We start from the raw sequence: 120,053 nt of genomic DNA, 5'->3' as shown, positions 1-120,053 counted from the left end.
TCATCATTTGTCAAGAGACTTTATCTCAAAGGCTTTTCTCCAACGTAGGTATCCCTAGGCTCTCAGGTATCAAGATAGTCCGCAATGGTCTTGAGATAAATCATTTGTTTCTATGCGAATGACTGCATATTTTTCTCCCCTGCCTCAACCTAAATGCTTCCAGATCAATGTCCTTCAGAATTATGAGTTGGTCTCTGGCTTACAGATAAGTCCAACCAAATCGGTTGTCCTCTTTAGCCCTAGAACCCCTCAACATATTAGGAATGATTTTACATCCACCCTTGATATTAAAGAGGTCAATCTCATGGGATTTATCTTGGTCTTCCTTCTTTCATTGGAAGATCGAAGTTTCAAACTTTTTTATTTGTGTTGGATAGATTGGTATCTAAACTATCGGGTTAGAAATGAAAATTATTATCCTAGGGGGGAAAGAAATTCTCATAAAAACAGTTGCTTTTGCACTACCTATTTACGTCATGTCCTATTTTCTTATTCCCAAAGAGCTTTGTCATCAAATGAATCAAAAGATTAGACAATTTGGGTGGGAAAATGACTAAGAAAAATGGATTTTTTGGGTAAAATGGAAAACCTTATGTCATGGAAAAGGGGAAGGGTGTCTTGGCTTTAGAGACGTAAATTGTTTTAATGAAACCCTATTATCAAAACAAAGTTAGAGGTTACTAACTGATCCTCATTCTTCATGGGCACAAGTTATGCATGCTAAGTACATCAAAGACATCCTCTTTCTAGATTGCTTTGCACCTTCTTATAATTCTTGGGGTGGGAAAAATATTCTTGCCAGGAGGGATGTCCTCAAACAAGGCCTTGTTAAACTTGTTGGTAATGGTGCAAATATACACATATTGTCACACATCACCTAGCTAGACCCGGTTCACACCCGAATACCCGTGGGGGATGATACTCTACACGGATCTTGGTTCGTGACAAACCCATACAAGCATATGATATAACATACTCAAAGGACAAGAAAAAATCAACTGTAAATTACAAATTATCAAATCTGAATTATCAATAGATTACAATCATTCATTAAATAAAGTTAATCAAAATGGATATCAGAGTTTAAAGGAAGACTAGTTTGTTTGCACCAAAATTTAAACTAATTAAACTTATTCTTTAATGGAATCCAACCCCATAAGAACAATCCTGGAACGGGCATGAAGCTCCATGCGAGTCTACATCTTCTTCAGTCACTCCTTTAAGAAAGTCTGCCAGCGACAAATCCTCCATTTGGAAGGAGTCCTCATAACCTGCAGTATATTATAATAGAAATAAACATATAAAATGAATGAGTTTAACAGAACTTAGTGAGGTCAACTCAACATCATATCATGCATTCGTTTACAAGATTCCACACCACACATATAGCATGAATATCAATAATGTAATTAATGATGGTTGAGTAGTTCTACTAACTGAAATAGAAAAGGGTAATTTGTGATGTTTGTCAAGTTGGCAAGCGTCACAAATTTTATTAGATCTAAGTGTTTCAAAGGAATTAAATAAGACATTATTTCTTAAATGATTAAGAACTGCAAAAAAGGATGACCAAGCCAACGATGCCAAATATCAGAAGGAGCTTTATTTCCATAAATAGCCAAATGAGGCACAACATTGGTTGAGAAAGAATACAATTTATCTTTGACTGGACTCTGAGTGATGACTGACTCCAAATCCTTTACACAGAAACCCCATGGAAAAAATTCAAATTCAACCGAACAATTATTGTCAGATATAAGTTGAGAAATAGAAATTAAATTCTTTGACAATTGGGTAACTATTAGTATATTATTAAGAGATAAATGATTTGAATTTGTTTTCAAAGTTGAGGAGCCTACATGAGTTATAAGGAGTTTCTTACCATCACTTACTGAAACCTGGTTTTCTCCTTTGTAAGTGGCAAATCGTTGTAGCATGGTTGATTCAAACGACATATGGTTGGTAGCACTTGAATCCGATATCCACTGTGCATCATTTTGTGGTGTAGTGTGTTGGGTATTTTGGGTACCATGTAAGCCAGCATAAGGAATGTGAAGTGGTGGATTAGGATTATTTTGCTCCGGCATAACATGCATCTATTGGCCGATGGCCTTGTTTCACATATTTGACATTTGAAGGAATTAGTATTAAATATGTTTTGGTTTGGTTGGTTTGGAATTTTGGTTTGCAAGGCAATTTGATGAATTTCGGTCGTTTAGTGGGTTTCGGTTGTTGGGTGGATAAGAATTAATATTGTTATTAAGTCGATTACATTTAGGCTGATCTATAACATGTAATGCGGTAGGGGAATGAGAATCAGTTAAGATTGATTGGGTGTTCCCATAGCCGCGGCGTAACCATTGCTCATGAGTGTGTTTGGCCCTTAGGTTTATAAAGGTACGGTGGGGTAATATTTTCCACGATGATGAAAGTGGATAATCGGATCAAGACCATTTAATATATATGCTCCAAGTCGGGGTCAGTTATCTTGTCATTGATTGCCGCTAAGGAATCAACAACGGACTTTATTTTGTGAAGATAGTTCGTAATTGTGCTCGTTCCTGTATTTATCATTTGCAATTCATCGCGAAGATAAGTCCTTCGAGTAGTGGACTGTTGTTGGAAGAGTTGTATAAGAGAATCCCATACATCTTTTGTTGTTTGAAGGCCAAGAATATGAGAAGAAAGAGACGGTGTGATGGTGGCATTGATGCATGTTCGACCAAAATGGTCATTCTTTCTCTAGGTTTGAAATCTGGTTCGCATTTGGTTCTTCCTGTCGTTTGATTTGGCATTGATCCACCATCAGATGATGCATAAGATCACAAGTAATAAAATGGATTCTAACTCTCCACATGAGATAATTTGCTCCATCAGCTTGACCAAGGTTGGAGAGATTGGTATAGGGAATGGAGTTTTAGCAGTGGCCTTGAAGATGTCTGTTTGTGGGGGGATCTCAAAACTTTAGCTTTAATACCATGAAACAATGGAGAGAAAAACTTTAATTTTGATAAGTACATTACTTACCTTGATGGGTAAGTCTTATGTATATATTTATAAATAAACTTGAAAAAATATGGTTGTTATACAAGAGCCGTTTACAACAGAATTTAGTTGAGAGAATATTCAAATTTGAATTCAAATAAAAAACTTGAATTCAAAAATCAAATTCAAACAATAACATATCCATTATGGACTTTCATAATCCAAATAGATACAACAAATAGATTAGCATTAGTAATTTAGCCATAATAAAGTATATATATAGTCGTTGATACATCGAATCAATCTGGGCTATCGGATCATGCAACCAATTGATCTAACAACTCAGATTTGACCGTCGTTGATACATCGAATCAATCTGGGCTATTGGATCATGCAACCAATTGATCTAACAACTCAGATTTGACCGTGTATGGATGTCTCTATATAAGGAGGTACAAATTATTTGTATAGAGTCATGAATTTACAGAATATGTCTCTCTCTGCTAATGGGTAACCCCTCATTCACAAAACAAGCTCTTCTCTCTATGAATACTATGTGTCCAGATTAGTTAGGACATAACAAAATCTGAAAAAACAATCTATTGGGGCTTTTCTTGTATCCTTGAATACTATTCACAAGAAATTTCTCACACAGTGGTGGGGGCGAATAAAGTCTTAAGAAAAGCGGCACAAGAATGTGCCTGAAAGTGCCAGCATCCATTTTTCCTTGTGCTATATAGATCATCTTTTATAACACTTCTTTAAGCATAAACAAGGCAGACTAGAAGTGGACTCCCTCTTAAATATGTGATAAAGGAGTATGATGAGAGCACAATCCTTTGCCTATTCCAACAATAGAGATATACATGGATTTAGAGGGATGTGAGGGGAGCACAATCCTCTACGTACTACGATGGTAGATGATCCCAACTTGAGAGATACATACATCTTAGAAGACAACAACTAGAATATGGGGTTAGAAGTAACATTTTCTATCCTAAGCTGAAAAAGAAGGTAGTAAAATCCGTAGTCTTTTTGTTAAATACTTTTGCACCTTCTTTTTCAAGGTCTCGGTTGTTCATTAAACCTAACTAAGTCAAGTAAACCTAACTAAGTCAAGTTGTAGGGTGAATCAACGAACTTGATACCAAAGGTTTCTGCACAAGTAGATTTCAGGGACCAATTTTTGTACATAGCATTAACTAAATAATTTTTTTTCAGAGGTTGTCTCTATGTCTTGACATCATGCTACAACTATGGCTCATCAACCATTATATCAAGTTGCTTGAACAAACCTAAAACTTGAGATTGACCGAAAATCAAAATCAACTTAAACTGTCTATCAAATCCTTAATAAAACTTAAACAAACATTAAGTATATTAATTATATTAATTATATTAATTATATCAAGAAGCTTATTCTAATTTCCCACTTTATCCCAAACATGAGAATGTTGGAGTGCACCAACGGAGATCACTGGATTTGCCTCCACCTGGTTCTTCTCTGCCTGAATCCACCTCCATTTTGGTTGTTTCCTTCCTGGCTCATATGATAATTGTAATTTTCATGTTCTTCCTTTTCATTGTTTTCTTTTTCTTTTGCTTCTTCTTGTTGTTGCTGTTGTCGTTGCCGTTGTCGTCGTCGACGGAGGCGTATAATTCCAAGCACGAGAAACGGCATTAATCTGAATCTACAGAACTAAAAATTTGCCTTTCTAATCATATACCCATGCACAGCATTAACATCTAAAAGCTTTATAAGCTTTCCATTTCCATGGTCAAAATGTTTTAGTTCTATTTTGATACTAGAGAGAGAGATTTTGAAGCTTAATTTAACGTGCACGCTAGAAACTTTCAGATGGAAAATGGACCTTTGTGGTAAATATAGATGTTGAGTAAGAACTTTTGAATATACACGTGTGTTATACCAACCGTGTACGCTGCTTGTGGCAAATTTTATCTTTACGTATTCAATTTTTGATTAAATTAGTTAATAGATTAGGTCACAAATGATTAAGAACTATTGGCGGAAACTTGCCTTATGTATTCAAAAGTAAAGTCTTGTCTTCTTTTAATAATTAAAAGAAAGGGAGGTATGCTGTGCACCTGGGTGTAGAGGATTTGGACATAAATGCTTTAGTCTGTACGAAAATTGTTTGAACTAATTGCTATTGAAGATGATTGTTTACCATCCAACGACAGAGGAGCCAAAACTATAAATTATTATTGATACGTATAAAAATTGTTTAGCTTTTAGATTCCAAAACAGTCTTCAGACGTGGGCCGACCGTGTGGTCGGATAACCAACTTCCGAAGGTTAAATCAACAATTGGAACATCATAGAACTCTAGCTTGATACAGAGCTTGAATTGAACGAATTAATTAATGGAGGGAAACGATTCAGTTACCTTTGTTTTGTGCGACCCTTTAGTTTATATAAGGTTTACATTTTGTTCTCAATCGTTGGGTTCGTTCATGATTCTTTTTGGTAGCCGTACGATTAGGGTTTTCCCCCTTCTTAATGAGTCAATTGTAGTTTCCAAGCATGGCACGATTGTGTATCCCGAATTTGACGGGAGCACTTTTCTTTCTATAACCGTCAAGTTTCTTCATGCTTACGCTACTTACTGGTTTGACCCTTGAACTACTCCCGACCGGGATCCTTGACTTGACAGTGACTGCTCGAACCCGGTCCCGACCAAAATCCTTGACCCGACTATAATTGAGCCCAATTGGCAATTTATTTTGTCCTTATCAATTATAATCCTGTTAGGTGGGAACCACTGGTTGAGATCATCTCCTCTTGCGAAGAGTATTATAGATTACCCTTCATTTTTTTCTTTCACATAATCAAGGTCCACATACCTTTAAAAACTAATAAAGTAGAATTAATTTCTATTTATATGGTGGTGGAGATAGGAATACCCTAAGGGGAGCAAAAGTAGGCTTTCGAAATTGTAGGTGAAGAATATTAAGGGCCTGTTTGGTTACATGAATCCATAGATTTTAAATCTTTGGATTCATGAATCTGAGATTTATACCCGTTTGGTTGTGAAAATCTCTGGACTCATGAAATCTAGAGATTTACCTTTTTACACTAAAAACGTGAATCTATAGATTTATGGGTAAGGGATGAAATTCAGAGATTTCAAAAAAACTATACATTTGCACATTCACAAAAATCACGTCGATCAAATAGTTTTTTAGGATGAATTCACAGATTTTATTCCACAACCAAACATCTAATTTTATAAATTATAACTCCATAGGTTTGAAATCCATAAGATTTGAAATCTCTAAATATTTGAAATTTTCATACTCATATAACCAAACAGGCCATAAAGCAATTTTATGATCTATTGTAGGATAGATGTTAAATGAATGAAGTGGAAATCAATCACTAAAGGGTTAGATGATCACATATTACACAGATTATGTGTGTGTTTCATAATTGACCAGCCCTGAGATCACTTTATTGGATCACAACACTACCATAACTAGGGGTTTTTTTTTTTGGTGGTAAAATAACTAGGGGCTTTTTAAAGAGGTCAATTAGCTAGGTTTAGGTTTGTAGTATTCAATTCAAAGGATTATTAATGCTGGTATTGATTTTGCAAGAATTTGGTTCTTCATTTTTTTTTTCTGGTAGAAGAATTTGGTTCTTCAATTGTGACTTGTTTCTGACAAAATAGTAAGAGCTTCGTATGTAGAAATAGTAAAACTAAGAAAATCTTAAGTTTTCTACACCTTCTTCTTCTTCTTCTTCTTCTTCTTTCTTTTTTTTTCTTCTTTTTTTTTTTTTTTTTTTTTAATATTAAAGCCGCTGAGTGGGTGCAAACCCAAGACCTCCCTTATGGAAGTTGGGTCTTTAACCGCTTTAACATACCACCTTTGGCTTTCTACACCTTTCTTTGAACCCCTAGTCTCTGTGACTCAGAGGTATGACATGCTGCTCTATTTATTTCTTTTTGAGCAAAGCAACTCTTTTCTTCTCTGAAGATGCTTCAGGCCTGTGCCATTATGGCGCAGGATGTACTACCGGCAATCTATGGTACTGCCTGCAGTCGGATCAGAATCTGGTTGAAATTTCAACCAAAATCTTGATTTCGTCCATTGATTTTCAACGGCTAAAATTGAAATCTTGATCTGACGATCAAAATGAAAAACATGACCATCCTGTACATTTAAAGCGCAAGACTAACAGAGGGTCATTTATCCTCACATGAGATGATTATTCTAATACAGTGGCTTTAGAGAATCATTTTCTACTTAATTAAAAATAAAAACCGCAACCCGTGAAATATAAGGTTGTGTTTGATCTAAATTGGTAAAGAGCAACATTGACTTGGACTTTGATGACAAGAGCGTGCCAACAGTCAAAGTCCACTTTGAGGGATAAAGTGTGCCTCGGCCATCGAATTGGACTATTTAGATGTTTGGCTTATTTATTAACTTGATGGACCCCATAAAGATGCTTATTCAACGGCTGGTAGTTAGAAAAAAAAATATAGGGAACTGATGAGTGCGGTCTGCATAATAGGAATTACATTCCATTTTGGCCTCAAAGCTCTTACCAAATCCTATGCTATGCTTAAAGTATTGGATTCCCTGGGCCCTTCAACAGCTCAACCGAAAAAGCTAACCAACACAAAACATCACATCATTGGTATTTAATGAATGACACCTTACAAATACCAACCATTAATTCGAAAAGCTGAAAGTGTTTGGTTTTGGAGAATTCAAAGATTTTAAATTTATAGAATTCTAATTCATAAAACTAATTGTTTGATTAACCTGCATCTATAGAATGAAATATGTGGATTGATCTTAAAAAATTATTTAGTCGACGTAATTTTTATGTATGCACAAATGTTTTGTGTTTTTATAGTAAGGGTGAAATCTCTAGATTTTCTATAAATCTACAAATTCACGTTTTTAGTGTAAAAAGATAAATATCTAGATTTCATGAATCCATGGATATTCACAACCAAACGGATATAAATTTCGTATTCATGAATCCAGAGATTTAAAATCTCTAGATTCATGTAACCAAACAAGCCCTTAAGTGGTGAGAGCCATCAAAATTTAGATAACTTCAGGCACAAAGAGCTCGAAGCAAGGAAGTTAGCTATGGGTATCAATTGCGAACCGTTTAACCGTACTGAATCGTGCTGTCTCAAACCACACTGCTCAAAATTTGGTATGGTACATACCCAAACTGAATTTTTTCGATTCAATTTCGGTTTCAGGTATTCATACCGTCGGTATGTACCGAATTGGTACTATACCAAATTAAGGGATACAAATATAATTTACAATTAAAACACTTTACATTTACCCTCTCCCTAATTTGCTGTTTCAGTTTTTTGTTCATCCTTCATTTCTCTTCTTAAATTTATTTGTTTTGTTCCTATTAATTAGATTTACTTGCTTTGTCTCTGTTAATATCAGATCCTATTGATTGTTTGATCATAATTTCATTAAGATCTTAATGAACTAATAACAAAAGTGGCATGGGTTTGTTCGTACCAAAAGTGTATTGCATAGATATCGTGTTTAAACCAATTTTTTCGCATCAATTTAATGCCGAAACAATACCGAACTATTTTTGCAAATACCAAAATCGTACCATATTTCGGTATTTAAAGTTGATACGGTACTGAATTACTGAAACAGTATCGATTGACACCCTTAAAGTTAGCAAACAAATTCTCCTTTTTTTTTTTTTTGGTTGCCAACCCCAGTTTCCAAAGCTTTGCCCTGACTAATCCGGTGTTCAACCCGGGTCGCACATCTGGCTGTGGTGGGTGAGTCTCTCAGCGGGAATTTTTTGCATCCACAAGGTTTCGATACCGGAACCTTGCTTAAGCGGACCAAGCTGCTTACAAATTCTTCTTTCTATTAAAGAATATAAACTAGACTGAGCTAAGTTCTAGCAACAAAACTCCTTCCTCTTCTCGGATTTTAAAAAAAAATCCCTCCTTTTTGTTTCCAATTTCATTTTTCAAAAGACATGTCTTACACCACTTGATATATAATATATCAAATAAATGTGGACATATCCTTGAATCCCAATCCTTTACTCACATAGAGAAGAAAATTTTCAATCAACATTGATTGGATTCTTGACACTTGTTTAATTTCAATGCAAATTTTGTTTAGTAAATCTCCTTAAAACATTAATCACCATTTTTACAAATATATTTAAAAAAAAAACTTACTTTAAAATTAAACACGTGTTAAAAATTCGACCTTGTAAATTTGAAATTTTCATTTTCATGTGGATAGAAGATCTGCACTCGAGATCTTCACCAATGAGGAAACCTCTTCCAACTTGATTTGCAAAAGAATCTCTTATATTTAGATCTTCATCGTTATTATCATTTCCCCCTTATTTGCGTCACATGATTTACATCCCAAAAAGATTGAAAACCTTAACTTTATCTTTCTTCGTCTTACTGAAAGCCATACTTCTATATTTCTTCCCAATCACTGTTTGTCATATAGATTTTGGGTTAAAGCCATAACAACCCGTAGGATCTCAAATAGATCTTTGGACCTATTTGCCAAAGGATTCTAGGTAGATCTTAAATTCTATATTTCTCAAGAAACCCTAACCCTAGAATTGGATTTACATCACCCAACTGATAACTGATATAAACCACGTAATCTTATAAGAAAGGCGTGTTCACATCTCCTTAGCTTGAAATGGCTGAGGAGAGGAAGGGTTCCTTCTTGAAGGTACTCCCGGTAACAGATTTAGTGCTGGAGGGGGGAAGGCTATAGCTCAGAGAATGAGAGCACATGGCTACAAACCACGGTATTGGGGGTTCAAACCCAACTCGACCGGTTCAAAAGGAAAGAGAAGGTTAGGGGTATTTTGGTACTTTCACTAGACATAGGGTTTGTCTAGAAAATTCCAGGAATGGGAAAGGAATTTTTTAGGTACTCTACGGCTTGCTATTACTGAAATTCAGACTTGTATTCTTCTGTATCTAAATTCCATATCTGAATTTTGAACCATAAATCCAAATTGGAGTTTAGGACGGGTTCGGCTAGGCTTAAGGAAGGGACGAGGCTTGATTGTCTACTGTTCAGAGCTAATGATGCTACTGTTCTACAGTTTCAGAATCTAAACTCAGTACGTACCAAAAAAATAAAAAAATAAAAAAAAAAGAACTTAAGGTTTTGTGAAATTTAAAAATTCTGCAAATCTTGCATAGGAAGAAGATGAAGTGTAGGCTTTTTACAAGTTTGGGACGCTGGGCTGTGTTGAAGGAAACAACAATGGGGTTTACTCCTAGGGGACCCTAATGGAGGTAGAAGGGTGGTTTTCAAGGGCTGGGAATGGATGGTTTGCAGGGGACAGAACTCTAGGGTGCCCTTGTAAAGGGGAGAGGTGTGGGGGACCTGCAGGCCCTTAGCTTAGGTTTTTATTTTGATTACTTTTTATTTTAAATACATCTTATTTTGGTTACATTCTAATTTTGATAGTGCTTGGTTGACCAATAATATCCTATGATAGTTTTCTTTTTAGTAGATTTAAGATATTCTATGCAACATATAATTTTCCTTTCTTTTTATCTTTGTTTTGGAAAGTTTTTTTAAATTAATATTGATTTTACATTATAAAGAAAGTATTAGAGGAGGGCCAAAACATACATACCCGCTTTGGATTGGTTTATTTGGTTTGAGTTTTAGAATCAATTATTGGATTGATATGCAAGATGTAATTTTTCTTTTTGTTTATTTTAAGAATTTTTTTCTAAACTAAGATTTGAATATTTTACATTATAAATAAAGTATTAGGGGAGAGCCAAAACCACATAGCTTTGAATTGGTTTCTTTGGTTTGAATTTTGGGCCCAATTATGGAGGTATCAATTGTGTTCACATCACGAACTAACAAAACTCTTACTCATCTCTTCCAAAGTTATCCCATTCTAAAACTGAAATACTAATATTTTATTACCAAAATGAAATAAATAACAAATATTCTATTAGACCCATCATTCAAATAATAAATATTCTATTAGACCTTCGTATCTAAGGGTGGGGAAGGTCTAAGGTTAATGTTAGGGTTCGGCCTGAAGATTGAGAAAATATTATTTTTCTAATAGGACTGTAATTGCTGAATTTTCACAAGTTACGTTCGTATGAAAATGTATTGTACCGAATTTATATAGTATGGTATGAAAACGGTATTTTTAAAAACTATTCAGTATAGTACGTTTCGGTATAAAATCGATACGAGAAAAATGACACAATTCGGTATATGGTACAACATAATTTCAGTATGAAAAAACTCATTCTTCTAATCTTCTAAATTGTAATGTTGCCACAATAAACTAAGGTATTGACTTGAACATCTTAACATTATTATTTTTCCATTCCCTTTTCTTTTGCCTTGCTATTCTTTCCTAAGACCTTGTTGTCATTTCAAAGAACTAACAATTACAAAATCTAAATCTAAGTAAGAGAGGAAAGTGGTGATCGGAGACATTATTTCTTTTTATTGGAAAGAAATAAAATTTTGTAGTTTTTTTTTTTGTAGTTGAAATACTGTTTTTATCTCATGCGCTACAACCGATTTGTATTTTCAAGGATAATGTCAAGATGGATTGGACTTTCAATTGGGACTCAACCCAAGAATAATGTCAATATAGATTGGACCTTAAATTAGGCTCAACCCAACCTATATTAAGGGTGTCAAATTTGGTACACGGTACGGTTTGAGTATATGATAATTTGATATATACAGATGGTATGCTATCTAAAACAAAAATTGTACCGTACCGAATTCCAAAAAATTGTTTCAGTACGTACTGTATCAAATTTGAAAATGGTATTGTTTAAACTGCCGCAATTTAATACGATTTTTTTTCTTTTTCCGTACCGCTTTTTATATATATGGATAGGGATATTACATAAGCCGCCGATAGGAGTTAAACCCATGACCTCTCCACTAAGAAGTCCGGTTCCTAACTATCCTACTATTCTCCCATTGACAAAACATAATATTTAATACGATGTTATGTACACAATTTTTTTTTTTTTTTGGTAGAATCAGTACACATCTTACACCCTTAGGTGAGGAAAATGGTCCTCATATCAAAAATTAGATTACACTTAAAAAAATGGTCTCTATGACTTGACAGTTCATCTAAAAAGGCTAATCGATTCAGGCAAGACATCCGACATTAAACTGACACGTCATGGGCATTTAGAGAATGACACCTCACAAGAACCAACCATTAAATTCCAAGAGAAGTCCACTCCTACAAAGCTGGAAGCTCATAATTGGTTCTTAACTCGTTTTCAAATTCTCTCAATTTTATTGCTTCAATCAATGATAAGTTGGGTGGCCGGGCCGAGAGGAAGGCATCAATGGTATAGTACGGATAAGAAATTAAATATTATATGCAGTTGAATTTTATAATTCATTAGACACTCTTTGAGGGATTTCCTCCAAAAAGAAAGGGAAAATTACGTTTTAGTTTCCTCTTACAAAAATAGTCATCCAATATTTTGCCTTATAAAATTAGTCAAAATTGAGTTTGCATTTACAAAATTAGCAAAAATATTGATTTTTCACATTTTTTGACATTTTTTACCCCTAAAACTAATTACATCGAGTGGAAAAATCACTATTTTATCCAAAAGGGTAAAAGTCATTATTTTTTCACACTTTTTGAACATTTTCACCCCTACGTTGGTATGGTCAATTTGAGGGGTAAAAATGTCCTAAGAAGTGAAAAAAAATAGTATTTTTGCTAGTTTTGTAAATGCAAACTCAGTTTTAGCTAAGTTTGTAAAGTGAAACATTGAGTGGTTATTTTTGTAACGGAATACATAAAAGTAGCTAATCATGTAATTTTCCCAAAGAGAAAAGCCACTGCACTAGTTTAGATAGCCACAACTAATCAAGAATAAATATCCCTACTTAATCTCTAAGGCAAACTTGATCAAAAGAAAACCTTGGAGGCAACCTCAACCTCAGCAACAACTACCTCTCTTCATCCAAAACATATAGAATGGCCAAAACACACATGATATCGGCGTTTTAGGTTGCCCTAGTGTACAAGCCCAATAAAAATAATACATATCCTTCCCAATTAGACTGTAGTTTTTTTTTTTTTTTTTTTTGGTCAAGAACTAAAATGCATATCATTAAGTAAAAGAGTGTAAGCCAGGAGACTTGGACGACAATAAGGTGACATCAACCATTAATAAAGGTGGGACATTCTACCATGAACGAGAAAGGGAAAGACAACGTGGAGAGAAAATCTATGAAAACATTATCAATTCTAGGAAAAAAATTAAAAAGAACCACATCAAACCCCATAGCAATTTGAAAATTTTCAAAAATTATACTAATACTAGACCTATCTAAGGAAGATCTAAATCCTTGAAATGCCAAAACGACTGGAAGACAATCAGAGTTCACTTGGATGTGAGACATCCCAAGGAAAAGTGCGAGAAGTAAACCATCTCTCATAGCTTGAAGTTCCATCAATGAAGTTGAGGGTCCAAACCCATTGTTGCATTGTGTGGCTACAAAAGATCCATTGGTGTCCCATAGAATGCAGCTCTTCCCTCTCTTTCTTGTGTTGCTCTCCCAAAAAAATCCACAAAAACTTGAAAACAAACAACACCTCCTAAGTGATTTACAACAGAAAGTTGTTGCTAATGATCCGAAACCTGAGAATTATTCAAGAAATTTTGGATATCTGCAAATAAGAAAGAGAAGTGATTCATAGTGTAATATATAGAATCATCAATACCACAAAAAATAACTGCATTCTTAGTATTCCAAATACACCAAATCAAAACACTCCAAATTTGATTTACTCGGTCTATTTCTTCACAATCCTTAAATTTTGATTGAATAAATTCCATCCAATCATGAAATTGGTCACCTCTAAACTCATCCACATTAATGCGAAGAGGAAAAAGTTCCCAGCAACGCTTTGCATGGAGAGAAAAGAATAGGGCATGACCCACGTTCTCAACACTATGATCACATATCAAACATAATAGAGCAAGAATAGTTTTTCTAGCAAATAAAGAACTACCAATTGCAATTACTTCATGAGAGGTTCTCCAAAGAAAATGTTTGATCTTAGGAAGGTGGAAATATGCCAAATTCGATTCCAAATAATAGAATGGGTAGATGATGAGGCAGCATTATCTTGAGCATTTGCCATAACTAGACATTGGTAATATGCAAATTTAACCGAAAACTTACCATTTCTATTTTTGTACCAAATCTAAGAATCATTAGTAATTATAGACTAGAGAGGGACAGTAAGAATGGCTTCTACTTCAATGGGGTTAAAAAGGGTTTGGATAAGAGGAATGTCCCATTGTCTCTTCCCATTTAATTAACTCTCCCACCCAAGTGGGGCCGGTTGTAAGAGGAGAACTACTTATGCCATTAAAAGGAAGAGCGGGCAACCAAGGATCCTTGTAGATGTGTGTGTTGGCCCCATTTTCAATCTATCTAACTAACCCATTCCTAAGAATATCCCTGCCAGTAAAGATATTACGCCAACCCCATGAACAAGAAGATGGGGGTCTACAATCTAGGAAAGGGATGTCCTTTATGTAATTTGCTTGCATTGCTTAGGCCTGCAGGGAGTCAAGGTTTGTGAGCAGACTCCATCTTTGTTTTTTTAACAAAGCGTTACTGAAACACTGAACATCCTGAAAACCCTAAACCCTAAACCCTAAAACCCAAAAGCCCCTCCCTTTTCCCTTTGCATAAAGTTTCCCATTTTACCCAAAATATACATTTCCCATGGTCGTCCTTCCACTAATATTGCTGAATTTTCTGATTCATCTGTTGGCATAATTCATTAGGAATGAGGAAACAGGACATTGTATATACCAGGGAGGGCAAAAGCAATTGGTTTAATTAAAATTTCTTTTTCCCTGCCAGGGAAAGGAGTTTGCCTTTCCAGCTTGATGATTTTGAGGAAAGTCTATCAAGTATAAAAGAGAAAGTTTGTATTTTGGACTTGCTAATAGATGAAGGACGACTAAGATAAGTACCATGGGATTGGACTTCTTTGATATCCTAAGTTGATACAATGTCACTCCTAGTGTCCTAGGATGTCCTAGAGCTGAAAAGGATAGCATATTTATTAGGGTTGATATGTATTCTTGAAACCAACTCAAAATCTTGAAGGAGGACATTTATCTGTGAAGCATTTGATATGGAGGCAGGGATAAAAGCATGCAATCATCGGCAAAGAAAAGATGAATAAGCTCTAGGTAACCACGTGCAATTTTAATGCTTGGGAGTCTTGGGATCCCTGTATTGAAAGTGAGTCTTTGGGATATGGTCTAATGACATAGGATGAAGAGGTAAGGATTAAGGGGACAACACTGACGAATACCTCTTTGGGGGAAAATTTTCTTGGAGAGGGCATCATTTATCTTGATCTAGTATTCCACCGTGGTGATATATTGCATCACCCACTGAAACCACTGATCAACAAAACAAGGTGTCTCAATGTCTATTCAATATAAGACCACTCTAATTTGTCATAGGCCTTGCACAGGTCAAGTTTCAAAGCCATTAATCCATAAGTAGATAAGGCACTCTGACCTAGAACAAAGGCACTCTGAGTCAAGCTAATGATGGACCTAAGAATAGGTTTAAGGTGATTAGCTAGACATTTGACTATGACTTTATAGGGAGTGGTACAAAGACTGATAAGACGAAAATGAGAGACCTCCTGAGGGTGCCCCCTTTTGGGAATTTGAAAGATTGTGAAATCCCTCGAATTTCTAACCCTTTAACCCATGGTTTCAGAACCGCGAACTCAAAACTCGAGTAGGCGACAACTGTGGGACATTTGAGTCGAACCCGAAGGTTCAGAAATGGACCCAATGGCAGTTGATGAATCTAGTGATGACTTGACACTCTCCTAGAGTTTAAGAGGAGAGAGAAAGTCAATCATGAAGGCATTAAAAGACAATTTTAGCACGTCCGAAAATCAATGAAGGAGAATCCAAATGATGAGGTAAATATATCCAAACGTAGGTACTTAAAAGACCTTTCTTTCAAGCTGAAAAACACCATAATCGGACCTTGGTTGCGGGGTCAACCAAGGGCCGGACGATTGGACCCGTTGACCTGTTTGGGTCGACTGTCCATCCCAAGATTTGGGGTAGTTTCGGAAAAATAGGTTTTAAAACCTTATTTTATGCCTCCACTCACCTTAGAACATATTTTCTAATGCTAAAGTGGGGATGAGGCTTGGAGAGAAGAGGAAACCAAGAGAGATTCTAGATTCCATCCACGCGGCACCCCTTCGAGACTTGAATCATCTCGAAAACTCTAAGAAAGGTGAGTGTTCTTCAACCTCTATTCTCTAAAGCTAGTTTAATGGTGTTTTCTTCATCATTGAATGCTAGGATTTAGTAGTTGTAGTTAATAGGTTGCAATGAATGCTTTCCGTTGTTTAGAGAGATGTTTATGCGATTCGTTGTGATCAATTTCGCTTTGAACCTCTCAAAGACGCCTGTGGGTACCTGCGAGAGCCAAATTTGGGGCTTTTCATTTGAGGCCTAGTTGGGATGAATTGTGGGTACTTTTAGGACCCTATTACTGTTAATTAGAAAACCCCAAAGTCTCACTTTGATCCGATTTTGAATCGGAGGTGAAATATGGTGTTTTGCTAGAAAATAGGTTGATGGAGGGGGGACCAGCTGTTCAACTGGTTCTATAAGCCTATGCAACCAGCCATTCAACCGGTCATGTTTGGGAAGTGTATTTTGGACCTCTTTCGAACCCCAATTGATTCCCAATTAATATTTACTTACATAATTAGGGTTATTTTGAGCATAATTACATACTCTTGAGTGTAATTTGTGGGATTTTGGAGAGCATAATTAACTTGAAAGATGAGGAATATACTAAACCATGTCTTGTATGTTTGATACTGTTATTTTTATTGTTATCTTGCTTTATTTTTTATATTTACTATCATGTGATTGTGTGTGACTTTGCGTGAATGAAAGGTAAGAATGTATGATTGATTCTATTTCTTTTCGAATCTTGTGGTTGATGATATGAGAACGTGTGAGATTGGTTTGAGACTTAGTTCTCTTATTTCTACTCGCCAACTAGGATTGTGGTTTCACCCATTACCCTATTCACCTTATATGAATGTGCATCTAGACCTAGGTACATGAATGCTAGGTGTCTAGAAGTGTTTGGCTGGATAACCCTATAAGTACTAGTACCCTTCCAATAAGGGTATTGAAGTAGGTTAACCCATAATGTCAGTGGCTGGGTCCTATGAGTACCAAACAAGCCCATTGTCATCATTGTATGGTAGAGTTGCATATAATAGATAAGGGCTCATGGATGCTCAAGACCAGTAACCAACCTATGAGAGGACATGGATAAAATCTTGGCCATTATATGTGGATGACCATTGGGTTAGGGAATGGAATCCAAAAGATGCCTCCCATTAAGGAGGTCATTCCTAAGTGGGAAGGATATCGAACCAAAAGGGCACTAGGCATGAGGGGAGATATCCAAATCATATGTAGTACGAGATCGTATGACTATGTATTGGGCCTAGGGTTGTCCTTGACAGGCGCTAGATCTCATGTCAAATGGTGATGTGAGAGAGTGGTGACTTATACCCCCAACCATGGATTGATATGACTTTACCCAACTACCGCGGAGAACCCAAAAGACGTGCTTAAGAGTCGTGAGGGAGAGTGATTGAGACTACCCCGAAGAGATTAGTGTTTAACTTAATGCATGTCTACCATAGAGACTTCATGATAGAGTTAGGAACGTAACATCATAACCATTCGTTTATCATATTGTTGTTATTAATTGCATTACCATCGTATATGTGTGACATGAAAATTGTGAATGAATGCATGATATGATTGTTGAGTTGACCTCATTGAGTTCTGTTGAACTCATTCCTTTTATATGTACGTTTCTTTTGATTATTTACAGGTTATGAAGACCCCACTCAAATGGAGGATCCATCGCCGGTAGACTATCATGAGGGAGCGATTAGAGAAGAAGTGGATACGCATGAAACTTCATACCCGTGTTAGGACTACTCTTATGGAGTTGGTTTCCAGTAGAGAATTACATAGATTACTTTTGTTGCAAACAAACTACTCTTTTCATTCAGACTCTAATATTTTTCCGATCAATTACTTCTGCTGCAAACAAACTACTCTTTTCATTCATACTCTAATATTTTTCCGATCAACATTAGTTAACTTTTAACTTTAGTAAATGGATGACTGTAAACATTGATATTTCAGATTTTATAACTTAATATTTAAACTTGATTTATTCTTGTAACATTGAATTTTGGATTTTAGTAAATGGAGTGACTTGGAACACTACACTAGAGGATGAATAGTAATCAACAAATCTACAATATTAAAAGAAGATGAAAGAATATTGACTGTAACATTACCATTCCATAAGACACCAATACCACTAGACAAATTGATGGGGTTAACAGAGAAAAAATCATTAAACTTCAAAATCCTTGCCACACAATGTATTTCAACATTATCTTGTTTTGTCTCCATAAGAAAGAAAAAATCATTAAACCTTAAAGTCCTTGCCACACGATGTTGGGCCTCCCTTTCTTGCATAACTGAGTTAGGGTGGGCTAAGCCCCTCGTAGTTTCAGAATAGTAGCTTCATGACCCCCTTAGGGGCTGATTAAGGGCAGCCTTCCTCACCTTGTTCACAGAAGGAATGGGAGATCCCCTTGCTTTCATGATAGCACTAAAGAACCTAGCAAATCTGCCGCCAGCTCTACGGGCAAGGGCATTTATTCCTGGGCCCTACCACTTTAAGAATGGTGATGCACCTCCTCGTCCTCTAGCCTAAGTTTTTTCAGCATCATTGCAACTTGCTCAGGTGAGGCAGCCCTTTTTCTGGGATTTACCAAATTACCCATTAAGGTGGATCATCCAACTCATCAATTTCTTCAATATGAATTCTTGGCCCTGAATTTGTAGCAACTGAAGAGGTAGTTCGAATGATAATTGGTTGACCTATAGTGATGGCAGAGGAGGCAGTACCTGCCTCCCTATGAACAGGGATAACCTCAGTGGTAGAATCAACATCAATTATATCAATGGGTGTACCTGGGATGGAAATACTTGCAAAAATGGTACTAGGAGATGTGCCTGATGGAGACAAATTGTGTGAGAGGGTCATTGAATGCAAATCTTGTTGGGGAGGTGCATTAGTGTGCTAACCATAGCAACATTCAATTGAAAGGCAAGAAGAGCCGCATATGCAGCCTCTGTTGTTTGGTTCTGAGAGAAGCCTGAGTCAATAATAGAAAAGAGCTGGAGTGGGCTTGCCTATGCATTAGTCCTTGAAGAATATGCCTGAGTTTGAGTGGGTCTTGCATGTGTCCCAGTTGGAAATAAGCGAGTAGGTAGCCCTCTTGAGATTCTTAGATTTCTTAATGAGATTGGCCCTTCATTCTTTGGTAAACATGGGCACAAATTGGTGTGACCTGATGGGCTTGCTTCGCTAGGCCGAATTTGTAAAGAATTTTGAATCAGTGCCGTTAGAGTTGGGAGAGCATCGTGTGGATGTGAGTGATTTAGGGTAACATTGTTGAGTGATGAAAGACGATTATATGCCTATAAGTTGTGCTCCTTGCTAGCTCCGACGTTGCCAGAAGTGACAAAAAAGTTCATAGCCAAATCAGTATTCCAAGTTGATGGATCATCAAGCTCAAGAATATATCATTTAAGATCAGAAGGAAGTTGCACTATATCATCTTGGTTTAATGGAGAATTAATCTATTACATTCAATCAACGCCATTTTGGCCATGAGATTACGAACTTCCCAGTTTGAATGGTGCAACATGTTGCTTCCGGCGTGTATCTAGTCTCCATACATAGTCTCACAAATTTCACCACAACTAGCATCATCGATTCCTTCAAATATTGGAATCCCCTCTCTATCCATTTGAATTCAGAGCAGACAATTTTTGTATTCATGTCCAAACATATGGCAGAAATAACAAAGAGCAGGGAGTTTTCTATATTGAAAATCTACCCACATAACACCATGATGTGGTCGAAAAATTCGGATTCCAGGCTTGATGGAAATTCAAATTGATCTTAAGAGACGTATAGCTAGAGGCCTCCCCAAGTCCCCCAATCCTTGATAGGCTTGAATTGAGATGAAGGTACCCAGGTTGTTTCCAATGAACATTGCAACTTCAATGTTGTACATTGCAGGGGAGAGATTTAAGGCTTGAATCCATATCTCAAAAGTGTCAAAGAGAACCATGTTCATCGGAATATGTTCTTCCCATCTTTTGATGATCATTAAATGATTTTTGATTAACCAAGGTCCGCCATGGATTGTTGTTTGGATTTCCTCTTGATTCACCAGTTGAATAAGGAAGATGTGTCTGCTTACTTATAAACCCCCAAATCCCTTGGTAATCCCTAAGCATTTGTTAAAGATCGGGAAACATTGGCTGTAGTTACCTTTTTAGAAGTAATAACTTTCCCGATGACTATGTTGGCAACGTCCAGTGGAGGAATATTGAATAAGGAGCTGAAGTCCAGTTTGAGGAGGATCAGATTGTGGAGTTGTCATAGAAGCTGGCCGAAAATCTGGCAGCACCAAAGCAAAACGAAACTTCCGGTAGAATTCGACGATACTCTTCACTGAAGAGAGAGAAAAAAAACACCCTAACAAGACGAGGGTCCAAAACGAGAGGTGATCGAATGAAGTTGTAGGAGACTGCAAGTATTTAATCTTTGGGTAAAACATCAAAGATCATGTAGATCAAATCTCTCCAATCAATGATTATCTCCTTTTCTACAGAAAAAAAGGAAATGATGATGTCCTTTGTCTTCTTCTTACTTTTGTTCTCAAACCTTGCTCTTATTATTTTTTCCCCCTTTTCAAACTCGTCTCACAACACAAAGCCTTGATGGTGTGTCAAGTTCTGAAAAGAAATCTTCCAATGACAAATTAATGTTTGGCTCAAGGATGGTCTCTTGGAGCTTGTCACAGATACTCTTCCAATCTTATCCATGGTCTAAACACCGGTTTTAAACGGATTTTTGTGTGATATTGCTAAATCTTTGTTCTCTCTATTCCCCCCCCCCCCCAAATAATGGCATTCTCTCTTTTAATATAAATGTGATTAACCTAGTTGATGTGGCATTTGAAGAAAACATAAAGAGCAATTCTATTTTAGAAATTAGGTTCCTCTAAAAATGCCAGAAATGAGTCTCAACAACCAATTTAAAGTCTCATGAACCCAGAAAGGAAAAAAAATAGAAACATCAAAGGATAAGGGGGTAACAAAACGAAGCTAGTCTACTTAAGTTTTTAGGGTTAAGTACATCAAAGGGTTGTTCAATTGGCAATGACTAATGCCTCATAGCGTTATGGGACATCCGTGATGGTATATTTAAATTAGGGATAATTACTGTTGCTCCTTGGACTATAGCTTAATTACTATTCGAACCTTATTTTTTTATGAAATTATTGTTGCTCCCATCACTTCTAATGAAATAATGACGATTTGATTTTATCACCTTCACTAAAACAACAACTTATCTTTAATATTATTTTTGAGGAACTCCATCAATGACTTGAATTAAATTAAGTAAATTTTGATCATTGTTTGAGCCCACCATCTTTGAACTTAAACTGGATTTGATTTCTTGCACGAGCCCATGAATTATTTCTTTAGATTTTTTGGCCTGTTCTCTTGTAAGTGGTTCAATTGGTAAAAACAACGGATCCCTTAGTGTTATCAATTGACTCGCATCAGACAATACTTGCCAGATCCAAAAATTGTTCATTGAGTACAAAAGTCACATTTTTACGGTTAAAGTTTCATAAGAAAATGTGAAGAAGAAATCATTTCAAGAGTTGGGGATCTAGTTTCCTTCCTCCTCTATGTGATGACTCTAAAGTTCTCCATTCTCAAATCAAATCAGATCATTCTTAATTCTTGTGTATCAACCCCTTTGGACCAGCGTGGGCACCATTATTTTTTTGATGAATGGAGGCATCACTGATGTGTGAATGTAGTCAAGTCTATTGATACATGAACACACAAAATATGATAATTTAAAAAGAATAGATACAATAGTTAAAGGAAAAGATTTGTCATGAAAGAGGAGTACATGCACTTATATAATGTTGGATATCACTAAGTTGCTTAGTAGGTAGTGACCAATACCTCTTCCTGAAGATGTCATGACATGAGTTTGACTCTCGCTAATGATATATGCAATAGTCTTTACCCCCATAATACAAAGTTATAAATTCCAAAACATATATGCATAATGTTGGACATTATTTTTTTTCCCATTATTTTTCAGTGATGTTTCGAAAAAGTATGTATGCTTTGGGTTGGGTTTCTTGCAGTTAGGAATAGGGATTAAAAAGTCTAAATATAATATTTATAATATAAAATCTAAAATATCCTCAACAAAATATTTAAAAATTTTATTTATAAGAGTATAATTTTTTTCCCGGTAGAACTATAAGAGTAAAATTAATAATAAAAAAGTTAGGTGAAAATTTTCTTTTCGAACAATCGGCACAAACGGAGCAGACACCGAAATCGAATTGGAATGCAGAGTTCTGAATAGTTGACATGTCGCTCCTGAATCAGTTGTTCAATCGAGGCCTCCTTGGCGCAAAATGGTTTGTAGAAAATGGCGCATGCCAGTCTTTCCTCTTGCGATCGACGTTCCTCTTCTAATTTTACTTGATTGGTTCATGATTCACAAAGTAGTCGTTTTATTTTTCGCGGTTAATTTTCGTTAGCGTTCTTCGCTTGATTTCTGATTCCATTTTGTAGACATAGCCATTACCAATCAGTGGGTTCTTTCAGACGTTATTATTTTTTTAAAGATGATTATACTCTTATCAGTCTTCGATCGCGATGTTTTTTGAATTTATTCAGTTTTCTAGTAATCTAAATATGTTATTCATGAAATTAAGCCATAAACGGCAGCTAGTCTATTAAATTATGTAAACAGTTTCTTGTTGCAAAATTTCTAAAGTTGGTTGGTGCTGTTGTAGCAAAACATGCTTGAACTTGGCCATCTCACGTATCAAATTGGTGCAAAATAAGAGAGATGGGCAGTTGAAACAGATGCGCAAGGAGATTGCTCAATTCCTTCAAACTGGTTCAGAAGCCATTGCTCGAATCCGGGTACCCTTTAGAATTCAAAAGATACTGGAGTACTGCGTTCCTTCTGTTTGGTGTTCCATCTTTTTTCATATGCTTCCTTGCTTGTTTTGTTAGGTGGAGCATATCATACGGGAGCAAAATACATGGGCTGCCTATGAGATCCTATCTCTGTTTTGTGAATTTGTCCTTGCACGTGTTCCAATTCTTGAGAGCCAGAAGTAAGTTCCCCCTCCTAACATTAGTTGAGATAATTAACCTGCATTGAAGATTTAAGAAGAAATCAAATCAGGTATATTTTAGTGAAGCTTATACTTGGACCTCTAGAGGAACTTGTAGATCCCTCAAAGAATTTAGTTTTATATTTCTCAACCCTACCTGTTTTGCTTGGAAATTGCATAATTTAGATATGATGGAGAAATTGTTTGAACATCTATAAACTCGTGGTTGTAGTCTACAGTGTAATCAGGAAGGCAATGATAGCAGTTACTGTCCATAAATTTTTTGAGTAGCCAATTTTGTGTAGTGGTTATGAAAACCATTGGCTAGTCAAGTTACTTCAGAAAGGGTTATAAAACCTGGTGTGCTTCCACCTTCACAGGGCCACAAAGTATTGCACTACAGTTGGTCCTAAACTTCTGCTTATATCCATGAAGTGCTTGTGCCTCTGACTTAAACCCATATCTTAATTACTTGTCCACATCCTGTGCCAGTGATTGTTTTCTATTTCTCTTGCAACAATTACTTGAATCCCCATTAAACCTGATGTGTATTTCTGTTGTCAGTGATTGAATTGAAAGTCCATTTTACCCTTATGGGGTATTCACCTGGAACTTGGAAAGTTAAGATGACCAAGTTACTGTTTTATTGATTTAACCTAGAAGAAGCCTTTAGTCATGGAATGTTGGAGAAAAAGCTTGGCACTGCTCCATGTCGATCACTGATGAAGATTCAGGTGAAGAAGGTGATTGAAATTTCAGGCGAAGCCCACCGGTGCAAGTCCTTGGCATGAAACATTAGTGGCTCTCCCTTTCCTTCTTTGTAAAGTTAAAACTCTTGCTTTGTCCCTATAAATACCAAACATCAGCAAACACCAGCACAAATTATCCTCCCTGTTGTTCCCCAGATCCTACTTCTCGCTGATCTGCTCCGATACTGTACTGAAAATCTTATATCTCGAGGGCGGTAAAAGTAAAACTGGAGCAAGGAATAGAAACTCTTTCTTAACTCTTGCTGATTCTGCAGAACCAAGGGGCACCAAAGATGAGTGTGGGGGCCACTCTGAGCCGGTCAAAAAAATCAGAAGTTCAAGCAGGAAGAGTTCATTACAGAGCAGATATCATGGTGGACTCAACTTTTTGGGAGTCTGGTTCCATAACAATGAGCAAAAAGCACCAGAGCAAGTGTTCTTATCTATGTCCAGTTATCAATTACTAAGGGTGTCCCTTATGGGATTGGTTATAGGTTGTATCACAAGATTGGCTGAAAATCAGACTCTGTTGAAAAATATCCAAACCCCAAACTTAATGAAACCTATAAAAAATCATTTGAGTATGATAGTTGAATTGACTTAAATACTAGCAAGCAAATTGTTGCAAGGGGGAATTATTACAAATCAATGAGTATGAAGTTTTGAATAGGGAAATTGATTTTTAACGGTGCTATTAGTCTCCCTGTTCATTGTACAAATCAGTGATTTCTCTAGAAACTAAATTTATATGTAGATTTGAATCTGTTAGTTATCTTACATTCTTCCTGTTACATTCTATCCTTCTATGTTCGGTCTACCACATGAATACATTAACTCAGATTTCCTATTCATGGTTGTTTGCTTGTTTTGACTTGGGAAGGGTAAATTAAAGGTATTTAATCAAATCTTGCCTTATTAACATGTTATGAATGTATATTTTATTATGATCCGAACCCCAAAAAAACCAACCTGATTTGGTACCAATATGAAATTGAAAAACCAAAATAAATCGAAGCTGCACTGGGCCTAATGAAACCAGCTGAAAACCAAAATTTAATAGCAGTCTGGTTTTCTACTTACTCATTTAGAGGCCACAAACAGGCCAAACCAACCATTTGATGATTACCTTCCATTTACACCTATATCAGTCTTATGTGTCTGTCCCATTTTCTAGGTATCCTATAAATTGTTGACTCTCATCAAGCAGAAAGTTCTCCCACATCAAGACAACACTTGGGCTCTTGCATGTGACATCAAGAGGCTTGACCTGTTGTTGTGTGATGATTATATGTCCTTCATCCATTTACCAGGGATGAATGCTTTGAAGTTCGGAATAGCTGATGCAGATCTAAAGACCTACATTAGCAAGAATAAGAAGCATAAGGGGTAGTGGTCAAAGCATAGTATTAGTAGTAGTGGAAGTATACTCGTCTCTGTAGTTTTTTATTTTGATCGTTTCATTGAACAGGTCTGATCTATTGGTTCAATTTAAGCTGTTTCGGTTCAACTGTTTTTGTCAAATTAAGTGATTATGTAACTAGTACATGGTTCTTTTTAGATTGTGAGTGAGACTTCCACACCAATAATGCTGGATGATTAAAGCCTTTAGATTTTTGGCCAGTTTTTGGTCTAGGTTTGACTTGGGCATTAGTTTTTAGTATTCATTGTTGTAATCGGCTAAAATTAAGGCCCAAAAGTGAGGCTGAAAGTGGCTGCACGAAATTAAGTTGAATGTTTGAGTTAAGATTAGAATACCGAATAGGTAGATTGAGTTTATTTTGACTTTTTTACTTATGAGTCCTTTAGAATGTATTGAAGTCGTAAAGTTAGAAAAGTACTCCTAGCGTATTTTGAAGTTGGTTTCTGATTTTGAGTCCTAGTTTGAGTTGGAAACTATGTGAACCATGATGGCTATAAGTATGGAGGTAATTGGTCAGTTGAGCAATGAATTGATTAATTGAATCTTGAGTATTGTTTACTATTTCTTGTGAGGTACAATGGCATTGGATGGTCTTATATGACCATCTTCTCTTCCCATCCCACCTTCCCGGGGATCTCTCTCTCTCTCTCTCTCTTTCTTTCTTATGCGATTTCTTCACCATCTTATTGCTGGAAATTTTACAAGATCAAGGTCTTTAATTGTTCCACTTGATATTCTTCAAATTGGCAGTAAGTTGAATCACCCTATCCCTATGCTTCATCTTCTAACCTTCTAAATTCCCTAACCCTAAATCCTCCCCCACTGTTCTTTTGTTTCTATCTTTGTAGTGCCTGGAGAACTCAACTTTCAAATTTAGATCTACACCAATCTGACCATTAGAACCATCTGAAACTTTTGGGATCATCCTCATGTATCACTGCCTAAATTCTCTCCAAGTTTCTCCTCCATCCAACCACAAGGTATGTTCTAGGGTACCCTAAGAAACTTTCCCAAAATCCTAAAACCCTAAAGCCTAACTTCTTGAGTTAAGATCTTTGAAAACTGCCTCTAGTTGATCCTATCCAATCTAGGGCTACATCACCCAGTTCACGATTTCTCCAAGGAAGGTTGTGATTTATTGGTAGGTTGTTGTCCTAATGTAACAAAAGTACCTGGAAGAAGGTCTTAGATATTAGAATATTATTTGCAAGCTGCTGCTGCTGTTGCCTTTTGCATCCCTTGGAGAACTAGCTTAGTGTTTGGTCTAATAAGTTAGGTGGGACTGTTGTCTAATCCAGGTGACTCCACGATGGTGTGAAGCTTGGGAGGCAAGGATGGGAATCTTTAGAGGCTGGTTTTGAATTGGCCAGAAACCGAGATATGCTGGTTTAGATCAAAATTTCAGTTGAAACTTGGAACTTTTTTACCTAAGTTTCAGTGGCAGGCCTTCGCCCTTTTTCTTATGGTTTTTCCATTTGATTTCTTGCCTAATACCTATTTAAAGCAAAATGAACACAATGGAACTGATATTTTGCTAAAATAAATCATTGAAAAGTTATCATTCAAGTATACTAACAAATGAGAGGTTTCGATAAATACAAACTTTTTAAATTGAACAAACTGTATTGCATACATGAATTGTTTGATAGAAAATTACTTATATAATAATATACAATTACCAAAACAAAGTCCTAGGCTAGAATCAACAGATCCATCCCTTGTCTATAGTAGTACTCTGAGTAATGGATGAAAGCTGCCCATGACATGTTATGTCTAAAGTTGTCCAGAAACTGATTCACTGTGTTTCTATAGGTGGGATCATCAACATCATGTAGAATCCCATCCTGGGATATGTGTTTTAAGGGAAAATACTTTGTACAACACCTGCTCTTGGAACTGGACCAGCTGGCTATGATGGTACTGCTACTACAGATGGAACTCCAAAGATGAAGTCCACAAATGATGCACCTTCATCATCATACCTATATGCAGATTGCATACTGTTGCCATAATCAGTAGAATTAGTAAATGACCGCCCAAACTTCATTATATGCTTCCCATATCCATATGGATCATATTCATAGCCATAAACCCTATATGATGCATACTTGACATTCTCCATGCCACTATCCTAGGACTGGGAATCGACGAATGATGATGGTCTTTAGTATCCAGATCCTCTAGGTTCATCCAAGCTCATGGATCCTATGGAGCTTGCTATGATGGCCATATCCATTTGAGAATTGTCGTCCTGTTTTCCACATCTATGACCACTACGACGACTATATGTACGTGGGGATTCCTGTGGCGCAGGTTGAGTCAATTAACGCTGAGTCTCCCCTACGGATGTCAGTGTCGGTAGTGGTATTGGTGCCTCCTCACGTTGTGGTTGAGAACTCACTCTGCAGCTAGGCTTAGATGGAGCTGGTGCTCGACCACCACGATTACCTTCATCATCATCATCATCTCCTTAGGCCTTGTAGGTGGCTGAGTGGCATCATCATCGGTGTCAGAAAACTCTAAGTTATCTTCACTATTTGTTGATGTACCAAGGTATGACCTCCCTCCTCATCCAACAATACCTCTCCTCTATCCTTGACCCAATCAAATGAGGGGTTCTCATCATCATCTTCCACGTCAAATATGTCGGACAATTTGATCAGGCTATCACGATTCATCCCCTGTCTAATGTGATCTTCCCTTAGTCTCATATATAGTGCACATAAACAAGGTCTTCTAGCTGCTTCACAACCAATTAGTTGCACCTCTTCGGGTGAATTAGGTTGAAAGTGCTCCAGTTCCTCACACTGAGTGGCAAAACATGTTTGTGAGAGCACTTTACATGCAATCATTGACAAGTTAGGTGAGTTGGTCCCATATTGCAGGCTTGCAGCCACCACTCAGCTTCAACAGGCATATGGAATTCAACTAGTATTGTTATAGTGTCATATATAACTTAAGTAATAACTAATAAAGTATAGGAGAAAAACAAAAAGATAGGATATATAGAGATTTGGACTAACCCCCAATGGTGGTTTCACATGCCACTATTGCCACGAAGCAGTCAAAACTCCCTATGGCATCCTTAAATGACTTCATTTAAAATAAAGAATAGCCAGGTTAGTATGAAATTAATAATTAACCTAACTCACTAACTACTACTAGTGCTCTCACAATCTCACCTCTAAGTTGATGATTACCTGTCGAAGAGGATATAGTTCCATCCTTTCCACTACAGTCTAGACCACACTTATCAAATCTTGCCTCTACCCAAGCATAAGCTTATAGTGTTACTTGGGATCTAGATCCTCTCTCCCATCTATTCTGGTTGATGTCAAGGAATTTTTTGTTGCCCCTTTGGAGACCGATTGAACCTGCTACTTCATCTTGTCAATTGCAGCCAATGTTTGTGGTAGAGTTGGTTTCTTTGTTGATCTACCATCCTAAGTACGGTCACCACAAGTTCAAGGACCTTTACTACAATCCACAGAGTTCCCCAGAATGTCTCAACTCAGTATGGTGTTTTGTGTTGTCCTCCCACCTAGAGTTGAAGAACCCTTTAAGTTAAACCACTCCTCTGATGTGAACATGGACCTTAGGCCAACCTTCTTGCTTTCAAAGCTTTGTAATGCAATCCAATTGGTTCCAAAGCTAGTAATGCTTGGCCTCACCAAGTCACCCCCACATTGGCCTCTCATCAACTGTAGTGCAAACCCATGGTTATAGATGAAGGTGGTAACGTGTCATGCTTGGTCCATCACTCGTTTCACAATTTTCACTTAACCCATCTCCTTCAACATTAGATCAGTGCAATGAGCTTACCTGAGATTCTCCATCATTTTCATCCCAACCTTTTTTAAGTTGGACCAATTATCAATAAAAATTTGGATCACATGATCACTCAAGCCTCTTTCACCACGTTCTTCATTAGCATATAAATATACTTTGCATCCTTCTTCTCCCTGGATGCATCCACTGACTTGAGGAACACCGTCCTCACATTGCAATTCACCATGAAATTGATGATGGACTGTCTAGTGGGACAAGTCCAACCATCACACATAACTGCAACCCCATAATGAGCCCGCACAGGCTTCGAACCCTCATTATATGCCTTCAAATCTTCCTTATGGTTTGGGAGGTAATCTCATGTGGGGTTGGCCCCTGCACTCCACTCGCAGCCCTGATGATCTCATCAAGCATTGCATTATAGTAGGGCCTTTAGGCTGCTTTTGCTGGAATGCTATAGTAAAAATCCCATTTTGAGAAAGCAAGCCCCGTATTCCCCCTCATATGCTTTAACTTCTTCTATTTGTTCTTTGGCCTCTTAAATTGGGCATGATCTGTGCAATATTAGGATTAATAGCTATTGTAGATGAAGCTCGACCTCTTGGGGCATGTGGGTGTAGGATGGTATCTGGCTCCTCCCACTCTAGCTCCTCCTTGTGGGCTTAGATTTGCCTCCTTGAAGCTCTGGCTGTTTAGAGGACCCTGTTCCCATGGCCCTCTGCTGCTCTGTACTCATTTGCATAGCTCTCTTCATCTGTGATGCCTCCTGTAACTCAGATAGCTGATACTCTCTTGGCTCCTCTAGATCAAAGTCTGGTCTCCTAGATTTGAGAGGTCATCTAGGCAAGCATCCTTGAACACCTCGTGTTGTACTCTCTTCTCCTTCCTCTTTTCCTTTGCATCCCTTAAGTGTTAGGTCATTGCATGCTTGATCTCTATGGGAAGCTTGGGGCATCTAGTGACATTCCTATCACCTCTAGCTAGATGCCACTTTAATCTAGTGGCCATCCTCCGTTTCTTGCAGTACTTACACTCAAACTTCTTCCTATCTGCAGTCATGGCCTCCTGTTTTGCCAAGCGATGTCTAACATCTTTAAACTATTTGGTTGATACAATAAATACACACTAAATATCTTTAAAAGCATTACAAAAGCTCTAAAAATTGCATACATGCTTCTACTAATAAGCTTCTATTTTTCAATAAAAAGAAGAAAATAATTAGTATTTTTTTAATGATTTTAGAAAATATGAATATTTTTCAAATATAAATAATTATCAACAAAAAGTTCAATTCAACACCATCACAATGTAGATAGAGTGATGATCCGTTACATACATTAAATTCAATCCCAGACATCGTGTTTACGTATGTATTTTTTTCTTTCCAAAATACATAATTTAGAAAATAATTTTTAAAATAAAAAAGTTAAAAAAAAAATACTAGCATTAATCAAAAATAAATTTAACACACAACCATCCATATTCCTAGACTAACATATGTTAATCTTATAGCCATATAAGACCATTCATGCCATCGACAAAGCAAAAATCGAAAAATGGAAAGTTTGGAATAAACCTTGCAAGAATTTCCAAAATCCCCAAAGAAGGAGCAAGTGGTGTGATGGAAAGCAAAGGAGTGACTGAAAATGTGTTGCAAAAAAAAAAAAAAAAAAAAAAAGAGTTTGGAGGTTGAAATAGAAGGGTAAAAAACCTGTCAAAACCTGCGAAATCTCACAGATTTCCGCTGAAAAGTTGAAGTTTTATATTATAAACCACCTGATCTGGCAACTTTGTACTTTTTTCATTCACAATAGATTTTTAATTCACAATGGCAATTTCACATGTTTTGACCCAAATTTGTACACCATGCTGGGAGCTCTGATTCAAAGCTCCTCCTCAGCTGAGTTGAAGATCAGCTGGGAAATGTTCATCCATTAACAAGCCACTGCCAAGCTTTAACAGCATTAACAGAGAATTGGTTGCAGTTCCCAAGTCTTAAATCTGTTTCTTACCTCTAGAATCCCCAAACACTAGCTTTCTCTTTTCAAATTTTGTCTTCTGCATATTCTTAACACTTCCATGGGCGAATTCCAATATCCAATCTTTTTACAGCATCCCCAAACCACCATTAACACATGATCCACTCTACTGCTCATTCCATCACTAAAACCATAACTTCACTGTCTCAGTTCTTCCTGGGAGAACTCTTTAAATTTTCATGACTTTTAAACCAACGACTATTTCAGTCCAATTTTTGGATTGAGACAGCCCTATTGGCAATTGATTTAAACCCCAGCCCAAGCCTCTGACTCTAAACCCTAGGTTCCCTACTTGATTCCTGTTACAAAACTCGAAACCCCTAACCCTAATCCTGTTTGCTGAAACTCGAACTTCAGCTCAGATGATTTCTGCAACAACCCTAGACCTTCACTGGTAGCTTTACCATCACCTATTTGTCTAAACCTAACCATCAAACTCTAGCTTTGATCTATCCCTAGCCCTCAAGTGGACCCCACACCAGTTTTGACCTACTCAAAGTTGGCTACAGGATCCTGGTTCTGTTGGCTCCTAATTGATCCTTATACCATCTAGTACTAATATTAGAACACTTAAGCAAAGTCATGACTACAGCCTCTGAAGATGATGCCATTAAGGAAGCATACGGCTGCAGGCACTTCTCAAGTTCATAAAATTATTTAGTATAGACTTGATTTAGTTAGACTTGCTGTTTTCTCTATATGACGTTGATCTTTGTTATTTGACATCAAGAGACTCCACTTAATTATAAGCAAATGAACTAGCTGTTACACTAGCCAATTAAGTCAAGCGCAGTTTCTCCTTTGAACATTTAAATTTACTTTTCATTTCCTTGAGAACTAGTTGTTAGAGTACCATCTGTGATTTGAAATTGTTGGAAGTATTTAATCTGTTTTAGTATCCTATATTTAACTCCCTTTTTCCAAGAAAAACTAGTTGTTGGAGCTCCTGAACACCTCAGGTGGTGAATTTATGATCGGTCAAAATGATGTAGCCTAGATTGGTAGATGATCAACTGGGAGCTAGTTCTTCCAAGGTCTTGATTAGAACCAACTTATGGGACAAAATAGGTTGGGTTTAGGATAGGGTTTGTGAATTGTGACATAATGGATGGTTCTTTCTTTAATAGTGGTGGAGATGGTTAATGTTTAATAGTCTAGAGATCTCAAATGTAATGGTTAGGTTAGGCTTCGAGAGTTGGGTTTCAAGGCGAAATGATTTTTCAGACTGGGGTGAAACTGAGATACCTCTAAAGGATGTAGATGAGAGAATTTTATGTTGTATTGAGCTTCACATGGAGGGAATGTAGGTAATAATAGAGGGACGTGATCCTTCAAGTTTGGATGGATTTGGATGGCTAAGTGGAAAGATACGGGGTTTCTTGTTTGTAACAAAACCAGGACCTGTTATTGAGGAGCAGCCGCAGAAGAGAAGTAGAAACAGTACAACCAGAAGAGAAGAGAATGAGAAGAAGAAGAGGCAGAGACGACTCTGCAGTAGTGTCATCTCTCCCCTTAAGTGTCTCTATTTATGGTAGAAGATTACAGCCCTAAACCAGACCCAAAAACCGATGGGAATCCATCCTACTAATTTTAGATACATTCCTAAAATAAACACCTTCTGAAAAAGGAAAGACAAATGTGACTAAATGTGCTAGAAAATATGTAACAGAATGTACACATTCTAATTTTGTATAGCACCTAAACTTTCAAATTCTGTAACAGGGCCAGCCAGCTTGTTCTTCACGATTCCTACTTTCCTTTTCTATCACACATGTACTGCACGGAAGTTCAAGAAAATATCTATATATTGAAATTGGCTGCTGGAATGGCATCAGACTAGGATCTAAGGTTGCTAAGGTTTGGGGATGATGCATCTAATATTTGGGATGGATGTGATGGTTAGATTGGTGTAGATCTGACCATGAATACTAAGTCCATTGGGAAGTTTGAAATTCAAGAAAGTAAAAAGAAATGTGATAGGAGAAACAGATTGTGTGTGGCTGCCAGATACTTGGATGGGTCAGTCTTGTGAAGCTGTGGATTGAGTGGAATGTCTTAGTGAAGGCTGTCAACTCAGGTACAGCGAGGACCTTTTACTTGACTTCACCAAGAACCTTAGGGAATACTCAATTCTTGGACCTTCTTTGACTGAGACATAAACCAGTGGTTGCAGTTGCAACACAAGCAAGCGCTCTCAGGCTTGAGTGAAAATATCAGATAATCTGTGTGTATTTTTCAATTCATGGGTTATAGCCTTACAAAAGAAGTCCTATTATGATAGGACTTGGAAATGGACTCTTACTATGAATTTAATACAGAAGCTAACTAGTTCTTATAATTTGACCTTTACAAGGACCATGGGCTCATCTCTTTGGCTCTTTTATTGTATAAAAGACTTGCTCTATGAAACCTAATTGAAAAAGGACTTGACTGCCCTTAAAGGTTTGGCAGAATGGTTAGACTGCCCTCTCAACCGAACTTAACAGTGCTTAAAAAAAAAGGGGAAAAGCTAAGTGTGGGATGTGCCCCATATATTGTTGTGCTTCTAGGTAGCAAGTTTGGGGCTTCACCTAGGATGAGTTTTTTGTTAGTTTTAAATTGCCAAGAGTCCTTTGTTAGGAAGTTTAGATAATTTCCCTGTGTTGTTGCATGGAACAGAATAATATTTTTCTTTTTTCAGTATATCTAGTTGGAGCTTTACTGTTTGTTCATGTCTTCATGACAATGTTTCATCTTTGACAGGGAATGTCCTTCAGAATTGCAGGAAGCTATTGCAAGCATAATCTTTGCTGCTCCCAGATGCTCAGATTTGCCAGAGTTGATGCAGATAAAGAGCCTATTTACTACAAAATATGGAAAGGAGTTTGTGTCAGCGGCTTCTGAGCTTCGTCCTGATACTAACGTCAACCGCGGGGTAAATTGGATTTAATATATTCAGTGTTCTGTCCATATGGTATTTCTACACTAGCAATTAGATCCCTTATGACTTGATTACTCATTTTTGTGACTTAATTCTTCACTCTCCCTTGTGTCATGCTTTTCTATAGATAATTGAGAAACTTTCTGTTAAGGCTCCGTCTCCAGAAACAAGGCTTAAGGTTTTGAAAGAAATTGCGGAAGAGTACAATTTAGACTGGGATTCTTCTCACACTGAAGCAGAGTTTAGTAAGAAGCATGAAGATCTGCTGGTACTATAACTATCTTGCTTTTACATTCCATTTTTTTTTAATATGTTGATAATACCCAACTTTTTGGTTAATAAAAAAGTGCTTTCATTCCTTTGGTCATTTTCTGAACATTTTATTTGGAAGGGGGTTTTTCGGAGAATCAGGCGATGCGTCCCATTTTCTGGAAATGATTGAAAATATTGCTTATGAACCGTTACTTCTATTTTGATTTTCTTTGTGTTTCTAATGTTGTGCATTGGCGAATAAAGTGTGTCCAGTTTTGCATTAAGATTTGATTTATTTGTTAAGTCTCAAAGCAATTAGAAAAAAGCAAGCACTCTTTCGGTTTGGGACCAAATTGAGGTCCTTGTTTCTGATGTGGTCTATTTAAGGACTGTCAAGAATTTAATAGATGTATAATAAGGTTCTTGTTGAACTAATTTGCATACAAAAAAAAAAAAAAAAAAAGAGCATCCCAGTGGATGACTAAATTCTCAGACTGTTCTGCACAAGCAAAGTCTGGGGGACAATTTTCTTACGCAGTCTTAACCCAGCAATTTCTGCTGAGAGGCTGTTTAGATGCCTTGACTTCTGGCTACAACTTTGGTCCATCCACCATTGCACCAAGGCTTGCCCCTAAATTCTCATTCTCTGTAATCTTCCTTAATCCCTACCTAGAAAAGTTGTTTTATTATGTCATATGAAATGTTTATTTTCTTGAACTGCTTTTGTTGAGGAACGCTGCAATCTCTCTTGGTGATGAGTCAATCAGATTGGAAGATATCTAACCATTGTAAATTTAGAGCTTTTCCCTATGAATACTCATTGTGTTCCTTTTCCCCTCTTTGTTGATTGTTGATGAATTATTGTGATATTTATCAGAGATTGGGATGTGATTGTAGGAAGGTTCAAATCAAATACTCAGTGAAGCTGCAGATTCTCAAATGATCACCAGAGAGTGCCCAGTTAACTCGACACAGCCCAATGAGGTTAATCCTATCATTACAACAAAAAGGAATAATGAAGCTCAACAACTTCAAATCCCCACTCCACCCAAAGAGGACATGTCATTGATTGGTCACGATAGGGATGAAAGATCAACGAAGAATCTTAATGAGGAACCAATTAGTAACATCAAAACAGAGACTAGATCTCCAGCGCCTGACATCTTGGAGGTAGCTCGAGTTGCGATTGCCTCTGCAGAGCGTGCCTCAGCCAATGCCCGTGCAGCTGCTAAGCTTGTGAATGTTAAATTGGGTCCATGAATGCAAGAAGGAAAAAATCTTCATAATGTTTTATGTATGATCATTGTCTTGTATGGGATACTACTGGGAGCATAACACAAATTGTATTCTATCTTCAAGGATTCAGGTATAAAGGATGAATAGCTTGTGAGTAATGATTTTGTGCATAGTTTGGAATCATAAAACACAGTAAATTACCGATGAGTGCTGATATGATGGGGTTATCTTGTTCTTGCCAAAATAATAAATACACTATTAAGTCGTGTAAGGAGGGGAAAAAAAAACTTCTACAATCCTCTCTCTCTCTCTCTCTCTCTCAGGTGTTACGATTTGTAATCCTAAAGAACTTTTGGTTATCCCTGTGTCTGTACATTCTCTCTTTCTCACCTGTACAGTGATTCACTTTGGGAATTTTGGGCCTATTTGATCTGTCATGCAGTAGTTGTGAAGCCCATCCTGGAATGTCCATGGGCTCTGAGTTAAAAATTTTAATTTTGGTGTTGCCTTTCGGAATTCCAACATGATGGATGAGAGATGGAAGTCTCAAGTGCTTCTGGTGCTTCTGTTTTTCAACTATTATTTGGCGCCTCAAACCTGGCCCGATGTAAACTGTGAAACAGGTGGTAAAGCTGAAAAGTATGAACACCCTCAAACTTCCAACAATGGGAGATCTCATGACTAAGAAAACCCAAGAGTTTTGATCTGTGGATGTGCCTCGGATATTCAAACAAAAACATCTGCATTGTGGTAGGCACTCTTTTGGCTGATAACAAGTAAATGTGGCTGTGTTTGTTTTTGAAAAACTTCAACAAATGTACATGTCTCTGAATGTACAATGAAGCTTAGAATTGATGGACCACAATGTCACTTAGTTTTCCATCAACCCCACCTGTACTGTAGATTGTTCAGTCTATAAGATTCTTTACACACTATGCAGTCATAGGTAGGAGTTGTAGAAACTTATCCATCCCCCATTAGCAACTCATTAACTGCTTAAAATCTTCAATAGTATTCAAATCCAAATGGCAATTCCAAGACCCTTAAGGATTTATTTTATTTAAGTATGAGACACAGACAGACTAGTGAAACTTCAGCAATGTTTGAATCTCTCTTCTTCTGAATTTTTTTATGAAGAGAGAGAGAAGACATTCGTACACATTCCAAGGAGTCGAACTAAACGCAGAGACATGTGAAAGCAGAAGCAGAAAGAAGCAGCTAGTGACAAGGAAACATCGTTTTCAGGGAAAGGAGAGGCCTACCAATAAAATAACAAGGCAACAAACGAGTAAATACATATCAACTGTTACCTTACATGATGACATATAATATCCCGAAGGGTTCAATGAGTGCAGGGTGTGAATCTCCCATTATCCTCATTGAATTGCCTCTTCTGAACTGTCGTTTTCATCTTGAGTTTTGGTTTAATACCAACATATTTCCATTGGAAGCTGCCCAGCCTTCCCCCAACCCCTCTCTCTCTCTCTCTCTCTCTCTCTCTCTTAACATACTCATGCACCCTTCACTTTCTGTGGAAGCTAGAGTAGATGGAATAAGTGGCCAACCTTATTTCTTTTTCCTTTGTTCCGTGAAATCTGTAATGAAGGGTGATGAGGAGAAAAAAAGAGAGAGTAAAAGGAAAGAGAATCAGAAAAAATAAAAGATAGTGGGTCTTAGATTGCCATGTTACATACTGAATGTCTGGTATTGAGGATACTGGCGTGCAACAAGAAAGAAAAAGTAGATTTGTTTTTGTCCTTTAAAGGAGATTGTATTTCTGGTTCAGCTTTACACCATAAGAAGAATTTGAAGATTAATGGGTCACTTAGAGAGAGAAAGAAAGAGAGAGTTCCCAGATAATAACTCACTGTAATGATGCTGCAAAACCATATCAGTACCTTCCAGAATCTAGAGTTTTAAAACTATTAGTGTAGGAGTCTAAAATTAGAAACTTTGTTTCAGCAAGTTTTCTCTGCAAATTAATTAAACCCAGTGAGACTAAAGTATCTCTTTTTATTTTTCTTTCTAGGGTTCAATTTTGGGTAAATAGGACCTCTTCCAGAAACCAAAGAGATGACACATAGCCATTCTAGCGAAACTTCTATCTTCTTCTTCTTAGCTAGATGCTTAAAAGAGAATAATCTTAATAATTTCCAGAAGAAAAACGGAGAAAGTTGAGTGCAAAGAGGTAGTACTTTTAAGGAGTGTTTGTTTTGAAGTACTGCCATTCATGCATGATAGAGTTGACTGATGAGTTCTGCAACATCTTTGGTTGCAAGTGAAACTTAAACGCATGCATGGTTGGATTCAAGTAAGTAAGAACGTGAATGATTACACTTCAATAGACACAGATAATTTGACAGATAGTATATGTAAGCTAGCTAGTTGAAGTAGGGGCCCATACTATGTTGTCAGGTAGGTCTCTGCCAGTATCTTGTGGTATACGATATGATGGATCACACAGTTTTCAGGAAGGATTCTCTATCTTTGTAGTAGTGTTATTTCTCCTTCTTCTTATAACTTAACATGGATTCCTTTCTTTGATTTGGGACTTTCATGGTTCCTCTTTTTTAACAGTCTTCCATGCAGCTAGAGTTGCTAGCTAGCATGGATGGACTTTTGTTGTGACCCTTGAAGCATATGTCCCCATCTACTATATATTTACAAGTAAAAATTATTTCTTTCTGTTTTCTTTGTTAATCATTGTTTACGATATAAAGGAAGAAATTGACCATTCTCAGATGGGATCTTTTTCATGAACTTCATCCATTGTTTATTGTGATTCGGGGTGGGTGATGAAGTCCATGAAGCACATGAATGGGTACTGTTTGATTAAAGGAAGAAGCAACTGCTTGTACAGTGCTGGTCAGTTTGGAAGAAATGAATGTTGTCTTCAGAGGGGTTAAGGCATGTGAATTCACCTATCAAGTGGAGCCTTGGAGGTTGCTGTGCCCAGCAAACATAAGGCCTCAGTGGGCAGAAACCATTCATACTTCATTTGAGAAAGCGACATAGAGGACTACACCAATGAGATATGGCAAGACGGTATTATTTATTGAAGGACAATAGGATCAACTCTTCTAACCTACCTGGGATTACCCACCCTAGGTTAATTGACTTTTTTTTGTTTTAAGATTAAATAAAATCTCATTGAGGTTGAAAACTGTCATGCTGTAATCCAAATTCTTGTACTCGGAGATTGATACACCCTAATATATTTTAGTAGACAATTCGAATGAATCGATTTCAAAGATCTTCTGTGATAGAAACAAAGGCCTTGAGGGATTTTGGTGAGTATTTTGTAATGCCGTTTTAGGATTGAGAGATCAGTTCTCTTCTCTTACATAGTGCAAAGTAATTCTTCTTTGCTTGTAGATGTAGTACACCTCACTAGGGCTTGAACCGCGGGTTATTTCATGTTTTGTTTTTGTTTCTGTTCGTGTTATGTTGGTGCTCGTTTAAACAAAAACCCAAGAAGTAACCTTATTTTATTGTCACCCAGTCACTCAGAAATGCCCAGAAAAAGTTAACCCTAAACACCATCAGAAAATGAAATAAATGCCGAGACACCTGCTTGCAGTGGGGTGGGGTGGGGGAATATATGGGCCCAAACAGCCGTTGTCGTCGCCTTGGAAAGAAAAACCAGATCAATCAATCCTTGTTGTTACAGTATTCATCAATGGCTGATTAGACAGTACGAACTTAAGCTTTACGTTCTCTTATGATAGCCACTATCCTTCAAAAACCATCCAAAGACGGATAAAGGGGAAGATATACCAAATCAGGAAAAGAAAAAAGGTTACTGCAACTGGAGATTAGCTAAACTTCTGTAAAAGTTGCTTTAATGGTGTACCTATGAGGCTCAAGACATACAGACAGAAAACAGAAGCACCGTTTAAAACCTGTGTCTCCTTGTTATGGGTTGCTGAAATAATACGTAGCCCCTCTTGCACCTTTAAACAAGGATCTCAGCTGGTTCTACCTAGAGTACCTTCTACCTATGTCTGGTGTGCTTTAGGCCTAGTAGCCGTCAACTTTTTCATTTCTCCTTACTGCTACTGTTGCTGCTCTGCTGCGGTTTTTGCACTGTCTTTTCTCTTTCGTGTAATATTGCCTCCCAATTTTCAGTGAAGACATTCAATTACGCATGCAGATTGCAGACCTGTTTTATTTTATTTTTATTTATTTAGTTAGTTTTTATTTTTGCCTAGTTTCTCTTTGCGCCATCAGGTTTATATTAGTATAAGTGTATAACCACAAGACTGAGCAAGTAGAGCTAGTGCGTCAAAGAGGAGCCCGATCACCAAGATTTTTTGCCATATGTGTTGTGTGGGGTTCATGTTATAAGCTAGAAAAATAATTCAAGGATATGATTTCAATAAGTTTTACATTGATTTTATAGAATATGTGTGATAAAAAAACATCAAGAGAGGACGGGAGGTGATCCAGGCTTCAAACCGGGGAGGAAGACAGTCGAGAGGCCGGAGGGATGGCAAAGTGAGGGAAATCAGAAGAGGCTGGAAGAAAACAAGAAATTTTGAAGTCGCATGGCTAGGATAGCTACCATATCTCTATGAATTTGCCAGACATCTACTGAATATCTCCTATATCTCTATGAGGATCTATATTTCTTTAATCCCATATAGAAACCCAAAAGTCTCTTTACGTGTTTTTTTTTCTTTTTTTTCTGACCTTTTCTTTTCTTTAGTGCCTCAAAGATAAGAGAAAATAAAAAGGGTGCTTTTCGATTTGGGTACCCTTAAAATCTTAGGATTGAAAGGATGAATTCAATATGAAGGGCTTCCATATACATAGGCAGGATCCTAAAGGAAGGAGAGAGGCAATTTTTCTACAGTCTTTGTCGTACTATTTGTTACAATTAGAAGCATCAAAATTGATTGTCAAAACAAAGCTACACAATATCTAAATTCTAATTTAATTTAATCTTTTATAGGTGAGATTTGGGGGGCATTGAATCAGGCAGGGTGTGGTGGTCCAGCAGACTCTAGTGATTTCATAAGGTGGAACCAGAGAGCAGGAGACTTAACCTTTAAGAAGCCATGGTAATCTGTTGATTCTGTTCACAAAAGGAATGACATAGTTCCTTGGTGGGGAGTGGAGTGGTTTAAGGATATATTCCAAAACACTCTTTTGTGCTTTTGAGAGATCTGCTGAAGGGTCTTGCAACTGTGGCATTGCTGAATGGAAACTGTACGAGTGTCAATTATAGGTGCTCCCTTGCTAGAATGGATTAGATAACCTAGACCATTTATATTTCAAATGCCCGGTAGCCTCCTGGATTTGGGGGGAGATCTAGAGGAGGTGTAGTGGTGATCAACTGAGATTCCAGATATTCAGAAGAAATTGGAAAGTGGATAAGGAAAGAATTTTCAAGGAATGCCTTCACAAATAAGGTGGGAAATTAGCTTTTGTGACATCAATGTATTACATTTGGAGACAGAAATTTACAGAAGTTGGAGTGGAATGCAAGGGCCTTTGGGCAAATCTGGAATGGCGATACAATTGAGATTGGTACAATATTAGGGCTGCTGAGGGCCCTGACTTGCATTAGTCCCAGAGACTTGACCTGTAAAGAGAGGTGGGGTTTTGATTGTATTAGGGATATCTCTTTTGGGATCTCATGCATTTCTTGAAGTACTTCTTCCTTTGTAGCTCCAGGGGTGTGCCCATTTTTGGTGAACGAAAATACCATTCACCCAAAAAAATTCTTACCATAATACCATCCTGTCCCAATATAGAAACCAACGCACAAACACAGTTCGGGTTCTTTTGTTGGAAATACATCTTTTTCATCAATGATTTTATTGATATCATGAGGAGATGTTTCCCATGAGAAACACTACATTGTTGTTTCTTCAATGTGGAGACCTGTTCATGAACTATAGCTTATAAAAGGTAAAGCCACCAAAACAATGTAAGCAAAAAATGTACAGTTCTTGTGGTTATCCTTGAAAATATATACTCTCCTAGCAAAATTGAGACAGCAAATGGCATAATTCATAATCTTTCAAAAATTGGGTGTCATAATCAAAGAATCATCTTCGACCTGTCCAGCTAACTGTTCCAAGACTGAGTATATTTCATCCTTCGAAGGGTGCGACCAATCGGAAACAGTGAATGCATGCACCTTGCTCTCAATTTCAACCCAGCTAATGGTTCTTTCTTTTCTTACTCGTCTCTTATTCATAAGCTGCCTCACCTTCTCCACTGATTCCCACTTTCCAGCCGCAGCATACATGTTTGAAAGCGCCACATAAGCTGCCGAGGATTCAGGCTCTGACTCAATAAGGTGTTCAGCTGCTTTCCTTCCCAATTCTACATTTCCACGAATTTTACAAGCACCAAGCAAAGCATTCCAAACTCTATTATCTGGTCTCATAGGCATATTTTCAAGCAACTCTGACACCTCGTTGAAACGTCCAGCACGACCCAAGAGATCAACCAAACATGCATAATGCTCCTGGTTGGGAACAATAGTTTTGTCTTTGGTCAAGGATTCAAAATAACTAAGCCCTTCATCCACGAGGCCAGAATGGCTGCATGCATTAAGAATTACAACTAATGTAACATTATTAGGCTTTATTTCAGCCATCCCCGAGTCACTAAATAGCTGGATAGCCTCTTTGCCACGACCATGTTGCGCCAAGGCTGAAATCATCGTGTTCCACAGCACGACGTCTTGTTTATTACCAATGCAGTGAAACACCCGTAGACCAACTTCCAAACTTCCACACTTTGAGTACATATCAATGAGAGAGCCTACAACTATTGTATTAGGTCTGAAATGATTCCGTACCATATACGCATGAATCTGTTTACCATGTTTTAGTAAAGCAATGCTGGCACAAGCACAAAGACTAGTACTGATAGTGAATTGATCTGGTTGAATGTTCATCTTCATCATCTGTGAGAAGAGTTCTAATGCTTCGTGCCCCAGACCACTCTGAACATATCCGGAGATCAAAGCAGTCCATGAAACAGAGTTCTTCTCTGGCATCTTATTGAACAATTCACTAGCTGATACAATATCCCCCAGCTTGGCGTAACCTGATACCAATGTAGTCCAAACAAGAACATCTCTTGTGGGCATGTCATCAAAGATCTTCTTGGCATCACCAATTACCCCACATTTGGCATAAGCATCAACAACAGAACTTGCAAGAACTACATTAGATGAGAATCCAACAACCAAAACCTGAGCATGTACCTGCCTAGTTAGGTCCAAATGTTCCAATTTCACACAAGCAATCAGAATACCAGCAAAGCTGAACTGGTTAAGTCCAAGAGAAGAGCGACGTAACTGTGTATAAAATTCCAAACCTTCATAACATAACCCGTTCTTAGCCAGGGCAGTTATCATGATGTTCCAAGACACAACATCCTTCTCAGGCATTTTGTCGAACAACTTCCTTGCAGGTTTCAGCATCCCGACCTTAGCATAACCCGATAGCATATTGTTCCAAGAGAACAAATTTCTAACAGGCATTTTGTCGAACAATCGACGAGCTTCCATGCCATCACCGCATTTAAAGTACACATGGATTAAATGATTGGACAAAAACGTCGTAGGCTGTTTAAAGCCCGTCAACTTCAAATGGAGGTGAACCCGTTTGCTCTCCCGAAGGGATCTAGAGCTGACGCACTGCTGCAAGAGAAAAGCAAGCGTCCGATGGTCTAAACGCAAGCCCCGGCGGGATAGAAGCTCTAATGAGTCAACGGCTTCTTTGAGTCTGTCCCGGGAGCAGAGGTCAACAACGCTCTGAACAATACATGGGCGCTTGAGTTTCTTGGTCTTGGTTCGAAATGTTGAAAGGATGCGATCAGGGTAAGAAATCGATCGCATTGCTGAGATGATTGATCATGTGAGAGCATTTTTTTTGTTTTTTCAACCGTTAACACTCAGTAGACAACACAATGTCGTCGTCTGCGATTGAGATTCCGGCATAGGAAGGAGACGAAGCAGCCGACGAAACCCTTTTGTACGGTACACCGAGAGTTTAAAACTTACGAAGTTACACCGATCTTATCTCAAATCGACAGGCAGAAATGTCGTACGACTTTGCAGAATACCTATCAGAATCTGAGTCACAGCTTTGGAATTGTTTGGGGGCGAGGGGAGAGAGAAAGAAAGGGATAGGCAGCCACCAGCCACAGCATCGTATTGAAACTTGAAAGCAGAAATCTGAGATTGAAGGCAAAAAGTACAGCAGGAGCCCCAACCCAACACTAGTGACTTACTTGACTTTTTCGCTTTTTTCTGTGCGACTTGCAGTGCAATAGTAGATTTTTGAGTTTTTCTAAAATTTCACTTTAAAATTTAATTAATGAAAATAAAGACAATTATGCTCTGAACTCACAGAATCAGTGAAGACGAAGAGTGAAATCCAGAGACCTGAATGGCTGAATCACCGCGTTCTAATCTCCAGCGCCACCGCCTTAGCGCGTGAAAGATCCGGTAACTCTACAGACACATCTGCCTACTACAGTACTACCTATTGCCACAAGTGGGATTTCCGGACAAACGGCTTTTACAAAAACACCCTCCTCCCTGTTCTTGTTATTTATTTAATATTTATCTACGGTGGAAAATTTTTAATTCACATTCTTGGATGTTTTGACGCGTGTTCAACTTAAATATAATTAAAATAAAAAAATAAAAATAAAAAACTTTATATTCCTACCAATTTTAATCTCTAAAAATATATCAATTGGTCTTTTCTTCCATCACAGGGTAGTTGAGTTGGTAACAGGTTAGATGTTTAATGAAGAGGTTACGGTTTCAAAGGGTATTTCAAGTCATTTTGACTGAAATTTGACGTGTAACCTAATTTGAGGCCAATAAACACATTGGGAGTGTTATTTTGACCTAAAACATCACCTAACCTAAAGTTTATAATTGGCACATGTCCGGCTATATGCGGGCAAAACTGGAAGTCTGAAAAATTTATATAAACTAATGTAAATATGCAAAGAGAACACAAATACACTAACACAATTAGTAAAGAGATGTACTAAAGTTTACAATTCATTATACAATTATGTTGAGTATGGCTCAAGGTGCACATATTGGCCTCTAAAATGGAGGGTCCCGCTCCCGAGTGGCAACAATATGGGAGGCAAAAAGTCAAACATCGTTTTAAACAAACGTATTTGTGTTCTATTTGGCATATTTAGCATTAGTTTATATCGAATTTTCAGCAATATATCGACTTGCCCGCGATATATCACCGACATGGGCCAATTATCACCGACTTTAGGTTAAGTGATGTTTTAGGGTCAAAATAACACTCCCAATGTGTTTATTGGCCCCAAATTAGGTTACAATGAACCAATTAATTCCTAAATATCCCTAAAAATGTATCAATTTTTCTTTTAACCCTTGCCAACAGTCGGGGAGTTGAGTTGGTAATACTTAGTACTGCTTAATGAAGAGGTTACGGATTCAAGTTTTCCAGTGATATATGTAAAATCACTTGTTACAAAAGATTCCTACATCTTTTGAATTTTCTAGACAAATAATTTCGAATTTAGATCTAACTCTAATGCATTGTATCTAAGCATGCAAACATGTAGATTTTTGATAATTTCTAAACTTAAAAGAAATTTCCCATGTCTCCTCTATGGTGGAGTTTTGTTTGGATCCAGACTTGAAATTTGACCTAATTTTTCAATATAACATCACAGCCATATTTACCCGAAAGAAAGAAAATTACCATAACAGCCACCAACTTAAATTTTATTTTCAAACTTTAACCACAACCCATACCCAACCCTCCTCCGGTCATCCTCTCCTCCATTCAGCCTCCCTCTTCCTTCAGCTTAGGTGCTAATTCCACCTCCTGATCTCCAAACTCCACTAGAAGCATGAGAAGAAGAAGAAAATGGTAAAATGACAAAAGAACTAGGAATAGAGAAATTTCAAATGCCGACTAATGGGAGGTTCACGGCAGTGGTCCGGTGATTGGAAAGGGTGAAGAAGTTTTAGGGTATAGTAGTAATTTCAATCAGTGACCTCATATGTTAGGGAGGAGAGAATGGTATGAGGCATGAATATGGAGCCGACAAATTTACTAGCGAAAAAAAAAAAAAAGCGAACATGATACCAACAACGTGACCAACATTTTCTCCATATTATTACTATATATTTGGTAATGGATTCCTTCAACTTGGAGTACGCTTAGTCATATGGCTAATTTTTTTATTTTATATACTTCAAGAATAAAAGTATATAAAAAATCAACTCTTTTTTTCCCTCTGTACACTGGGTTCAAAGGATAAAAAAAAGAAGCCAAGTTTATAAAGCACTTCTTCGGAGGTCTTTCCCTATTATCTCCCTAGCTTCGGAGGGGCTCTCAAAAGCAATAATAATTTGTTTTCTAGCTTTGGGAGGTATTTTGGGAAGCCAGTCCACTACTTTGTTATTGTTTCTTCTCACAGGACAAAAGCCGATGTGTCCATGCAAAGAGAACATGCAGAGAATCTCCTTGACTAAGTTCTCATAGCTTCCCAAATTTTGAGAGCTTGGTTCAAGCAACAAAACTACCTTCATGTAATTTGTTTCTCACTGCACCGGTCAAACTCATATTTCCAACGACACCCTCACCCCTTCACATATGGCCATCAATTTTGCCTCCAGCACCTGGCAGAGGTGTATTCGCTTAGCAAAACCACCTTTGGAATTCCCTTCCTGGTCCCTTATAGTTCTTACCAATTGGGTGAATTGGCCTTTCACACTAACTGAAGCATCTATATTGCTCTTAAACCACCCTTCCCATGGGCATTTCCACCTTGAGCCTTCAATTTCCTTCCATAGGTTTTGAATAGGCTTCTTGCATGTACTCCATGCTTCAAGGACTTGTTTTATAGTAGTCCTCAATAATACCTGCTCCATTCCCTGGCCATGTGTAATCTTCTTCATGCGAGTCCTTGTTCCTCTAGAGCCACATGAAATTTAACATACACACAAACTTCTTTACCCAATTAGCGTTTCATCTTGCGACTACCCACAAATGTTTTCATGAGTCAATCTTCACAAGTGCAACTAAAGAACTAGAAGTGGTTTTTGGGATTTCCTAGGGAATACCATATACTTTTGGTGAAATTACAATCTCCGAAAATATGCATGGAACCTTCTCTCGCCTTTTTACCCATATTTTTTGAGAATAAAACACAGGTCTCAATACCAACTTTAGTTTTAGATGCACTATGAAAATTTACCACACATTCCATCATAGTATGGATTTTCTCCATAGAGGCTTTAGCAAACAAGCCCACATCATGTTTTTGGAGATTTATCTAGTATTTTTTTTTTTGGGTAAAGAGATTTTTCTTGTATTATTCTTAGGAGAAGTAAACCACCAACAAAGTATATTTACAAAAGTAATATATATTAGAGGAAAGTTACCAAAGGCTTCAGGAGGAAAGGAATACTTGGTGGTCACCATCGATTACTTCACTAAGTGGGTGGAGGTAGAACCTCTAGCTTCAATCAACACAAATTAGATGAAAATTTTCATCACCCACAACATTATATACAGGTATGGAGTGCCCAAGATAATTATATCCGACCATGGAAAGCAATTCAAGAATGTTGAATTTGAAAGATTTTGTAAAGAGCAAGGCATAGAACACCGAATGCCTTTAGTAGCTTATCCTCAAAGCAATGGCCAAGTTGAAGTAACTAACAAAACAATGCTTGATGGATTAAAGAAAAGGCTCGACCAGCTAAAGGAAAGATAGGTAGAAGAATTACCAAGTGTACTTTGGTCCTACCGAACAACAACAAGGTCGACCATTGGAGAAAACCCCATTCAAATTAGCTTATGGGGTCGAGGCTCTAGTACCAGTCGAGGTAGAGGTCGGATCCCTCAAAGAAGAAGAATTCGATGAAGAAGCTAATATCGAAGGTACGGGTATAAACTTAGATCTATTTGATGAAGTCAGGAGATAAGGCACAATTTCTTCTAGAAGGATATCAAAGACTAAGTGTGACTCATTACAACAATAAAGTAAAGATGAAACAATATATTCCTAGAGATCTAGTACTTCGCCGAACAACAACCTTAGATCCGACCAATCAAGGGAAGTTAGCTCCGAACTAGGAAGGACCATACATCGTAATTCAGCAGATTGCCCCCGGAGCTTTTCAACTACGTGATCCAAAGGCCGAGCAAATAATTCCTTGATCATGGAATTTGAGCAACTTAAAAAAGTACTATCAATAGTAAAACACTATTAGTAGTATTTTTGGTTTCTTTAAAAGCAATATTACTCTTGAAACAACTAGTCCTGATTTAGCAACAACAATGTGTTTATCTTCAACAACAAAAGTCTAATATACAACGCTTTCAAAGCCTTTGAGCTTACGGATAGAAATATATCATCAAAATTACAAGTATAGAAGCTCGAGATAAGGTCAACCATACATACTCGGGAGAAAGGAGTTCTACATACTCGAATGGATGTAGCATAACAGTTCGATAGAGACTCGAACTATAATGCTCGGGGGAGTAGAGAGGGATACAAACATCCTACATCTCGACTTCCTCGAACGGAAAGTATAAAGGATACAAAGGCCTATCATGCTCGGGGGAGTAGAGAGAGATATAAACATCTTACATCTTGATCTCCTCGTATGCAAAGCATAAAGGGTAAAAAGAGTCAACCTATATTGCTTGGGGGAGTAGAGAGGGATACAAACATCCTACATCTTGACCTCCTCGAACGTAAAGCATAAATGATACAAAGGCTTATCATGCTCGGGGGGAGTAGAGAGAGATATAAACATCTTACATCTCGATCTCCTCGTATGCAAAGCATAAAGGGTAAAAAGAGTCAACCTATATTGCTTGGGGGAGTAGTGAGGGATACAAACATCCTACATCTCGACCTCCTCAAACGTAAAACATAAAGGATACAAAGGCCTTTCATGCTTGGGGGAGTAGAGAGAGAGATATAAACCTCTTACATCTCGACCTCCTCGTACGCAAAGCGTAAAAGGTTTAAAAGAGGATTGAAAAATAGCGTTGCTCGACAACAAAGGTCTAGGTATACAAGTCCAAGAGATCTGTTATACTAGAAAATGATAAAGTCAACCACAAAGTCAATCACAAACACTATGATGGAAGACAAAAGGTGATATCAACATCGAACAAGCAAGAAAAATAAAAAGTTTCATGTGGATCGACCACAAAATGATTACAAAAAAATTGTTTCTCTACAAAATATTTCTCGAGAAACAAAAGTTAAATAGCAATAGGACCACAGATGACCACTAAGACATAAGGATCACGAATCCTTGGTTGTCTCCTCTTCCTCGCCCACGTTTTCTTCCTCCCCATCAGAAGCTAACTGATCACCTTCTTTGTTGACCTCATCTTCCTTGGGGGCTGGCTCCCAGTTTGAGTTTAAAAAATCAGGAACATCTACTGGAGCTCCTCCAGATAAGGGATTTTTACCAACCGCCTATTCAGATTTGAGAAAGCTTCAATTCGTCAAAAAGACCTAGGTCCACAGAGTCTTTGAACCAAAACATATCAAGGGTTGTATGGTTCTCAAGAACATCCTTGTACACATACCTCCAACCTTAATTAAATCCGGGCCCGACGACTTCGGCCATGAAGTCCCAACACTTCTTGGTTTGGACCCAATGCTTGATTGCCTCATAACGAAGCTCAGTAGATAGATCCTCGAAGGTGGTGGGAGAAGTCCAAGCAAGATGAGACTGAAGATCTTCCACTTCAGTTCGAGCAGCTTGCTCTCTCCTTGATCATAGTGTTGAGCTGATTGGAGGTGTTCGCCAATAATCTATCTTTTCCTTTAATTTTTCTTCCAGCGACCTCATAAGCTCGGTTGATGCCTTCTTCAAGCCCTTCAACTCAGCTACTTTCACAAGAAGAAGAGCTTCCTTCTCTTCCAAGCTCTCTGCTCGAGATTGAAGTGCGACACCTCGACCTCTTTCTTTTTCAAACTCTCCCGAGAAGGATGTGCCGATAAATGATCCTATAGAATAGTTTCCAAACATGAACCCAAGGCTTGGGTCAAGTTGTAGAGCATCCTAAACCAACAATATCATAAGGGTGAGTTTCAAGCAACAAATATAAAGAAAAATAAAGGAACAAAGGAAAAGAGGACTTACTTGGTTGCCATGTCATATCTCCGTAAAGGAGTCAAACCTTCCATAAATTTTTGACCCACGGGAAGGTGGATGTTTGACAATCATTCCATTGCTATTGGAGTCCCTCCCTAGTTGTTGCACAAGACACTTGACTCAGTCGTCAATGACTAGTTCAGAAGTAGTAGAGGAGGTCGAGCTTGTGAAGAGCTCGGTTTGGCCAAACCACTGTCTCCGCCCCGAGCAAAGGGACTTGGAGGTTCTTTTGTAGAAGGATGAGCTCTCATGAGAAACTTCTTCCCTTGAACTCGCAGAAGAAGCTTGCATAGGATGGCAATGTTTCTCGGGCATGGAAGAATGCTCCACTTCAGATGTCCTCTTTGGAGTTCGAGGAGGGGGCAAAAAGATGCAATAAGCCCAACTCTTTTGACCCTCGAGTTTTCTTTGGTTTATCGGGTGTCTCTCCTTAACCTCTTTAACTTTGGAAGTGGCGGCTTTGGCACAAGCTGCAAGGTTGAGCAACACTACAATAAGAAAGAAAATGACAAGAGGTTAAAACTTCCGACCAAGGGTAGATGCAAAATTTTCTCTTTAAAGACACACAGACACTTACCAGGTAAGAAACCCATAAACTTAAAATTTTTGGGTATTTTGGGTAGTAGCCGTTCGCTGCTCGAAGGTTCTTGTCGTCGGTCGGGATTCAAAGAATTGTGTCTTTGGCCTTGTTCTTAGGAGGAGAAAGAAAAGGAGGGTCGTTCGACCCTCTGGCCGGACCCTTACTCCATATGATCAAAAAGGGGGGTGTAGTCGGCGGTTGAACATAGAAGAACTTTGGACCCTAGCCCTTCGTGTTTGATGGGAGTGTTCCATTTCCTACAAATTTACCACTCCACCACGATTGATTGAATGGTCTTTTGACAAGTAATACCATCCGCTCTGTTCCATCTTCTTGGCCATAAAGAATTGAAGGAACAGAGCCAAGGAAAGTCAAACTTTGACAGACTTTTGTTGACAAAACCCCCCAAAAACATATGAGGTTACACCAACTATTCGAGGCCATCATCCCCGGGCACATCTCAAAATGCCACAAAATCTCTGCTAAGATGGGATGGATAGGAAGCCTGCAAGCCACTTTTCAAAGTGTCCTCATAAAGGACAAACTCCCTTGGTCGTGGTCGACATTTATGTGCTCGGTCAAACACAGTAGGTATTCTAAGGAGGTAATCCTCGGGAATCTCGTACTTGACACCCAAATATTCTAATCTATCCTCAGTCATTTCGAAGGTTTGGAATTTAGGCCCTGACTTGCTCGGATCAAATTCTATGTGATCGGGAGAATGATCTTTATCTTGCTCTGTTTGTATTCTTCACGGGTCAGACTATCCACCCATTTCTTTCTCTTTGCCTCAAACTTAACTCGGGCACCAATGGTAGGTCAATCCAGAACTTCACGAGGAATCTGGGGGAGGTAGAGATTCATGCTTGGAATCCTCAGCCTCATTCCTGGAAGGATCCCGCAGCAGACACTGCTGGAGACAGGGCTCTGATCAATCACTAAAGGCCTGTTCGGACTGCTCTAGCCTAACATTCTTGAAAACATTTGACAGAGAGTTAGAAACATCCATCTCGATCATAGATCGATGTGGTTTCCTCACAGTAGTCTTCCTTCCAACCATGGGGGCTAATAACCGACTAAGGTAAAACAAAAAACCCTATTTTCACCAAAAACTACTCAGATTAGGTTCCAAAAAAGAAAACAAAACTCACAACAATATGCACAAGATAGAAGACAGAAAAAAAAAGAAGAAAATAAGAAAAGAGAGAAAGTTAATTCCTTATTGAAGACGGAAACAGAAATCAATCAAATAGGGAGCCAAGGAAGCAAGAACTCATTGATTACAAACAATGGAGGTCCTACGAAGCTTGAACTTAATGGAGAGAAAGTTGATGAACATGAACCCAAACACTTCATCAAGCTCCAACAGCGCATAAATGAGGACAAAGAAGCAGCAAGCGAACTCTGAGTCTAGAGAAGGAAGTCGAAGCAGAGGAGATGGAGAAATGAAATGCAAAGGAAAGAAGGAAGAGGAAGGGATATTTATACACTTGGATTATTCTAATCCAAGGGCTAGAATTGAAAAGGTCATTTAATATATTTAAAGCAGAGATTAACAATACGTTAAGGACTCCTCAAAGATTCCCATCCAAGGAATCATAATGAAGGAGGATGCAACAGCTAAGATTTGGGGACTTTAAGAATTCTACATAAGTCAGCATCATCCCGATCGAACGATTAGGAAGGGACATGACCTGGACAAAGATTCCTATCCAAAGGCAAGCCAAGATCAAAGATTAACGGACACAATGGAGATCTTTCAACTCCCATCAGATTCTAATCTGAGGAGCAGAAGATCATACATGGAATCAAAAGACAAAATCACTTTTTCGAAAAGTAACCGTTAGCCATCACACAATGGCCTTAACCACCTGGCAACAAATGATGAGCCATGAAATAACGTGTAACAACCATTTTCTCTGAGTAACCATCATACACGCCATCAATGTGCAGGATGAGCTTTGTTTGCAAAATAAAATAACTGCAAGCGCACAATATCGTGTGCTATGGGTCGACTCGGGAGATATGCACCTAATTCAACTTCTAATAGTAATCAGTAGATTCAATTTTGTTAACTAATTAACTAACTACGATCTTAATCTATCGCATGCATTATTGACGAAAATATTAAACACATCAATACTAATAAACAGGAAAAATCGATATAGGAAACCTGTTGTTCTTTGTTCTGCTATTCTCCGGCGGTGGTCCGGGTTTTGGTTCAAGCACGCTGGTCGTTAACTCGCCTTTGTTTCCGTTCTTTTCCTTTTTGGGTTCGGGTGGGGGGTTTTTCTTACTTCTCATCTTAACCTTGTCGTTATCTCACCCCCTACTCTCTTCTGTCTCTTCTGCCCTCTCTTGCTTGTTTGCTTGCTTGTTGCATTGTAACTTTCACTTGCTGTTCCCTTTCTTCCTAACATTCATCTCGTGCCCACTTATCAAGACTGCTCCTGTGTGTCTGACCTAGGGTTTTTATGGATTTTCCGATTATATCCTAATATTATATAATATATATTTTTTTCGTTGCTAGACTTTTATTGTGGGAGTTTTATTTGTTAGGGTGGGTTTTCTTGGTTGAGTTACCGTAGGGTGGGGGTGGGGGGGGAGTTCTTTTGACGATTTTGGGTTAATTGGGATTATTGAAATAATGGTGGAGAGAGCTATTAGAAATTTCTAACATATCTTCTAAATAGATCCTAGTTTGACTACTTGTGGGCCCCATACATTCTCAATTACATAAATTAAATAAAATCTTAATTTAATTTTACAGATATTCGAGTTGGCCATATTGTTCTCTAGCTCATCATGTCAATCGACCTACTTTGACTTCATTTGCGCCTCTTGCATGTATTGTGTTTTCCCAAACTCGGATATTCGCTCGTCCTAAATTCATAAAATCTGAACACATACCCGGTGCTCCCTCTGTGTGTTGCTGCTTTATGCCCTAGTTTCACACTATATGCTCATCGTGTTTGCCATAATCCTAAATCTATTGGCATGAACACAATATGCTTGTGACCAATAGACTGGGGAATTGTGTTATGAGAAGGGAGTCAGGGACTGCTCGATGGTCCAACCTTTGCTCGACCAGTGGTCCAACTGCTGGTCGGATAAATGGTTTGACCAAGTGTCAATTCGAGAATCTTGGAATCATTATCAAAGTAAGGTAAGCTGCACTTACATGACGGAATTTAACCATGATATGAATCTTAAGCCAATACAAATGGTTTGAGGTCTTGGATCTATAAGCAGAATTCGAATGATACTCCAGATATGTAATTAGAGTTCCAGTTGAGCTCTACCTCTTCTCAAGGAAGGGAAACTCAAACAAGCAAGTCTATAAATACCAAAGCATACCTTAGTCGAAGGTAGGTATTCAAGAGTAAGAGATTCGGGCTTTTGGAGTATTATCAATTCTCTCATCCTTTGAGGTCTACTTTCTTTCTATACTTGCTTGTTGAAGACGATACTCGACCACCCAGGTCGAGCACGTTTTTTGCGGTTTGTACATTCGAATTGGCCGAATAGGATTCTGCAACAACAAGACCAATCAACTAGAGTCGTGAAGGTTAGGGCTTAATTGGGGTTTTGCACATGAAGCATCGATGAGAGGGGTGGCAATGGCAAGAAACTAAATGTGCAAAAAATCTGAATTAAATGCGATTCAGGGAAATCCCTTGGTTTATTTTGCGAAGGTGGAGGGATATATCTCAATATTTGAAGGGGATAGAACGAAGATATCTAATTGCTTTCGTGAAAACTAATATTGAAGTAACATATTTTCTTGGCAATACAGCAGCAAAGAATAGGGCGTCATTGCAGAATTGAGACATGGCCAGCCATCACTACAAGAAAATAGGGTTTTAGAAGCTTTTGACAAATGCCTCTAATACTTTTAGAGGCATTTTTTATAAATGCTGCATAAATGCCTCTATAGGCCGTGTCACAAAAGATCAGCCTTTTAGAGGATTTAAATGCTTCTATTTATCATGCTTTAGAGAATTTTTTAGTAGATTTGTAAAATGTCCCAATAGTCTTTTATTGTTTGAATGCCTCTAAGATTTTATGTTTTGTTAATTTCAATAAGTGTTTTTGAGGCATTTATATTATAAATAGAGACTTTTCATTCTTGCTTAGTTACCATTTTTATTTTTATTTATTTACTTTTTTCTTTGGATATGAAATTCATCACCATGATTAAATCCTCGGGATTTTATATATATATTAATGCCGCAATCGTGCAACCAAGACCTCCTGGGAGTTCGGCTTTAGCTTTACTAACCTATCGACCATTTTTATTTTTGTGGGAATTGAATAATACCACTAATACTATTTTTTTTCTTTGTCTCGTATTTTTTTTTTTCCTTCCTTTGCTTTGGCTACTTGATCGCCGAACCTGTTAATTTTTTCAAATTATTATTTGTTACCTACATGTTCAGTTGTGGTTGATTTCTTCAGCAAAAACGAAAAAAATCTAGAAGAAAGAAGGGAACAAAAACAAAATAACTGGGGAAAGATAAGAAACCAAAGAGATAAGAAGAAGAAACTGAAATTGAGACGAAGGGAGAAGGGAATGCATTTAGTAAACTTACTTGCGTGGAGCAGCTCTCAAACAAATAAGAGTCTAAAGCGAGTCTGAATGGAGAGCACTTAATGGTGTGCTATGGAGAAGAGGGACATGGGAGATAGGATTAGCAGAACTCTTACCGATCGAACCTTTGCTTGATATGCCAACCGAATGAGAAATCGTGAGGAGGTGAGGGGTTGATTAATTTCTTTTATTTAGAAACTGATTTCGTGCGGGAATTGGAGAAATTGTAGGGCGTGAGGTTTGGGGCTTTTCTTCGTTTTTGTTGAATGTGAGATAGTGAAGATAATGAATGCTTCCTTTTATTTAGGAACCGATTTCTCACAGGAATAGGAGAGATGTTGTAGGGCGGAAATACTTATTAGGTTTTTTAATTTTTTTTTATTTTTTTATTTTAAGAAACAATATCATTACAAGGGATTTAGGGATTTTTAAGTTTTTCCTTCTTTGTTAGATTTTTTTTATTAATTATTTTTATTAAATAGAAATATGATATTGAGACGTGAGATTCAATAGAGTCATTAGTAAAGTATTATTAGGGGCATTTTGAAAAGTATGACTCTAAAACTTAATTATTACAGACACTTTTGTAATTAATGCATCTAAATATCTTTAAATAATGACATTTATTAATATTGTCTCTATTATAAAGCATTAGATACAATATTTTATTAATGTCTCTAAAAATATTTTATAAATGCCTCTAAAACCCTATTTTCTTGTAGTGATTATGATGAAACTTGTCAATAATGCTACAGGTGAGCGAGGTTCAGGTTTGATCTTAAGTCATATTCTTGTTTAATAGCCTTTAACAGTTCAAGGGTCTTAAGACGTTTGCTTAAAGACCATGAACTGTTCTGTGTTGTTGCCTAACTTTTATAACATTTTTGTGAATTTCGTTTTCCTTTCTCTGTTACCATGAATCTTGTTCTCCATTAGGTCGATATATACCTTCCATCCTTTTTATTCGTATTTGCTTATTGCCTTTATCTGTTAGTTCAATATAAGATGCTTATATACATCTTATATTGAACTGTATTTGTATTATTAATCAGACTCGTAATATTCTCCCACTGAAACGAAGCTGTTCATCAACCACTTTTTACCTATCCAGCTTCCAAAGATTTTATTTCTTGTTGTTCTTTTTACCTTTTGTCTTGGAATCATTTGGTATTTTATGTGTGAGAAGATGCTTGTTTTCTTCGTTGTTGGGTTGCTGTCGTATCTGAAACGACAGTTAGGATCTTGACCTGATACTTCCATTTGAAGTTTATAGGGATTTTTTTGATGAATGGTATAAGGGATTCAGAGATTCTCAGGTCTCACAGATAGCTACATATGATGAGTCCGTGGCTAGTCTACGTCCTCTTCTGCAAACCAACCATAAACCAACCCTACCTTTTTTCATCTCTCTCTCTCTCTCTCTCTCTCTCTTTCTCTCATAGTCTCTTATCTGGTGCTTTTGTTGACTAGTTGAGGAAGGGGGGTGGGTTTGGAGGATTTCCTAGTTAATCTAAACTCCTAACCTTCTCATGATCAGTTCAACCCTGGATCATACTGAACTTCTATTGCTTTGTTTTTGAGTTGGATTTTATGGAATTGACAGAAAATAAACTAAATTAGGCTGACTAAAATAGAAATCGAAAAGGGAATTAAACTTGATGGAAAGAGAAATTGAAACCAGACTGACTAAGTAACAAGATAAGAAACCGAGAACAATAGCCCTTTGGATGGCAAAACAGTTCACTTAACAAGTGGGAGTCTCACCTTGAGTTAGTTATCTTCATGTAACAATCCACATGTGAGGAAGCACTTAAGAGTGAGAAGCACCTTCTGTTCTCTTTCCTCACCACAAGTGCTCACAAAAAAATACAAGTTGGTTTAGAAGTGATACTAACTTCACCATTATATATGGTAAACAATAAACTTCTATGGGTTTGATCACTACATCTTGTGAATATTATATAGTGGTGAAACAAACACCAAGAAATAAGCAAGAGAAGGGAAATGAATCAAGACAACATGGAGATGTAGCATGGTCTTGACACCAACACAATGTGCTACATTTACGGGTGAAGAAGAACTTTCGCTATGTTGGAAGAAGATTGCAAAAGGAGATCTCCCACCGATCACCAAAATGGCCTTACAAAACTTGATATTTCTCAAATCCCCAAATTTCACAATGACTATGGGAGAATATAAAGTACATATTTATAGATTTCGAATAGTAATTGTGTTGGTCCGAACCCTCTACTTCCATCAAAGACCTACAAGAATATGTCATTCAGTTTGCCACTAAAATATATCCATGTGAGGTCAATCTTCAAAATCGGGTATAAGTATTTGGGTCACATATATCATATAGTGCAGTTGCATTTCTACTACAAGCAATTTATTAGATTCATTCTTCACCAAATGCATTGTCAATGTGATCACATGGCTGTTTCATTATTAAGATCATAGGAGTCAATTTATGCAATTTGACAGGTGATATAAATAACTCCAGATGCTTGCTGTGTTGGAATGGGATTGATTGATCAGCACCTGGGCCATCTAGTCTTCAAGTGTCCTATGAATTCCAGAATTTGGGAAGGAGTTCAGGGGAGGTGTTGTGGTGATTAGTTGAGCTTCTAAGTAGTCTAGGAGCTTGTGGTGGATTATAAGAAAGTGTGGTAGAATTTTTTTTTAAGATGCGTTCGTGAAGCTAGTGTTTGGAGCCACAGTTTACCATACCCATTAGGATAGAAATCTGCTGGGGTCCAGTCAAGAACTATTGAGCATATTTGGGTGGGCATTTCTTCTGAGATCAATAGTCGTTTAGACATAACTAGAGGGCCTTCCTTTAATTACACTGGCGAGAGGAAAATTTTAATTAGGGTAGTCTGAACTGACGTGCAGGAACCCTAGCTAAACACTACCCCGTAGACAAGAGAGAGAGAGAGAGAGAGAGAGCATGCATGTTGCCATTAATTGCAATCAGAGGTCCGGAAAGAAAAGACATGAATGAGAACTTAATAATAATTAGTTATATAAGCCTTTTCCATGCAAAACAATACTAATACATATCCAAATGAAAGGAAAAGAGAGGGTGAACTTTCAGTAGAAATCTAACTCCTTGTCTCTTTGAAGAATCCAGACATGCCACTTCTTCTTGGTTTCCTTTTCACACTTCAAGCAGTACCAGTTTCCCTCCAAAACAAACTCTTTACTCAAACATATAAACATCATCTGCTGAAAGACAAACTTGCTGACTCTTTGTATGAGCTCAAAAGCTGGCCTTCATCTGTAATTTCGTTTTCAACTAGATAACCGACAAAATATCATAGTAAAACAAAATGGTTCCTCTTTCTTGCATAAGATGTTGAGAGATGAGAAGACAAGCGTTCCCCCCCCCCCCTCTCTTCTCTCTCTCTCTCTGGTGTCAGTTCTGTTTTTGGTTTTTCTGTTTGACAATGGCATTGTCACTGGAATTTCTGCTCTCATTCGAAACATCTCAAAACTCGTCATCTTGAAACCGATTGATCCAAGGATCCAAACGGTGCTGTTGCTGTGTCCCTCTCCCTCCGTAGCTACTACGACCCCAACTCAGTGGTTCATCTGCTCCTCCCCCCGATGGTGATGCTGACAAATCCATCGCCCTCCTTACACCTCCGCTTCCAGTACTTCCATCATCTGATGGAAACCCATGTCCCAAAGGAGCTCCAATGCAAGTGTAACTTGTTGATTCTGTTGTTCCTCTATAATTCTGATTGGGGTTTCTGGGGTTGTTGTTGGGCAAGACATGGCCAACCACATAGTCGTTCAAGGAATGAGGAGGAGGTGGTGGTGGTGGTTGCGGTCGGTACTGTGAAGGAAAAGGAAACAAAACGAGAAGAGTTGTAGAGACAAGGCTGAGGAGGAGGAGTAGGAGATGGTGGTGGTAAGATTGATGATGAAGAAGAACCAGGAAATATTCTTGCCGGGTAAACTGATCTATAAGGAGTCACAGATGGGATGTGTTGGCCACTGCCCATATGCAGATCTCTATACCTGTTAAGAAAGAAGAACAAAAGAAACTGAAACATTGAAGACGACCGATGTTGAAAGAATGTCACACAAGGTAGGTTAGACTATTTCTATACTTGGGCTCAAGTCACTGTAGATTTGATGAAATCAAGAAGGAGACGCCTTCTTTTTTTACCAAATATATGTTACCTGGACCTTCCTTGTTTATCTCAAATAAAGTATTACAAAAGTATTTTCCAGAAAAGCATTGAAATTTAAAACTACACTCAAACGCGCAGAAGATATTATTTTTCTCTCTGAAAAAATGGAAGACCAGAAGCTAATGCAATTGGGTATTACATACCCTAAATGGGGGACACCCTGTGCGGCTAGGTTTTCGTTACTGTAGACCAGCTGACGAGCACGATTCAATGTTTCTGTCTCCCTCTCTGAAACCCAGCAAGAAAATCATATCAAATCAAATCAAAACCCTTTTCACCAAAAAAAACAAATCAAAACCCAACCAAGAATTTCAGCAACAACAACTTTATCTTAGAAAAAGAAGAGTAGGATTACTGATTTTATAGGATCTAGAGGGAGAGAGAGCTAGAGCTAAAGTTAAAGTTGAGATAGCAAGAAGACCAGCACCGGCATTTCCAGCTAGGCTTAGTAGCAGTGTAGCACTTCCATGGAAAACCAGTGATGGGATGCTAAGAACATTTTTTTTTCTTTCCGGTAAGGGATGCTAAGAAGTAAGAACTTTCATGTAGCTGGAGTTTATCTCCTTACACGTAGCAGCTTTACAGGTGGGAAAATTGTTTAGTAGGAAAAAAAGAAATTTTAATTGATAGACCTGTCAACGTTATTAAATGTTTGTATTTATTGGGACTTGCCTTGGCGATGGCGATTCATGTGTCCACCAAGAGCTTGAGACTTGCAGAACTTGAGGGAACAAAACCTACACTCGTAGACCTTCCCATGTTCATCTTTTCCCTCCCTTCCGCCACTTTTCTTTCTTCTACTACCTGCAATCATCCAAATAAAGTAACTTCGATGAGACCACTCGTGAGTCTGTGAGTGAACAAAGAAGAAACCCTTTATTGCCTATATCATGAATAAAAATTCTAAAACATGTTATTAAGAAAACAAAAAACAAAAGAAAAACCCAACAATCTTTCTCTTCCCTCTCCTCTCCTCCATTTTTTTTTTTCTAACTTCCAGAGGAAGAAAGGAGAAGGTGAGAAAGAATTGCAATGCTTTCAGTGTAAAAACTTTAAAATTTGAGAAAATCATCTGGGGTTTCTTCACTATAGAATATTTTTTTCCCTTTTTTTGAGGCCAACCCATATGATTTTACGAGCAGAACCTGAAGCTTCAGTACCAGCGCTGGAGCTCTCCTCGAGGACTTGTTTCCCATCTCTTCCATACTCCTCAGGTAAGTTGTTGAGGTCTAATGGGTTCTTCTCGGGCCTCCTGCAAACATAAGGAAACTATAAATACAGAGAAAGAGAGTGAACGCGGTTAATGTAGAGGAAGAATGAAGGAGAGAGAACTAGAATATGGAACAGTAATGAAGGTAGGGAGAGAGGCTTACATGGTACCAAGACAGAGAAAGACAGAAAAACTGTGTGACGAAAAAGCCCAGATAGATGATAACGAAAGCTTGTGAAATAATAAGACTTCAGTTAAGACAGTAATATAGACGCTAGGCAAGTGATGTTGGGGACGGAGGTTGAGAGTTCTCTATCAGTTTTGCCTGCCAGTCGGGCCCAACTGGACCCCCCCCCCCTCTCCTCTCTCTCTCATTGAAATTTGAAAGGCCGAATAGGCAGGAGGGACTAGCAGGGTTGCCACAAATCAGACAGATCCGTTGAATAATTCCAATAAGCTGTTGATCTCGTATTGATATTGGTTTTGGTTTTTGGTTTTTAAAACCTACCCATGACTGATCCAAACAAACCACTTAGACCAAACTAGTGTAATTAATTCAGTAAAATCGACAAAACAGACTTAATGAGAGTTGTCAATTTTGATCAGGTTCCTAAAGAATTTTTTTTTTTTTTTTTTTTTACTTCCTTTTATTTTATTTTATTTTGAATTAGTTCCTGTAGATCCAACACCATACCAGCCGAGTTTCAATGGCAACTCATGCAATATACATACAAATTGAAAACCCTACACGAAACTAACCATTTGACAGCTCCAGTAGGTAGCAGTATAGTTGTGATTTGTGAAGGAGACTGGGAGAGATGTCACTCTAAATCCCATTTGGCTGAGGGAAGGTGCAAAACCACATCTCTGGGCAAATTTAAAATTTAATATGACAGAAATATCTATTTTTTTGGAGACAAGAATGCACCAGCTGCATGCTGTATGCAGTTTAAAGGTGTCAAAATCTAACCGGGACCATTAAGACAATCGAAACTAACCGAGAAAACCCAGATTGAACCGAATCGATATTTATTAGATTGGTTATGGGTTAGTGTATGATAGTACCAGCACCATGCAAGTCAGAAACCGAAAAAAAATATCACTGAATATGATAGCTGAATTGATTTCAACAGTATTGAGCAAATTTCTGAAAATGTGCTATTATATGGAAGGGAGAAGCATAGGATGCTAGATACTTCTTTGTTGTTGACCGACTGTTGGACATATAGTTTCGAAGATAATGACAACATAAATGATTGATATTGTGAGAGCCACACATCTTCTCAAATGCACAAATTTGAGTCTGGAGTTTGTGTATGATAAGGTGGTCAGAGAATGGAAATGATCAAGTTGAAGTGGCCTAAAAACCCTAGGTTAGGTGATCTCAGGATATTGGTTTTTAGCTTAACTAAGATCAAACTTGTCTCATTTCTGAATTGTTATAAAGGCAGAATTTATTGAAGTTCAACACATAGAGCTTTTATCCCCACAAGCATTGGAATATTAATTGGCCTAGGACATCTGCAACTTTGCTACAGTTGCTCCTCAACTTGGGTAGCTCCATGGTCACCATCTGAATGCAGTTACACCTTGCAGTGGGTAGTGTGATGTGGGTAAGGGACATAAGGCAAGTCGTAATTAAGTCTCTTGGTCTTCTGTTATTTCAGATTCGGTCTTTTAATTTCCCCATGCATTTTCCTGAAAACCCTAACAAGGATTCGCAGAGAAACCCCAACACCCAAGATTACTTAACAACCTGACTTTGCATTACCAGGAATGACGTTTCCACATCGTTTGAGCCTACAAAATGGTTGCGCCTACAACCCCTATGACTGAAAGCAGCATCTTTAGTATAAAGATTTGAGATGTAAAACAATTATAAGAGCCAAAAGGAAGGGATCAAAATAATTAGTAGACATGTACAGCCTTCGTGTCAGCCAATATATGACTCAGCTGAATAAGTAACCTAACTTTTTATTTTCCTGGCAGGAGAGGCTGCGGTTTAGGGGTGAAGGTGCACTACGGAAGATGATTTATTTCTCCTTAACCTAGAGAAATTGACTTTCTATTTTTTGTTAAAGTAAACATTATAACTAATGTATTTCACTTATCAAGGGGAAAAAAGATAGGGTAATAACGATTTTCCATAAATCTAAAAAAGCTTCAATTTGAAGAAGAAAGAGAAGAAGAAGTATAACTGAACTGTTATACAAAGATTTGCAGATGGTTGATGAAGGCTAATAGTGGGAGGGATAAGAAAGGGAGTAAGGAGAAGCCTTGAAAATGGAGGGGATGTTTCTTAAGCTAATGAGGAGGATTAACTGGGTAGTATCTTGATGAAAGGAATAAAACTCAGTCATGCCTAGATCAATTAACTCAACCTTAGTTATCTTAACCACAATTCAGGTCGATGGGTTCAGTCTGTACAGAACTATTGCTGTGGATAATCGCCTATAAAAATTCACTTCCAATTTTTTTCGCCCACGAGCTCCAGCTTGTTTGACGGCCATCCACAGCCCAGCACTGAGATATTTTTACCATGACAGAGAGAAATAGTGTACAGCCCTGGTTCATTTTTCTGCCATTTCTAACATTTGAGAGACTACTTATAAAGAAACTGGTGAAAACCCCTTAATTTAAGAAAAAAAAATCAAAATGCCCTTACACCCCCCCCCCCCAACACACACACCCAAAAAAAAAAAAAAAACCACTAAGCAGATTTGGACTCTCAATCATTAGTTACTTTGAATAGGACGGAATTCGGAATATGACTCCATATACCCAACGTTGGTCAAGGTCTAAAACAGTGATCTAGGCACGGTGCTATTAGCATGTTTAACTTGCGAAATAGGCCCTAGTTTCATATGAGTGTATACTCACCAAACTTATTGGATCCAAGGCTAGCCTTCAAATGGATAATTCATTTATTTTTTTTAGGAGTTCATCTATAGGCACAATGTAGAGAGGGTTGGGGTGAAGCACATTAAGCATATGAACTTTGCAAAGATCTAAAGAAAAATTGGAAATTGTATTATCTACCTTTGGCTTGTAATGGTTTCACAGAACTACCTCTTTTAATTCAATATTTGGCATAATTTGCACCTCAAGGGTATTTTTGTAGTTTTTTCCTTAACATTAAAAACAAGCAACTAAGCAACAGCAGAATAGAGAGGCAGATGAACTTATTCGAGTTCATTAATTGGTAGTTCAAGCTATCAAATCTCAAATAATGAAAAGAAGAGTCATAGAGAAAAACTGAAATATACAAGTAAGAGCTCCTTCAACAGGTACATGGGACCATTCAATATATGGTACCTTAGCATTCATACATGTTTTGAATGCCTATCTTATCATAGGGAGCCCAATTTAGAGTCGGCCCAACAGACACAGATTACATGCAGCCCAGCTATATCATCTATCATACTGTGTGATCATGTAAACTTACCTGTTCCTTTCTGATTCATATCATACAGTTTCAATTTTAATTAAATGATGAGTAGAATCTGCACCGAAGCCTGCAAGTTTCTCTCAAAGTCTTGAAAGTAATCAATCATTCATGTATTCAACAAAATATTCACTTATTGCTCGTGTAGGTTTGAAGTCTGTAAATACTTCAAATTCTCATAAAGACTAAACTGTGACTGCCCAGTTAAAAGGACGCAGCTAATTTTTTCCAAACCGTCCAAAATTTGTTCTCACACACATGCATAAACCTAACTCTCTTCTTTGAGGCCGTCCACTGAGTTTCTTTAAGAAACCATATTTCAGTTCTCCAGCACAGATGGAAATTACTGACTGGTCGAGGAAATTCTGGCAATAGCATTCAAGACTGTAGGGTAGCTTATTATCGGATAGTACAAAGTATCCAGACTGACTGTTCAATAGATATAAGAACAGAAGAGACTATAAATTACTCCACAAAGACAAGTAGATAACCGACGAAGACAGGTATAAAGTGCTTGAAGAAGCTGATGTTCCATCCATGATCTTAGTTAAGTGTTCCCCTCTATGTTGGATAGTTCGTTTTCGTAGGGACCATTGATGTGGTTTACATGGTTTCAGAAGTACGGAACATTTGATGCATCTGATGCCCTTCATTGAAGAGACATTCAACAGTAGACCTGTAAATGGATAGCCGAAATCCGCCTCCGAATTCGCATTCGTATTCGTTTAAGGGTATCCGAATCCGGAAATTTTCTTACCGGAAAATATCCGTATCCGTCCGCTAAGTAACCGGATTCGGATTCGGATAATTGCTTATCGGATCGGATAATATCCGGATAAATTTTTATCCGGATAGAGTAAAGTATTTAACATTTTTCCTTTAAAAATAGATGATAATCGGATTCGGATACCGGTGATCGGATTCGGATACCGGTATTCGGTAATCGGAAATTAGAAATTTATAATAGAAAATGTAAAAAAGTGACAATTATCAATCAATAATCGGATATTTTATCGGATCGGATTATTATCGGATATCCGATAAAGTTTCGGATTCGGATTCGGATGCCTTCTTTAAATTTTTGCCGGATTCGGATTCGGATAGCGGATTTGCTAATCGGATTCGGATTCGATATCGGTGTATCCGGCCGATCCGGTCCGTTCGTGCCTATTCAACGGGCAAGCTACAAAAGCAATGAGAGAGACATTGCATTTTTTTTTTTTGGATCCAAAGTTCATCCGGGCCAGCTTCCGCGCACCACGACTATATCCTCAGGGGAGTTTTTACATAATTAATATAGGCGGGGCTTCGCCCCTGGCCCCAAGGGGATTCGAACTCTGACCTCCTATGTGGAAGCGTTGGTCTTTTGCATTTACTCTAAATTCTTTTGCTTTGATGTCACAATGTTCTTGAATGAATTGTTGTGTTTGGGTGTCATGTATTCTGTGGGTCTATATAATTATAGTTTCGGTTGTATTTGTAATTGAAACAAGGTTTGGGTCAGTAACTAATAATTGGTTAAAATGTAATTATATTGGGAATATGGCTTCAGGTTTCCCTATAATAGTCTATGTGGGATAACTTAAGTAATAGTGCAAGCAAATGGTAGCACTTTGTGAGGTGTAAGAGTGGTGTGAAGTTTTCTGAAATAGTAAAATCTCTTTTCTCTCTGGTAGATATAGGTGATCTTATCGGAACATGTTAAATTCTTCATGTGTTTTTACTTCTTTTCTTTTCATGTTTGTGCATCTATCCCCAACAATTAATATTAGAGCATGGTTCGGTCGATCATCACTGTAGGTGTGCAAAGATCCAAGAAGAAGAAGAACAGTACAAGGAGAATGGAAAAGGCATCAAATTAATTGAAGGTACAATCCTAAAGTTCCATAATCGTTTCTGTTTTTTTTAGGAGAAAAAAAAATAATTCTAAGTTAAGTTTGTGGAATGTGGAAAGAAGAACCATAAGGGGGGAAAATATTAGGAAGTTCGGTGTTGGAGAGAAAATAAAAAGAAAAGAAAATATTTTTTGTTTACCATCGGAGTGTGAAGATTTTTTGTACGGGGTTAGGCGCTCTCCAAAGGTTTTTGGGCGTTCTAAACTCAATAGAAGTGATAGATCAAGGAGATTTTGTTCCATTGGTATTGATTTTGTGGGTTCACACGTAGATCAATAGATAGGGTTTTTAGGTTAATGACAGGTACGAAGGGCACAAATCATATGGTGGTCAAGAGTTCTAATTTCTCCATAGAAGTTTTCAAAGGTCTAATGATTTCACCTTGTGGAAATAACAAGTGAAGAATATTCTTAAGCAAGAAGGGACCGTTAAGGCTCTTAGGAAAAAATTAGAAATGCCAAAGTCGAGGAAAGAGGACGAATGGCCAGAGTTGAGGAATCTAACAAATAGTACAATCCAGTCATATTTAGAAAATAATGTCCTTCGTGAAGTCATCAGGTTGATGGATCCAAAGGAAGTCTGGGAAAAGCTAGAGAGTAGGTATAAGTCCAAGTTGTTGACAAACTATTTGTTTTTAAAAAAATAGTCATATAGTCTTTGGTTGTCAGAGGAAGCAAATTTTGACAAGCACTTGGATGAGATCAACAGGATTTTGATGGAGTTGTCGGCTCTTGACTAAGAACAAGGTGTTACTCTTGTTAGCATCATTGCATAATCATTTGATCACATTATGACCACATTACTATTTACTTTGAAACTTGACAATGTTCTTACTGCATTGTTGATGAATGAGACACGGCATAAAAATAGTGTCAGGGAGTCAGATGAAAATAGTGCATTGATTGTAAGGGGTGGACATAGTAGAGGAAGATCAAGTGGGACAATGGAGGGTCTTGCAACTCAAGGGGTTGCTAAAAGTCTGCTAGTTGTAAAGTGGTTTATTTCTATTCCAAAGAGGAAAGTCATATAAAGAGGGATTGTTCAAGGCGAGGAGTGATGAATCATCTACTGTGGTTTTATGAAGCAATGATGGAGGAGATAGTGTCATTCTGACTTCATCATCAAGTTTGGATACTTGCTTCTCTTGGATGTTGTTTCGGAGCATAAGGATGGACTCTCGCTTAGTAAAGAGAGTTTTAGATTCATAAGATAGAATCAATGGATAGCCTCGTATGTACAATTCAAGGAAGTCCTAAATTGAATTTTAAGTTCTAGATGTTCGTTTCACATGTGTTCAATCAAGGCTTAACTTAATACATACCATACATATCAAGGTAGTACTATCAAAATGGTAAATTGTCACACCTCACCCAGCCAATTTCGGATATGCTCAAATACCCATAGGGGTGATACACAACAGGATCTAGGTTCACGGCCAATCCATAACCACATAACACAATATAACATAATCCAAGAGCAAAAAAAAAAAAAAAAAAAAAAAAAAAATAGCAAATATCAAGGTTATTATAGTCATCCCCATGTTAATAATCAAATTTAATCAAAATCATAATCAGAGTGTAAAAGAAGGAAGGTTAGAGTTATTATAGTAGCAATCTAAGTTTTGTTATCAAAAGTTTTAAGAATATAAGTAGCGTTTTTGCCTAACAAATAAATTGTGACTAATCGCAATTATGGCAACTACTTTCTCATATAGTATCCCCATGGCTTCAGAAAGGCTAGACTCCATTGAAGCAGTCCATGCAAGGACATAACTCTCTATGTACCTTGGTGTCCTTTCCTGTCGGTCCCTCGTAGGATTCTACTGGAGGTGAACTCTTCAGGTAAATGATATCCTCATAATCTATAACAGAATCTACGGAGGAAGAATATAGAGGAGTGCATTTCATAGAACTCAGTGAGGTCAATACAATCATATATCGTGCATCCTTCACACACACCAATATGTAATATACATGTAATGAGATATTAAATGAATATACAAGTATGTTCATAAACTTTAGCAAATGTAGTCTTTATGGCAGACACGCATTAAGTTACAACACCAGCTTCCTCTGAGTGGTCTCGTCACTTTCCCTTAAGGACTGGTTACCTTTAATAGGAACCCGCGGCATTGGGATTAGGTCACCACTCTCTCACTAACACAATTTGATCTGGAGTACGGCACGTGTCAAGGATAAATCTAACCCAATGCAAGGTCCTCTATCTCTCATGCTACATGTGATCCGGATACTTAGGGATGTTGTTCCCCACAAAAATCGCACATCATGCTAGACTAACATCCTGTAACCCTAAGGTTGCCCACATATGCATGGGCAGACAACTCGTCCCACGAAAATCACACATTGTGCTGGATGACAATTGAACCCAGCCACTGCCAATCATGGGTCACTGGGCTTCAATACTCATGTCGAATGAGTAGTAGCTCAGCAAGGTTTACTAGTTGTTGTAAGTCATGAGTTGAGTTCAGTTAGGCATTTGATTCCAGTTGGGAGTTTGGTCTATTAGATAGTCTTTATTGTTAATGTTTTTTAGTCCCACATTAGGGAACACCGTACTTGCTCATTCATAACTATTATTTTAAATAAACCTGTGCTATATCTCACAGGACATAAGTCAAGATTCTCTCGATATTTCAACATGGTATTAGAGCGAGTTAAACTTTGAGTCCCATCGCCTCCATTATTCTAAACCCCAGCCACCATCCCAATCCCCATTGCCTCCATCATTATAAACCTAGCCACCATCCCAGTCCACATCCAGACCTAATCAAAGCCCCTCTTCAGCCCACCAATAAAGCCTAAAAGAGTTGTTACATCTGTGTGACTCTTCTAGGGCCATGTAGATTCAGCCCTTGCGACAGTCTATGGCAAGCCTCCAAATGTCTCTAGAGTCTTCAAAGATGCTTAAGAGTGGTTTTGTGTAAATCACAAGTTTGGGTAACATTTTATGGGATTATAGGGACCTGTTTTTGTAAATTCAAATAGTTACAGGGATCCATTTTGCAAATTCAAATAATTCTAGGGAGCTATTTGTAAATTCCAATATTTACAGGGGTTGTTTTTTAAATTCGAATGGTTTCAAGGAGCTCTTTGTACTTTTTGAGTTATTTCTTCTTGCGATGGCCGATCCCACATCTCCCTTGTTTGGTAATTTCAAGAGTCTTCCATGTCTTCCATTCATAGGGATCGTGAATTTCTCCGCTTTAGATGACCATTGTGAAACTCAGTGGGACAAATTATCTGATCTTGTTCAGTTTCCCTTGCTATTGGAGCTCGTAGTCTTACTTACCATTTTGATGGGACTTCTACCAAACCTTCTACACCTGATCTGCAACTTTCCAAGTGGTACATAGATGAATGATTGGTCATGGGTTTTCTCATCAACTCCATTGAATCAAGCATAGAAGATAGTTATCCCCTCCTTCCTAATGTGGTAACTATTTGGAAAGTTGCTAAGTATATATACTTTAGAGTAGGTCATGATGCACAATGCTTTGAAATTAGACGAAACATCAATCAGTTGCAGCAGAAAGACCTCACTTTTTCTCAGTATTAGAACACTCTTCGGGGATATTACAAGACTTTAGATTTCTATAGGAAGTTTACACAGAAGAATGTTGAAGATGCTATTGACTTTCAACAATGGGAAGACAAACAGAGAGTTTATAATTTTTAGTGGGATTGAATATAGAATTTGATCATAATCACGCACAAATCCTTTCTAGAGAGCCTCTCCCCTATCTAGCTCAAGCCTATGCCATGGTAGATACAAAGGATAGTCAACGGATAGCTATGGTACATACACAAACTCCTAATAGGTCTATGTTAACTACTCATTCAATGATCCTAAGCCTAGTTTTGATAACTCTCGACCTCTTGTGAAGTATGAGTATTGTGGGAAGGAACCCATACAAAGGATAAATGTTGGAAACTACATGGATGTCCAATCAGTTCTTATGGATAAGGCAAGAAATGGTTGTAGGGGCAACAATCAAGTATCTGCAAATCAGGCTATTCTAGACATACAGAGTACTCCAACACCTACTTCCATAGATGAGATCTAGGATCTTTTTCATTAGCTAATGTCCAGACTTAATGGATCCTCTTTTGGTTTGACTCCCAATGCGAGTGTTGCATCTGCCATTGCCTCTACCTTTAGTTCCCAACCTTCTACAGGTATTTTCGATTGTCACATTGTCAATTCTATTGATCCCTCCTGGATAATTGACTTTGGGGCAACCAACTACATAACAGGCTCATTTTCTTTATTCCACACTTATTCTTCTATTCCACTTGTTCAGAATGTTCAAACAGCTGATGGATCTCTGTCCCCTATTTCTGAAAAGGGCTCCATCATCTGTTCACCTAACCTCACCCTTTCCTCTATTTTGCATGTTCCTAGATTTCAACTAATTTATTATCCATTAGTATCCTAACCCATGATATGAACTACAAAAAACATTATTTCCATCTCACTGTGTTTTCAGGACCTAGAGATGGGGCATACGATTGGCAATGGTAAGCAGAAGGAGGGGCTCTACCAATTGGATGATTCTAATTCTCCATTAGCTCTTTCTACAGTTTATGCATCATCCTCTCCTAGATCGTCTTGGCCACATTCCTTTACTAGTTTTGTCTAGACTCTTTCCTGATTTGGTTAAAAAATGTCATTTGAATGATTTTTGCTGTGATGCTTGTATTTTGGCCTAGCAAACAAGACAAATTTATCCCATTTAAAATAATAGAAGCAAAGTTCATTTTTTTGTTGTTCACTCTGATGTATGGGGTCCTTCTTGGACTGTGTTTATATATGGCCATCGTTGGTTTGTTATATTCATTGATTGTTGCACCCGCACTACTTGGGTTTATCTCTTGCATAAAAAAAGTGATGTGTTCTCCTATTTCCAAAATTTTCACAACATGGTTAAGACCCAATTTGGGGTTGTAATAAAAATCCCCTGATGGGACTCAATATCCAGTGGCAGCTTTCCTTCTTACCATTCTGATAATGAGATTATCCATCAAACCAGTTGTGTTGATACACTTCCTCAAAATGGGGTTGCAGAATGCAAAAATCAGCATCTTTTGGAAGTGGTACGGTCCCTTATGTTTACTATGCACATGCCACCTCAATTCTGGGGTGATGTGGTTCAAACTCCCACCTATCTTATTAATAGGATGCCTTCACGTGTCTAAGATCAACATTGTCCTCTTGAAGTTCTCTTAGGTACAACCAATTTTACTAAACCCCCTAAGCTCTTTGGATGTATTGCATTTGTTCGCAACCATCATAGTAATGGTAAGCTTGATCCCAAAGGGTTACGGTGTATATTCATAGGCTATCCCCCTACACAAAAAGGTTATAAATGTTACCATCCTGGACCTCGTCAATTTTGTGTCTATGGATGTTGTTTTTCAGGAACAACTTCCCTTTTTTTCCCTCTTCTTTAGGGGGAGTCTTAGTGAAGAAGCTCTGGTGTTCCTTGAGATTCCTCTTGAAGTTCATATTATTGAGTCTACTTCGGCAGATTTCGTATTGGAGATAGAGTGACTAGACAGGAACAGTTGGTGGATGATGTGCAGGGGGAGTCTAGACCTCCTATATAGACCTACCAAAGGAAGCAGAATGCCTCCTCTAAGCCAAGACAATTGGAAGCACCATATCCCAGATTTGTAAACAAATCGGATTCAGATCGGATAGTAGTAATACCATATCTGTATCCTATTATATTTGGACATATTCAAATAATATCCTATTGGTTTTTGGACGGATTCAGTCAGATTGGATGATAATCGGATAGTTATTTTCTTAAGTAGATTCTTCTAAATGGGCACGAATACAATTTTTTGATTACTTGTTGACATCTTTACCATTTTATTTGTGAGGTTATGTTCGAAATTTAAGAATTTAGCAATTTTGGTAGTGATTTTAGTAAGAAATCTAGAAAAATAGTCACATATCTCAAGTAAAAAATTATAAAAATAAGAAAAATAAATCCAAATAAGTAACTTAATTGGATATTTTAATTGGACAGATAATAATCGGTTGTAAAGGGGTATACTAAATCCACATCCTATTAGTAATCAGATGGACTCAGATATCGCTAAATCGATGCGGATGCAAATTCAGGAATGGATTTCGATTATCCATTTACACCCCCCACCATATTGTACTCCTGAAGCAACCATTCCTCCTAGTGAGTCTATCTTTGATCTTGATTTGCTCATTGCATAAGAAAACAGCCACTCACTTCCACCAAACACCCTATTTCTAACCGTGTATCATATCATTCCCTATCCCTAGAATTTCAAAGCTTTATTTCCTCTTCGTCTTCCACCTCTATCCTTAATTCATGGTAGGACACAGTGTCTCACTCAAATAGGAACATAGCTATAGATGAGGAAATGCGATCCTTGGAAGAAAAAAAAATAAGACATAGGATCTAGTATCCTTGCTTGCAGGGAAGAAGACTCAAATGGGTGTTTGTAATAAAACACAAGTAGATGGGACATTTGAGAGATATAAAGCAAGACTGGTAGCCAAGGGCTTTACTCAAACCTACGGCATTGACTATCAAGAGACATTTGCTCCTATTGCTGAGATGAATACTGTTCGAACTGTTCTCTCATGCATTGTAAACTAAGGGTGGAGTCTTCAATAATTAGATGTGAAGAATGCTTTCTTGAATGGAGAGCTGAAGGAAGAAGTATATATGGATGTGCCCCCTGGTTATTCTAGTTTAGAAACCCATGGGAAGTGTGCAGATTAAAGAGAGCTCTATATGGTCTAAAGCAATCTCCTAGGGCATGGTTTGGAAGATTTCACAAGGCAATGGTCTCCTATGGCTACAAGCAAAGTAATGCAGACCATACCCTATTTATCAAGAGGGATAAATATCATACTACAGTACTCATTGTATAAGTGGATGATATTGTTATCATAGAAAAAAATGAAGAGGAAATTACAGCCCTGAAGACATTCTTGGGGACAGAGTTTGAGATAAAATATATGGGCAGACTCATGTCCTTTCTCGGATTAGAGTTAGCCTACTCTACTAATGGTGTCTCACTCTCTCAGATAAAGTACACCTTGGAGCTATTAGAAGGGACTAGAATGCTAGGGTGCAAACTTGCAAAGACCCAGTGGAGCCTAATCAAGCACTTGAAAGGTAAGGAAGGAGAGTCAATTGACAAAACCAACTACCAAAAATTAGTTGGAAAGTTGATTTATTTGTCACATACTAGGCCAGATATCACCTTTGTAGTCAGCCTTGTAAGTCAATATATGCATGATCCTTATTCTTCACATCTTAATGCAGTATATCGTATCTTGAGGTATTTGAAGGCTTATCCATGGAAATGTATTTTAATCTCTTCTCAAGGACATCTCAGAGTTGAAGCATACACGAATGCAAATTGGGCTGGATGTTCAAATGATAGGAGGTCTATCACTGGCTATTATACTTATGTGGGAGGTGTCTTGGAGGAGCAAAAATAAGGTTGTAGTGGCTCGATCAAGGGTTGAAGTAGAGTTTAGAGCCTTAGCTCAAGGTATTTGTGAAGTGTTATGGTTGAAGTCTTCTTCAAGAACTTGGAGCAAATCTAGAAGGATCTATAAGGCTATATTTTGAAAACAAAACATCCATAAGCATCGCCTATAATCCAGTACAGCATGATAAGACCAAACATGTGAAAATTGATAAACATTTTATTAAAGAAAAGGTTGTGTCTGGTCTAGTTCAAATTTCTTTTGTTATCTCTAACAACCAACGTACTGATTCACAAAAATTATTTAGTAGTATTGTTAGCAAGTTAGAAATGATAGATATCTATGCACCAACTTGAGGGGGAGTGTTGTAAGTCATAGTCATAAGTTGAGTTCAATTAAGAGTTTGGTCTATTAGAGAGTCTTTATTATTTATGTTTCTTAGTCCCACATATGTATTTGTTTATTCATAATTATTATTATTATAAATACAGCCCTGCTATATCACACAAGACATAAGTCAGGATTCTCTCAAGATTTCAACACTAGCCAATGCATTTAGACACCAATAGACTATGCACCTAGTGAATCTAAGTGGATGCATAGGCACTAGGGGTAATGTGTGAACCCACAACTCCGGGATGGTATATAATCACATAGGTAGTACCATGCCACCCAACTTCATCCCACTTCACATTCTCAAACATCAATTGAATGAACTGAAGGCATGTAAAGTCTTATGTTCGTGTAAAGTCTCACAACAATTCATAAGATCATATATATATATATATATATATATATATATATATATAAAAAAAAAATCCCAACATTCACAATCATAAGAAATAGAATCAAGTCAAATACATAATACATGATAATGTATTCCTCACCTGTCAATGAAAAAATAGTTTTCAAGAGTCCAAGAAATCCACAATCAAGGATGCTAACAAGTTACAAGAACCCTAGAAAACATAAAGACTAAATTAGATTTACGTTGGAGACATGACTATGCATCAACGAACCCAACTTGCACACTCAAATACAGGGCTAGCAAGTCAATGTCACTAGGGCCGGTCAACCACCCCTCCCTGGCTACGACCAAAACACTAGATTTTGAGCTTGTTTTGATATAAAATGATTTGGGGATTTTTGGGACTTCAATGGAACAATAATATTGTCCTCAAAATACCTTCCAAACATTCCAACTAGTCTTAAAAAAAAAAAAGGCCCAATTTGGTTCTCAAAGTGTTGTCGCGGGCACCTCAAAGGATGAAACAGTCTCGAATGGAAAGGATAGCATGATTCATCGCTCAAAGGGGTTGGGAAACATAATTTGGAGCAAGAATGAACTTTCATTTGATATCAACTTCCACCATTCCCATCATTATTGCATACAACCACCATAAATACCATGAAAGAATGGTTGAAAAAAGGGGTTTTAAGGTCTTCTTACTTTCACACGTGATTAGCCTTGCAATCCACGCTTAGGCATCGTCACACATGTAAGAATCTCACCAAACTCTTGCTCTTCACCTCCAAGTAGCATAAATAATTCATTTATGAGGTTAAAAAAGCAATAAAATAAGGTTTCTTGACTTAAAATTCTGAAACTGCCCCTCTTGTTGTTAGGGGATGGTCATTCAAACTGATCTGCTGCCCTATCAACTGCCCATATAACTTTCACATGCAAAAGCCATTTTCGACGGGCTTCGGAGTGTAGAGACCCCTAAACATGCTTGACTAAATGGTATAGTTTACCTTGACATTGGGGTCTTCTAGCAAAAGTTTTCATACATGCCAAAATCTCATTTCTAAATCTTTTAGATTCACTTTCTCTCTCTTCTTAAAATCAATTAAAGTAGTCGGGTCATCTCCTAGTTCATCCAAGTCCATAGTTCACTTTTCGGACTCCCATACTCAATTCGAATGGTTCAAAATTGCCTTCTACTAGAACTCCAAGTTCACGAAGCTAAAACGACTAGCTATCAGGCTAGGAATTTAGGAGATTTTACACAAACAATGCGGAAAGCAAGGTTGTTAGAGTTGGGACTGTACGGATTAGCATGTTTGATGGGCTTGTACGAACTTTGACTGGAGTTAGACATGTGTCAGATCTAAGGATGAATCTAATTTCATTGAGTATTCTGGATTCTTAAGGTTTCATATGGTCATCAGAAGGTGAAGTTCTTATGGTTTCAAGAGGATCCATGGTTGTGAAGGATCCAAGTGGAGCTCCAGTTGGCACTCAAACAAAGGGTACTGACAGGAATTTGCAGGTTGTTTAGATACGGAACAACGGCAAGTTTTGGAGAGAAGCGTGTAACTTTTCGCTTCGGATTTGATGAGTGGCGGTGATCTCTTGGAGCCGGCTGTGACAGTAGGAGAGGTGGAGGCATATCACATCACATGGTGAAGATGGGGGGAGTGTTGGTTTAGGTGATGGCGGTCAAAAAAGGCATCCCTAGAGGGGATGTTGGCTATGCAGTAAGGTGTGGCTGTTACACAAAGATGGGTGATTGCAGAGAGACATCTTCAACGGTTTTCTTCAAGGTGGTTTGCAAAATTCAAGCCAAGATGGAGATTGTTGGATTTGGGTGTCTTGTATTCTATGGGCCCATATAATTATAGTTTTGATTTGTAATTGAAATAGGGTTTGGGTCAATGACCAATATTGGGTTAAACTTGTAATCATATTGCATTTAAGGTTTTAGGTCTCCCTATAAATAATCTCTATGGGATAACCAAGGTAACAGTGCAAGCAAAGGGTAGCACTTCATGAGGTGTGAGAGCGGTGTGTAAAGTTTTCTTAAATAATGGAATATCTTTTCTCATTGGTGGATGTAGGTGGTTTTGCCGAACTACGTTAAATTCTTCGCATTTGTTTTGTGTTTTTCTTCGTATTTGTGCATCTGTCTCCAACATGAATTCACTGGATTCTCATCCTCTCAAGTCCAATGCATTGCCCAATGCACCCTCCTAGCATACCGGATGCTACACCATCTAGTTGGGAGGTAAAGATGGATTCTCAGGTGTATGTACTTTTATGTTGAGACCCGATCTTGAAGATGGACCCACACCACATATTTCGGTAGACAATCCCAATGACCCAATCCATGAAATCAGTTGTGGAAGTAAAAGGTGACCAAATGACTTGACCCATAACTAATTAAAAGTTTATAAGTATCTATCCTATGTTCTCCTATAAGGTCATTTTTCTGAAATTTGGGATTTTCGTCCTTAGGTTTTAGGTGAGAATGTTGTAATGGCGTTTTGATGATTTGAGTTGAGATCTCCATTGTAATCTTCTTCCTGCATAGTGAAAGTTCTTCCTATTCACCTTCGAACATCATTATGTTGGAACATAGTATACTATGTTGGTGTGTGAACCACATTAATTTTTTGTGTTTATTATGGTTGTTTTTGTTTCTCTTTGTGATTTCTAGGTTTTATTTTATTTTTTTTTTGAAGGGGGGGGTGTCAAGATTGGTGTTTGTTGTAAACATGTACATTATCTGATGTCCCATGTGGGTGCCCTTTATAAATATATACTTGAGAGGCTTTGCAATCTTTATCCTCCAAGTGTATGGTTTACCATCCAATGCACAAAAACTATTCCTAAAGAGGCTAAGTTGGCTCTTAACCAACTCTTTTATGGCGAGAATATTTGCAAAGTTGGATAGAGTAGCAGAGATATACTGACCAACAGAAGAAACTATCAATTAGGGAAAGGATCGCGACAAAGTTGAAGTCGATCTCTACATGATTTGTAAGATTAAGCATAAAATACTAGATCAACCAACACTTAAGTGGCCTTATGTTGTGGCACAAGAAAAAGGAAGAGCACGAAAGAGGATAACTCAGGTCTTGAAATGGGGCCTCAAGCTAGATGCAATCAGCAGCCACACGTACAAGACCCTTGAATTCAGCAAAATCTATCCATGGCTGGTCATTATGGGCTTCTAGGATTCCCAAGAAACCCAATTTGGCAATAGGTTTGGCTACGGCCTTTTAGGATTAGGCCCGATGACCTGGCCCATCTTGAAGGTGAGTTGGGGTTAGATTTTTCAGATCTTGAGTAAGAGGACTTGGGTATTTTTAGATCTTGAGTAGAAGCCCAGTCCAACCCAACTCCATCGAGCCTTATTCTGAACTTGTACATCCGTTTAACAGTTGGTTGGGAATTCAACCTTTCTTTAAGTTATAAAGAGATCCTTAGTGTTTTTCATGGTGTAGCCCCAGCAGTAGAAGAGTTTAAATTAAAGGAAATAGAGGAAGTGATATGTATTTCATTAATTAGAAATATGTAAAATAGGTCAGTATAAAGTACATGTCCTCTACAATAGATGCGGCTGAGTAGAATCTACTTCAATAACTCCCTTCAAACGAGACTGCGGTACAAGACCTAGTTTGGAACATAAACTCACAAACTCCCGTGGAGGAAGATTCTAGTAGATAAGTTAGTCATCTAATGATATCGGGAAGAGACAAAGCTAGTTAGTGATAATATGACCTAGTGCCACATTTTCCCTACAAAATGATAATCCAACTCTATATATTTTATATGCTCATATAACCATATCACTGGGTTGACAAATTAGTGGAATGGAGTTAAAGAAACCCCTATGTCTCGAAGAAGAAAATTACTCAACCATGTTGACTTAGCAGTAGTAGCAGCCATGGTCCACCATGGTCCAATACTCCACTGCACTAGAGCATGAAATTATATATCGTTTCTTTGCACTCCAATTAAGATGTATAGTAAGCTCTCAAAAACGTTCAAAATCCAACAGGAGAGAGAGAGAGAGAGAGAGAGAGAGAGAGAGCAATTGGCATGGAATCAATATAAAAGGAGTAAACAGGCTGGTTAAGCCAACACAACAACCATATTGACTAAAATATGGGGTATGGGGCCATGTACATAAAATCCTAAAGTTGCTCCTTCTGCAAAGATAGGGTAGCTTTACCTATCTCTTGTCTCGGAATTTATGATAATTTACTAGAAGTGAATACGGAGGCACCATGACACAATCAGAAAATGCAGCTAGGTTGGTTTATTCCCTAGTTGTTACAGAACTTCATGCAAGTGGTGCAAGGCTTTGCTACATTCTTCGAGTGATTCAAGATGAGGTGACACCATTTCCACCAGAAAGAAGAAATTTACAGTTGTAATTGTTAGTCAATCGCAATAACTTCACCACAGAGAGTCCAAATTGAGTGGCTGTTGCTGCTGCTGCTGCTGCTGCCGCATAGAATCCATAATCATGGAAGAAGCACTAGTAGCTGCAAGTTTCGAATTTGAATCAGTTATTAGTCCTTGTGCCATAATAGAACTTAGACTGCCAACTGTAGCTTCTCTTGATTGACAACCGGCTAGTTGAAGTGCCCTCAAAATCATTGAATCCATTGAAAGGTTTGAACCAAGCAAGCTTGAAGGCCAAGATAGTAAGGGATGATTTGTTGTTTCTCTTGCAGAAATCCAATTATTCAAGTTTGTGCTCACATAGTTATCATTGTTGCTACTGCTGTTGTTATTTATGGGATTAATATTGGTAGACATAGCACCCAAACAGCTTGAAGAATTCACTAGATTATTGAAATGATCTATTTCAACCTCTGCTAGCTCATTCACCATTGTGGTGGCCTCACTAGGAGATTCAAGAGATGGGTTCGATGAACTCGGAGCTGGTAGAGGCTTTCTCACGGTGGAGCTCTTCTGGAAAACCCTGCAAACTACCCATTCCTCCTGTGAAACACACAAAGTAAATTATATATCAGCTTCAAGTAGAACTAATTAAGAACAAGCCTATGCACTTATCCAATACAATAGGCGAAGATAAAAGCTGAACAAAAAAAATGTAGAGAAGAAAGAAAATCACAAACAACAATCATATAGACGCACAAAGAACTTTTGGATTCAACAAGATTGCTTACTTCCACAGAGAGTGAGATCTGCCTCACTACCAATGAACAATGAGGCAGACCTCAGACCGATAACAGAGAAAACCTTTGCTGTATAGCATATCTGAAATAGTAGCCTAAAAAAATCAATCTGTAACTAAACAAAAAGAGGTATACCTTAGTAGCCTTGTATGCAAATTGGGTTTCAAGGCGATATTCATGCATTACCCAGTTGCTTTTCTCACCCTTCGGAGCTCTACCCTTGTAGAATACCAAGGTTTTCTTCAACCCTACAAGCACTCCTGAATGGAATATTTCCTTGTCCTTCCCTGTAGTTTTCCAGTGGCCTGCATCTGTTGCTCGGTTGGTTCGGAGTCCAGTTGGGTATTTTCTGTCTCTCAAACTAAAGAAATACCACTCTCTCTCTCCCATAGTAGCCTTGGCTGCATAAAATTCCAAAAACCATACACTTTAGAATGCATTACATCTACTTCCTTTTTCACATATTTCTTAGTTCGACTGTTCAATGGAAATTTCAAGGTTTCAAAGAAAAGCCGAACAGAAATAGCTGTACGTTGTAAAAATTGTAACCCCACAAGAAGAATAACACACACAAAAAAAAGGGAAAGGTTAGCAGAATTGTGAGGAACTGAAGCTGAACAACTACCTGGGAGGTCCCAGGGTTCACATTTATTGAGATCAACATCAGTGATGGCTCTTGAAGAGAATCGAACATCCGCAACTTTACGAGTCAGGTAGTAAGTTATGAGCTCTTCATCAGTTGGATGAAATCTAAAACCAGGAGGAAGGTTATCCTCCATATTCAATACTCAAGAAGCCGAACTATTGAACAAGAAATTAATCAAGATCGAAGTGTGGGAGGTGTTTAAAAAGGAGAGCATCAAAGAACAAGTACAAATGGAAGGACTAATCTTGTTCTTTAGCTCACCCTTGAAGAAGAAGATGAAGAAGCCGATTCTTCTAGATGCATTTTATCTCATCTAACACATTGACAAAGAGGGTGGGTGCATGGAAATCTGGAGTTCGATTGGGTAGCTTTAATTACGGAAATGCCATCACTGAGGTATTTAATTAGTATTGTCATTATCACCACAATAACACCAGGTTCAACTTACCTTTCTTGGGAAAACCCACCTTAATGTGTAAATCTCCACAGGTGACGTTTTATGAATTTAATCTGAATAAAGTGAGTTTTTGCACGGAGTTAAGACTCTCTCTGTTTGTTCCTGGCCAACCACTTCCAACGATCTCTACCAACCGAACCTCCTCCCTTTCCCCCTACTGATCTCCTATTCTTGCTCTCTTTTCCTTAAGTTTGTCTGGTGGGAACACGACTTCTCCATTCCTATCCTTCTTCCAAATTCCAATTCTCTTGTACATGATAGATGTGGGCCAGGTCATCTGACTTGGTGAATATATGTCTACATGGGATAGTCTGATTGGTGCCTAGTAAATTAGGAGAGAAGACTTCTTGCACACACTCACTTAGAAGACTTGGGAGTGACACAATACCTGGTGATGTGTGTGGTAGTAACTAAAATTCCACACCAGGTGCGAGAAGTGGGACATTCAGGCCGGGACACATTGAAGTAGAACCATTAATGTAGTCCGAGAAATCTGAGTCTTGGAATTCTACTGATCAAATCAGAAATTGTGTAGATAAGATACATTCTTTGGTAGACATATGAACAAGGGTAGGCATTGAGTAGAATTAAGATGGGTCAAGTTGGAGAGGTACAAATGTGGGATTGGTTTGATATGGGCAAATCTAGATCCTATAAAAATATATCATTCAACTAAAACCAATTAATAACGGGGTAAATAGGTAGTCTAGTTGACAGGAGATGGTCGCTTAAGGAAGCAGAAGCTCCTGAGTTCGACTCCTCATGTCCTTGGAGCTAATAACACGAGTGTGTTTAGCAGTGAAGTTAAATGGTTCTAATTCAACCGCTTCTAATGTTCCAGTCCCTGTTGTCGTGGGGGTTAGTATGGACCAGCTTGATTAGTCAAGCCAAACGATTGAATAGATTAAAACGATTAAATCAAATTTGGAATCAAAATATGTCAAGATTAGTTAAAGGAAAAAAATGGAATCTATGTTGTGTATGTAGTTGTTATAGTAAAAAATTATGGTTCAAGCTAAGGAACCAGACCTGACTATTAGGCTAGGTCCAAGGGCTGAAATCTAGGCCAAAGAGGATCCATTCGGCACTTCTGATCGCCCTATAGCGGTTAAATATGACTTCTCAGAGAATGACAATATAATCTCAGATCTGCCTAGTTGTCCACTCAGATTAAATGGTCTGGCTCTCCTTAGCTTGATGGTCCCCAAGAGGCATTAAATGCTCTTGTTGACGGACTCTTTCCGTCCGCTGCCTTGGTTGCATTCATCTTCTTGTCCCCTTAACTATGGGCATGTGACATATCAAGGACAAATCTGATGTTGACATCTCAATTCTCCAATAAAGTCTCTAGCTGGTCACACAACTTAACTTGTTGAGCAAGCCACTTCAAGAAGCCATCTCCACCTTCCATCTCATCAAATCAATATCCAAGGGTATGAAGCATACTATTTTTTGAGGTATGGCTCAATTATATAATCCCTCACCATGCTTGAACGGGATAAGCTCTACACTCCAGCTACCACTCTCTTTTGCTTTCCAACCCTTAAGAGTATGATCTTCATCATCTCTTGGGGCTTTTGGCTCCTCAATGGAGTCTCCAATTTATTGGCTTAGACTAACTCGATCATCAGAGGTGGCTTCCCGTCCTTAGAGGCGGCCTACTTTCACTTTCTTTTGGTCTCAAGAGCAAGGGCTGGATCAGGAGCGAACCATGGGGTTAAGATCATATTTCTTGCACCAACATTTGGCGCCGTCTGTGGGAAATGTCAACAAAAAGTTCAGTTGCTTTTCCTTTGTTGTGATGCAATTTATGAAGGGGGAAGAAATCTTGAAGGTTGTTGATTCCTAGATTTGAGGTTCACCTGATGGCTGACGAGCCAAACGTCAGCTAGATTCCCGGATCTGAAGTTCAATGTACACCATACATGGCTTTTCTTCCCGTGACATCTTCTCTAAATCTATTCCTTTAAGAAGGATTGTGCAACAAGATGGATCCAGCGTCGACGCGGCCATAAATGGAGATGTATGTGATGGTCTCAATCACCACAAAATCTTTCAGAGCCAGATTAGAAGCAATTTTACATCTTGTATCGCCAAATGATCTCCCATACCCATTCGGTGCTATCGGAAGATAAATCGATGGATGATGCTGGTTCTGCAGACTGGATCAACAATGCCTGTGCAAAAGTTAGTGACTGGAGCGCAATAAAAAAAAATCATTTTGCTCCACCAAGGCCTTCACCGCCACGTGCTGGTCACTCAACCATTTGATCTTCGGTGCGGTCTTTGTACCAGCAACGACTTCTCTCGAGAGCATTGCCATCACCTCCGGAGTTAGACCCACTACAAGTTCTCTCTCGCCGAAGCCGAGAGAGGAGGCGACAAGCCGACAAGTCACATGGAAGCTTCAATGTGTGCGATTCAGCAAAATAAAAAGAAATGAAAAATAGCTTTCCTGTTGCGGCTATAACCCCAGATCAATTTGGACCTTATTGAGTCGCTTGACTTGATGAGGATAGGCAAGAGCAACGGACAAGTCACAGCTCTGGGCGTCTCCAACGTGAACCCCACCAAAACTCTGTAGGCTACTTTCGCAACCTTATCAAGCTCACTGTCGCTGTTTCTCTGGCGTTGCTTGAAGGAGGCTTGTAACGAAGGAAAGAAACTGGCCATTAAATTCCACCAGAGGCAACGGATGAGAGGGCTGTCACCGAAACTTCCACCATAAATTATTCGGCATAGATCGAGATGAGAGAGAGGGAGAGGATATGCTTTTTCTTCTTCTTCTTCGGTAGTTGTTTCTGAGCCCCTTTGGCTAATAATCCACTTGAATCAATGTCAGAGGACATCATTCTTGCTGGAATGAGCTGAAGAGGAGGAGCGAGCCAACAAAAAAAAAAAATGCTTGCGGCTGGGTTCCTCTCACGGCCGATATCAGTCATCCGCGAAGTGGGGTCACCCTTCTAGCAGTTGATGAGAGAGCAACTACTGCAAGGCGATAGGCAGGCCTCCAGTCCAAATGAGCAGCGGTGGGTCTTCCACCGCAGAGATGTATGGCCATTATCCCCGCTAGAGAAGAGCCATTACTTCTAGTGGGTACCGGTAAAGGCAACGGCAAAGTTTCAGGCTGCGAAGGAGACATACAAACTACTGCACTAAAGAAATCCACTCACGCCGCTTGCGCTGGACGAAAACCCAAAGCTGATGAAGGGTGGGGATCGCGATGGAGTTTCGATGGACCAGAGTTGCGGAGCCCTGTCTTCCGATTTCTTCCGTCGTCGCCTGAGGGAGGTCTTTATAATCACCATGCACCATTGACATCACGTGATGGACCACCAAAGCACTTGTCGGCACTCTCATCTCGCCGAAGCTAAGAGAGGAGACACAAGTCAACAAGTTGTAGGGATCGACTAAAAAAAAAAGGGGTGAAAAAGCTTTCATGTTGCCACGTCTATGAATGAGTTGTTGTACATTGACAGGAAAGGCTCATTCCCAACTGACACATATTTTATGTTCACTCCTCTATTGAAATTATACCGAGTGATATTTCTCCTGCCCCACTGCTTGGCCCTGCCACAGTTGGTCATTTCGGCAAGCATGTTATTTGGGATGGCGACCACCACTTCAATCGTACTTCCAATCAAAGCCTCAAGGTAGATTGGTCGGCATCGAACAGCTTCACTTTCTCAAAACCATTGTCTTTCAACATCTGAGCTACCACGTCAGGCGGAAATCAATGTGCTGCCATCGTTCCCCAGTCGACCTCAGGGTTCATACCGTAGCCTTTTCAAGACGTATGGAGCTCCTCTTTGCTTAATACAAATGAGCTCATTTGTAAATCTCTGACACAAGGAAGTCAGAACAGGTTGCATAGGCCACAAACTCTCCAATCAAAGAGTTCAAAGTGGCAAGTGTATCAGGGATACTGCTACCGTAGCTTGTTGCACAACCATTTCTTGAGAAGCAGATTCTACTATTATTTCATGGTTTTCATCTACAGTCATCTGTGAGAGTTCTCATCAAGGCCATTGCTCTCTGGAACAGACAATTCATGGCTCTCTGATAAGCCTAACTCCTGAATTTGTTGAGGATGTTGATCACGGTCATGGCCACATTGATAGTCATGATCATTCCTCCCACAAATGTCTTTGAGCATGCTGTATAAATTCCAATAGTGTTGGTGTGCTGAAGGGAAAGCGTTGGCCTTTCATCATGTTTTCTAGGGTGCTCTTTGCCAAGCTCTTTCAAGCCTACACATAAGGGTTTCTACTAGAAAAACAAGAGCTTGTGCTACTGCATCCTGCAAACCTTTGAGTTTCAAAGACTCAAGTGCGGACGAGGACCTTCATAGAATGACTGCAGCATTCGTGAAGCTCTACTCAAGCCACTAAGACAAATGAAGTAAGCAATGTGTCACAAGCGCCGGTGAGCCCTTTCACAACGACACACTTTATTCAAGTGAGCTAATTCCCTTCGCTGAAAAGGGGGCTCAAGGATGTCAGTATCCTTAGCAGAGAAGCAACTGTATCCAAGGATAGGTTGACTAAGTCATGGGGCAAATCTTGGTTGGTACCGGATCATCAATCGACGTCGCATCCCCGGATGCTTTCCCGTTGTTATGGATCAACCAAGAAATGTCGCCATCAACTGTAGCCTTGATGTGCAGCTTCCCGAGAAGTTCCATTCCCATGAGCGGAAGCATAGCCTAATCGAGCTAAGGAACCTCCATCCGACAAGTATCTTTGCCCACTATGTTTGTGGAAGAATTAATACAACTTGTCGGCTTTACAAAATCCCTTGGGGTCACCCGGCTATTGGGGCAGTTGGAGATTTTATCTCTCCTGTTTACGTGATATTGAAGTTTCCAACCGCTAAGGGCATTAGAGTCCGCAAGGCTGATCAAGCACGGTCTAGGACCTATCACCTAAACATTGTCAACACTCCACTTGCAGAAGTCACTCTCACGGTCGATGTACACCACTGTAGAAGTAAGAGTTTGACGCAACAAAGAGAGCTAGTTGAAAAGGGTCCTTGGCTATTATGCCCACCCAAGTACGTAAGGAGTACCCTTATAAAAAACCTTTCCCCCAAGGGTTACCCCGAGAAGTCACTTCCTGGGGATCATCGGTATCAAACATCTTAAGCCTTTCCTCCAATGGAAAGCACCTATAGCTTCAAAGCACCTGTAACTTCGCAGAAAAGCACCTGTAGCTTCACAGAAAAGCATTTGCAGCTTCGCAAAAAAGTACCTACAGCTTCGCAAAAGAACATTTGCAGCTTAGCAGAAAAGCATTTGTTGCTTCACTAAAAAGTGTCTACAACTTCACTGAAAGCATTTGCAACTTTGGCAACTTCTCAAAAAGGCACTTTTATTCTCAGCCTTGAGCGATTGCAACATATTCTCCATAACAAGACTTGTCATGAAGACTAGGGGGCTAATGTTATGGTCAAAAATTATGGTTCAAGCTAAGGAACCAAACCTGACTATTGGGCTAGGTCCAAGGGCTGAAATCTGGGCCAAAGAGGATCCATTCGGCACTTCTCAGACTGACCACTACAGCTAGTTAAATATGACTTCTCAGCAGAGAATATGACAAATATAATACTAAGCATCTCTCTGTCCCTAGTTGTCCACTCAACATTAAATGGCCTGGAGAAGCTCTTAGCTTAGCATTAAAGGTCCCCAAGAGGCACTAAATGCTCTTGTTGACAAAGGACTCTTTCACGTGGCCCAAGCTTGCCTTGGAGATTACATTCATCTTCTTGTCCCCTTAACTATGGGCATGTGACATATCAAGGACAAATCTGATGTTGACATCTCAACTCTCCAATAAAGTCTCTAGCTGGTCACATAACTTAGCTTGTTGAGCAAGCCACTTCAAGAAGCCATCTTCACCTTCCATCTCATCAAATCAACATCCAAGGGCTATGAAGCATACTATTTTTTGAGGTATGGCTCATTTGTATAATCCCTCACCATGCTTGAATGGGGTAAACTCTACACTCCAGCTACCACTCTCTTTTGCTTTCCAACCCTTAAGAGTATGATCTTCATCATCTCTTGGGGCTTTTGGCTCCTCAATGGAGTCTCCAATTTATTGGTCTGGACTAACTCGATCGTCAGAGGTGGCTTCCCGTCCTTAGAAGCGGCCCACTTTCACTTTCTTTTGGTCTCAAGACCAGGGGCTGGATCAGGAGCAAATCATGGGGTCAATATCATATTTCTTGCACTAACAGTAGTTATAAATTTTAATTGAATTTAATCAAAACAGTGTCCACTATAAGGTTGAAGTATGAGGTAGTAAAAATTGATGAATTAGAAATTTAGCAAGGTGGTCATTCAAGTATGTAGTCTAAAACATTCGTAAAGGAGATGATCAGATCATGGGACACTCTATACGCAGAGAATTAAATAATAAGACAAATGTTATATATTTAGATTGTCGTGTGATCAATGTATTTTTATTTTTTTTTAAGTAACCAATCATAATCCATCTTCTAACTAGTTGCGGTATATATGGAAAAATGTTGAAAAGTTAAGAAGTATTATATGAGTAAACTCAATCTACTAAAATGAGTCGGAAAGTTAAGAATGATATTTTATGTTGGCCTTCCCTTTTTTTTTTTTTGGTAAAAATGTTGGCCTTCCCTTATGGTAGGTGAAATTGCAATTAACCTTCTTTTTTGTTTTTCCTGGGTAACCAAAATGGCAACTAAATGATCTCAAAACTAAGAAGTAATATATTAGACCTCCCCCTCTAAAAAAAAAAAGCTAATATATTTTTATCGTCCTTCAATAACAATTTAAGATTTTAAGAATGGTTGTTAATAGGTTGATTTAAAAAATGATCATGTAATCTAGAAGCAGCTCAATACATGATAATGTCCAAAAAACAGTATGAGATAGGATGATCATGTTCGATAGGCTTATGACGATTCCAATAGAAATAAATAATTAAATGAACAAACTAGAAATATCTTAGAATAAACCTTTCTTTTTCTCCTTGATAAACAAGAACAAACCTAAAATGATCCTAAACCCAGGACTAAAGTGATGTGCATAACTTAATACTTATCTTAACCTTGAATAAAATTTATCAGGAGGAAAATGTATATAACTAACTGACCACATTTAATTGCAATAAGAATATAAGATTGAGTTGTTGTTTGTATGATCCTTAGATCACCAAACAAATGCAAACCCTAGGTACGTAGCCTGTATGGCATTCACACGAACAGTTTTTCCGTTGACCTACATGTTCTTGGCAGATTAATTGCATGGATAATTGTTGACCAAAAAAATTTGCGTGGATGATCTATAAACAAAAATCTAAATCTAAACTAATGAATAATGAATGAGGCTTACTAGCTACCTGTCTGCCTCCATTCATTGTTTAACTAAAATAAATAAATCTCTCAAGGTCATTAATGGCAACTGGAAATGCATGTCGGTGAAAACTACTACTGGAAGTTGGTTAAAATGTTTACCAACTCTCATGACCAGATAATCTTTCATTAGCATTCATTGTTGATTATCACTATTTCTCAATCGGCCACCTTCTTTTTTTCCTTGCAGCTTCTGTAAATTTCAATCCTAACCCAGAACTTAATGTATTGATAGTTGAAAACCTGGAGCTTCTAGAAATTTATATCCTTCGTGTTACCTAACTAAGATTAAATAAAATTAATAAAAGGAAAAAAATGATTGGTTCATTGATTTTGGAGTTCATAGCTAGTCTTTTTCTTTCTTGTTCTTTCTTTTAAAGCAGCTCACGTCGTAATCCAAATACCCCCATGCATCAATTGCTTACGTTAGTTTAGTGATTTAGTCACTGAACTGGAGTTTATATGAGCACGAGTGGTAGAGTCTAAACAAAAGTCATGGTTTCCACTCTAAGTAGTTAAAGCGTATTACTACTTAGCAATGGAGCTGGCTCAATCGTATTTGGATGGTAGTTCTTTGTTTTTGGTATATATTGTCATTTAGGGTTTGGTTTGTTCAGAATTTTAAATTCAAGAGTATTTCAATCTTTTTCTTCTTGAAATAGAGTTTTATCTATAACTATTTAGACTCTCTTAACAAGGTTGAGAGAGATGGAAAAACAAAAAGATTGTAATCTTCTTCTTCTTCTTCACAGTGAAATATTACATCCACTCCATGGATGAACCATATAAAATCTTATATCCTATTTGTGATCTCTCACGAGGTTTTAGTCAATTGTGCAAATCAAGGTTGGTGGAAACTAGTGACTTTATTTGCAAGGAGCCATCAACCCATGCTGGTTTGGTTATGGATTGGGGTTTCGTAGAACTCGGAAGAAATAGATTTGGAGCAATCGAATGCCAAAACTAGACCAATAGTAACTAATAAGAAAGTGAAATCCCCAACCCGAAACCAGCATTTTCCACATTAAAACTGATGAACCAAACTGGATCGAGATCAAAATCATGGTACTTCTTTCACAGTCAGGTTTTTGTAGGTGAAATGAGAAATTGAATGCTTCGATCGGTCAAACCAAAAATCAGATCGAAACGACTCAGACACCCTTGTTCAAGAAGAGCCCAGGTTGGTTTTTATGGTTGGGAAGATATGCATTCTGTGAGGGAGAAGCCACCTGGACAACTGACATTCCAATCCAATGGAGGACAGCTGTTTCTTTTTTCTTTTCTCTTTTGGTTCCGGAGTATGGTCTTTGCCACCACTATTTCGTTATGTGTATTCCCTTTCTCTATGGTGGGTAATGATGTCATTTTATATCAATTTTTATAAGAGAATGGTACGCAAGTTCGCCGAAATATTGCCGAATTTCGGGCGTTTTGGTGGCTAGCGAACCGCAACAGCGACCGAAATTCGAACTGGACCCATTTATTGCCGAATTGGCGATTTCTCTAGATGTATCGCCGCTATTTTCGGCGATAGAACCACCATCACAACACAACCATCCGTCATAGTTCAGAAGCTTATTCATGGTTTCAAAAGAGCAAATGTCATTGCTTTGACTAGTTGCAACTCGAACTAGTGCTCTTCTTCGTCATTAGATTGCTTCTTCTCCAACTCCGATTCCGGCTTTTGGTCAGGCAATGATGGAGGAGGAAAAAGAGCACTAGAATTGCATTTGACAAAACATAAACATGAGCACAGAGTACATGACTTTATTAGTTGCTATTAAATATTGTTTTATTATTTTTTTAACCTTGACACTAACGTTTTGTAGGGATATGTTATATTATTTTTTTTTAACTTTTACACTTACATTTTGCATATGTCGGCGGTTCGCCTAGTTTGCTAGGTAGCGAAAACTTGGCCGAGATTCGTACCATATATAAGAGTGCTGTTGTAGGCCACGCTCTTGAAGGGAGAACATTTCCCCTTTAAAGGATTAAGAGACATATTGGGGCAAGGCTAGTAATGTCCATGGAATCATCTAGCCCAAAAAAGCCCATATCTTGACCCATACCAGTTTTCTTCTGATTTTTTTTTTTTTTTTCTCGTTTTGATAGAATCACAAATTTTTGTTGAGTTTTTTTTTTTCATTTTGCCCACTTAAGTTGGGCCCAAACCCTTGTTTACTCGCTTAAGTGGCCAATATTTCATTTAGCCCAATCTAGTGAATTTAGAATATTACAAAAAGCTCAATGTTAGTTTTCTGTAAATTTTGAATATGAAATTATTATTTTGCCTTTGGGGTGAAGGGAAATAGTTTACAAAACTTCATTTTATTTTTTCAAAAGAACTCCTCGGTCACTCGATTGGCACTGCATCAACATCGATCAAATCATCTTGGCCTGAGTATCTCACCCTCATCCCCTCCAACCCTTGTGAATATAGCAAGCTCGGCTCTTACGCCATGATTAGCTTTCCCTCTATTTACTCTCCTGTCACTTCCACCCAGCCAGTATCCATCTATCCGAATACCTAAGGGAGTAATTCACAGTCACAAGATTCAATCCATGTCACATTACACACCACTCCACATAATAACATAATCATGAGCAAAAATAAATCAAGTATCTAAATTAAATGTAAAATGTAAAAAATTAATTAGAAGATCTCAAAGGATCTCAAAAACAAAAAAAAAACAAACAAAGAGCATAAGCAAAGTCAAATCTAATACAAATATCAATCATCAAAGGAAAGTTAAACTAGAAAGGAATAAATATAAATCAAAGTCTATTCTTCCAACATTTCGATTTCTTCTCCAAATGTTTATACACTTGCATCTACGGATCGATGTCTTACTCATAACCCAACGGCTAGGTAGGCGTGTCCTATCATTGTTGATCGAGCCATAAGGGTACTCCATACTGGCACTCAGATCGTACCACGAGTCACAATAAGCTCTCACTGATTCCTCAGCTATACAATCAATTGGAAATACCTCCAAACTCGAGTAATTCAAAAATAAATATGCATATTCATCATTCAAACATCAGATAATAATAGTTACATGCTGATATGATATGGAGTGTCATAACTTATGAAAATGCAATGAATAATGTTCCTATACTCTAAATGAGACAAGTCTCTATCTAGGTAGACACGTATTAAGAAATAACATCAGTCTCCTTTGGAAAGTTTCACACAGACCTCTCACCAATTCTCACTGATCTTGAGTGTCACGACCAAGGTAAAAGGATAACAATCCTCTCATCAACCATGGCTAGGGATATAGGGCCGCCCTCTCTCACCACGACCATTGGCATGAGTTCTGACGCATGTCAGGGAGAAACCTAACTCAATGCAAGTCATGTACTTAGTCATATTATTCTAGGTTTAGATATCTCTCCTCATACTTCTTGCCTTCTTGATTCAGTATCCCTCCCTATCTAGAGTCAACGGATCTTATGGCTCCAACTGTCACACCCCACTCAGCCGATTCCAGACACGCTCGAATACCTGGTGGGAGTGATGCTTATTACATGATCTAGATTCGTGGCCAATCCATAACCACAATACAATATATCGCAATCTAAAGAGCAAAGGAATAAAAATGTAACATCCAACAAAGTTATTACAGACATCCGAAAAGATAAACGAAGTTAAAATCAAAGTTAAGGTAGAAGTGAATATCAAACAATAGAAGTCTCAACATCAACAAAAAAAGGTTTAAGAGAAATTAGTTTAACCCTTTGATTTCCCAAAAGAGAGTTACCCAATTTCAGTTAGACTCTATCATGCCTCGAATAATCAAATGGTAATCACAAGGGCTAAACACCGTATGAGCAACCCAAGCATGGACACTTGTTCCTATGGGTCTCCACATCTCCACCTGCAAGGATGTCATACGGCTCAGTCGGAGGCACATACTCCGAAATAGTAGAATCTTCATAACTTGTAAAAGACTCTAAAAAAATACATCTTCGAGCAATGAGTTCCATAGAACTCATTGAGATCAACAAGATCACATATCATGCATCCAATCATATATCCAATACATATACCAAGTATGAAATATGAACGTAAATGAAATGGTGGAGTGATGTATTATGCAAGTGTGCCCCCTACACTCTAACAAGTGTTAGTCTCTATGGCAGACAACACATTAAGTTGAAATTCCAGCCTCCTCTGGGAAGTCTCATCACTATGATCCCTCACAGACTGGCTACCTTTGTTGGGATCAATCCCTCATGGACTAACTACCTCTGTTGGGATCCCGCAGTATAAGGGTTCGGTCACATTACACCTTGGATGGGGATTAGATCACCAATCTCTCACCAAACCATTGGTACAAGTACTAGCGTGTGTCAGGGATAAGTGTCACATTCACCCAACCGGTATCCATTCATCTAAATACATGGGAGTGTTATCCAGAGCCCCACAGATCAGGTTTCAGACAATCACCAACCATTTCACACACTAGTCCAATCATGAGCAAGAATAAATTGATGTTATAATATTAACAAAAAAAGATGTCAAGTAACAAGGATCTCAAAAAACAAATCAGAGTGCGAAAGTGATGACAAACTAAAGTAAACAACTAGAAGAAATAAAGAAAAGTCAAAATTTCCTAAGTATTCTAATGTTTCACCTTCTTCTCTAATTATTTGTACATTTGCAAATTAGGATCAATTTATAGCTCGTAGTCCCACCTGCGAATGAGGCGTCTCCTATCATTTTTTATCGGAGCCATAATAGTGCTCCATCCTGGTATTGGGATCGTACCATGAGCCACTATCAGTTCCCATTGCTTCCTCAGTTGTATAGTAAATGGGAAGTATCGAACCGGAGCTCCAGTTCACTTCTTCACCTGCATAGTCATCTAAAACAACGATTTCCCCGCAGGGTGAGCTCAAAAGAACCTAGCAAGTAATTCACAAACAAATAGCCAATATCATAGTCCAAATCAAGGCATCACATAGTATAACATGACATGAGGCAGAATGCAAGAATGCAACTATACTCTAACGGATGCTAGTCTCTAATGGTGGACATGCATTAAGATAGAACATCAGCCTCCTCTAGGTAGGTCTCAACACTTTGATCTCTTACTGATTGATTACCGATCTTGAGATCCTAGGTAAGGGGTCAAGGCATCCCTCTCGGATTATCACCATGGCTGGGGTTTAAGTCATGCCTCTCTCACCACACCATTGGTATGAGTACTGACACTTGTCAAGGTTATACCTAGCCCAATGCAAGTCAACTACTTAGTCACATCAACGTAGGTTTAGATACCTCCCCTCATGCATCTCACACTCTTGGTTCAATATCCTCCCCTACTAAAGTCAATGTATCCTATGGCACTAACCAACTCGGAGTACACCTTCTTTTAACCCTATTAGTCATCCACATATAATGGACAGGAAGCTCTCATGTCCTATCACGGGTTAGTTACCGGTCTTAATCCCCCATGAGCCCAAGTCTATTATACGCAACCCTACTAATGAATGACCCCCACAATGTGGTTGTGTCCTCTCATGGGTTGGTTACCGGTCTTGAGCGCCCACCACCCCACACTACCACCACAGGTCACTCAGCATCAATACCCACGTCAATAGGGTGTGATATGACGGGGTACCTAACCAAACTCCGCTAGACTTCCTAGTCATGGCATCCAGTAATCATGAAGAGAGCCGAGGGGCATCATAGGATTGTGTCTCATAACACCTCTATTGATGTCCCAAGATAGAAACACCCATATAGGTATGCCCCAATTCACAAATACAACTAACATTCACTTAGCAAGAAGGTTCAATCACATTCTCAATTCATAAGTCAATATAAGTTCATAAGTCACATGTTGATCCATCTATCAAGAGCATCATTAAGCACTTATATACTATAATTTCATAGTCATAATCATCATTCCTAAACCCTTAAAGAACAGCATGTAACAATATAAGCAAGTTTTATAACAACCAAGAAAGTAACAATGGCTATATGCAAAGTGCGTCCTCACCTTGCTATTGATTTGCAAACTTATAAGTTAGTCAAAGCGTAAGTTCACGCTTCCCAAAAAGGTCCTATTAACATGTTGGTTCAAAGTTAGAACTAACCTTAGAGGTATGACATTGAAAAGAGCAGCAAAATACCAACACTGCAAGATGTGGTGGTCGGTGTGGTTGCTTGGGGAAACCAAGGCAATCAACCAAGGCAATCAACCAGAGTAGTCAATCAACCTCCAAGTACGGATCAATTTGACTCAAATAGTCAGAAAACTTCCTAATTGGGTTCTAAACTACTCCGAAAATACATAGAGAATTCTAAAATAATACTAGAACATTATCTATCATAGTTTAGACATCAAACAAAGCAAAAATAATAAAAACCTAACCAATCCTATGTTAGGTCTTCTCAGAAATCGATCTAAAAGATTCAAAGATAAGCTAGAGTGAATGGGGATTCACTCTAGAGTAAAGAGGGTAGAAGAAATAGGTTGATACAGTAACTAGAAGCCTTCATCTAGGTCTTGGCAGTAGAAGGAATCAATCATAGAAGAGAACTAGAACGAAGAAGATGATTACTAACCTTTAAGAAAGCAAATAGCCTTTCAAAAACCTAGTTGGATATTCTCCATACTGTCTTTCATGTCTGAGGAGTGTTCCCTGATGAGCTCTGACTTTCTCTGACAGCTTCAAATCATAATGACACGTTTTTGAACAAAAACACATTAAATGGACTTCAAAAATCAAATTTCCAAAATTGCCCACGGAACTAGGCTAGTCACTTGAGGCGACCAGGGCAGTCGACCAGTCCTTGAAACTTTTGTTCCAGGAGAAAAACCAAGGCTCTGAAAGCCCAAGTTTTGTCTAGTTCCTATTCTATACTTTAGAAGGGTCTTACTTAATTTTCGGGGACCTTCTACACGTGCCATCACAACATACTTGATCCATCTACCTAGTTCGTCAATGTCCGAGTTAGATCTCCTTCCAAATTCTAACAGAACTCCCAGCTCAGCATCATCTCGATCTAATTCCATTGGTTCGAAATCCGATCCAATGGTCTCTACCTAGATGGCCCACAGTTGCCTTCTTCCTATACCCCGGGTTTTCGGACCTACAATAAGGATTTTCAAGTTAAGATTTTGGGGGATTTCATAAAAGTCTAACCCAATGCAAGGTCAGCTAAGTTTCATACTACATGTGGTCCGAATACCCTTCCTGATGGATAGTGCCATGTTGGACCAGTATCATTCTCCACGTAGAAGTGTTATTCTTCATGGTTTGCTACCTCTGTTGGATTAACATTTCATAACCCTATGGTCATACATATATGCTTTGGCGGACGCTCTCGTGTCTCCTCAGAGACTGCTACATCTTTTGGACGACCATAAGCCCAAACCCTTATGCAACCTTACCATTGCATGATAACAGTGGGTGGGTGTCACCTCACGGACTAGATACCTTGTTGGACTCCCACAGGACACAGTCACTGCATTCACGAGTCACTCGGCTTCAATACCCATGACAAAAAGGGTAGTAGCACGCAAAAATCTAATATAGTCATGCATCTAGTGTGAAATCTCCTAAAATCCTAACCTGATAACCTGACATTTCAGGTCCGCGTACTCGGAGTTCAGGAAGAGGTCAACTTTGGACCATCCGAGTTGATCCTAAAAGTTCGAAAATCAAACCTATGGACTTGGATGATTCAGAGAAAGACCCGGCCACCTTACTTGATTTCAAGAGGAGAGAGAACCTGAAGGCATAAAAGTGAGATTTTGGCATACTCAGAAACCTATACTAGAGGACTTCAATTCCAAGGTAAAGTATAACATTGAGTGGACAATCTTGTAAGGTACCTATCCTCTGAAGTCGATCGCGATCGGCCCTTGTATGAGGAAGATATAGGACCGATCGGATAGGGGCAGCTGGACCATCTATCTGACCTGTCCCTTTCCAATGAAGGGCAAAATGGTCATTTCAACCCTCTAATGCTTCTTAACTTTCAAAATTGACTCAATTTAGTTGGAATTTGAAGGAGAGAGAATTCATGGGAGAGGGAAAAGAGGAAGAAAGAAAGGAGATTTTGGCTTGTGATTCCACTCAATCGATGACACCGATTCGCAAATTCAAAGGCTAATCACATGTAGAGGTAAGATTGATCTTTACTCATCCATTTCAAGCTCATTTTTGTGATTTTTTATGGTATATTGTTTAAACCACAAAATCGGTGAGTCTAGGTTGAGAGGAATGGTTTTCCTACTCCCTAGAGGGATTTATGAGACCCTTTTATACGACTATGTTGAATCGGGTGTGAAACCAAGCATTTTTTACCGAGTAGACCGGGTGAGTCAACCGGCCGAGTTAACCGGCCCATTTGGGCTTAGTCAACCAGCCTAGTTGAGCTGAGTTGGTGCCCAGTCAAACCACATTTGAATTTTGTATAATTTGAATCTCGAATTAAATCTAATTTAACCCATTTATTTGTTACGTTAATTAGGTTCTTAGGTATTTGTTACTTGTGTGAAATTGTTGGACTTTACGCTTTAAAATCTCGATTAACAGTTGAGGGTAACATTTCACAAGTTATGTAATTGCATAGTATGTAATTCTTATAACTTTGAATGTCGATTGTTATTTAATGTAATGTGTGAGACTTTGTGTGATTACTTATTTAAATCGGTATTCTTGCTTACTTTATTATTGTTCCAATCAAGTGATGAATGTGATTATATGGTCGGTTATTTTGTTTGAATGAAGATTGTTGTTTTGTATGACTGTAAATTGGGGATTACCTAGCTTGGTGCTCTTGGCTTGAGTTATCAGAGGTTGTGTTATGGGACATTGTCCTCTGATGCCCCCAACACTTTTCATAGTCAGTTTGTGTGTCTAAATGCATTAGTTAAAAACCCTTTGAGTGCTACTATTCTTTCAGTAGGGGTATTGAAGCCGAGTGACCCATGATAATGGTGGACAAGGTCCTGCGTGCATCAAATAGGCCCACGGTTATCATGCAGTGGTATAGAGGCATGTGTTAGAGTGGGGCTCGTGGGCGCCCAAAAGATGACTTGAGTGTCATGAGGGGACATGAGAAGCATCCGCCCTAGCATATGTAAAATCGTAGATGACCACAAGTTTATGGAATGGTAGTCCAAAAGAAGGTGGCCAAGCAGTGTGAGGAACACCATTCCTAGGTGGAGAACGATACTAGACCAAAAGGGCTCATAGGCATGAGGGAAGGTATCCGGACCACATGAAGTGCGAGACATAGTGACTTTGCATTGGGTTAGAATAATCCTTGATACGCGCCAATCCCCAGCCTTGGTTGAAGTGACAAGACCCAACTACCGCAAAGAACCCAAAAGACGTGCTTTGAGTGTCGTGAGGGAGAGCGATGAGACCACCCAGAGGAGGCTAGTGTCATACCTTAATGCATGTCTACTATAGAGACCACAATTTTAGAGTTAAGGTCATATTTGCATGTTTATTCATTGTTCACATCAATATGTACTTGTATATGTTGATATGGGTGTATGTGAATACATGATGTATGATATGTTAATCTTACTGAGTTCTGTGGAACTCATCCTCTATGTATGTTGTCTTTTCTTAGACTCTATTGCAGGTTGTGATGACTCGTACTACTTGGAGAGTCTGCCATGGGTAGAGTCCTATGTGGGACCGGCAAGCTAGGACACCGATGTACATGACGCAACATGTGTGTGTGTATATGTGTGCGTGTGTGTGTGTGTGTGTGTGTGTGTGTGTGTGTGTGTGTGTGTGTGTGTGTGTGTGTGTGTGTGTGTGTGTGTGTGTGTGCATATGGAGTCTAGCCACTTCGGGGCTTAGGAACTCTTTTCATTGGGTTGGGATATTTTGCTTTCGCCACAATAACCCCTGACTTCCTTTTCTTTTAACTTTGGTTATGACGTTGTTTACTTTTAAGGATGATTGTAATAGCCTAGATTCACTCTCTTTATATTTTTGCTCTTGAAATATGCTATGTTGTGTTATTGTTATGGGTTAAGACTCGAACCTGATCCTATAGTGTTATCACCCCCACTGGTATTTCAAGTGAGTCCGGAATTGGCTGGGTGGGTGTGATATCTAGACACTTACATATGACTAGATAAAAGTAAAGGCACCAAGGGCAGTGGATGAACCACAACCCCAGGTTAATATGCATGCAATGCATAATCACCCAAATTCCCAACACATTACATTCACTACTATAATTCGAAATGAGTTGGATAATAGATAAACACAAAATATCTCCTTGCCATTTTTATCCGTGCAAAGTCTCACGCAATTCACAAGAAGATATTCGACATTTATCATAACATGAATTACAATCAATTCGAATACACAACATATATGAAATGTTGCCCTCACCTGTAAGTGACAAATTAGTTTCCAAAGCCCAAGAATTCCATAATGAAAGAATATCAATAACCCACAACTCACCTAGAAAACAAAAGGGTTAAATTAGGTTTTAGTCGGAAATCGAATTGGACATCAATAGGACTCAGGTTGATCGGGCAGCAACTCAGCCTCACTGGGCCGGTTGACTCAGCTGGTCACTCGCCCAGTCGACCGCCACCTTGGCCACAGGTGAAAACATTCAATTTTGAGCCCGATTCAAATGGGGGGTTTTCAAAGCTTCAAAAGGGAGTTGGAATACACATTCCATTCCAACAAAACCCACCAATTTCTTCCATCCATCCAATCAATCCACAAAATATCAAGAAAAATGCTTGAAAGAGGGGTTTTGTAGAACACACTTACCTCAACACATGATGAACCTTTCAATTCGTGTTTCGGCACCTTCAATCGCTCAATATCCACTCTAGGATCCTTCCTCTTCTCCTCTCCCATGAGCTTAGCCTCCGAACACACCAAAAATCTCGTTTATGAGGTTGGAGAGCAAAGATATAGGATTTTATAAACGAATTTTTTAAATTACCCCAACTATAGGCAAGGGGAGGGGGTCGAATACGGACCAACAACCCCAATCAACCGGCTCTATATCTTCTTCATATGAAAGCCGATTCTGATGGGCTTTAGAGGGTAAGAACCTCTAAACATTTCCTAATCAATGGTATACTTTATTTTGGCATTGAAGTCCTCTAGCATAAGTTTTCATGCATGCCAAAACCTCACTATGCCTTCCGAGCTAACTTTTTTTCTCCTCTTGAAATCAGTTAGGGTGGTCAGGACTTCTTCTAGTTATCCAAGTCTATAGATTCGATTTTTTCGAACTTTTGGGCTCAACTTGAATGGGCTGAAACTACCTTATACCAGTATTCTAGGTTCATGGACCTGAAACGTTGGGTTACCGAGTTAGGATTTTTAGGGACTTCACATCCTCCCCCTCTTAAAAGAAATTTTGTTCTCGAAATTGGTGTATCTGAGGCTCCAAAAAGGTAGGGATACTTCAGTCCCATGTCTTCCTCCTTCTCCTTCAATGTTTCTTCAAGAGTATGATTCTTTTGTCGAATCATCACCAACAAGACTAGCGCACCCCAAGGAAGCTCACTAGGTTGGACGAAACCCTTCCCTAGTAGCTCATTCAATTGACTCGTGACTTTTTTAATTCCATAAGTTCCATCCTATAGGGAGCTCCGGAGCTTTAGACACGAGAGTTGCTCCTAGTATCAACTCAATAGCAAACTCCAACTCTCTCTCTCTAAATGTAAACCAGACAATTCATCTAGAAGAACAGTCGTGAAGTCTTTTACCATCTGAAGATCCTCAATAGACTTTACTTCTTTCTTATCTCCCATGAAAGGACAAAGTCTAACACCGCCAATCCACTCTTCGACTTATAGTGTCATTGCCATGGTTTTCTCACCATGCTTCCCTAAATCACCTTGAAATCTAAATGTAGGGGCACCTTCAGGAAGAAACTAAACCTTCTTTTCTAAACAAGAGATAACTGGCTTGTGAGCTGTCTACCAATCCACACCTAGGATCACTTCAAACTCTCTCAAACCTAATATCAAGAAATGACGTTCACGATTTTACCTCCATTTTTTAACTATCGGGTTTTTTTTTTATTGCGACATATCACCATTCTACAGAAATCCCATATTGGGGCAAGGCCAGTAAAGCCCATGGAAGAATCCAGCCCAAAAAAGCCCATATTTTGACCCATACCAGTTTTGTTTTGATTTTTTTTTTTTTTTTTTTTTTTTTTTTTGTCTTTTCGGTTGAATGACACATTTTTGTTTTGATTGATTAATCATATGATATGTTTAATTACAAAGCTAAAAATCCCAACTGCCTCAACTTTGATTTTAATAATTGAGAGAAAATCCTTTATTATTCCGAGAAGGACAGCTGCAAGCTAGGGACGGCTCAGGTGATTGACCACCTAATGGTTGGGATTGCTTGCAAGTCATTAACATTAGCCTTAAGCTCAAAATCAAATTATCATTACCACTGGAAGTGTTACATCTGGTGCAACACATAAGGCAACCTTACCTTCTACATTTTTGAAGAGAATAACGGGCACAGAAGGCATTGTCTAATGTGTGCCGGACATTGTGGTCCATATCATTTACTTGGTTCTGATGGTCTTCTCTTTATATATCAATAAAAAAATAATAGTCTTCTTGGGACATCAGAACCATCTAAGAAGTAAAGAAAAGCCTGAAAAGGTGGAGACAGAGAAAGATGAGAGAAATTCGGTAAGGTGATCCAAAATGTGCTCTTTTTCCTGCCCATGGTTCTTGACTGATGCATGGGGATACATTGCAAAGAGCATGTCGGGAGAAACCTTAGTTCACAAGTTATTAGGGACTTCTTAATTTATTTTTCTAAGGGATGAGGAAAACCTAGGGCAGAGCAGAAGCACCTTATTTCACCTTTAAAACCAACATTTTCTTCCACAAAGAGGCAAGAATACTCTCTCATGCACACAACACTCACTTAGAACACCAAAGTAGAGCATTAATGAACCTAAATATATTCACCAACTTGCATAACACAAATGGGTTATACATAAAAATTAATTTCTATTAATGAAGTTTTGTGGGTCTGTTCCTCGGACTCTATTATGTGCGGAAGCCTTCAGTACTAAGTTTTCTCTTTAATGAAATTCCATAGGTACTCATAGACAAGGAGTGATGACAGCAAAATGGAGAAGGGGTGAAAAAGCGATGGAAACTCGAAATTTCCTCGGTCTTGCCACCTTAAAGGCAGCCAACAATGCTTATCCATAAAATACCTTCACAAATTTTCTGCAAAGGGCATGATGGATCTAACGGCTAGGAATATTTGATCAATGTTTTTGATTGTTCTGTGATGAGGATAGATTATAATAGGACATATTGGTCTTTCATTTAGAGAAGTTGCCATTTCAAGACAAAGGGGAACGTTTATGAATGGAATGCATGCTTTGAGTGACATAGCTTTTTCTTTCCCAAGAGAAAAGATAGAGTCGTTAGGAGTTGAGACTTGGGAGACTTCAGAGTTGGAAACATCAGTGATGTCGTTCTTCCATGTCTCTGATTCTTTCTACCTCGTTTTACTCTTCTTCTATGTCTTCTCATTCTTGCTTGCCAGGTTCTTCTACTATCTCTGCAAGAAGTACTCCATCCACAGGTTCGTCTGATAACAAGACTTTCAATTTCTGCAATCCATGTTTCCCCCTCCGTTTCTCTCTAACTGAGCTTTTTCTCTTTTGCAGCACTTATGATGAATACCAAGCTTTGGATGAAGATGATGAAGAAGAAGAGGAGGAGGTGGAAAAACAGAAGGAACAGCAGGCCTTATATACAGTGGAATACACAGAAAGAGATGATCTGGTTGCCGACATCATTCTTGGCGGCGATGCCTTACTGTTCTTACCACTCAAAAGCACCCAGAAGGATGAGCTTCTCCCAGAAGAAGATATGATGGAGTCAGAGAGCAGTGTATATGAAGACCCTGATGAGACCTTTGGCCCAGATGAATATCCAATTTCTGACTCAACTGCTGCAAATTCTCGGTGTAATGCAGATGTTATGGACGAAGAACACCTTCTCACAAGGGACAGTGATTCAATTGATGGGTCTTCAGTAGAGTGTGTATCACCAATGGAAACAGACCCAAAAGAAAATGGCTCTGTAGCTGATGATTCAACCTTTGAAGGTAAGTATCTCTGTTAGTGTCTTTGTGAAGTTTCTTGTATTGGACTCGACATTGAAACGTCTGGGTATTGATTTTTTTGTTTCACAGAGGGATACATTAAAAGCGATGAAGCTGAAGCTGACACGGGGAATGTAGAGACAAATTTCTCAGAAGACGAGAAGTTTCTGACATTTGCTCCTACACAACTGGAAACCAAAAAGCTTCAACCAAAAGCAGAGGATACCTATGGAGATTCATTTACAGTTGGATCAAGTTCTAAGAGTTCTTCTGAATGGAGAAGCTCCATGCTTTGCAGGGATTCAGGAACAGAGGATCCCTTCTCATCCTCATCTCGAAGGAGCTGCCCGAACTGGGAATCGTATACTGTGTTTCGAAAATATGATGAGGAGATGATGTTTCTTGATCGAATTAGTGCCCAAAAGCTTAATGAAACAGGTAATTGATTAACCCCAGCTTATTTTTATTTTATGCTACATTTTTAAACTTATTGTCTGATATTTCTAAACCCATAATTAGAATCACTAAAGGGCATTGAAGTATGTCCAAGATCCATCTCGCAAAGGATAGTACATAAGCTCAATCCCAAGAACAGAAGATCAATTGGGGTGACTAGAAACCCATACCATGAATTGGAGAGTGCTTATGTTGCTCAAGTTTGCTTGGCATGGGAAGCTCTTAATTGGAACTACAAGAGCTTCCAGCGCCTAAGAGCTTCAAGAACAACCCAAGAAGATCCAGGTTGTCCTGGCCGAATTGCGCAGCAGTTTCAGCAATTTCAGGTCTTGTTACAGCGATTTATTGAGAATGAGCCTTACGAGTATGGAAGGAGACCTGAAGTTTATGCTCGGTTGAGGATTTCTGCACCAAAATTACTTCAAGTTCCTGAATTCCGAGGTAGTACTCAATGAAAGTGGTATGTTTACAATTATTTAGTAATGATTGATCTCTAAAAGATTTCGCGATATGTTTTCTTGATTGGTTATAGAGACAGAAGAGGAACAGAAAGAGGAGGGCTTTGGTTCAAAGATCTCATCACCTAGGTTCCTCAGAATAATGGAGGATGGGATTCAAACATTCATGAATTTTCTCAAGGCAGATAAGGAGAGGCCTTGCAAGATTATTACAGAATTTTTCAGAAGGAAGAAAAGCAATTTAGTTGATACTAATCATCTCTATATGGTGAAGAAGGCAAATAGAAAGGTAACTCACAATCTCCTCTTTCCATGCTGTCTCAAACTTTAATTAAAGGCAATAACATTCTCTCTACTTCTCTCTTCTTACTTTGTAAGCTTTAAACTTAATTTACAGAAGAAGATGAAGCTTAATGATCTGCGCCGCAGTAATAAATGCTTGAGGAAGAAAAAGAAGTTGAAGCATGATGAGGAGATGGAGATACTGATGGGTCTGATAGACCTAAAAGTGGTGTCCAGGGTATTGAGAATGTCTGAGATCAGTGAAGAACAGTTAAGTTGGTGTGAGGTGAAGATGAGTAAAGTAAGATTGTGGGAAGGGAAGCTACAAAGAGATTCCTCCCCACTTTTCTTTCCTGCACACTAAGACTTCCACGATGACTAGATCATGAATGTGCATGGGAGGGAATATACAAGTTACCCTTTTGTAAATACTGAATAAAAATGGTAATGGTGATCCAAAAATCGAAGTTACATGTGAGGGTGACAGAGATTTGGAATCCATGGAAAGAAAAGTAAAGATGATTTGTCACTTTGATCTCTTGAACAGAGAAAGTGAAAGGGGAGATAGCATAGACAAAGTAAAGAACAGGGGATAGAGACAAGAAACATGGGTAGCTTTAGCTTTCTTTATCTTTTTAATTTGTGGGAGTTTATCTAAAACTCCATTTAGAGGTTTGAATTGAATCAAAAGAAGAGATGGACAAAGCTGACATTTTATGCATGCAGTGGAATGAAAAGGGAAGCACATGGTACACTCAAAGGAAGGAAGAGATCTCAAATGGGCCCCTCTTATTTAAGGAAGGAATCAAGGAAAGGAGACCATAAGCATTACTTAATAAATAAAACCAGGCACTGCAAGAAGTATCCGGATAGCTCTGATTTTGATATTGGTAGTTGAAAAGTTTCCTGTAGCTAATCTTGAGATACTTTGACTGCAGAACTCTATATTTTTTTTTTGGATTAATAAACATTTTAATTTTAGTGCTATACCATGAAACATTTTTATGATGTTCATGAGAATCCCAGATGTTAGGCATGAGTGTGGATGAATTGAAGCTTGGGTTTCATATGGATTGCTTAAGATAATTAGATTATAAAAGTGACCATGCTGATGCATAAACAACTCAAGTCTTCCTAATCAAATTGGCCACTTAATAGATAACCAAACCCAAATACTGATGTTGTTTAGTGTTGCCTTTCCTCTTTTCAATCTTTTCTTTCTTTTTGCTTTTCTAACTTAGTTCATGTTGGATGTTCTGGATTAGCAAAAAGAAATGTTATCTGATGTTAATAAAACTTAAAGATAAATGCCGCGAGATGAGTCATTAATGGTTTTCTTTGTGTTTGTTGAGTGCTAGAATAAGAATGTCATTTCACTTTAACAAAAGATCTAGGGCTATATACAGTCCTCTTTTGCTCTTATAATCCGTCCCCTCTGTCCTTGAAGGCTTCTTTATCTTTTCAGCCTCCCTTGTTGTATCTTTCAAAGAGAAAGTGGGATAAAATGAAAGAAACTGTTCAATGTCCTTTTGTTATGTGTATCTTGAATTCTTGTACCTTTTTTCAAACATTTGTTCATCCCTCGAAGCCGTAGAAGCCAAACCCAAATGATGAAGCTGGGGCAGAAATTGCCTTTCCTAGTAGGCTAATGAGGTAAACCCCTAAACCTGGCGGCCTCTTTGCCCCTCCCTCAGCCTTAAACCAACCTTTCTTTTTCCGATACCCCAAACTTCAGTAAGGCTAACTAATGAGTGCAGGGTTGTCCATGCATTAGGGTATGAGTGCAGAAATGCCCTTTCAACTGTTGTTCCAAGTATTCGAGCTAAACCCCTACAAGTGCTTCTAAACCTTGCTTTCCTAGCGCAATGAGGCTAATGTGGATAGATCTCCCCCCACCTAAAGAAAGCAAGTATGAGTGCAAGATCATGAAAAGCGGGATCGATGCTTATCTGAATGATTAGGTCTCGCTAGTAATTTTGATTGCGATTTCAGAAGCGTGACATTACAGAGAGCATGACCCAATTGAAGGAATATTACTTTCTTTTTCGTTTTTTGTGTATACAAGAAAGCATTGTTTTGGGGAGGGGGTGTTGGTATTCCTGCTAGCTAGGGTTTTGGATAGATTGAAAGGAAGCTATGTTGTTTGATCTGGACATTCTTGAGGGATCTTTATTGTATTCTTCTTCGATTACGTAACAAAATATCTTCAACTTCACCAATGGACATAGCACATGATATTGGTATATCAATTTGATGCATCCGTAAAACCGTTTAACCTTTAGATTCTTTAAAGTTGGCCTGCAAAATCAAGTTAGAGATGGCCCAACCGCAGGCCACCTCCGAAGGCTAAGTTAGTAATTAGAACACCATAGAGCTTTGGCTAATTGCAGAGCTTAATTGAATAATGCTAATGGAGGGAAAACAATTCAGTCCCCTTCACTATATGTCATCTCTTAGTTTATATAGGATTTACCTGTTGCTCTTGACCGTTAGATCGATCCTTGCCCTTTCTTTATGGCCGCCCGATCAAAGGGTTATTACCTTTCTTTTGAAGTCAATGGAAGTTACATTTTGTGACACGATCATGGATCCCGAATTTCAAGGGATCACGCTTCTTTCTATAACCATTGAAGTTCCTTCCTCTTCACGTTAACTGATGGTTCAACCATCGGGCCAGTCCCTACCATTGACCTAACCATGGTCAAACCTGGTTCAAGGTTATCTTGTTTGTATCATGAGCCCCCCAAGCCAAGCGATCGGGAGAAGCCCCCTAGACCGATTGCTTGGCTTGTTTTGCTTGATCACAATCATTGTTTAGAAGGTTAAATGTCCTCCCGGTTTTGGAACTTTGCATTTATTGTTTTACTACGCTACGAAACACTCATTGAGCCACCCTTGCGCATTGTTTATTACGCCCTTTGATGCCATGTGCTTGTGAAAGTCAAATGCCATCATTACACTTCTTTCTCTCGAACCATCTCATGCATCTAACCATTGATCTTTGATTGATCTCGTCCATTGAAAACCATATACTAATTGTTGTTTGTCCTTATCCATTGATTTGAATCAATCTTACTCATCATTTTGTCCCTCGATAAGTTGTCCCAGTTTTTGGTTGATGTCAGCCAAGTCCCGATCTATTTGCACTGCCCAAGTGCCTGTTGTTCAAACCCTATCCCTGCCCAATCGTTGAGATGTCGCCATGTGCGTTCACACTCCACGTTGGAGCCTAGTGAGAGTTCCAGTTCAACTCCCCTTTGCATGATCTTGGACATCCTGATCATCTCTCCTAGGCAACCAATCCTCCTTATTCTTGATCGTTCTTCCCATACTCCTGGTGGATCTTGGTTTCTTTCTTGCCGGAAGTTCTGGCCCTTGGTCTATTTTCTATTTCTTTGAGGAGAACACCCCTTGATTGGAGAATTTCTTCTCTCGATCCTTCGTGCTTGTCCTCGAGCTTCTTCCCGATCATGAAGGTTAGGTTGTCTTGGAGCTCCTAGGCGTGCTGCATCTCCAAAAATTGAATTTGCATCTGATTCATCTACTTCTAAATGACCGGAACCATTCGAACTTCATCATTCGGGTCATTGAGGTGAACTCCTCCCCCTGCTATTTCTTCTTCTTCGCGGATTTCTCTTTCCCAAACACAACTTCCTTTAGGAGGGTTTTCTCCTGGAGGCGGATGGAGATTTTGATTCTGATTCCTCATAATTGTAGATCTAGTGTCCACTATGCATTTTTGAAGTGTTTCCCACAAACGGCACCAAATGATGCGTCCAAAAAACGTTCAACCTTCAAATGCTTAAAAGCTGGCCTACAAAATCAAGTTAGACGTGGCCCGACCCCACGGTAGGGTGGCCACCTCCAAAGGCTAAGTTAGTAATTAGAACACCACAAAGCTCTGGCTAACGTTAATTGAATAAGTTATAATGAAAACGTTAATAGAGGGAAAACGATTTAGCCCCCTCCATTGTGTGACATCTCTTAGTTTATATAGGGTTTACTTGTTGCTCTTGACCTTTAGATCGATCCTTGCCCTTTTTTTTTTTTTCCCCCCTTTTTTGTTTTTTTTTTTTTTTTTTTTTTTTTTTTTGTTGTTTCTTTTTGTGGCCCCCTTCGGGCCCCCCTTTTTGCGGGCCCCCCTTTTTTTTTTTCTTGTTGAGTTCAATCCTCTTCAGGCGATGGTTCACCACGGGCCTCTCGACCATGGTGCCATGGTCGAACTTGGTTCAGGGTTATTTTACCTATATCACAACCAACATAAATCCTTACATAATTTTTTTATTTTTTATTTCTTTGCATGCTTCTTCAGTGCTTATGCAATACCCATTGTTATATTCAACATAGAGAAGAGCTTGAAGCTCCATGCATTGCCATTAAACTTGAAATAGGAGCTCAACTGAATGCAAACTAAGTTCATTATAATTGGTAAATCGACAATATCTTTCTTTCCTATATGACCTTCTCAAATCACTATCAAAACTGGTTTGGAAATTAATTTCTCCTGTGGAGATGCGTCATTAAGAAACTAACCTAGATCAACAATTATGCACAATTTATTGTCCAACTATCTCCTTGTATAGGTTTCCATGCAATTATTTCTCTTAATCCAAATATATCTCATCGAATCCTCCGCCATGTATAATAACTCTTGATTATGTTCTTCTACAACGACGTGGTTGTCTTATAGACTCTGGTTGCCTTGCAATTATATGAGCTCTATTATAGGTCTTGAAACATTGTGTATTAAATGTAAGGATATCAATGTATGTGGGCTCAAAATTTGTGGACTTAAAACAATTATATGTACCTATGAAATCCAACCAAGTGGTGGATTATCTAGCTACGAGGGCCCTCTCAATTATGAGCTACATGGCTATTAGAAGTGTACTCAACCTCGTACCTTACTACTGTCTAATAAAATTGTTGTTCAACCCCCAAAAAAAAGAAGGCACTAGGTATTCCATGAAAATGGTGCTTTGAGCATCTTAATGTTCTTGAACAAGGACATGATGTTGGCCTCCATCATTCCAATTTTTTGGTTCGTAATTGGATCTAAAATTTTGTTTGGGGTCCTTACCAAAAATATTTGTCTGGCTGGGGTTAATTCTTATTAAAAAGCTTTCCGATATTAACATCAAATGTGAGTTCTTTTGCTTTTTAATGATGGGCCTAGGTAACTGGGTCAACTAAGGGGAGTTGGGTTTAGGCCAGTTCCTTGGCTGAGTAGGCCGGTTCTATAAACCATGGGCCGACCTGAGCTTCCGAAGTCCACAGGGTTTAACTTTCTTTCGTGTTTCCTCATGTTTACCAGTTTAGGATTAGATAGATGGTCTGCTCTCGGGACAAAAGGAGTTTAAACTGATAACGTTTTATGAAATTGACCCCAAAACAAGCTCCCTATCCATTTCAGAGAGCTGTGCTTGCTCAACTGCAGTTCTCGGATGGCTTCTCTTCTCTCTCTTTCGTTGCCTTCACAGTCCAGAGTTGCTGTACTTCCTCAGTTATGTTCACCATTCAAGGTAAGAATGTCACTTATTCCCAAACTCTTCGAATTTTCCATTTCCCAACTTAACAATTTTACTGTTATTGTCTTTATAGGGTAATCCAAATAGCCTCAAAACAAGCTCATTTCAGATTCCAGTACTCAAATTTCAACAAACAAAGAGGAAAGAAGGCAGATCAGTGGTAGTTCTCACCCGGGCTTCTGATTCTTCTTTTAATGCTGCTGCTGCTGCTGCTGAAGCAGCTTCTGGCGTTCGATTTCGGCTGGACAATCTTGGGCCACAGCCCGGCTCGAGAAGGAATGATAAGAGGAAAGGGAGGGGTCATGCTGCAGGTCAAGGTGGTAGTTGTGGGTTCGGGATGAGAGGTCAGAAATCGAGGTCTGGCCCTGGTGTTCGCAAAGGTTTTGAGGGAGGACAGATGCCCCTTTACCGGCGTATCCCAAAACTCAGAGGCATTGCTGGAGGTATCTTCTTCTCTTGGTGGCTTTGATTTTTACTCCTTTTATGAATTTTTTAGTTATAAAAACCTCGAAGTAAAGCTTGGGATGTTTGGAACCTATGGATTTGATTCTTGGAATTGAAGAAGTTCGAGATAATGCAGACTTCTTAGGTTTCACTCTTATCAATTGTTACTTAAAGTAACATATTTTAGTGCTAATGCTTATGGCTGTATAATTGAATGTACCGTTTTCACATCCAAACGCAAATTTTTCATAGACAAGTCTATATTTGGTTCCATCCTCTTTCCTCAAATGTTGTTGGTACTGTCACAATGGTGGCAAATAGGCTTAGTCAACCTATTGACGAATTAGTGTAAGTTCATTATCTGTTTTTATTTTTGTGAAGAGAGGAGATTCTGACAAAATTGTAGAGGTTTGACTTGGAGCTAAATGTCAGGCTTGGGTTGTTTTGTCTTGCTTTTCTTAATTGTATGTTAATGAGATTGCATAGTGGAAAATTTTGAACCAGAACAATTGTGAAAAATAAGCATTAGCATTAGGTTGACAATTGTAAAGAAATAGAGGCCAACCTTTTGGCTATAAATAGAGGCCCTTATTGCACTCTTTAGCATAAAGGCTGCGGAGTTAAAAGCCATAATTATTGTGCATTCTTTACAGCCTTTTAGCCTCCCTAATATCCAAATCCTTTAGATGATCCATTCCTTCTTGTGAAAGAAGGTTGAGGCGTAGATCTTAATGTTGAACATGGTCTAGTAGAGGCTTATTCATTAACTTGCATCCATTCATTTCAAGGGAAGTGCCATGTGTAAGGTTTTCTAAGTACTTGAAATTTGATTTTTGTTCTTATTTCAATTTATCTGTATTTGGGTACTCTTGCCCAGAAGCAACAATTCTGTAGGGTTCTCCTGCCCAGAATCAAGGATTTTGTAAAAGTTGTTGTGTTCCCACTTCCCCCACCATACTGAAAGAGAACACATTAGTGAATTCCTTCTAGAGGTGCTAGAAGGAAGTGGAGTAGATTCAATTGAATCAAACCACTATAAATCCTTGCGTCTTGTCTACTTGCTTTACTTCCAAACTTTATTTTTTTATTGTTAATTATTTGCAACAACATGCAGTATTCACTAGTTTCAACCTATTCACCCCTCTCTAGATTGATTTTCAGAGCCTTTTTCCCCTAGTAAGACAAGAGCTAGAGCTTAAAGTTGAAGATAATGATGAAGAAAGTAAAGCAGCCTACAGTGACATGGGTAAGACCATACTTGAAGATTTTAAGGAAGAGTTTCAACATGCATTTTTCCCCCCTTTGGGTGATAGACCACGTTGGAGACATAAAAACTTAAGACAAGGTTGCAGCTCTGATAGCGGATATGATTATGGTTTAGGAAGACTTTGTGATTCACATGAACCTGTAAATATTCAAACAGTTGTTGAGAAATTCATGGTGTTTGTGATTCCACCTAACTACTTGATCAAGAAGGATTCTTGGGTTGTGGATTTTCTTTTATCATCTGCATGCTACATTGACTACACTGTCAAGATAATTGTATTTTTAGACTTAAGATGCATGCTGCTCCAGAAGTGTTCTTTCTAAACCAATATAGAACTTGTGGATAAGTTCTAGGAACTAACTAGAAGATGAATGCCTTGCAGGTTTGGGAATTGCAGAATTCCTATTCCCTGTGGGAATCCTATTCATTGTCAACTGTGGAGTTATATTTAAGAACACTTCTGTTTTGGGTTCCTTCTTTATTTTAATCACTTTCATTTATTGTAGGAATCTATAGTTGCAGTCCTGTTATGAGTTGTCTTCCTTTCATTATGTCAAATTTAGGTGATTTAGAACCTCATCTAGAATCTTATGGAGAGAATGGTGGACATTGATGTTGAAGATTTGAAGTATGCTAGGTGATGTTAAAACCTTTCTCTCTATTGGAATGAGTAATCATTTGTATGCTTGCGCTTCTAGCAGGGGGAATCCCAAAATTCCAGAATTTGGGCTTTAATGGGATAGTTTGAAGTTTGAACTCTGACCAAGGATGCCCACTATTTCCATTTTGTGAATTTGGAACTAGTGGTTAAGCTTGTTCATCGTCTGCTGCACCACCTCCACAGTGCAATATCTTGGCCATTTCAAATTTGCTTTTTTCTCCCGCTTGTCTTTGGCTTCCTCATCTACCATATCTACCACAGGCATCACCCGTAGAGGATCTTCCTAATTCAAATCCAGCATAGGGAGCTGTAGTTGATTTTTTTAATCCCTGACTTTCATTTTAATTCTATAACTGACTAGTTCTGGAGCCAACCCATAAAGTGGATCTATTGTGGGGAGAGGCAGGTTAGTTCAGGACCTGGTTCTTGATGCTTAACCCTGGTTCAAAACTTGAAACCATCTCATGATTGGGCATCAAGCTGATGGTGGTTGCATTTTTTAGTTCTAAAAAAGTAGGTTGTCAGCCACTTGTTTCATTTGGTATCTCTGATTCAGATTTATAGGTGCTTTCATTTTATTCCCTCCTGGTTCTCTAAGTGGCCTATTGATGTGTTAGAAATCTATTCTTCTACCCAAGGTCTTATTATGGAAGATATGGAAGACAGTCTTGGATAAAGTATCCATTTCAATTATCTTATTAGTGGATTTTCAGATGGTTGAAAGTATATGTATGTTAGAGAGGATGGCACAAACTTGTTGTGTTTGGTATTCCCCACTCATGTGGATTTTCTAGCAGAGGGAGGAGATCATCATCACCATTAATGGTCTCAAATGATCTTATGATGTGTGCTGAAAGTTAGATGACCATGGCCTGAGCAAGTGCTTAGGAGTATTGCTTCTTAGTAGCTTGTTCAGCAGGGAAGGGAAGGAGGCAAGAGCTATCCAATGAAAATTGCAAAGAAGCTCTATTTTCCAGACAAAGTGTCCAGTTCATCAGGAGACCTTGATCTTTCTTTTCCCGTCCATGACTGCTTATTTGGTTGGTGTTTGGTACAGCCAAAGGCCTGGCTCATTAGCTGTCAAGCTTGGTGTTAAATGGAGTTTTCACAGTATGTGGGCCTTTACCCTACCTGCCCTTAAGCCTGTTTTGGAGATTTTTTTTCATTAAAGTGTCTTCTGTCATTGTTTATTATGGATTTTACTCAAAGCCCTTACAGATAAATTTTCTTGGTTATCTTCTTGCAACAGATCTCCAATATTCTTTCAAAAAAAATGTCTGCTTTTATTTTGATGCTCCATGACATTTTGGATTTTTAATGGATGAGATATAAATATTGTTTTGAGTCTCTTTTTGTGTAGATGTAAAAACTCAGAATGTCTCTCTTCCATTTTATTCTGTAAGCTAATGGTACTTACAAATCATTCCCCCTTGCCTCCTGCCTCCTTAAGAAAGGAAGAAGAAAAAGATGCATTGGTTGTTTATTTACTTCTGTTGAAAATTCATCATGTTGACATCTACTTCCTTTCACAAAGGCATGCATGCGGGGCTGCCGAAGTTTGTTCCTGTGAACTTAAAAGATATAGAAGCTGCTGGTTTTCAGGAAGGGGATGAAGTTTCACTAGAGTCCTTGAAGAAGAAGCGCATAATCAACCCATCAGGAAGAGAAAGAAGGCTCCCACTAAAGGTAACAGTGCTAGCTTTTCATATCTAGACAAATCATTTGTCACCCTTAAGTATGCTACATGAAATTGCTTTTCTGGTAATATGCTTAACAACGAACTTGGATGCCTTAGACAAAGGTAAAGTCCTGACTCAACTTTGATACTGCTATGATACTTCCTGAAATTGTTATTATAAACTGATTTGTATTTCAAATAGCTTTGTTCAAATTAACATCAGAAACATGCGTTCAGCTTCTTCTTTTTTTATTCTCTTTTTTTTTGGGGGGGGGGGGGGGGGTTAGAGCTTAGTATATGTTTCCTACAAATTTGCCATCAGAAAGTATATAGCTGCTAATATGTGATTAGACCAAGATTTGTGTATAGCTAAAATAGCAAAAATTGTATGCAGCTGCAACTTTTTTTTTTTTTTATTTTTAATTTGATGCCTTTGTTTCTGTTGTCATATGGGTGCAAGGTAGAGTTATAGGGTTTAATTTAACTTTTCCTTGAGGGTGTATTAATAATTTCTACTCTTTATCACATGGCATAAATATAGAGGACTTGTCTCATTGACATAAGTTCTATTTTCTCCAAATTATTCTTGGCATCAGATCAAGTGTTTATATTGGGATGTGTGCTCCAATGTCTGATGACTTGGCATTGTCCTTCCCTGCCCTCCCTCTCTTCCTTTTTTTTTTTTTCCACATCTCATACCCACTGCCCCCTGTGCCTCTGCCTTCTTGCTTCTTCAACCACACAGGTCGACTGCCTTCCCTCCACCTCTCTTTCTTCTCTATGCCTTAGTCTACTACCTCTGCTTGCCCCTTCTCTTCTGCTCCCTTGGTTGGGAGTATTTCTTTTTTTCGCCCACCAAGGGCTTTTGCTTTGTCACATGAACTAAGTCCTTTGCTGTGGTAATGTTTTTTTATGGTGATTTTTGTTGGGGAGAAGACACCTAACTGTAAAGCTTTTCTATAGTATATTGTACTCCTACTGTATACTTGTATTCTATGTATTCAGTCAGTAGGTTCATACATGTACTTGCTATATAGAGCTGAGATCATTAATAAAAGAGCAAATTATGTGTATTCTTGAATAATCTCATTTTTCAATTATTCAACCATTTCATTTTACCAAGTTCAACATTAGCCAGATTAGTCAACATTTATATGTTTCGATGCAACAACAAGATCTTATTTGCAACAAATAGTTTTGTTGGTTGGTTAATTGGTCACATTTTGTTCATGAAATGGGTTGGATTGGTATTATTTGAGTTTGCAATCAATTATATCTACTACCCCTAAAAAAAATCAATTACAAATGCCCCCCCTACTGTTAAGGATTGGGTTTAAGTGTGATGTTATCATCAAACAAATACTTAAAGTACCAATCTTGCCCTTCTTTGTTGGATTCCTGTTAAAGTATTGGATCCCCCTGTTATCCCTTGGATGATGAACAGGTGGTCAATTTTAATCCAACGGTCACCAAATCCCAAGCTTTCCCTCTGCTGAAGATAGTATGGCACCACCACCATTTCTCTGTCTTTCTCTCTTGTCTTCTTCTCTGCCCAAGCCAACCAAACCATAGCCCTTTTTTATATCTTTCAGTTAGAAGCTTCAATGCTTTTAGGCTGCATGAGTAAAGAACAGAATCTTTCAGATTTCTTTTTCTTCACCTTAGGGGACAGTAGCGCCTGTTTGAGAAAGGAAGCAGAAAAAGCAATACGACATGGCGATTTAGAGATTGTAGTTGAAGGGTGGGGTTTGCATGTCAAAAATCGTGTTCAAACAGATATGCCCCTATTAATGGTTCCTCCAACGATGGATCATACAGTATGAGACCTTTTTAAACCACATGCCTACTACATGGAGCCCTTGGTTTGTACATATACCCTTTGCTGATGAAATGCCACAAACACAAAAACTTTGCCAAGAACAGAGAGGACTGCTGTCTCTCTAAACCAGGGTGAATGGAAACCATGGTCACCATTTATATTCTCTATCAATGTTACAATTAGAAAGTAAGCTAGCTGTATTGAAAAAGCTGAACTCCTAGACTTTTATGATCACCATATAAGCTGGCAGAGCCAAGATCGTCTGCAGAACAGCGAAACCATTGATTTGTGTGGGGCGGCATTTCTTAATCAACCCTTGTTTCTTTAATCTTCACTTTTCTAAACTGAGATTTTAAAGATGGTTTGGTTGGCTAAGCTTCAATGCCTTTTCCGATGGTTTGGTTGGCTTTGGGAAGAGAAGGAGATAGAAATCGTGGTGCTGCCGTACTGTCAGAGCCAAAGATGAAGGTGGCAGAGGGAAAGGATGGAAACCTTAAAAGGTTGGGAATTTGTGAATGTTGGATTAAAATTGACCACCTGTTCATCATCCAAATGGTAACATTAGGATCCAGGACTTCAATAAAAATCCAACAAAGAAGGGCAACATTGGTACTTTAAATGTTTGTTTGATGATGACATCACCACTTTACCCAAATCCTTAATAGCAAGGGGCATTTGTAATTGATGTAATTGATTGCAAAGCCATGGAGGGAGTCTATATGTAACTTGCTCTTAATAAAATTTTCATTCACAGAGTTCTATCAGGTATTCATCAAATCTTCTTGCTCCTGCGAGCTTCTGAGCACTTCTAGAAGTTCTGAAATTCTGCGTTCTTGGTCCTGGATCTTGCAACTTCTTGCTGTTTTTATGTTGTTCTGAAAATCTGCAATGGCAACCTCAGCTTCAATTCCTGTTTCTGCTGCATCTGCGTCAGCTTCTGCTCTCTTGTACATAAGCGTACTTCAATTTTCTCTTGTAGTGAGCTCAATTTCTTCCAGTGCGTAGAGGTCATAATCTTTTAGGGTAAGTCGACAGTACACTCCCGAGACCGTCATCCTCTGTTTCTGCTTCGCTGGATCCTGCCTCTGGTTTGGCTGAAATGTCTGATTCCTCTGATCTTGCTGACCTATGGGATCACCAGGATCAGCTCGTCTTGTCTTGATAACTTGCCTCTCTTTCCAAAGAGATTTTACCTTATTTAGTTTCAGCGGGAACTTCCTTTGAAGCCTGGAGAACACTCGCTCAAGTTTTTGCCCCTTCTCAGCAACTCAGCAGAAGCGGGCAGCATCAGCCCTATAGCCTCCATAGAGCAGCGTGATACGGTACACTGCTTATGTAAACTCCAAGAGACAAGGTGTGAACCAAGGAAGACGCCATGGCCACTAGTAGAGCGACTATCATCTGGGCTACCCGCCCAATCAGCGTTGGAGTAAGCAATGAGCAATGTAGAGGACTGTGACCCAAAAAATAAGCCCATAGAAGTACCACTTAGATAGTTGAATATACACTTCACCGCAGACCAATGAACATCTGTAGTAGCTTACATAAATTGAGCAACTCTACTAACAGAATACATATAGTACAAGAATACAGTAGGAGTACAACATATACTATAGAACAGCTGTACTGCCAGGTGCCTTCTCTCTAACAATTTCTCTTTTTTCTCCCAGTACTTCTGATCAATAGTCATGTCTGATCCCCTGCATCTTCAGTGATGGAGGATGTTATTCAACTGCGTGAATGCAAGCCCTTCCTTGTTTTCTATGAACTCCATCAATCTAAATGGGAGTATTTAATTGATGTGGACTTGCTCATGTTCTTTGTCGTTGGTTTCTTTGTTCTTTCTGGCCATGTCATAGGAGCCTCTGTGAAGCCTCTTGCTGCTTTGTTGACTCTAATTAAATTGATGCTGCTGGAGGTTTGTTTATGGGCTACCTCAATTTTATTGATCTGGCAATTGCTGAAGGCTGTCTTCTTTTTGATAGTAAGGAGACTTATTCAAGGTGGACAATGATGCTTAGTACTTGGATATTTGGAGGACAGTCCATTAGCTACAGCAGGAGTTGTATTCATACCAGTATTATAAATACTTTGAGTGGACGATGGCAGACTTTGGATTTCTATGGGGATCCGCTATGATTTGATACAAATGCACTTGCCTTTCACAAGTGGGAGGACGAGCTCCCACTTGACTGGTATGACTATGGAGTATGATAAAATCTAGCCTATATTCTTACATGGTGACCCTTTCCATGTCTTGAATAGGCTTACTCTATTATGTACTCCGGAGAGAGCTACCATACTGTTATACTTCACACTGTAGTTGTCAAATGATCTATTCTTTAATACCAACCTCCAAAACCCTTCCTGTGGGGTTCTTCCCCCACCTTTCCAGCTCTTCTGCTTGAGCCGCTTGACCCTTCTAGTCCTGCCAGTTCTTTGGTGAAGTATGCCAGGAGCAACATATATGGAACACTGTTAGGCCCAACCTCATTGGAGTAGCTTTGGCAGTTCCATCAGGGTTATCAGCTCTTCTCTTCACTCTCAAGGGTTGTCTGTAGATGTGATTGCTGGAAAGTCTTCATTTATTTGGAAGATTCTAGTAGGCCCACACTGCAGAGATCAGACTGATGAGCAGAGCATTAACATTGTTGCACCTAAACCACTAAATGTTGCATATCGTAGGAAAATTATTGATACCTCATTTTGGAAACTCTTGACAATAGAAGTGCTTGAATCCATTTTTATGTTCATGCATGTGTCTGCATACACACATTGCACGCTCATATTAGTACGATGTATTATCTGGTAAGATGGTTTGCTGACAAAATCATGGACGCCTAGTTATCTGCGCATTTCACAATTGGCATGTGAACATGACAAAATGTCAACAACCAATGACAAATGTTGGATGATGCTCACATATGTATCTTCCTCACAGATTCTAGGAGAGGGAGAATTGTCAATGAAACTGAACATAAAGGCTCGTGCCATATCAGATGCAGCAAAAGAAAAGCTTCAAGCTGCTGGTTGTTCTTTGACATTGCTGCCTGGTCGAAAGAAGTGGGTTAAACCATCAGTTGCTAAGAACCTTGCTCGTGCTGAAGAATACTTTGCCAGAAAAAGAGCTGCTTGGGCTGAAGCCGATCCAGCCCCTGCTTCAAGTGATACACCGTCCACTTGAGACTCAGTTCATGTCGAAAAACCCTCTCCGTAAAACAAGGTGAGGCCTAACCAAATCAGTGGATGCCTGTACTTCTCTTTTTATGTTTTGTCCCCTTCTTCCCATCTTTTTCCTGCTCTTTGCTCAGCTTTTTATGTTTTTTTTATCATGTATCTGATTCATTCTCACAAGTTGTTTTGATTAAATCCAATATGAGATTTGTTTCATGTCTGTACAGCCACATTCTGAAACATGAACATTGTAGCAATAACTGAGCCATTCTATACCCTGCAACAAGGATATAGTTCACGGTATCACATCTGTAGCAGTCTCAGCTGATACCAACATGGTCAAAACTAATGTTGTATTTATTTTACTGTTTTACCGTCCCCTGTTTCGATACACCAGATAATATTGACTCCCAAAACCATGACCTACAAGGAACTGATTCTAAGTTCCAAAAGCATCATTGGATTAACCAGTATGTTAGTAGGCTTCAGCCTACCCAGCTGGTTTGACAAGCTTGATTATCTGGTTCAGGTAGTGTTCATGCTGATCTAGTCCCTTTTGACCTGATTATGTAATAATCAATCTGCTTTTAGGCCTAAGACAAAATGTGTGTACAACAATTATTACAAAATGACAAGAAGATTGTTCCCATCTAATCTTAAATCCTAAACTAAATTTTATATGTGACCATGGAAAGTCTCCATTGCACGAAAGTGGCAAGTGAACTTTTGTCTCTTTAAGTCTGGGGAAGTGGGGTGTGAGGTTGCAGGAACGCATATTCTTCTATGATTACCTTCAAAGTAGTTTTTAAGTTTTGGTGGAGACAGTGGTTCATGCTTTGACAAACTTTCTATGAGATTAGTTTTCTGCTTTTTGTCAGTGGAGATAAACAAAATCTGTGGACAATGAGACTTGAATGGTTTCATTTAATCTTGGTATAAACAAGGTACATAGAAATATATTCATTCCAGTGTATGAAACTGCAGTGAAGGAAATCATTAGGAGGGTGTTTTTGGAATATAGTAAAACTCTTTTAGGATTTATAAACCCTAAGATGGTTGATGGCTTCTCTTCCAAGGATGGACGAAACTTACTCCAAAATCTTTATGTAATTTTTTTTTTTTAATTATGAAGCTAAAATAAATTGAAAAAATAAGAGAACACAAAGAACTTGTTTAATAACCCACCAAGTGTGTCTTCTTTGAGAACACCAAAAGCATATCTGAGTGTTTTTAGATGCAAGAACACTTTTATATGTATTAGATAAAACTTGTTTATGATGGAACGTATTATGGTGTTTTTGCAGAATTGGAACTGCAAAGATGAAATAGGACCTTTCGCGGTCCTAGAGATGAAGAAGATGAAAATGAACTTTGATCAATGGAGATGGAGAACATGAAAGAACCGAACAATCCCTATCATTAGAGTTGAAGAAGCAACAAAAAAAAAACTTTCTATCACAATAGGAGAGGGTTTTAATAAGGTTTTTAAGTTCAGGATGTCAAATTTCATAAATAAAGTCACCGAATAAAAGTGTTTCTAAGAAGAAAATTTTATAAACTTCAATTTACGTTGCAAAAATCACCAAGTTAGTTTATCAAATGATTTTTGGTCAATTTCCTTTTGCTTCTTGAAACAAGAAACTATCAAGAAATATTTTTCGATGGGTCATCAAACAAGACCAGAAGCGTCTATATTTTTAATTAGAACAAGAAAATATCGATGATTACATTGAATTGTCCAATCAGGTACAAAATAGTCAAAGACGCATAAAAGAAGGCACACCAATATATTGGCTTCACACAATCGAAAAAGGCATCTAAAAATTATCATGTCAATAAGAAATATGATGTTATTGTCACAAATCAGATTCATTTAAATCAAAATAATTGTAATAAAAAAAATCAGAGAGATTATCAGAAATAGGAACCAGTCAAAGTCCACTTCCATTCACAAAAGGGAAAGGAAGCCTTCAGCACATATATAGTCAATACATAGAAAAAGTATTCCTCAGATTGTGCAATAGCCTTCAGCACCAGATTCCTTTTCTTTTCCTTTTTTCGTATTGACCTTTTAACCAATTTTTACTTTCATGTTAGTGGGTAACATATTTTTAGACGTATAAATATTTAAAAAAAATAAAATTAAATTAATAAATAAATAAAAAGCATGCAAAGCAACATTGTCCTTTATACTCGTTTTTTTTTTGGGGGGTCAAATGTCCTTGATATTCTGATTTAGCATAAAATATTTATCAAACTATATCACTAGTAATTATTATCATTTTATTTAGTGGATGTAAAAGAAAATAGTTAAAT

General features: G+C 38.4%; 6 protein-coding genes across 7 annotated transcripts; 3 read left to right on the top strand and 3 right to left on the bottom strand.

Moving 5' to 3' along the window:
- The first annotated feature begins 22,563 nt into the window (after positions 1–22,563).
- LOC149012558 (Regulator of Vps4 activity in the MVB pathway protein) lies at positions 22,564–36,156 on the top strand. Its single transcript, XM_089158594.1, has 6 exons — positions 22,564–22,699; positions 23,081–23,213; positions 23,307–23,410; positions 34,150–34,321; positions 34,455–34,595; positions 35,477–36,156. The coding sequence occupies exons 1-6, from the start codon at positions 22,650–22,652 to the stop codon at positions 35,837–35,839; spliced, it is 963 nt and encodes a 320-aa protein (XP_089014720.1). The 5' UTR covers positions 22,564–22,649; the 3' UTR covers positions 35,840–36,156.
- A 4,980-nt stretch (positions 36,157–41,136) lies between these two features.
- LOC149012557 (Pentatricopeptide repeat (PPR-like) superfamily protein) lies at positions 41,137–44,314 on the bottom strand. Its single transcript, XM_089160232.1, has one exon. The coding sequence runs from the start codon at positions 43,677–43,679 to the stop codon at positions 41,844–41,846; it is 1,836 nt and encodes a 611-aa protein (XP_089016358.1). The 5' UTR covers positions 43,680–44,314; the 3' UTR covers positions 41,137–41,843.
- A 14,267-nt stretch (positions 44,315–58,581) lies between these two features.
- On the bottom strand, positions 58,582–62,359 carry LOC149012556 (zinc finger protein JAGGED-like). The gene is given in 6 exon segments (XM_089157629.1): positions 58,582–59,009; positions 59,011–59,182; positions 59,502–59,586; positions 60,031–60,162; positions 60,504–60,610; positions 62,340–62,359. Coding segments are annotated over 6 exon segments (879 nt in total). The 3' UTR covers positions 58,582–58,646.
- Positions 62,360–78,251: 15,892 nt separating this feature from the next.
- NAC058 (NAC domain containing protein 58) lies at positions 78,252–80,155 on the bottom strand. The gene is made up of 3 exons (XM_089159818.1): positions 79,980–80,155; positions 79,490–79,755; positions 78,252–79,157 (listed from the first exon to the last, which is right to left on the bottom strand). The coding sequence occupies exons 1-3, from the start codon at positions 80,131–80,133 to the stop codon at positions 78,606–78,608; spliced, it is 972 nt and encodes a 323-aa protein (XP_089015944.1). The 5' UTR covers positions 80,134–80,155; the 3' UTR covers positions 78,252–78,605.
- Positions 80,156–101,217: 21,062 nt separating this feature from the next.
- On the top strand, positions 101,218–104,345 carry LOC149012554 (DNA ligase (DUF1666)). Its single transcript, XM_089158849.1, has 6 exons — positions 101,218–101,445; positions 101,531–101,973; positions 102,061–102,408; positions 102,490–102,867; positions 102,959–103,173; positions 103,282–104,345. The coding sequence occupies exons 1-6, from the start codon at positions 101,222–101,224 to the stop codon at positions 103,528–103,530; spliced, it is 1,857 nt and encodes a 618-aa protein (XP_089014975.1). The 5' UTR covers positions 101,218–101,221; the 3' UTR covers positions 103,531–104,345.
- A 4,141-nt stretch (positions 104,346–108,486) lies between these two features.
- Positions 108,487–118,138, top strand: RPL15 (ribosomal protein L15). Of its 2 annotated transcripts, XM_089158550.1 has the most exons (5): positions 108,487–108,688; positions 108,768–109,137; positions 112,601–112,752; positions 117,505–117,786; positions 117,965–118,138. In XM_089158550.1, the coding sequence occupies exons 1-4, from the start codon at positions 108,611–108,613 to the stop codon at positions 117,745–117,747; spliced, it is 843 nt and encodes a 280-aa protein (XP_089014676.1). In that variant the 5' UTR covers positions 108,487–108,610; the 3' UTR covers positions 117,748–117,786; positions 117,965–118,138. The 2 variants fall into 2 exon arrangements, with proteins under 2 accessions (XP_089014676.1, XP_089014675.1); XM_089158549.1 differs by lacking the exon at positions 117,965–118,138 and having other exon boundaries at positions 108,488–108,688; positions 117,505–117,951.
- The last annotated feature ends 1,915 nt before the right edge of the window (positions 118,139–120,053 follow it).

Source organism: Hakea prostrata, chromosome 6 (genome assembly GCF_041222555.1).
Source record: "Hakea prostrata isolate BN-2017 chromosome 6, UWA_Hpros_2, whole genome shotgun sequence".
In the NCBI taxonomy this organism is placed as follows: Eukaryota; Viridiplantae; Streptophyta; class Magnoliopsida; order Proteales; family Proteaceae; genus Hakea; species Hakea prostrata.
This window is presented reverse-complemented; position numbering and strand designations above follow the sequence as displayed.

Bases quoted from the DNA above. Each gene is read 5' to 3' on its own strand.
- LOC149012558 (XM_089158594.1), top strand. From the start codon at position 22,650: ATGTCGCTCCTGAATCAGTTGTTCAATCGAGGCCTCCTTGGCGCAAAA. The intron at 22,700-23,080 runs GTTTGTAGAAAA...GTGCTGTTGTAG, and splicing joins GGCCTCCTTGGCGCAAAATG to CAAAACATGCTTGAACTTGG. The intron at 34,322-34,454 runs GTAAATTGGATT...GCTTTTCTATAG, and splicing joins ATACTAACGTCAACCGCGGG to ATAATTGAGAAACTTTCTGT.
- LOC149012554 (XM_089158849.1), top strand. From the start codon at position 101,222: ATGAATGGAATGCATGCTTTGAGTGACATAGCTTTTTCTTTCCCAAGA. The intron at 102,409-102,489 runs GTAATTGATTAA...ACCCATAATTAG, and splicing joins CCAAAAGCTTAATGAAACAG to AATCACTAAAGGGCATTGAA. The intron at 103,174-103,281 runs GTAACTCACAAT...CTTAATTTACAG, and splicing joins TGAAGAAGGCAAATAGAAAG to AAGAAGATGAAGCTTAATGA.
- LOC149012557 (XM_089160232.1), bottom strand. From the start codon at position 43,679: ATGCGATCGATTTCTTACCCTGATCGCATCCTTTCAACATTTCGAACC.
- RPL15 (XM_089158550.1), top strand. From the start codon at position 108,611: ATGGCTTCTCTTCTCTCTCTTTCGTTGCCTTCACAGTCCAGAGTTGCT. The intron at 108,689-108,767 runs GTAAGAATGTCA...TTGTCTTTATAG, and splicing joins AGTTATGTTCACCATTCAAG to GGTAATCCAAATAGCCTCAA. The intron at 112,753-117,504 runs GTAACAGTGCTA...TCTTCCTCACAG, and splicing joins AAAGAAGGCTCCCACTAAAG to ATTCTAGGAGAGGGAGAATT.
- NAC058 (XM_089159818.1), bottom strand. From the start codon at position 80,133: ATGGAGGATAACCTTCCTCCTGGTTTTAGATTTCATCCAACTGATGAA. The intron at 79,756-79,979 runs GTAGTTGTTCAG...AATTTTATGCAG, and splicing joins TGAACCCTGGGACCTCCCAG to CCAAGGCTACTATGGGAGAG. The intron at 79,158-79,489 runs GTATACCTCTTT...TGTGTTTCACAG, and splicing joins TTGCATACAAGGCTACTAAG to GAGGAATGGGTAGTTTGCAG.